The 109,453-nt window shown below is 55.9% G+C and overlaps 4 protein-coding genes and 1 non-coding gene across 12 annotated transcripts; 3 read left to right on the forward strand and 2 right to left on the reverse strand.

Moving 5' to 3' along the window:
- Positions 1–590: 590 nt before the first annotated feature.
- On the forward strand, positions 591–14,949 carry NECAP2 (NECAP endocytosis associated 2). Of its 3 annotated transcripts, none has more exons than XM_060015181.1 (8): positions 591–717; positions 3,281–3,381; positions 5,646–5,750; positions 5,836–5,917; positions 6,895–7,003; positions 9,218–9,395; positions 12,769–12,871; positions 13,645–14,949. In XM_060015181.1, the coding sequence occupies exons 1-8, from the start codon at positions 626–628 to the stop codon at positions 13,841–13,843; spliced, it is 969 nt and encodes a 322-aa protein (XP_059871164.1). In that variant the 5' UTR covers positions 591–625; the 3' UTR covers positions 13,844–14,949. The 3 variants fall into 3 exon arrangements, with proteins under 3 accessions (XP_059871164.1, XP_059871179.1, XP_059871172.1); XM_060015196.1 differs by having other exon boundaries at positions 14,698–14,949; XM_060015189.1 differs by having other exon boundaries at positions 13,686–13,854.
- Positions 14,950–18,687: 3,738 nt separating this feature from the next.
- TRNAE-UUC (transfer RNA glutamic acid (anticodon UUC)) lies at positions 18,688–18,759 on the forward strand. Its single transcript has one exon. It is a non-coding gene; the product is annotated as a tRNA-Glu (tRNA).
- A 6,739-nt stretch (positions 18,760–25,498) lies between these two features.
- Positions 25,499–72,411, forward strand: CROCC (ciliary rootlet coiled-coil, rootletin). The gene is made up of 37 exons (XM_060015211.1): positions 25,499–25,514; positions 29,959–30,100; positions 30,721–30,875; positions 36,222–36,407; positions 36,507–36,590; positions 36,667–36,728; positions 36,813–36,978; positions 37,515–37,621; positions 40,603–40,827; positions 41,267–41,363; positions 42,024–42,107; positions 42,556–42,789; positions 43,398–43,597; positions 45,526–45,708; positions 47,360–47,504; positions 48,185–48,331; positions 48,722–48,952; positions 49,711–49,904; positions 50,162–50,289; positions 51,358–51,527; positions 53,393–53,572; positions 54,326–54,460; positions 54,855–54,998; positions 55,798–56,036; positions 56,512–56,671; positions 58,662–58,829; positions 60,026–60,398; positions 65,330–65,499; positions 65,610–65,730; positions 66,021–66,184; positions 67,642–67,857; positions 68,513–68,737; positions 69,167–69,316; positions 69,640–69,840; positions 70,046–70,177; positions 70,841–71,017; positions 71,847–72,411. The coding sequence occupies exons 3-37, from the start codon at positions 30,741–30,743 to the stop codon at positions 71,931–71,933; spliced, it is 5,820 nt and encodes a 1,939-aa protein (XP_059871194.1). The 5' UTR covers positions 25,499–25,514; positions 29,959–30,100; positions 30,721–30,740; the 3' UTR covers positions 71,934–72,411.
- A 1,276-nt stretch (positions 72,412–73,687) lies between these two features.
- MFAP2 (microfibril associated protein 2) lies at positions 73,688–79,859 on the reverse strand. 3 transcript variants are annotated; one of them, XM_060034166.1, is made up of 10 exons: positions 79,608–79,859; positions 79,103–79,180; positions 77,257–77,334; positions 76,156–76,245; positions 75,943–75,969; positions 75,745–75,831; positions 75,575–75,619; positions 74,729–74,816; positions 74,436–74,509; positions 73,688–74,188 (listed from the first exon to the last, which is right to left on the reverse strand). In XM_060034166.1, exons 3-10 carry the CDS (start codon positions 77,291–77,293, stop codon positions 74,085–74,087), a joined length of 552 nt encoding a protein of 183 aa, XP_059890149.1. In that variant the 5' UTR covers positions 77,294–77,334; positions 79,103–79,180; positions 79,608–79,859; the 3' UTR covers positions 73,688–74,084. The 3 variants fall into 3 exon arrangements, with proteins under 3 accessions (XP_059890149.1, XP_059890233.1, XP_059890081.1); XM_060034250.1 differs by lacking the exon at positions 79,608–79,859 and adding an exon at positions 79,525–79,567 and having other exon boundaries at positions 76,156–76,242; XM_060034098.1 differs by lacking the exon at positions 79,608–79,859 and adding an exon at positions 79,525–79,567.
- A 3,047-nt stretch (positions 79,860–82,906) lies between these two features.
- Positions 82,907–104,366, reverse strand: ATP13A2 (ATPase cation transporting 13A2). Of its 4 annotated transcripts, none has more exons than XM_060015231.1 (29): positions 104,185–104,366; positions 97,528–97,622; positions 97,217–97,399; positions 96,839–96,897; positions 96,553–96,667; positions 96,218–96,294; positions 94,577–94,654; positions 94,325–94,394; positions 93,304–93,438; positions 93,149–93,215; positions 92,719–92,850; positions 91,977–92,132; positions 91,354–91,464; positions 91,224–91,270; positions 90,947–91,135; positions 89,580–89,786; positions 89,063–89,158; positions 88,818–88,977; positions 88,579–88,699; positions 88,317–88,441; positions 87,438–87,598; positions 87,199–87,315; positions 87,018–87,097; positions 86,354–86,506; positions 86,167–86,263; positions 85,099–85,322; positions 84,860–85,011; positions 83,289–83,458; positions 82,907–83,198 (listed from the first exon to the last, which is right to left on the reverse strand). In XM_060015231.1, exons 1-29 carry the CDS (start codon positions 104,192–104,194, stop codon positions 83,064–83,066), a joined length of 3,522 nt encoding a protein of 1,173 aa, XP_059871214.1. In that variant the 5' UTR covers positions 104,195–104,366; the 3' UTR covers positions 82,907–83,063. The 4 variants fall into 4 exon arrangements, with proteins under 4 accessions (XP_059871214.1, XP_059871222.1, XP_059871207.1 ...); XM_060015239.1 differs by having other exon boundaries at positions 93,304–93,411; positions 96,218–96,297; XM_060015224.1 differs by having other exon boundaries at positions 96,218–96,297.
- Positions 104,367–109,453: the final 5,087 nt, after the last annotated feature.

Genomic DNA, 109,453 nt, shown 5'->3' on the forward strand with positions numbered 1-109,453 from the left:
AAATTATTTATGTTATTACTAAACTTTGCTTCTTTGAATACAACCTTTTGCTGAGTCTAGGCAACAGGGGCCCTGGGCCCACAGTGGGTAAGGATAAGGGTGGCAGGGTAGGGACATCGCATTTAGCTGGTGGGACAGGTAAGGATTTCTCTAGGAGGAAAAGCCTCAGTCGCGGCTTACGAGTCAGGAGATGGCGGGACATTCAGGAAAAGCCGAGGGAAGCAGAGGCTGGAGGAGAGAGAGGCGTCAGGCTGAGCTGTCTAGGTAGCTACAGCTTTGAATCTCAGCCAACTGGACACCAGGTGTAAGTGTTGAGGCGATGGGGATGACCCACAACCAGACAATGGATTGCAGTGGGATCTGTATTAAAGTTTTCTTTGCAAAGGCCCGCGAGACCTCGTGGAAGAGAAAGCCCCCAGACAACCCTAGTCCGCTCCGCATCAAATGAGCTCCTAGGTCCCTCCGCCGCATGTCTTGAGCCAGAGCCTTCAGCAGAGGGCGCGTGGGCGATGAGCGGCCGAGGCCCGCGAGCTGCCGCTCTAGCCTGACATGGATCATAGAGTCGCGCCGCTTCCGCCCCGCGGCGGGGAAGGAGCCGGAAGTCCAGCGGGCTCCGGGCGTCGAGATGGAGGAAGGCGAGTACGAGTCGGTTCTCTGTGTCAAGCCAGAGGTCCACGTCTACCGCATCCCGCCGCGGGCCACCAACCGTGGTTACAGGTGACCACCCGCCGCCGGGCCAGGCTAGCCACCACCTAACCCCTTCCCTGTCACCCCCGACACGCCCACTGTGGGAGCTGAGGACGGCCCCGCCAATTGACGGGCGAGGGGCAGGGTGCGCGGGGAGGTAATGCTGCGGTTTCTTCCAGTTCGAGGCCAGAGTAGGGAGGAGGACCCAGACTTTCGCCTTTCTCAGTCTGACGCATGGGGCTCCCGGCAGCGGGGAAGGCATGAAAGCCGAATCTAGCGCCGAGCGGGCTGCCGGGGACCCAGGTGGGCCAGGGACCCTAAACGGGGTCAGTAGTGGTGGTGTCACAGACCTATATTTTTCAGAGCTAACCGATGGCCTTGAAGGGATCCTTGAAAAGCCTTCGGGAAAGGCACTCTGTCACTGGCAGAAATCCCCGAGGGCAAGAAAGGGAGCCCCGAATCGGTCAAAAGAACTCGTCCCGGGTAGTTTTAAGCTGATGTTGAAAGCCCAGGGACCCCTCCCTGCCCAGCTTCTTTGGCACGAGCTGCAGTCCTTATCACAGCGTGTGGCAGTTGGGAAGCATCCATCCGTACTTCGCTGGTGAAATGTTCACCTGAGAGAAATAAATACCCGTGTTTGTAAACGTAGAGTGTGTAGAAGGGAACACAGGAAACTATCCCCCCAGAGGAAAATGGAGGTTGAAAGGAGACTTCCTGTGACTTGATATCTCTTTGTACTGTTTGCATTTTGTCACCACGTATCAAAAGAAGAAAAATATTAAAAGAAAATATGATGTACCTGACACAGACAACCTGGCCAATGGCTGTTTGTGCCACCGGGGGTGGGGGTGGGCTCTTGAAAGCAATGTTTGTCCAAGTTAGTTGGAAATACAGGATTGGCCTGCACCACAAGAATGGTGGTGTGTCCACATACCTGGCCTCTTGTTACTTTCCAGTTGTGTTAATGTGGGCTTATAGCTGATTTTCTTTTCTTTTTTTTAAAAAAATTCATTAATTTTTGGCTGCGTTGGGTCTTCGTTGCTGCATGCGGGCTTTCTCTAGTTGTGGCGAGCGGGCCTCTCATTGCAGTGATTTCTCTTGTTGCGGAGCACAGGCTCTAGGCATGCAGGCTTCAGTAGTTGTGGCATGTAGGCTCGGTAATTGTGGCTTGCGGGCTCAGTAGTTGTGGCTCACGGTCTCTAGAGCGCAGGATCGGTAGTTGTGGCGCACGGGCTTAGTTGCTGTGCGGCATGTGGGATCTTCCCGGACCAGGGCTCAAACCCGTGTTCCTTGCCTTGGCAGGCGGATTCTCAACCACTGTGCCACCAGGGAAGCCCTTATAGCTGATTCTCTAGTGAACAAATATTTTATTGAATACTTACTACATCCATGACATAATTTTAAAATAATATGAAAGCAACAATAGTAAAATAACAAACATTTTGCTTTCTATCGTCAAACTGGAGATGGGCCATCAAACCAGAGGTGATCATCTGCCCCCATCCCCTTCAGTAGGATGAGTTTGGTCCCTCTTGGTCCCAAGAGATCGAGGTTACCAAGTGTTAGGACTGGCTAGGTTGGCATAGAGGAAACTGCCAACCCCTGCCCTTCAGCCTCAGAACTCTGCTTATCTTGAGTCTAAGGCCTCCTGCCCCAATAAGAGGAACTGAAGCTGAGTCAGCTGACTTGTGAATCGAGAGTCTGCATTTGTGTGGCCTTCAAAACAATCTGCGTCCCCAGTTAATGGTATCTCTCCAAGTCCTGGCATACGCTAAGGGACTTCCAAGAAAAGCCTCTTGGAAACACCCAAGGTTTTTGCTTTTGGGGGTTTTACTGAGCTGCTGCTTAGAACTAAAATATGAAGTTAATACTTTAAAAGAGCCAAAAGAGGCCATTGTGATAGGTCTGTGGTTTCCTGGGTTTATTTCTTCTTAGGATACCTTTGAGAATGTATTTCTTGAATGCTCATTCACTTATCCCACATGTCCTGTTGCTCTCCTTTTCTCTTCTACTGATGATTGCTCCCCTCTCTCCTTTTCCTTCAAGATGGTCTCAGTGGTCCCAAATGTTTGCTCTGACCACTGCAGCCTAGCAGTGTCATAAACAAACCATGGGCCCTGGTAGCTGCTTTCTCTACAGAAAGAAAACTGGAATCCTACTCCAGAGACAGTCTCTATAATCTGAAACTGGGGTTGGCCAACTACGACCCACTGTGTTTTTGTTTGCCTCATAAGCTAAGAATGGTTTTTACATTTTTAAGTGATTGGGGAAAATTTGAAAGAATATTCCATAATGGGAAAATTGTATGAAATTCAGGTTGTCCATAAAGTTTCACTGAAATACAGCCATGCTCAGTAGAAAATATTTGGTTAAAATAATTAAAGCACCCACATGTTCATGCACCATGACTGCTTTCCCTCTGCAGTAGCAGAGTGAGTAGTTAGGACAGAGATCGTATGGCTCTTCTCTCAAAACGTTTGCCAACCTTTGGTCTGGAGCGAGCAGCCCACATGTCCTTCCCATTCCCACCCCCAGCATTGGAGTAGTGGAGCAGGAACCTCTGGCAGAGGCACAATGGTTTTTGTCCATTTAGGGCTGCGGAATGGCAGCTGGACCAGCCATCATGGAGTGGCCGGCTGCGGATCACTGCAAAAGGGCAGGTGGCCTACATCAAGCTGGAGGACAGGACCTCAGGTAAAGGCAAGGGAGGTCTGCGTGGTACCATACCTCCCACTTTGTGAAGGGATGGGTGGCCCGAGCCTGGCCAAGCCACTCAGGGATCGTGGGGCCCTGTCCTGGAAATCAAAGGCCCGGGTATACTTACAAGCCGCTTCCATTCCCCCAGCCTTTAGTTTAAAAGGAAGTATTTCCTGTCAAGCACCTGTTCTTTTGGGCATCCTTAAGAAAATACTAATTTTGGAGCCCAGGGAGAGAAGACATGCAGGTTGGTCCCAAGTAGGAAGCTCCGGAGCTTGCCTGGAAGATAAGCCGGGTGAAGACGCATAGCCCTCTGCTGCTGAGCTCGGGTTCTTAATCAGGAATTCTGCTTATCGACCAAATGGTAACCTCCCAGGTTGACCACACCCATTAACTGAAAGAACTGGAAACTGTCCTTCTCAGCTCTTTCTGTGGTGAGAGGACAAGCCAAGCTGGGCTGTGCTGGGGTCAGCTGGCAGTTCTCACCTTTGGTGAAATCTCTCTGAAGTCCTGCACCACCAGGGCCTCTGGGTGAGCTGTGCAGGGCAGCGTGGCCTGGAATAGTGCCAGCCCCCGCAGCCAGAGCCGGAATCGGGCGCAGATGCCCCGGCATTCGGTCATTTATTTTTTCTAAGATGTAGAGATTTTCCTTGTGGGGCAAATAAAATGCCGAGATTCATAGGCAGAACCGGCTGCCTCTTCTCAGGTCTGCATCACTTTTGTCTGAACTGTGGGACCTTGGGCAGCCACGTGACCTTTGGCACCTTGGCCTCCTTTTTGGTGAAATGGGGCTCACATTAGCTCCTGCTTCACAAGGTTGTTGGAAATACAAAGTGAGCACATATTTATCCGAATGCTTTGTGAACTCCAGGGTGACCCAAAGCATTGATTTGTTTTGAGCATGACTGAGCATTGGTGGCAGAGGAGTTTGAAGGGACAGCTGCTGTGGCTAGGCCAGAGAACTCTGGCTGTCAGAGTTGCTGGGTTGTCCCAGGAGGTGTCACAAGGGAATGGCAACACCTGTTCTCTAGGGGCCTTGGGAACTGACTTTAAGGTACACACCTGGGGTACCAGCCACTGCTCAAAGCTGAGCCTCACCTGCAGGACCCACCCCAGGACGCTCTTAGCTTGAGGTCATGCCCACTGGGTCGTGCTCGTCTCTCACTTTGCAATCACTCCAGGCCAGAGCGTCTCAGCCTCAGCACTAGTGACATTTGGGGCCAGCTGAGTGTTGTGGTCTAAGTCATATTTCAGATATTTAGCACCATCCCTGACTTCTACCTACTAGATGCCAGTAGCACCCCCCAAGTTGTGGCAAACAAAAATGTCACCGCATATTGCCAGATGTCCCTTGGTGGAAGGGAGGGACAAATCAGCCATGGTGGAGAACCACTGCTCTAGGCTGAAGGCATCCAGGTGAATCCCAGTCCCCAGGTACAGAACTAGAGAGGACAGAGAAATTAACAAGAAGCTACAGACTCAGGCCACCGATTTGGATTCAGTTCAGCCTTAATTACACAGTCACCTCTGAACCATAGGACTTAGTAGAAACTATTGGTTAAATACTTAAAACGTCAACTGAGATCAGCACACGCAAAAATGATGCGAGTCGTAAATGTTCACAGAAGGTGTGTGCTGCACTGCACCCTGGAGAGCCGTAGGTAATGAGGGGATGCATTTCACAAGAGCTCCTTTTAAAAGCAGTCACTCTTTTGGCCTGAGATTAGATTAAATCCACTGGCTTCAGATTCTTCTGTGAGTGCAAAAACCCTCCCCCCTTTCCACTGGGTTCACCTGCTCCTCTGGAGGCCTGCCTCAGGCACCAGGTCTTTTCTGAAGGTATGATCTCCGTGAGCCAGGGCCCTGGGGGTGCAGGCCGTGGCTGTGAATGGCTGAGGCAGGTGGAATGAGTGGCCAGCAGCTCCAGCCCATCGTTCTCATGTAGAAATGGAGGCCCAGCGTTGCTAGAGCTTTTGATTTTAAGAGAAGCCAGACATCTGGATTATTTTACAAGTAATCTGATTTTGAAGTGTTTGGCAGTTAAATTGAAAATGCTGAAACTGTGAGTGGATCTGACCTGTAAGCCACCTCTGACTTAAACCTCTCCTTGGTTATGTTCCTCTGTTTTCCCTTCGGCCAAAGTGGATTTGACTTGAAACCCAGAGTCAGGTTTGCCCATCTGCCTCTCAGGAAAAGGCCCCAGTCATGTGATAGAAACAGTCTGGGGGGTCCTCAAGGCTCACCCTCCCTTATGCTTTCAGGGGAGCTCTTTGCTCAGGCCCCAGTGGATCAGTTTCCAGGCACAGCTGTGGAGAGCGTGATGGATTCCAGCAGGTACTTCGTTATCCGCATCGAAGATGGAAACGGTACGCATGGGACTTGGAGCTTCTTCCTCTGAGAAGGGTTTTCTCTGCCTCTGGGAAGTGGGATTGATCGTGTGTTGTCCCCCAGGGCGACGGGCGTTTATTGGAATTGGCTTCGGGGACCGAGGTGATGCCTTTGACTTCAATGTTGCCTTGCAGGACCATTTCAAGTGAGTGGCTCCAGGAGACACATACTCATGCCTCCTCCCTCTCTCCCCGGACAGAATGGTCTCCCAGGTTAGGATACCCAGGCGGTGGTGTGTGGTACGTCTGCCAGCAGAGCCTCAGGAAAACTCACTTCTCCTTCGGGGCAGGTCACCTTCTCTGCGCTCTGCCAGTCCTCATCTCTGCTTTGAAGTCATTCCCTTTACCCGAGGTGCATCTCTGCCATCCCAGTCAGCTGGCCCAGCCTTTGAGGTGTCACATCTCTTCCCTCATCAGGCCCCTGAGCGGCCAGAGTCCTTGTCAGGCTCCTTTGGCCTTTCTGGGGCTGTCCCTCCATGCTGTGATAAGCAGTGCTCGGATTCCCAGGCCACTCAGCACACACCCTGGTGGTGCTTTCTGAAGCTAAATGGGCAGGAAAGCCTTCTCGCCTGCCATCTGCAGGCCTCCACCTCTGGCTGCGGGGAGTGTGCAGCTGCTCTCGTGGGCCCCTCTAGCTCTTCTCTGCTTCGGGTGGCTACTAAGAGGGGTGTATGGAGGGTAGGAGACCTTTTTGGTTGCTTTCAGTACTTTCTGGGCACTTGTCCTGTCTCACCATCTACTTTTTAAGCCCCTGGAAGGATGTGGAGAACTTGTCTTAGTCTTCATGCCACATGCTGAGGAGGAGATGGCCAGGTTCTCAGATTTCCTAAAGACCAGTGTTAGGACTCTCTACATAAGTGACCTCATGATTTTCATAGCAGTCTTTAAGGCATAGAGAGTTGTCATCCCATTTTGCTGATGAGGAAACTGACGTGCGTGCAGCTGCGTATGCGTCAGCACTAGGATTTAAATTCACACCTAACTCCCAAGCTGCTCTCAGTTTCTGCCCCGCTGCTGCAGTAAAAGCCTCGTCCTGGACTGGTGGCAGGTATGAATGAAGTGAGTGCGTGAAGGCAGGGCAGCTCGCCTCCTCCTCACCTTTTCCTTCCTGTTCTCTCCCCAGGTGGGTGAAACAGCAGTGTGAATTTGCAAAACAAGCTGAGAACCCAGATCAAGGTCCCAAATTGGACCTAAGCTTCAAGGAGGGCCAGACCATCAAGCTCAACATTGCAGTGAGTCCCCCCCTCACTTGGCTGTCACGGCCACCACACCAAGCCCAGCCCAGAGCCCATCACTCTTTTCTCACAGTTCAGCACATGTTTATTGAGCAGCTGCCTGGTGCCAGGTACTGTGCTGGGGGCGAACGAAAGGGCTCTGCTGTCATAGAGCTCAGAGTTGAGCTGAGATGGGGGGAGTCTGGGTGTGATTACAACATGGCGGGATGGTTCTACGACCTAGGGATGTCTTCAGTGCCATGAGCTCCTAGAGGAGGAGCGTGCAGTCCAGAGTTAGGGGGAACCAAGGAAGGCTTCCTTGCAGAAGCGACCTGTAAGCAAGGGAAGAGGGGTCAAAGGGTGGTTCAGGCAGAGGGAACGGCATGTGCCAAGCCTCTGCTTTAAGGAACGTCAGTCACTTGCTGCCAGAGCTGGTGTTTCTGTCCTGGCTTTGGGGGCTGGGGTGGGGTGGGGGGTCAGTGTGCTCATCCCAAGCTGTGTCTTGGTCTGAGCCTTGAGGAAAGAAGATTTGGTAGCACTCTGGGCAGGAAAGCCTCGAGGGTGGGCACTGGGAGTCATGGACAGCTTCTGCTGGTGGTGGTGTCCTGGCTCCCTGTGTCTTGTCCTGAGCTGCCCTACATCTGGCTTTCCCCCGTTAGCTCCTGTTGAGAAGAGGGAAAGGTCGAGCTGGGCTGGACAGCCATGACTTGGCCTTTACCTGGCTACGGGGGTGGAGATGAGTGATTTGGGGGAACCAAGGACCCCGTGGATTTGTTTTCTGAAGAAAGTTTGTAACCCTAAAATAACGCTCTTCCTCTTTACTTACTATCTCTTTCTCCTCTTTTCTGCTTCATGCTGGTGATGGTTTGGGACCCTTGAAGTTGGCCAGCTGGCCCTTAAGAGAAAATCCAGGTCATGTCCAGTGAACTGTTGGGGATGTGAATCTCTATCTTGCTGGGAGGAAACTAACATTTAATGAGCATCAGCTCTGTGCCAGGTAGTGTTTTTTTAGGTACTTCTCGTGTGAATTAAACATCCTCCCCTTTTATAGGTGGGGAAATTGAGGTTTAGAGAGCTTGAGGGTCTTGCCCAGGGTCGTAGAGCTAGAAATAACTGGCACAGCTGGGCTCACGCCCAGGTCTTTGAGGGCTTTTGCCTTCAGGCTGTGGTCTCAGCACGTGATTAAGCTGCTGCTCTCCTGACAAGGTGGGAACCACGTCGTCTTCACCTTTGAGCTACTCTGGTTTCTGGTTCACCTGGGTGTTCAGGTTTTTGTTTTTCTTTTTTAAATGTTTTGTCGAAGTATAATGCGCGTACAGAAAAGTACACGCGTTATAAATGTAGAACTCAGTGAATTTTTAAAAACCAGGTTTACCCCTACAAACTAGCTCCCAGATCAAGAAAGTGGGTGATTCTCAGCACTCTGGAAGCCCCTCTCCTGCTCTCTCGCACAGGATGGAGTGGCCACTGTGCTGACTTTGAACACCCTAGGTTTTGTTTTGAGTGTTTTATTAATTGACTCATACACTTCATACCCTTTTGTGTATGACTCCTTTCCTTTACTCTGTAGTATTTGTGAGAGCATCCATATTGTTCTGTGTAGTTGCTTTATTCTCGTTGTGGCATGCTCCGTTATGAGAATGTATCCCAGTATCTACCCATTTAACTGATGGTGGACATGTAGGTAGTTTCCATTTTGGGGCTATTGCAAGTAGTTCTGCTGTGAATGTTCAAATGTGCGTCTTTTGGTGCACATGTGTATGCATTTCTGTTGGGTCCATGTAGGAGTGGAATGGCAGGGGTGTCGGTTCATACGTTCAGCTTTAAAGATCCTTCCAGTTTTTCAACGTGGTTTTCTCTGGTTACACTTCCACTAGCAGAATGTGAGTGTTCTGGTTGCTCCATACCCTTGTCAGTGCTTGATATGCTACGTCTTAGCCGTCCTGGTGGGTGTGTAGTGGTATATCATTGTAGTTTGATTTGCATTTCCCTGATGATTAATGAAGTCGGGTGCTGAGTTTTTAAATTAAAAGCATTTGTGATAGCTTTAGAATTGTGATGCATTGAATACACCCCATAACAATGGAAGTGTTGGATGGATGGCTCTTGACCATCTTTTGGTGATACGGACGTTTGGGGCCCAGGGGTCACCTTGGGCCTCCTCTTGAAGTTTTCTGATCGCAGAGGCACTCCAGCAGAACTGACTGATTCGCATTCCTGCCCTCTCTTTAGAACATGAAGAAGAAGGAAGGAGCAGCTGGGCCTCCCCGAGCCCGGCCCGCCAGCACAGGAGGACTGAGCCTGCTTCCCCCTCCCCCAGGGGGGAAAACCTCCACCCTGATCCCTCCCCCTGGGGAGCAGTTGTCTGTGGCGGCATCCATTGTCCAGCCAGCAGTTGCTCCCAGTTCAGGTCAGTGCTCGAGGGTGACTATTCTTGGTGCTAAACCTGCACCTTTGGGTTCTTCTTCCTCTCTGGCAGGTGGGGCCCCATGGCTTTCCCTCCTTCACTCACACTGGTCACACTTAGTACCCGTGTGTGACAAACTGGAAGGTGGGTGCCACAAAGCTGGTCCTGTCCACACTGGGTAAGGGCTTCCTCTCTTCCCACCACTTACCCCTTCAGGGCGTCTGTCCCCCATGATGGGCAGGGGCTACAACTCATTTGTTGCTGTGAAATCATCAGCATGTGGGTTCCTGGTTCTCAGAGGCTGCTCACTGAGTGAGTGAGTAAGTGATGGAGACATGGTCTCTGCTCACAGGGAGCTCAGCATAGTAGGAGAGAGGAGTCATGGGCACAGAGACCAAACGTATGGGGACCAGAGTAACTACCAGCCAGCATGATCTGGGGAGGCTTCATGGAAGAGGTGGCATTGAACTGGACCTTGAGGGAAGAAGATTGGGGCTGGGGACACTTGCCATTCCAGACAGAAGAAGAGCGTGAATAAGGCTTAGACTTTTAATGTTTAAAACACTGGCTGTGTTTAGGGAGATGAAGGCAGCATAAGTGTTCCAAGGTGAGTGGTGGGAAATAAAATTGGAGATTTAGTTTGAAGCAAGCTCCTCAGTGAGGCTGTTTGGCGCTAGAAAGCTGGGAGGCAGCTCCCCCAGCAGGTGCACTGGTGCTTGTTCCAGGTTGTAGGGAATGCCTTTTGGAGACCCTGGGATTCCAGAAGTTAGTGTCTAGTGCCAGCCTCTGGCAGTGCTGGGATGCCAGCCCAGTCCTTCAATGTCCCTGCCCTGCCTGCCCAGCACGGCTTGATGCTCCTGGCCTTCCCCAGGCTGGGTGACTGTCACCAGCCCGCTTTCTCCACACAGCTCTCACCAGCATCTTGGGGGAATGGGGGGCAGGATCCAGACAAGAAGCCTGCTTTCTTGCCCTTTTAATGGTCATGGACATTGGCTCCCCTATCTGGAGGTCAGGCTTCAAACCTCAGCCCTGTGGGAAATACCTTAATCTAGCAGGGTGGCCGGAGTAGCAGTCAGGGAGCACCCCTGCCTGGACCCTAGCAGTTATTCTCAGAGTAAGGTCAGAGGACCACCTGCCTTGGCATCACCAGGGACAGGGGCAGGACTCTGCATACTTAACGTTATTTGTGTGCTTACTAAGGTCTGAGAGCCACTGTCCTAGGCCGTCCCTCCGTTGCTGGTGCTTTTTTTTTTTTTTTTTTTGTGGTACGCGGGCCTCGCTATTGTGGCCTCTCCCGTGGCGGAGCACAGGCTCCGGACGCGCAGGCTCAGCAGCCATGGCTCACGGGCCCAGCCGCTCCGCAGCATGTGAGATCTTCCCGGACCAGGGCACGAGCCCGTGTCCCCTGCAGCGGCAGGCGGACTCTCAACCACTGTGCCACCAGGGAAGCCCTGCTGGTGCATTTTTAATGGCCAGTTTGGAGATCCTGCTATGTGCCAGGTAGTGTTTGAGATCCTTTTGATACTACAGGTACAGCCCAAGTCCTTGCTCTCAAGGCCTTATGTTTTAATGTGTAAGACAGGCAGTTGGCATGTTTACGAACAAAATGGTGTCATGTAATGAGAGTTGTGAATAGCTAACATTTTTTGAGCACTTACTCTATGTTCCAAAATCAGACTGGCTGAGTTCAAATTCAGAAAATTGCCTACTACTTTGTTCCTCAATTTTCTTATCTGTAGGGTGGGGGTAGTAATGATCCCTACAGTACAGGTTTCTTGTGTGGATCCGATGAGCCAATCCACATACAGCACTCAGAACAACGCCTGGAACATTGTAAGCACTCGCTGCATGTTAGCTCGCATTTTAGTGATGTTGTCGTCATTATCATCACTGTTTGCTGGGCCTGTTCTAAGCCTTCCACATATATTAACTTATTTAATCCTCAGACCAGTCAGTCTTATGAAGTAGTCACTGTTACTGTCTATTTTAGAGATAAGGAAACTGAGACTTAAGTAACCTGCATAAAGTCAAACAGCTGATCCTGGCCTGTCTTCCTCCAGTGACTGTGATGAGGTTCAAATGAGATAATGTCCGTTAGGCACTTGGTGAACTGCAAAACTAAACTGTGGAGGGCCCTAGTTTTATCTGGTTTCCCAGCCCAGAGCACATTAGACATAGCAAAAAAAAAAAAAAAAAAAATTTTTTTTTTTTTTTTTTTTTTTTGCCACACCACGTGGCATGCAGGATCTTAGTTCCCTGACGAGGATCGAACCTGCGCTCCCTGCAGTGGAAGCATAGAGTCTTAACCACTGGACCTCCAGGGAAGTCCCTAGACGTAGCAAATTGGTGGGAAGGTGGAGGGTGGCAGGCACAGGCCCTTCAGAAAGGACAGCTGGCAGCACTGGGGGAGGTGCCAGAAAGACACAAAAGCAGCACTGGTGCCCCATCATGCCACCCACCCCAGTGAAGAGATACACGCAGCTGTATAACTAAAAATGGTGGAACTCTAGGCATTCTAAGCAGTAGATATGGAAAGACTGATAATGCTATCCATAGCTTCCAAAACAGCCCAGGGATTAAAAAAAAGCCAAAAGGAGTAAATTAAACTTTATCATTCTTATGAAAAGTAGGAAATTAGAAAAGAAATTAAGCAAGGTAAACAGAAAATACGAAGTAAAATGGTAGAAACTAGTTCACGTGTTCAGTAAAAAGGATAAACTGGCGAAATATAACAAGAGAAATTGCGGAATCAAGTCTAATAGTGGGAGAGGTCCAGAGGCCAAAAGCCTACAGTGCAGCCCTCAGCTCCCCACAATACTGCACATACACACACACTTAGAAAAAAAAGATACACACAGATGCCCACTTCTTTGTTACTTCTGGAAGGCTCTCCCCAGCCCCTAACCAGTTTGGCTCCCAGCACTTGGTACTTGTCTGGCACAGAATTGTCTCAGCTTGTTGATGCAGACTCTGGACTGAGGACTTTATATGAAGATGACCTTGTGGTTTTGGTGGGCATTCTCCATCCAAGAGGTCAGGGCAGGAGATAGTAAATTTTAAACAGATTTCCAACATAAACGGTTGAAACGAGGTCAGCCTCAGGTACAGGCGATGGTGTGTGACTCGCCCTTGCTGGTACCCCTCCCCTCCACCGGGTGTGTGGCCTTCTGCTGTCTCCAGGAGCCCCTCAAGGGCTCGTAAGAAGACAGTGGAAATGTGGCTGCTTGTAGGTGTTTTGTTGCCCCAAAGCACGTCTCTCCGCATATGTCTTTCTCAGTCACCTGGAATCTCGAGTCTGATTTCGGGGTCACTGAGACAACCAAGAGGGGAGATCTCTGACTCCTCTGTCTCCTTCTCTTCTCTCCCTTCCCTTCAGACTTGGAGACATCAATTGGAGGTGCCACTGTGTCCTGGCCGCAGCCCAAGCCTGCCGCTACTGCCACCGCCGACATCTGGGGAGACTTTACCAAATCCACAGGGTGAGGAGGGTCATGTTCTCTGTGGGGGACTGGGGCCAAGGCTCTTTCTCTCAAAAACCTGGGAGCAACAGCTCTGGTTCAGACATTTTCCGGCCAGCCAGAGGACAGAGCCCCAGAGTGCCCACTTTGGGAGGCATGTTTCTCTCCGGGAAGGCTTTTTGCTGGTGTCCACTGCTGGGTGGCCTGGAGCCACCTTCTGCAACTCTTTCTGGTCTTTAAACCACCTCACCAAGTGCTTTGGCTTGTCACCAGTACCTCCCTCTTCCCCTCCTCCCCTGCAGCTACCCTAGGATACTGGGCTGAGAGTTAACCTGGGTTCTGGCCTTGGCCCGTTGTCATGGGACCTCTGAGGCAGGGTCTCTTGCCTTTTCTGCTTCCTTAAAATTTCGAGCCTTTACTTGGTGTCAGGGTGAAGAGATGCTAAATACTAGTCACACAGTTGTTTATGTGGACAAGCTCTAGGACAGGAGTCAGCACACATTTTCTATAAAGGACCAGGAAGCAAATAGTTTAGACTGTGCAGACCATGTGGTCTCTGTTCCGGCTGCTCAGCACTGTTCTTGTAGCTCAAAAGCAGCCACAGACAGTATATAAATGAATGAGCATGGCTCTGTACAAATGAAACTTTACCTACTAAAAAAGGCAGAGGACTAGATTTGGTCTAGTCCTGGGCTGTAGTTTGCTGACCCCTGTTCTAGAACATTCGGGGACTGGCCTTTTGGAGCTCTTTCTGCCCAGAAATAAGTCCCGTCTTATCTGCTTTGTATTTTCAGATATCTGAAATCTCCCACCCCTCCCTATCTAACCTTTCCAGGTCCACCTCCAGCCAGACTCAGCCAGGCACAGGCTGGGTCCAGTTCTGACCTGAGCACAACTCCTTTTCCTCACACAACTTCTGGAAAGGAGCTGCCTCATCTGGGCAGAAGGAAGGAGGATGAAGCACTCCCTGGCCAGCCTCTGTTTGGAGCATGACTCTCTCCTCTCCTCTTCCTTGCCTGAACTCGCCTGACAGACTGGGCGTGTCAGGCAGTAAATGGGCACCATGTCGCGCTGTTTCCTGGGATTCGAGCGTGCAGCCAGAACACGGGAGAAGAGTTGCAGGATCCCTGTCCCTGTCTGTCCTCTTGACTTGAGAGAGACTCTGAGACTTCTTCCATCGCAAAGACTCGTGTTAAACACAAGCCCCTGAAGCAAAAGAAGGGGTCGAGTGTGCTGCCTGGATTCAGATCACCCCTTCTCCGGGGGGGGGGGGGTTACAGGTGTCACGTGATCAGTGTCTGGAGGGGGGCTTTCCTCACTCCCATTGGCTGTAGCCATTCCAGTCAGGTGCCTTAAGAGGAGGGATTCCTTCCTGATTTCTAGCAGGTTTATAGGCTGCAGCTTGGACAGATAATCAGGAGGGAAATCAAGAGTATTATCCAGACTTTTAAGATTTTTTTGATACTTGCTTTGCTAACATGCTGATCTGCACTAACTCATTGTCTTTGCAAAAGGCTTGCTTCTGTAGTCTGCGCCCGCAGGGGCCTCTGAAAGCATTCCTCACTGTCAGTCGCAGGAGCTGCTCTGAGCCCCAGGAAGCAGTGTTCATCTCGGCTATGGGGCCTGGTTTCCGTGTTTGCCGGGCTGGGCAGACGCTGGAAACCAGGTGCGACAGTGTTTGCGCTGGAAAGTGGCAGCTGTTCTCATGCAGGTGGGGCTTTGGCCTTCCCGTTCGCTGGCAGCTCTCTGGGCTCACAGTGCAGTTCCTGGCGGACTTGGGTTTTCTCCTGGGTGGTTTCTGAAGTGCCTTGTCTGCAGACAACCTCTTACTTTCTTTTCTTCTTCAGGGACTGTACATGAAAGACAGAAGGAGTTCTGAAGCAACCTGAAGTCTAGAGTTGCCTGGTTTATAAGAAATAATTTTATAAGAAATAATTTTATCTGAGCACAACCTCTAAAATTGCTTTTATCGACGTACGTTACCTCTTAATTGAAAGATTTCTTTTTTTGAAGGGTCAAGATGATGAACTGAAGTGTTAGCCCCTTTGTGGGACCAGATTTCTAAGATGAAAAATAAATATTTCTACTCTGTCAGTGTACATCAGAGATGGAAGTGTTTTTGGCAGCATGGCTGCCAAACCCTCCAGGATGCCTCAGCCACCTCTCACCACTGAGCATTTGTCCAGACTTAAAAGTCTAGGGCCATGGTGACAGATTGGCCAAAATAGGGGAATTTGGCCCTCTTGCCCTAAGGCAACCAGCAATTTCCCTTCCACATAGAAGAGACAGTCTTTCTGCCATTCTGGGACATTCTGGGCTCCTTGCCTTCTAATGTGGGAGGAGAGTCCTGCCTCCCACCAAGACCTCCCCATAGAAGCATCTTCCTAAATAGTAAGGGTATCTGGGCACACAGAGGCCAAAAAATAAGATAAAGGCCTTGGTGCTTGTCATGTCTGGGTTCTGTAAGAAAGATGCATTTTTGTTGTTGGTTATAGAAATGGCCACTCTGGCTAATAAACTGTCTAAGGGAGGACAAAGAAAATTGGAATTGAGGATCCTCATGTCCTTTGAATAAGGAAAAGGAAATTGCATCAAGGGATTCTCAGGAGTGGTAAACTTCTTTGTGTCTGCTTCCCATTACTCCCTATCTTCTTTATAAGTGCTTAGAGGCTAGAAAAGAGGAAGCTTAGAGTTAGAGGAGAGCCTTAACCAGAAGCATATACCATTGAAGGTAAGCCCTTGGGTCCTGCAGACAGACCTGGGCTTTGATCTAGGTTGTCTACTGGTAAATGTGTGACCACAGGCTCCTTAAGCCAAGTGTCACTCAGATGAGGCATATGAAGCACTAGCGGGTGCCCATCCTATAATTTGACCTTAATCACCTTGATGTAGAATCAGGTAACGCATCCAGAACCATTACTCATAATGGTGCTGATAAGGCAGCTGATGAAGAAACAGCAGTCACAAAATCTAACCTGAAAAGCACCTTGAGGGGTCTCTGGTGGGCAGGGGATAGTCTGGTGCTCTCCATCACCAACTGGAATCCCAGCTATGGGACCAGGGTCCCCAGGAAAACTCCCAGTACCAAACCAGGCATCTCTTCATTTACACCCTTGACTGGAGCTTCCAAATTGGTGGGGTGGGGGTAAGAGATGGATGTTGGGTTTCGGGATTTTGAGACCTGAGCTGCTCTCTGTACAGCAGGAGGACTTGGACACATTGAGGTGGCAGGCGGACTACAGCAAGATGTTTCCATGATTAAATGACATGGCATTGCAACATCTGTCGTGCTTTAAAGAAACCACCTGCCATGTTGTGTGAGTTGCCCTAATCCGAGGGTCACAGTGTCAAGGTGGCAAAAGTAGCCTCTGCCGATAGCCAACGAATAGCTGCAGCTCAGGGCAGCGGTCTGCATGGAACCGGATGCTACCAAAACCACCTGAGCTGGGAAGCAGAGCCTTCCTCAGTTGATCCTCGGATGAGCCCCGCCTGCCAGCACTGTGAGTGCAGCCTTACAGAGGACCCAGCCAAGTTGTGCCCAGACTCCTAACCCCCGGAAACTGAGTTAGTAACTGTGTTTCAAGCTGCCAAGATGGTAATATCATTAGGCAGCAATAGATAACTAATACAAGAGGTGAGTGAAGGGCATTGGAGATGGGAGTCAGTGTGAGAAAAGAGTCTGGACAGGAACCTCCCTGGTCATGCATGGTTAAGAGTCTGCCTGCCAGTGCAGGGGACACGGGTTCGAGCCCTGGTGTGGGAAGATTCCCATGTGCCGTGTAGCAACTGAGCCCATGCGCCACAACTACTGAGCGTGCACTCTAGAGACTGTGAGCCACAACTGCTGAGCCTATGTGCCACAACTACTGAAGCCCGTGCGCCTAGAGCCCATGCTCTGCAACAAGAGAAACCACCAAAATGAGAAGCCTGCGCATCGCAATGAAGAGTAGCCCCTGCTCGCCGCAACCAGAGAAAAGCCCGCGTGCAGCAACGAGGACCCAACGCAGCAAAAAATTTAAAAAATTTTAAAAAGAATCCTCCTGCCAATGCAGGGGCACGGGTTTGAACCCTGGTCCAGGAAGATCCAACGTGCGATGGAACAGCTGAGCCCCTGCACCACAGCTGCTGAGCCTGAGTGCCACAGCTACTGAAGCCCAAGCGCTTAGAGCCTGTGCTCCGCAACAAGATAAGCCACCGCAATGAGAAGCCCGCGCACCACAATGAAGAGTAGCCCCTGCTCACCGCAACTAGAGAAAACCCGGGAAGAGCAACGAAGACACAATGCAGCCCAAATTTTTTTTTTAAAGTGGACAGATTTAATGGCTGTATGGCCTTGGGAGGTCACTTAACCTGCTCCTTGGGGGCCTCACTTTCCCTGTATGTGGACAGCAACTATTGCTTATGTGCTGCTTACTCTGCACAAGGCACTGTTCTATGCACTTAACATAAAATTCATTTCAGGCGGTCCAGTGGTTAAGACTCCTCGTCCCCACTACAGGTGGCACGGGTTCGATCCCTGGTCAGAGAACTAAGATCCTGCAAGCCGTGCGGCCAAAATAAATAAATAATTTTTAAGATTAATTTCATTGTCACAACGGCCCTATGAGATAGATACTCATCCCTGTTTTACAAGTGATGAGACTGAAGCACAGTGAGATTATGTAATTTGCCCAAAGTCACATAGCTGCTAAGTTGGAACCCAGGCAGCCTGGCTCTAGCATCCATGCTTTTAATCAGGTTGATCTTGAGTGGTGCTGCTGACAGGGCTGGCACCTAAGACCTGCCTAATACATGGAAGTTCCCATTCCTTCCATGTGGATTAAGAAAGCCCTAATATGGGGGCTTCCCTGGTGGCACAGTGGTTGAGAGTCCGCCTGCCGATGCAGGGGACACGGTTCGTGCCCCGGTCCGGGAAGATCCCACATGTCGCAGAGCGGCTGGGACCGTGAGCCATGGCCGCTGGGCCTGCGCGTCCGGAGCCTGTGCTCCGCAACGGGAGAGGTCACAACAGTGAGAGGCCCGCGTACCGCAAAAGAAAGCGTCCCTAGTATGGCAGGTGTTTAATGACAGACCAAGGGGTGGGGCTTTATTCCATAGGTAATTGGAAACCACTGAAATGCATTATAGACACACAGTAGGTGCTCAATATCTGTTGATTTCTCTGAGCAAGGAATGACAGGAATATACCATCCTCTGTGGGCAGAGTAGACCTGATTATGGGTGTGTAATGCAATGAGAAAACAGAAAAACACAATATTAACAAGCAAATGTAATATTATCATAGCAAAGACTGGAAATAGCCTACACGTCTATATTAGTTATCTATTGCTGGGTAACAATCACCCCAAAACTTAGCTTAAGATATTTCTTGTCTGACACCTGGACTGCAGCCTGTGAGAGGTGTGGAGACAATACCCAGCTAAGCTGCACCTGGATTTCCCACCCACAGAAACTGAGACAATAAATGTGTTAAGCTGCTAAGTATTGGGGGTAAGGTGTAGACGTGCTCTCTTTCACATAAAATGGGAAGGGGAAAATATACTTTATGTGCATAAAATATCTGGAAAGATATATAGGAAACAGCACCACACAGGTTGCCTGCAGGGAGAGACTGGGTGGCTAGGAGACAGGGATGGGAGGGATACTTACTTTTACTTTACAATGTTCTGCACTATTTGAATTCGAACCATGTAAATGTACCATCTTTTCAACAAAAGAAAATCTATGTTTAAGAGGTCATCTGTCATCCTAACACCTAAAGATAGCATGGTTAACGTTTTAGTGTCTTCTCATGTTTTTCCTATTATATCTATATACAAGAAATATTTTTCGGGAATTCCCTGGTGGTCCAGTGGTTAGGACTCGGCACTTTCGCTGCTGTGGCCCAGGTTCAATCCCTGGTCAGGGAACTAAGATCCCGCAAAAAAAAAAAAAAAAAAAAAAAAAAAAAATTACAAACAAGGGCTAATTCTGTCCTACTATTCCGAAACTTTTCCCTTAATATAACAATTTCTGGACTTTCCTGGTGGTGCAGTGGTTAAGAATCTGCCTGCCAATGCAGGGGACACGGGTTCAAGCCCTGGTCCGGGAATATCCCACATGTCAGGGAGCAACTAAGCCCGTGTGCCGCAAATACTGAGCCTGCGCTCTGGAGCCCACGAGCCACAACTACTGAAGCCCGTGCGCCTAGAGCCCATGCTCCACAACAAGAGAAGCCACTGCAGTGAGAAGACTGAGCACTGCAACAAAGAGTAGCCCCTGCTCGCCGCAACTAGAGAAAGCCAGCAAGCAGCAATGAAGACCCAATGCAGCCAAATAAATACATACATACACACATAAAATTTTAAAATATATATGTATAACAATTTCTCTAGTTGCTGAACTTTTTTTGTAACATTTGGAATGACTTCATAGTATTCCATTAAATGAACAACTTACATATGCAAGTCCCCTATTGCTGGACATTTTGGTCTTTCTAATTTTTTGCTGTTAAAGCCAGGCATTAAAAGGCATTGCCAATTAGCCTTAAGATATCTGGCAAATCCAGTTAACCAGAACATCTGTCCTCTAAGCCTCCTGGGTAATGTGGTTTTGCTGTTGGTGGGCAGAGTCCAACCCAGCCTAGCACCTGGGTTCAGCAGGCACTTGGCTCCAGCAACCTGGGGTTGGTAAGTCCCAGTCACTTGTTTCCCAGTTACCTGAGTTGCAGACTTAGAACCCTCTGCAGTGAGTGGGTGAGTACCCAACACAACTCCCTTCTGGTGGCTGGACCTTGGAGCTCTGGGCTGGGCACCACCTGGTTATGGAGCAGTGACCAGTGGGCAGCAGCCCTGGGTATTCAAATGCTCACAGGCCAGGCTGAGCTGAGCAGAGTCACTGAGTCAGCACAGCAGGGGAGCTCAAGGCCTCTGGAGGAGGGTTGGTGTAAGTATGTGCCTCCCTGCAGCAGGATCCTGGGGCCCCCGGGGATAGGGTCAAGGAGAGAGGAACCGTGTTTGCTGTCCCTCCCAAAATCTCACATTAGGCAGCATGGTGTAGAGGAAAGAGCATGGGTTTGGGGACTTCCCTGGTGGCACAGTGGTTAAGGATCCGCCTGCCAATGCAAGGGACACGGGTTCGAGCCCTGGTCTGGGAAGATCCCACATGCCATGGAGCAACTAAGCCCGTGCACCACAACTACTGAGCCTGCGCTCTAGAGCCCGTGAGCCACAACTACTGAGCTTGCGAGCCACAACTACTTGGCCTGTGAGCCACAACTACTGAAGCCCGTGTGCCTAGAGCCCGTGCTCTGCAACAAGAGAAGCCACCACAACGAGAAGCCCATGCACCGCAACGAAGAGTAGTCCCCGCTCGCCACAACTAGAGAAAGCCCGCGCGCAGCAACAAAGACCCAACATAGCCAAAAATAAATTAAAAAAAAAAAAAGTTAAAAAAAAACCCAAAAGCCCAGGCTCCTCTTTGATAAATAAAACTCCCACTTATCCCCTCTGACTGATGGCGAAACCATTGGCTGTAGGCCTGCTGCTTTTCTTTCTGGGTATTTACTTTTTTTCAAATGTAAAATCATAAAATGAAATATGCTTTTATAGACAAAACACTCCTCCCTAAGCCCTAGAGATTCAGACCTGCCTCCCCCCCACCTTTTTTTTTTTTTTTTTGTGGTACGCGGGCCTCTCACTGCTGTGGCCTCTCCCGTTGCGGAGCACAGGCTCCGGACGCGCAGGCTCAGCGGCCATGGCTCACGGGCCCAGCCGCTCCGCGGCATGTGGGATCTTCCCGGACCGGGGCACGAAGCCGTGTCCCCTGCATCGGCAGGCGGACTCTCAACCACTGCGCCAGCAGGGAAGCCCTGCCTCCCCCTTTTGAGGTGGATCTGGTGCCTTCAAGAATGCAGGGAATGGACTTCCCTGGTGGCGCAGTGGTTAAGAATCTGCCCGCCAATGCAGAGGACATGGGTTTGAGCCCTGGTCCAGGAAGATCCCACATGCCGCGGAGCAACTAAGCCCGTGTGCCACAACTGCTGAGCCTGCTCTCTAAAGACCTCAAGACACAACTACTGAAGCCCACACGCCTAGAGCCTGTGCTCCACAACAAGAGAGGCCACTGCAATGAGAAGCCCGCGCATCACAACAAAGAGTGGGCCCTGCTCTCTGCAACTAGAGAAAGCCCACGCACAGGAACTAAGACCCAATGCAGCCAATAAATAAACAAATAAATAAATTTATGTAAAGAAAAAGAATGCAGGGAAGTTGAGGCCAGGTGAGAGGATGGACATCTAACCTATTGTTAGAATAGACAGGACACATCACTGTTTAGTTTCAAAAGCATGGTTTTCTCTATGGTCTCATCCCCATCCCATGTGGAGAAGGCACCTGAGCTTGTGAGAAAGAATGGGCAGCTCCACCATTTTACCGATGAACAAACTGAGGCCAGAGTGCCTCAACCAAGGTTGCAGGTCAATCAGGAAAACAAAGACATTCTCCCTACAGGTCAAGTCATTGAGGTCTCACATGGCTTGGGCTCTGAAATGGGGCAGGCATGCCCCCTTAGTCTGGTTGGGCGACGGGTCAAGGCCAGATCTTAGGAGTTTAAGGCCTTTTCTTTTCTTTTTTTCCTTTTTTTTTTTTAACATTTTTATTGGAGTATAATTGCTTTACAATGTTGTATTAGTTTCTGCTGTGCAGCAAAGTGAATCAGCTGTATGTATACATATATCCCCTTACCCCCTCCCTCTTGCGTCTCCCTCCCATCCTCCATATCCCACCCCTGTAGGTGGTCACAAAGCACCGAGCTGATCTCCCTGTGCTATGCGGCTGCTTCCCACTAGCTATCTATTTTACATTTGGTAGTGTATATATGTCATTGCTACTCTCACTCTGTCCCAGCTTCCCCTTCCCCTCCCCGTGTCCTCAAGTCCATTCTCTACATCTGTGTTTTTATTCCTGTCTTGCCCCTAGGTTCATCAGAACCATTTTTTTTTTGATTCTATATATATATGTGTTAGCATACAGTATTTGTTTTTCTCTTTCTGACTTGCTTCCCTCTGTATGACAGACTCTAGGTCCATCCACCTCACCACAAATGATTCCATTTCGTTTCTTTTTTTTTTTTTTTTTTGCGGTACACGGGCCTCTCACTGTTGTGGCCTCTCCCGTTGCGGAGCACAGGCTCCGAACGCGCAGGCTCAGTGGCCATGGCTCACAGGCCCAGCCGCTCCGCGGCATGTGGGATCCTCCCAGACTGGGGCACGAACCCATGTCCCCTGCACTGGCAGGCGGACTCTCAACCACTGCACCACCAGGGAAGCCCTATCATATGGTTTTTATCCTTCAGTTTGTTAATATGGTGTATCACATTGATTTGCGTATATTAAAGAATCCTTGCATTCCTGGGATAAACCCCACGTGATCATGGTGTATGATCCTTTTAATGTGCTGTTGGATTCTGTTTGCTAGTATTTTGTTGAGGATTTTTGCATCTATGTTCATCAGTGATATTGGCCTATAGTTTTCTTTTTTTGTGACATCTTTGTCTGGTTTTGGTATCAGGGTGATGGTGGCCTCTTAGAATGAGTTTGGGAGTGTTCCTCCCTCTGCTATATTTTGGAAGAGTTTGAGAAGGATACGTGTTAGCTCTTCTCTAAATGTTTGATAGAATTCACCTGTGAAGCCATCTGGTCCTGGGCTTTTGTTTGTTGGAAGATTTTTAATCACAGTTTCAATTTCAGAGCCTGTGATTGGTCTGTTAATATTTTCTATTTCTTCTTGGTTCAGTCTCAGAAAGTTGTACTTTTTTAAGAATTTGTCCATTTCTTCCAGGTTGTCCATTTTATTGGCATATAGCTGCTTGTAGTAATCTCTCATGATCCTTTGGATTTCTGCCGTGTCAGTTGTTCTCCTTTTTCATTTCTAATTCTATTGATTTGAGTCTTCTCCCTTTTTTTCTTGATGAGTCTGGCTAATGGTTTATCAATTTTGTTTATCTTCTCAAAGAACCAGCTTTTAGTTTTATTGACCTTTGCTATTGTTTCCTTCATTTCTTTTTCATTTATTTCTGATCTGATCTTTATGATTTCTTTCCTTCTGCTAACTTTGGGGTTTTTTGGTTCTTCTTTCTCTAATTGTTTTAGGTGTAAGGTTAGGTTGTTTTTTTGAGATTTTTCTTGTTTCTTGAGGTAGGATTGTATTACTATAATCTTCCCTCTTAGAGCTGCTTTTGCGGCAACCCATAGGTTTTGGGTCATTGTGTTTTCATTGTCATTTGTCTCTTTTTGTTTTTTTTTTGCTGCGTTGGGTCTTCGTTGCTGTGCACAGGCTTTCTCTAGTTGCGGCGAGCAGGGACTGCTCTTCGTAGTGGTGCACGGGCTTTCTCATTGCAGTGGCTTCTCTTGTTGCAGAGCACGGGCTCTAGGAGCACGGGCTTCAGTGGTTGTAGCATTTGGGCTCAGTAGTTGTGACTCATGGGCTCTAGAGCGCAGGCTTTGTAGCTGTGGTGCAAGGGCTTAATTGCTTTTCAGCGTGTGTGTATTTTTTACAGTTTTTTTCCTGTAACTGATATCTAGTCTCATAGCGTTGTGGTCGGAAAAGATACTTGATACGATTTCAATTTTCTTAAATTTACTGAGGCTTGATTTGTGACCCAAGATATGATCTATCCTGGAGAATGTTCCATGAGCACTTGAGAAGAAAGTATATTCTGGTTTTTTTTGGATGAAATGTCCTGTAAGTATCAATTAAATCCATCTTGTCTAATGTGTCATTTAAAGCTTGTGTTTCCTTATTTATTTTCATTTTGGATGATCTGTCCATTGGTGAAAGTGTGGTGTTAAGAGTTTAAGGCCTTTAAGGCTGGGCCAGGGAACACAAAACCGAGACTGCAGCTGGGTCTTTGTTCCCAAGCATCCAGCTCTGCCACCCTTCAGCTTCGAGACCCTGAGCAATTAGCTTAATCTTCACTTTCCCGTTTATGCATAAGGAGCTAATAATCCCTGTTTCCTGGGTTGTCCGGCGCAGTAAGTGCGATCGTGTATGAAAAGCCCCCCATCTAGTGCGGCTCCCAGATAAGCGCTTGTAGACTGAGGCTGCCGCACGCTCCCAGCGGCCGGCCCCGCCCCAGGCCCAGGGCGCGCCCTCCACCCCAGGCGACGCGGGGACGCGGGCGGGTCGGGCGCGGGCTCCGCCCTCTGGCTTCGCCTGGCCCGGCCCGCTCGGCCTCGGCGGCAGCGGTGGTTTCGCGCCAAGGTAGGAGGTCCGCGGCGCGCGCTCCCGTGGGTCAGGGGCTCGGGCGCGCGGGGCGGGCTGCGGCGGGAGAAGGCCGCGGGGCCGAGATTGCGGCGCGCGCGGAGGGCGGGAAGGCGGGCGCGCGCCAGGGGGCGGGCTGGAGCCGCCGTCCCGGCCCTGGAGGCGCTCAGGGCGTACGCGCCGCACCCTCCGGCGCTGCCCGGCTCGGCCTCCTGGAGAGCGCGCCCGGGGCCTCTGCGGACATCCTGCCAGCCGTCCTGCTCCAAATCCTGCCCGGGTTCCCGCGGGCTCGGGTAGGCGGCAGGAGGCGGGGGCCTGCCCGGGCGCAGCGGCCTGCAGACAAGCGCCTCTCCGCCCCGGGGGTCACCTCTTTCCAGGCTGAGCTGGGGTAGGAGGCTTTTCCCAATTGTCACCACCAGCAGCGATAACTTGCTGCGGCTTCGTGTGGGCCAGGCACCGTCCCTGCCCTCCTCGCTTGGGATTGTGTTTCAGTGCAACCTACGGCGTCGAAAGTAGCTCCGTTTTACCGATGAGGAAACTGAGGCCCAGAGCAGCCAATTGAACTGCCCAAGATGGCACCGCCTGTGCAGGGATTTGGGCCCTCCTTGGGTTACTCAAAGTAGGGCCTGAGACCCCACCCTCGTGCCAGTCTCTGGGGTTGCCGTTACGAGCAGGCTCCCTTGTGATCTTTTTGCCAACCCGAGAGGACAGCGCTCTGAGGCAATGTCTGCCCCCTTGGTGGCCAGTCTCCCCAGCTCCATCTGGGACCTTGACTTGTCTGGGGGATTGGGACACTGGGGGAGGGGGCCCTGTTTTCCTTAGCTAAGCTCACAGTAGGTGCTTAACAAACAAATCCTGTGGCCTGATCAGACCAGAGGCTAAGGCCAGGCTCCTCAGCCAGGAAAGACCTCAGGAGTTAGAACCCCTGGATCTTGGAGGTTTCCTTGACTTAGCTCCTCCTCTCTGGTCTTTCTCTCAAGCCCTGGGGATGGGGGTCAGCCCTCAGAGACTAGGTACCCCTCCCACCCAGGAGTCCCCTGTGGGGGACACTGCCTGGTTTTTACCTTGAACTCCTGCGAGGTGTTCAGGGGTTGGGTATGTGTTCGCTGGGGCCCTTATGGGAACTCAGTCTGTGGGTCACCTCAAACATGGCCAAGACTTGCCTTGTGTGACCCCTGCCAAACCGTTTCTTTGTTTTTTTCATTTAATTTCCTATATTACTACTTGTCTCCTAGCATTTATTCACTCACTCAACAGCTGTTCATGGCGCTTTGGGCCTTAGGCCCTGTGGAGACAGCAGTAAACAAGGACGACTTGGTCCCTGACCTTGGAGCAGACAGACAACGTACATGTAGAAGAAAACAGTGAACAGTTACTGGCAGGAACCACTTTGGCTGGGAAGTCAGAGTTCACAATCTCAGAAGGTGACATTTTTGGCCAGGGTCTGGAGTCAGCCATGAAAGGAAGGGAGAAGAGCATTCCAGGCAGAGAAAATGACAGATGCAAAGGCCCTGAGGTCGGAGCATGCTTGGTGTGTTTGAGAATCAAGAAGGCCAGCATGGCTAGAGTGGAATAGCTGGGGGAGAGGGGAGATGAGGTGGAGAGGTAGACCAGGGCTAGACTGAGCAGGCCTTGTTCACTGCGGTAGGACTTTGAATTTTATTTTGAGAGTGATAGTAGCCAGCGTGGGGGTTGAATAGAAGAGGGATGTGTGAGAATAGACTGGGCTGGGGGACAAGAGAGGAAGTAGGGAGACCCATGAGGAGCCATCTCAGCAGGCCAGGCAAGCAGTGGCAGTGGCTTATATAATATACATCAGAGACCTAGGGTGGCGCCTGGCATACAGTAAGCACTGCATGATGGTAGCCATTGTGTGATTGTTTAAAACTTTGGAACCAGGCATACTTCTCACCTGTGGCTTCAGCTCTTCATGGCTGGATGACTTTGAGCAAACCATTTAACTTCACCCAGCCTCAGTGTTGTCATCTGTAAAGTGGGTAGAACAGTACCAGCATCATGGAACTGTCAAGGAGGTTAAAACAGATATGGTACAGATGCAGAAACTGGGGCACAGAGCCTGGCTCATGGTTGGCTCAATATTTTTATTATAATTTCTAGTCAGCAACTGGAGGATAAAGAAAGGATAAGTGGGTGAGAGCAGCTGGTATGTTTGAAACTCATGAGTGGCCTTTGAGGGACTTTTTGGCTAAGGCCTGCAGCTGGACCTGGTAAATGGCAGCTTTGCAGGGTGGTCAAAGGACTAAGCAGGACTGGGGAGGGAGCAAGTGCAAAGGGTGTCTCCTCTGTGTTTATTCGCCCAACCATGGCTGAGGGTCTACTGTGTACCAGGCAGGGTTCTAGATTGGGTAGGGCGCTGGCTGGGGAGAGGCACAGAATAATTCAGTTCAGTTCACCAAGCACGCTGGGTACTGGGAGGAGCCAATAATATTAGTGATGATAACGCTAATAATAGACAACACATATGCACTATGTAACAGTGGGTAATCATTAAAGTAATTCTAGCTGATAGGATAGTGAAATCCTGAAATCTCAGTGGCTTAACACATCAGTTTATTTCTCATTTGTGAAAAGTCCTGTTCGGTGGCTTTCTACATGGTGACCCATGGACCCAGACCCCTTCCAGCTTGTGGCTCTCGCATCCCCTAGGAACTCAGCGTTATTTCCTTCTAGCTGGGGGGAGGAGAGGAGTCCTTGTGGGAGGTTTTTATGGGCCAGGTCCGAAGTGGCACACCTTCTTTCTGTCTTAATTCTGCTGGTCAGAACTTGATCACATGGCCATATCTGACTGCAGTGGAGTCTGGGAAATGACTTCTAGCCATATTCCTAAGAAGAATCAGAAATGTTTTTTCGTGAACACAGAGCAGCTTCTGTCACACCATATCCAGGCACATAGCTAAGCGTAGATCATCTTTTTTAATCCTCCTAATAGAAGCAGGCACTGTTATTATCCCATTTTACAGAAAAGGAAACTGAGATTCAGAGAGGCAAACTCATTGGCCATTGGCCCAGGGTCACACAGCTTGTGGGGAGGCACAGCCAGATTGGATTCCTGGCAGTCAGACGCTGAAGCTGTAACATCCAGATCTTTCCTATGAGGAATTCAATTGTTGTTCTGAGAATTGGGTGGAAGCTGCAGACATTAGAAAATGCACATACACGCAGGGTTTAGATACGGTTTCTTGGGCTTTATAATAGAACCCAGAAGGACCAGAGGGGGAGAACTTTGTGGACAGAGCCAAGGGCTGGAATCACTCAGCCCAAAGGGTTCTGGTATCCTGCTCCCTTCCCCCATCCCCTAGGGCACTGGCTGGGGAAGGGCACAGAATAATTCAGTTCAGTTCACCAAGCACATCTGGGGCCCCGTCTCTGCCAAGCTGGGCAAGCAGGTCTGGAGAGCCTGACCTGCGGGTGCTTGTGGCTTCCCCCTGCTCTGGTTATGGGTGTGCAGCCTGTAGAGGGGCTTTCTGGAGGCTGTCTGGAGGGGGGAAAATGGAGTCCCAGGGTTTTGTAGTGACGGCTTCCTGCCTCTGGCTGCGTTTAGTTTTGCCTAAATCTGGCCTTGGTTGCCATGGCAATGTGGAGGCACTTATTATTTTGGCCCAGTGTACCCTGTTTCCTGGTTTTCCATTTCCAGAGCAGATTCCCTAGTTGCGGGTGAGGGTTCCAGGCTCCGCTTAGACTGATGTACGTTTATGCAGCACCTGCTGCATTCCTGGGTCTGACTTAGACACGGTTGGTAGAGCGTTGAAGTGCAAATGCCCCGGTCTTGCCCTTGAGGCACTTATTGGGAGGCTGCCTGGCTTAAGTGGAAAGAATTTAGGGCTTCCCACTTCCCTGCAGCAGTGTGCCACTTTGAATAGGTAGGAGCCCCAACCTTTCTGTGTCCCGGTTTTCTCATCTGGAAATGGGTTGAGGTGAGGATTTAATGAGATAACATGAATGTGCCTCCTATGGGACACGGCATTAGAGCAGAGGGCACCCTGAGGCTGTGGGCCAAGAGGTAGCAGGAGCCCAGACACATGGTGCTAATGACAATGGGAAGAGCAGCCGCCGTTTACTCCACGTGCCAGCTGTGGTGCAAACCCCTTACACTGTTCAACCCATTTAATCTTCACAGTGACTCTATGTGGTAGGTGCTATCAGTTTCATTTTAGAGATGAGGAAACTGAGGCTCAGAGAGGTAACTTGTCCAAGGTCATACTGCCAACAAGTGGCAGAGCTGGGGCTCCGATGCGACCCCATATCTGACCCTGATTTCAGAGCTGACAGCCTAACCACTACACCGCACAGCCTCCTTGCCTTAGGGAAGGAACAATGGCAGGCAGTGGGTGGACCTCTGAGCCCCAGGGTCCGGGGTACAGGGACTGTACATTTCAGATCTTCAGATGAATGAAATCAGTACTGATCACATGCTCACTCTGAGCCCCGTGCCCAGTTGTAAGCTCTCTATGCCCCCAGGTGACTCCATGGGATGGGTGCCAATATTCGCATCTTGCAACACGGCGGCTCAGATAGGCAAAGTTGCTTTCCCTGGGGCACACAGCTAGTGCGGGGGTGGGGCTGGGAGTTGGAGAAGAGGGATTCAGCTCCTTGCCTGGACTGGGCAATTCCACAGCCTGCACCTGATGTGGGAAAACCTCATCCCAGCACCCTATAAAGACATTCTTAGCAAACCCTGTGACCCCTTTTCTGGGTCAGTAAAGACAGTCTTGAAGACTGGCCTTTCCCGCCTCCTGTATGCTGACCCCACCGCCCTGTGCTTGGAGAGGGTAGAGTGTGTGTGCATGTGTGTGTGTGTGTGTGTGTGTGTGTGTGTGTGTGTGTGTGTGTAGTGGGGGGGTCTTCACCCCCAGGTCCCTTCCCCCTTTCCCTTCCCCCTCCTCTCCATCCTTTCCCTCTTCTTTCCACTCCTTCCCTTTCTCCCCAACCTCCTCCCCTCTCTCCTCTCCTCCCCCTATTCGTCCTTCCTCCTCCTGTTCCCCGCTGCCCAGCTTCCCGCCCACCCTCTCCTTTCCCCTCCCCTCCCCCCTCAGCCCCGCCCACCTCCCTGATCACGTGGGGGCGCCGCCGGATTTAAGCCTAATCTGCCCAGCGCTCAGCACAGCAGTCTGGCTGTAGGGTGGGCGGGCTGTGTTGGTCTCCAGGGCCCTGGCGCAGGGCCTGGAGAGGGGTGCCCACGGCCTCCACCCCATGAACTTGGGGCTGGAGGGGTCGTTGGAGGCCCAGCTGGCACTGGAGGCGGTTATCCAGGTGGGTCCTGGGGGCTGTGCCCACCCTGTCCAGGGCAGGGGAGTGTGGGCCTAGCAGGAGTGGGAGGCGTGGGCACATCTTAGGGGTCCAGGGGTGGGAGAGGTGTGGTGACGGGGTGCGCAGGGACCCCAGCTTGCAGCTCCCGGCCAGACTGGTGGTAGAGGGGTGCTCAGGGCTCAACTCCGTGACTCCCTTATCCAGTGCCCCTCGAGTGAAGGGAAGTCCCTACTTCCAGATTTTAGGGTTGAGGTGACCTCTGCTGGAGCAGTGGGGTCATCACCCATCTAGGGCGGGAGCTGGATTGGAGCCCCCAACGCTCTGTGCTGCCCTGGGAGGTCTGTGAGTGGGCCGTGGGCTTTGGTTTGCTTCTCTGGCCCCCGAGGGGGCCTCCTTCCCGGGGCAGGGGGCACACAGAGTATCCTCCCATTGGGCTTTTTGCGATTCTAACTCCCAGGCTTCCTTCCATTTGGGGATTTCCCGAGGGTCTCCTGGGCACCCACATCTTTGTTTGGTGCGGCAGGACTTTGTTTCTCGCCCACCCACACCAGGGAGCCCAAGGTCCCGGGTTCCCCGCAGACCCTCCTTCTTTCCCTGCAGACACTGGAGAGCAGCATCCTGGGGTCGGGCCAGGAGAAGGGCCTGAACGTGCAGGACCCGGCCCAGGATTCCCAGCCCACCTGCCTGCCTGCCCGCATCAGGGAGATTGTCACCCGCAACTTCTCCCAGCCTGAGAGCCCAGGTACCGCGCCCCTTCACAGACACTGCTTGCATCTCACCTCTTCTCACATCCCCCTCCTCGACAGTCATAATGACGGTAACGAGTGCAGCTTCCATTTCTTGAATAATCACTGTGAGGCAGGCACAAGCCTGTGATGGAGGGTCCCATTTTACAGATGAGGAAATGGAGGCTCAGAGGTGTAATTTTCCCAGACTTGTTCTCCATGTGATGCTGCTGGAAGGCAGGGCTGAGCGTCCCCTCCTTGCTTGCAGGCAGCCTGCTGCAAAGACTTAAACCCCAAACACCACATTCTCTCCCAGGGAAGGTGTGAGCTGGATGAACCCAAGATTAGAGGGGGAGGGCAGCTCAGCTTAGCTCAGGGCTTTGTAGAAGTATAAGGAGCGGCAGTGTCCATTCCCCACCCGGGCAGGAAGGCTGATGGGCCGCTGCTCCCCCTGGAGGGCGGCACCCACACCTCATATTTGGGTCGAGAGAGTCTGGGAAGGGCCCCCTCAGCTACAGCTCCTCGTGGGGACCTGGTCCATCTTCCTGCCTCCAGGGATGGGTAGGGCACCTGTAGGGGGAGGCGGTCCCTCAGGATACAGGTGGAAGCTAATTGTGTGCCCGCTGTCCCTCTCCAGCCCTGCTGCCGGCCACCGAGATGGCATCCATGCTGTCACTGAAGGAGGAGAGCCAGCTTCTGCAGCAGGAGCTGTCCCGCGTGGAGGACCTGCTGGCCCAGAGCCGGGCTGAGCGCGATGAGCTGGCCATCAAGTACAACGCGGTCAGTGAGAGGGTGGGTGCTGCGGGGGGCTGAGAGCTGGACTAGGGGCTCCCCTGCCGCAGGGGTGGGGAGACAGCCAGGGCAGGCCCGCTTCCTGGGCAGAATGTGGGCCCTGGAGTCAGGCCGCCTCCATTCAGATTGTGGCTCTGCCCACTTGAGCGGCCTTGAGCAAATCACCCCGCGCTGCGAGCCTGCTTTCCGTAGCGGGGACAGTAATGTGACACGGAGCTGTGAGGAATCAATGAGACGAGGGGATGAAGTGCCTGGAAACTGGGGTATTTCATTCCTGGCTGTCCCGAGCCTGCTTGGGGGGTGGGGCACGGAGCACAAGACCCCTAGAGGCCCCTGCCACCCCTTGAGTCTCTGGGCATCTTCCTGTGCCCCTGGTTACCTGGGCCTTGGGGTCCACCCAACAGGCTGGGGTAGGCACAGGTAGCCACAGACCTGCCCTGCTCCCCGTGGGGGTGAGGCCCAGCAAAGGAAGGAAGGAAGGAGAAGCCGGGCCTGCCTGCAAGTCCAGGCAGGATTCACGTCCCCCGGACCTGTGCTGCAGGGCCTGGGCAGGAGGTCGGTGTGGGTGGAGTACAGGTGGTTCTTAGTGCATTTTCTCCTTTAGGCCTCCAGGCTCGTAGGAAGTGACCCTGGGGAGTTGATGGTGGCTGAAAGTTGGTGAGAGAGTTGCATGAGGGAGGGAGTGTGTGTGCGGATGGGAGATGTGTGGGTGGTAATAACACTCATTATAGTAGCTGCTGGTTACTGAGTGCCTACTCTGTGCCAAGCATGAGCTGGGTGCTTTACATGTAATGCACCAAGGTCGGGACCATTATGATGCTCATTCAACAGAGGAGATAACCAAGGCTCAGAGAGGGAAAGCACCCTGCTTGAGGGTCACACAGCTGAGGGCTCTGTGTTACAGTTTTGTTTCCTGGGTATGGGAAGAGGCAACCGGCCTGGGAGTTCCAGGGGGCACCTGGCCCTGGGAAAGCTGGAAGGGCCTCAGACGTGACCCTGATGTTACAAACGGAAGATTGAAGCTGGCCCAGGGTCCCCTGTGTGGGACTAGCAGAGCTAGGGATGGCTAGACCCCTGAGCCGGGCCTGTCCACACAGGGGCTTGTATACCCGTGATGGGAAGAGGGATCTGTGTTCCTCTGTGTCGTTGTGGGATGTGCCTGTGTCCTGACATCCGCCTGCCTGGACAAGCCCCTGACGTGTTGGGACCTGCAGAAGAGCAGGATGGTGGCCGGCACTGGGGACCGTGCAGAGCTAGTTTTCCCAAGGTTTGCAGGGGGCGTGGCAGGTGGGCTGGGCGGAGTCTGTATTGTTGGTGGTGGGCCCTGAGACAGCCCCCTCCTAGTTTAGGCTGGTCATCTTTTGGCCCCTGGCACAGTGTCAGGCCCCTGGGGGCTGCCTCTTTTACTTTTATTTATTTATTTTTGGCTGCCTCTTTTATTTTTTATTATTATTATTTTTTTTGCGGTACGCAGGCCTCTCACTGTTGTGGCCTCTCCCATTGCGGAGCACAGGCTCCGGACGCGCAGGCCCAGCGGCCATGGCTCACGGGCCCAGCCGCTCCGCAGCACGTGGGATCTTCCCAGACCGGGGCACGAAGCCGTGTCCCCTGCATCGGCAGGCGGCCTCTCAACCACTGTGCCACCAGTGAAACCCTGGCTGCCTCTTTTAAATGCCAACTTCTGACTGACAGTGAGGCTAGCACTGCCCCTCAGGCTGGCAGGGGGAGGGAAGAAGAGGTGGAGGTAGCGGGTCCCTTTGCTTCTAGGACACAGCTGTGGGGCTGGGCCGGTTGGGGGAGCTGCTTTGGTCTAGAAAGTTTCCTTGTGTGGCTGGAGAGGCCCCTGAATAGCATGTAGAGCGAGCCTGGCAGGAGACTGTCCTCTGTCTGAGATGTGGCCCCCTGGAGGCAGGGGCTGCATGACAGTGACCTTGAGGCCTTTCCTGGGGGTGGGTCCACAGGGAACCTCAGAGCCTGGAGATCACCTCATTAGAGATGGGGAAACAGGCCCAGGGAGGGGACATGACAGGCCCAAGGTCGGTGGTGGAGCTGGGCCGAGACCCCTGGTCCGGGACTCTGTGCTCCTGCGGCACGGTCACTCCCTGCTGCCCACTTGTCCCCGGGCTGCAGGTGACAGGGCCTGCCCTTGTGGCTATAACTGCTGCACGTGCGCTGGCTTAGGGGGCCAGTCAGTGAGGTTGTTCCGACCCCTTAAACCCCACAGCATCCCTGGGAAAGGGGAGTGGAGGTGAGGTCAGGGTCTCTGTCCTATTGACTACATGTAGGGAAACTGAGGCAGGGGCTCCTAGTGGCTACCTCCCAGGTCAGAGGGAGAACCTCAGGGTCCCAGTGGAGACCCCCGCTTCTTCCTGTCCCTGACGAGCAGGTGCTGGGCGAGGCAGCTGGGATGGGAAGGAGGGAGTCGGCTCCACAGGCCAGGCCCCCTGCCCCCCCACCCCCAGTGTCCGTGGCAACCTGGACCGGAATGTCGGGGACTGGGGCAGCGGTTGCTAGGGGAGACAGTAAACTTCTTTCATCCCTGGCTTGGTAGCAGCCTCCTTCCCTCTTGAATTACAAGTAAAATTGAAAGGCTGCTTGGTGAGCAGCAAAGTTTGTGGAAAGGGGTGGGGTGTGGCCAGGAGTGGCTTGGGTCTGGCGGTGAGCGCTGGAGAAGCGGTGGAGCACCTGGCGGCTGCAGGAAGCCCTCTAAAGCCACGAAGCAGACAGCAGCTGGTTCACACAGATGTGCAAAATGCACACAACACAGCCACAGTCAGACCCTCCCCGCACACCAACACAAACCCACCTCGGGGAGACACTCAGATTCACAGAAGCTGCCCAGACACCGCACAGTCCCACCCACACGCATAGTCACACACCGCGGTATATCCGGCATACCCACACCGCAGACAACACAACACTGTCTCACAGCTCCTGGACACCTACAGCCAGACAAAGGTACACACAAGTGCACAGACGCGTGCAGAGCCCAGCTTCGCTCCCCAGGTCCGCCCACTTGTGACTGTGCACACAGTCATACAGACACATGGACACACGGGTGCACATGAAGACGACCCGTCGCCCGCAGCACAACGTAGACCTGGGACTGCAGCCGCCACCTCACCCGGTCCCTGTGAAGGCCCAGACCCAGAGACACACAGGGTCCCACATGGAGACAGACGACAAGACGCACCCCCCCACCCCCAAGGAAGCGCCCGCATCCATGCACAACACACTCACGGCATCTCGGTGCCACCGTCACCACACTCAGATGCGATGCTCTGCCCATCACCTGACTTAGGTGGACTTCGCGCAGATGCTGGCCACGGGCCTGCAGCACACCCTCCAGGTGGAGACCCCCTGCACGTTGCCTTCTCCTCCACCCTCAGACCGGATCCCCACCCACATAAGCTGAAGCCCCCAGGCAGCCTCCGTGGGCACAGTCACCCTGCCCAGCGCTGTCCCCGGGGGTGGGCGTGGTTTGGCCGAATATCGGCTTCCCTGTGCACCGAGGCGGAACAGAAATACGGAGACAGGGATTTTGGAGGAAGAGAGAGATGGCTTTATTTTTCTGCCAGGCCGAAGGCAAGACACAGCAGGCTAGCACCTCAAGAACTGTGCCCCCACCCTTGGGAATCAGGGAAGATTTTATATGTGGGGCTCGCAGTCCGGGGTGTGTGATGAGGATCAGAGTAGTGAAGGTCTTGCATTCTTCCTTTCCTTTGCATTATTTCAAAACAGTCATAGCTGGCGTCAGGTCGCCCAGTAATTGGGGTCCGGCGGTCTGGTAATGGTGTCCGTTTGCCTCGTTTGTTTGCCTCTGGTTTATCAGCCGGCGACCTTGTTTCTGAAATGCAAAAACTATAGGGGGTGATTTGTTATCGAATGTAAGTACCAGGACAAAGTAAGGTTAGGGATTGAGAGGCAGGGGATGTAACTTGAAGAGCTAGGCGTGATAGGTGCTGAACGTAAATTACATAGTGTCAGGGAGTGAGGTTAGCTTTGTAAAGTTACTACAAATTAGTGACAGTTAAAGTAAAACGAGGAGTGATTAACTCTTTCAGGCCAGGTTATGTTTCTTCTCTAGCCTGTTCCCTTTGTTCTCCTTGTTCTCAGGGGAGGGAAAACTCCATTTCTATATTTGCTGCAACAGGGGTGGGGCTGGAGATGCCTCTCAGCTTGGTGGCTCACTGGGTCTCTCCTGCCATACCGCTTAACACAGGCCTGGAGGGCTGACCTGGCCTGGCCCCGCTACTAGCGTGGGTGAGAGTAGCTGCCCTTGCCATTGGCTTCCCTGGGACCCAGTGTGGGTGGGCGTGTGAATACCCTGCCCGGGCTTTTGCAGGCCAGGCACTGGGCTGGGCTCTCGTGCTGTTGGTTCTCCCTGGGCACTGTTGCTCCTCTGTTGTTCTTGCTTGTCCTCAGCGGCCTCCTCCCTCCTCCCTTCCAAACAGCTGGAGGAGGCTGAGGGGCCCCCTGGGACCAGCGGGTACCTAAGGGTGTTAGGGGGTTCCAGGCTAGCGAGGCAGTCAGAGCCGGCAGGCATCCCGCCTCTGCCCCCAGGGTCTGATGATGAAGGGGCTGCAAGCTGCCTGTGGGTAAGGGAAGGGCGGCGACCGCAGAGGCTTCCCATGAGCCCAGGGAGAGGAGGGAGCCCAAGGCTAGGCTGGGCTGAGAGGGCATTAATAAACCACACCTTATATTAGAACCCCTGTGCGCACCTCTTACAAACCTGAGTGCTGTGTGTGTGGGGAGCGGGGGCGGGAGGAGTTCATCTGTGTCACCTTCGGGGTGTTTTAGGTGGCCTCTGTGTGTTATGTGCTTGCATGTCTCTAAGCTCAGATATGCATACGTGTATTGATGCCTGTGAATGTATTCACGTGTGCTCATGCTGTTAATTCATTAACATTGCTACTGCCACTGTTCTAAAATACAATGCGGAGCAAAATCCAGGCTTTTCTGAGCTCACTTAGGGTGGGGGTGGGGAGACAGGGGCATGAGTCCAATCATTATCCACCAGAGGGGGTTGGGCGTCTTGGAGGAGAGGCTCGCGGTGTGCCCAGGGCCTTTAAGGTTTATCCCAGGTGCATCTTTGTGCTTTGCATACACACGTTTGTGGGCCCACCTGCATGTGTCCATGCACACCCAGTCTGTGTATCCGCGCTTGCCCAGTCTGTGTGTCCATGCACGGCTGCATCACCCGTGCACACGTGCATTGCATCATGGTATTGCCCACATGTGCCTGCAAGGCATTGTGGGTCCGGGTCCAGCCTGGCGCCCCCTGCAGAGGCCTGTGACTGCCTTCCTGGGGGGCCCAGGACTCTCACCCAGGGCCCTTCCCTGCAGCTGGAGCAGGCTGTGCGGCTGGAGTCTGGGGAGCTGGAAACACAGGAGCCCAGGGGGCTGGCACGGCAGAGCGTGGAGCTGCGGAGGCAGCTGCAGGAGGAGCAGGCCTCCTACCGGCGCAAGCTGCAGGCCTACCAGGAGGGCCAGCAGCGGCAGGCCCAGCTCGTGCAGCGGCTGCAGGCCAAGGTCAGGGCCACCCACTCCTGCTCCTGCCCACCCTTGCGCTCACTTGGCCCGGCCCCCATGCCCCCTGGGGCTGACCGGCCACTCTCCACCCATCCCCAGATCCTCCAGTACAAGAAGAAGACCTCGGAGCTGGAGCAGCAGCTGCTGGAGAGAGCTGCGGAGCTGGGGCAGCAGCGGCTGAGGGTGGGTGCCGGGCTGTGGCAGGGCAGACGCTTCCCTCCATGTTGCCCAGCCTAATGCCCCCGCTTCTCCCACCTAGGCCACAGAGCACAGCCATGACCTAGAGAGCGCCCTCATCCGCCTGGAGGAGGAACAGCAGAGGTGGGACACAGCGGGGGATAGCATGTGGCTGGCAGGGCTGTCCTCTCTGGCCATGCACCCACTGGTCCCTTTTCCCCCACCCAGAAGCGCCAGCCTGGCCCAGGTGAACTCTATGCTCCGAGAGCAGCTGGACCAGGCGAACTCGGCCAACCAGGCTCTGAGTGAGGACATACGCAAGGTGACCAGTGACTGGACACGCAGCCGCCAGGAGCTGGAGCAGCGGGAGGCAGCGTGGAGGCGCGAGGGAGAGGTGGGCACCGGGGAGCTGACCCGAGGGGAACAGCCTATGGGGGCGGGGGCGGGGGCGGGGGAGGGGGGGAGGGGGAGGGGGAGGGGGAGGGAGGGCCCTGCTGGTCAGGTGAGCCCTTTAGTAGAGGTAAATGGTTGTCATAATAATAGCCTTGATTAGCACATACCACGTGCCAGTGCCAGGCAGGCGATTTCTCCTCTGTTCCTCATGGTAACCATATGTGGAAAGTGTCATCATCCTCCTTCTAAAGAGAGGTTGGATAGCTGCCCAGTCATGCAGCTGGCTGGCAGCTGGGATGCAAACCTCGGTCCCCAGCGCTTTCTGCCCTCCCTCACTGCTGCTTGCAGTCCGTGGAGGCTTTGAAATCCAGCTCCCCGAGCCAGCGGGAGGCTTGAGCTGGTGACCATACAGCTCCGGCACAGCCCTGTATGCGGGCCCAGAGCCGGCCCCCTGGGAGCCTCCGGGGTGGTCAGAGCTGGGGCAGGAAGTGGGCCGGCCCCCGCTCCAGCCCCTCACTCAGCCCCTCTGCCCTCCAGTCTTTCAACGCCTACTTCAGCCAGGAGCACAGCCGCCTGCTTCTCCTGTGGAGGCAGGCTGTGGGGGCCCGACGGCTGCTCAGCGAGGTGAAGATGTCCACCGAGAGGTGAGGAGGCCTGGCCGGCGGAGGGGCGGCTCGGGGAGACGCTGCAGCAGCTGGGAGACAACCCTGCTTTGCACACTGAATTCAACTCAACTCAGTTGAACTTCGGTCCGACCCAAAACACCTACCGTGTGCCGGGCCCTACGGAGATGCAGAGGCAACTAGTAATAATTAACTCTTACCAAGATCATGGCGGTCACTTAGTATTTACTTAATGTACTTGCTAAATTGGCTATTTATGACCAAATGACTAAGGCTAAATACTAAATACTATTTGGTATTTACTAAATTTACTGTTTCCTAGTCATTACCAGTAAATAGTAAAGGTTTACTAGGTGTTTGCTCTGAGCTAGGCTCTTTGTACATTTTATTTCATCTCATATCCACAGTGTCCCTATGAGGTAGGAACTGGAATGATCCCCATTTTACAGATGAGGACACTGAGGCTCAGAGAGGTAGAGTGACCTTCCCAAGGTCACACAGCAGTAAGTAAGTGGCTGAATCAGGATTTGCAGTTCCTGCTTTTAATCTACTATGATATTCAGCTTCTGCTAACAAGGACCTCACAACCTCTAGGGAATTCCCTGGCGGTCCAGTGGTTAGGACTCCACACTTTCACTGCCAAGGGCCGGGGTTCAATCCCTGGTCGGGGAACTAAGATCCCACAAGCCGTGTGGTGTGGCCAAAAATTAAATTAAATTAAATTAAATTTTTTAAAAAAGGAACTTGCAACCTCTAGACTGAGGAAGTGAGTGGTTAGAGACGTGAGAGTGGAACAGAAAGGATGTCCTGGATGCTCAGAAAACTGGGAGGGGTGGAGAGGTCAGAAAAATGCTTCATTGAGGAGGTGGAATTTGCTCTGACCCCAAGGGATGGGCGGGGTTTTAACTGGCAGAGCTGAGGGCGCCCCAGGCAGAGCAGCAGAAGCAAAGGCTTGGAGGTGCGAGAAAATGGCAGCCAGTGGGGTTGAAGCAAAAGGCAAGTGAAAGGAGGTCAGGTTGGAAAAGAGCCTCAAAGGCCTCCTGCCACAGGGGACTTGGTCCTGCTTGGTCTTTGGGCAGGTGAGGCTGCAGAGGGGAGAGCCTAGAGGCAGGCCGAGCAGTTTGTTTCCTTTTGTGCCTTAAACATTTGTTTGAGCGATGATCTTTTGTTGAGATCATCTACTCTTCTCTCAGTATCCAAATTTCCAGCTGACTCATCAGTGTCACTGATGGTGTTTCTTCACTTTTTGTCTTTAAAATTGTTTGAATCAGGATCCATAGATGTTCACAAAGTGTGATTGGCTGATTTGTCTTCTAAGTCTCTTTTATTTGTTCAGGAAACCGGGACAGTCGTCCTTAGAGATTCCCACAGTCTGGATTCTGTGGTGTCCTTTAACACCTTTAACAGGGTTGTGCCCTGTAAATTGGATGTTGGATTTAAGGCTTGATCAGATTCAGGTTCGGGTTGTTGTGTTTTGTTTTGACAAGACTTCTTCATAAGCGCCGTGTGTACTCTCTGCCATCAGGAGCCTCTGTCTGTGCGTTAGCAGCCCTTGACGCTCAATGCCAAGGTCCAGACATTCGTCAGAGGCTGCAGAATCATGATTGTCTCATTCTGTCACTTCTTCACGTATTAACTGGAATTCTTCTATAATAAGGCACTTCCTCTTCTTACCGTTAGGTACCCAGTGGTACAGTTCATTCAGGAAAGGGGAGGATTTAACCTATTTGATATATTTAAAATACCTAATTTTTAATTAGCATTTAAAATGTTAACATCTTGCTTTTGAATAACTCACACATGCACAAGGTTCAAATTTCAAAAGGGTGTATGGTGAAAACTCAACTCTTCCTGCTGCCTCTGACCCAGACACTCAGGCTCATTTTTTTTTTTTTTTTTTTTTTTGCGGTACGAGGGCCTCTCACTGTTGTGGCCTCTCCCGTTGCGGAGCACAGGCTCCGGACGTGCAGGCTCAGCGGCCATGGCTCACGGGCCCAGCCGCTCCGCGGCATGTGGGATCTTCCCGGACTGGGGCATGAACCTGTGTCCCCTGCATCGGCAGGCAGACTCTCAACCACTGTGCCACCAGGGAAGCCCTCAGGCTCATTTGATACAAGCAAATACAGCAGATTGTACGTTTCCCCCCCAGCCCCCACTTTTCTTTTATACACTCGGGAGAATTTCATCTTTGCAGTTCTTTTTTTTTTCGGGCACACCGCACAGCTTGTGGGAGTTCCCCAACCAGGGACTGAACCCATGCTCCCTGCATTGGAGACACAGAGTCCTAACCACTGAACCACCAGGGAGTTCCCTTTTTGCAGTTCTTGAAGATGCTTTGTTCACCCAATAGTTATAGCTGGGAATTGGTTCCACATCAGGCTCTAAAGAGCTTCCCCATTCGTTTTTCTTGGCTCCAGAGTATTCCATTGAAGGGATGTATGTTTTTAATAGCAGCTCCCTGCCGAGTTACCTGGTGGCCTAGTGGTTAGGATTCCGGGCTTTCACTGCCGAGGCCCGCATTCAATTCCTGGTCTGGGAACTGAGATCCTGCAAGCCACGCGGTGGCCAAAAGAAAAAAGAAAAGGCGATAGCAGCTCCCTTTCGATAGATATTTAGGTTGCCACCAGTATTTCTTACATGAGCAAGGCTGCAGTGGAGATCCCCTTATACACAGGTCATTTTCCTTGCTCTGGGGCATATCTGTAGGATAAATTCTGAGCGATGGAGTCCGTGGGTCCTAGAACCTATCCATTTATAATTTTCAGAGTTCTTCTAATTGCCCTCTGTGTGGTTACACTCACCCTCCCACCAGGAGTGTAGGGAGAGCCTGTTTCCCCGCAGCCTCACCTACACTGCATTATGTGACTTTTTGTCCCCAGTCTGATAGCGACAAATGGCATCCCACTGTAGTTTTTTTTTTTTTTTTTTTCCCACTGTAGTTTTAATTTACACTTGGGAGCCCTCCCCCGCATCCCATCCCCATCCTGTGTTCTCTACACCAGGGACCTGCTGCAGCTGGGAGGGGAGCTGGCCCGGACCTCACGAGCCATCCAGGAGGCGAGCCTGGGGCTGAGCGCAGGCCTGCAGCTGGCCGAGAGCCGGGCCGAGGCGTCCCTGGAGAAGCAGGCCCTGCTGCAGGAGCAGCTGCGGGACAAGGTGCTCCAGGAGAAGGACCTGGCCCAGCTGCAGGTGCAGAGCAACCTGGACAAAGCCGACCTCAGTGCCAGGTGGGCGCCCAGAGGCACCACGCGAGGCAGACCTCCCCACAGAGTGTACGCCCGGAGATACAGGGAGGAGGGGGCGTCTGTTCAACAGGGATGGGCCCTTCCCCGGTGTGAGTTCAGCCAGTCTCCCCAGGCACCCCGTTTGGCAGAGGGGGAGACGGAGGTTCGTAGGGCTCTTGCCCAGGGCACATCACAAACGGTTCAGCCTCTGCTCCTGAGACCTAGACTAGTCCCAAGGGGTTTTCCCGTGAGATAAAGTGGGTGGCCACCTCATTCTCATTTAGAGATGAGAAAGGAGAGTGACTTCAGGTCACACGGCAAGGGAGGCGAATCCTAGGGTCCCTGCCTCAGGTTTGGGGAAGCATGACGGACACAGAGCTGGTGGGTTTGAGGAGAAGCTGGGTGGGTCTCCCATTCACCTGTGTTGCTCCCCTACCTCCAGAGTGACTGAGCTGGCCCTGACAGTCGAGCGCCTTCAGAACCAGAATCTGGAAAAGGATCGGCTCAACAAGGCCCTCACTGAGAAGCTTGAGGCCCTGGTGAGGTGCAGGGCAGGGCGGGGGGACCGACCAGATCCATGGACACAGGCTGAGGGCTGGGTAGCTTGGGCCAACCCCAAGCATCCCACTCAGACTCAGTTTCACCCCTCATTAATTGAGCACCTAGTATGTGCCAGCTTGAGTGATAAGCACATTCACCTCCTTTATCCCATTTCATCCTGTCAGCAGTTCTGTAGCATGATCCCCATTATACAGATGAGGAACCTGAGGCCCAAGGGGAAATACTTGTCCAGAGTCTCAGAGCCATTAAGCTGGGGAGTCAGGACTTGAACTCATGCCTGTGCCCTGCTAGCCCAGGGCTCTTTCTTTTGGAACTCAGCTGCCTCCCCACCAGAGGGACCCCTCTCAAGGGTACTGCCTGGGTTGGTCATCCTTCTGTGTGGGGTCTGGCCTGGGTTCTACGTCCAGCTCTCCTCCAATAGGCTGTGTGACTTGGGGCAGGACACCACACCTCTCTGGGCCTGGTCTGTTCAGTGAGGAAACTGGGGCCGCTGTGGGGTCTACCGAGCTGCTGGCCCCTGGGCATGGCCTTCGAGGCCAACTGATTGGTGGTAGTCCCGTGAGGGAGACGAAGGTGGGGTTTCTGACTAGGGCAGAGACCCTGACCCCTCTTTGCCTGTCTCCCCAACACCACTCTAGGAATCCCTGCGGCTCCAGGAGCAGGCGGCCCTGGAGACGGAGGATGGAGAGGGGCTGCAGCAGACCCTGAGGGACCTGGCACAGGTTCGGAGCCGGGAGAAGCCAGAAGGGGTGGGAACCCTGGGCAGGGCAAGGCCAGGTAGTCCTGGGCCACCACGACCCCTGGTGGCCTTCAGCTGAACTGCAAGTGGTTGGGGGCCCTGGAAACCTAGGCTGCTGTTTAACACCCCTGCTAGCTCCGCCCAAAATCTGCCACCCCCTGCCCCCCACCCTGGGGGAGTTCCCCGTTGGAGAGGAGGCACTGCATGTTCCCTGCCCATCTGTGAGAAACGCTGAATCATGTCTTCCCAGTAAATGGGAGGCCTTACCTGGTGGGCTGAGGGCTGTGAGCTAGCGGAGGTGAGAAAGTGCTGCAGGGTTAGGGATGAAGCTAGACCTGAGGACCCTGGTGGCCCCACTGCCTCCTGAGGCTTCTTTGCCCAACTAACCCCGCAGCTCCCCTTCTCCTTCTGCCTCCCTAACCCACCCTCAGGCCGTCCTGTCAGACATGGAGAGCGGCGTCCAGTTAAGTGGCTCTGAGCGTACAGCGGCCGCATCGGACGGCAGCCTGCGGGGGCTCTCGGGGGCGCGGACCCCGTCCCCACCGAGGCGCTCCTCGCCCGGCCGTGGCCGTTCCCCCCGCCGAGGCCCATCCCCTGCCTGCTCGGACTCCTCCACACTAGCCCTGATTCACTCCGCTCTGCACAAGCGTCAGCTGCAGGTCCAGGTGAGAAGGGGCCTGAGTGTCCTGGGGCGGAGCTCGAGTCCAGCAGGGAGGGGCTTGGGCAACCTTGATCGGAGCCGGGGTCTTAGGGGAGGAGCCTGAGCATTCAGGCTAGAGTCAGAGCCTTGAGAAACGGCAACTGAGTCAGGACCCATGGAGGTGGCTGAGAGCACTGGAGGAATCTGAGTCTAGAGTGGGAGGGGCTTGAGAAGCTGGGGGCGGAGCCCGGGGTGGAGTAAGAGGCCTGGTATAGGAAGGGAGATGGGGTTCCCACACAGAGCCAGAGAGCCTTGGTGTGTGTTTGGAGGGGGGCGGCGTCAGAAGTGGGGGAGGGGAAGGAGTGTGCTTGGCGGTTTGTCTGGTGTCCTGGGGACTTAGGTTGCCTGGGACCCCAGGGAGATGGAGGCTCAGAGGCCTTGCAGAGGTCTCAGAAGGCTGGTGAGGGCACGATGCAGGGGAGTGGAAACTGAGTCTGGGGGCGTAGCTCCACTCTCCTGCCCCAGGCCTGGACCCAGGCCTAGGCCGCAGCGTAGGCTGGTGTGCATCGTGCGGAGAGCGGGGAGGGTGCTTCACAGGGCTCCCCTACACTCAGTGGTTCCCATATGCCACAGGACATGCGGGGGCGCTATGAGGCCAGCCAGGACCTCCTGGGCACCCTGCGGAAGCAGCTTAGTGACAGCGAGTTGGAGCGCCGTGCCCTTGAGGAACAGCTGCAGCGTCTTCGGGATAAGACCGACGGGGCCACCCAGGCCCAGGAGGATGCACAGCGCGAGGCCCAGCGCCTGCGCAGTGCCGTCGACCTCCTGAACAGGTGCGGGGAGGTCAGAGGCGGGGAGCCCAGAGAATAAGTCAGCGTCTGGGCCTAACACGAGCCAGAGCCTGTGAACATGCGGATTTGCACTAATATGGTCATAACTAGCCGCATGTGTCTGTTCAAATGTAAATTAAGTAAACATTTACAAATGTAAATGTTTGCATTAGCCACATTTCAAGTGCTAACAAGTAGGACATTTGAATGTAAAACATTTCCATCATCTCCAAGAGCCATATTGACACTGTTATTCTCGACTCTGTCTCTCAGAGATTTTGGAGACAAGAAATTATCCACTCTTAGCTGCCTGGTTGTTTTGATTATTTGGGTGCTTGTTTTTTGGTTTTTCTCTTTGTAAATGTAACCACGTAATAAAAAGTTTGAAAAATTGAGGGGAAATAAAAAGATGGGACCTCCTCACAGCTTCCCCTGCTCATCCTAACCCCTGTTAATGCACTGGCTTTGCTTCCGGTTGTGTTTCCTGGCAGTCAGTTTGCAAACCTTTCCAGTATACCTACTATGTGCTAGGCTTATTGCCAAGTGCTTCCTGTGTATTATCTCAGTTAGTCTTCCCATCAAACTCATGCAGTTCACAACTGTTACCGTCCTGAGGTTGAGAGACTTGTCCAAGGTCACACAGCGACGTGGCTGGGGTAGGAATTAGGATTCAGGTCCATCTGACAGCAAAACCAGTGCTTCCCATGCCTTGGAAGGAAAGGGGCTTTTTATGTAGTTGGATTCGCAGCGAACACCTCATTTTTTTTTTTTTTTGTGGTATGTGGGCCTCTCACTGTTGTGGCCTCTCCCGTTGCGGAGCACAGGCTCTGGACGCGCAGGCTCAGCGGCCATGGCTCACGGGCCCAGCTGCTCCGCGGCATGTGGGATCTTCCAGGACTGGGGACGAACCCATGTCCCCTGCATCAGCAGGCGGACTCTCAGCCACTGTGCCACCAGGGAAGCCTGAACACCTCATTTTGCCTTCTACTATTTTTCTTAATTTCATGTCAAATGTTTTTTTTTTTTTAAACTTGGACAGAGTTTGACCCCCACCCTTTTTTTTTGATAATTTTATTTACTCATTTATTTATTTTTGGCTGCATTGGGTCTTCGTTGTGGTACGTGGGCTTCTCATTGCGGTAGCTTGTTGCGGAGCATGGGCTCTAGGTGCACAGGCTTCAGTAGTTGTGGCACACGGGCTTAGTTGCTCCGAGGCACGTGGGATCTTCCTGGACCAGGGCTCGAACCCGTGTCCCCTGCATTGGCAGGTGGATTCTTAACCACTGCACCACCAGGGAAGCCCATGTCGAATATTTTTTCCCACTTACTGCCAGCCTTCGTATCTAATATACCAGTATTTACAGGTTGCCACTTTGAGCGCAGGGGGGCGGCAGTGGAGGATATGATAGCGATCAGCCCTAAGCCTGAGCTAGAAACCCCTGCCTTGGAAGGAGCCTCCTCCCTCCCCTGCCCTGGCTACCATGTGTTGCTGGCCTGGGCAGCAGGCAGTTGTGGGATCTGGACAGACCCAGCTCTATTGAGCCTCCCAGAATTGAGGGGCATAGGGTGCTGTAGGGGGCATTTCCTGGTCACGTGGACTAGCAGAGCTGGCAGCAAAATTGCCCACATGTCTCAGGAACCTAGCCTGGCATCTTCACCTGGTGGGGTAGTTGGAGATAACGCCAGTGCCTCCATCCATTCCACTGGGCCTCCAAGTGGGCTGGTTGGGGTAGAAGGAAAGCTGAGTGCCCTATGCCGGGAAGAGTCAGCTCCAGGGAGACGTGGATGAAATGAGTGGGCCATGCTTAGGGGCAGGAAGGCTTTCTAGAGGCCGGGGCCTCGGAGGATGGGAGGATGTGGCTCCTGGCTAGTCTTCCCCGGTGGGAGTGGCCTCTGCATCCCCTTCAGCTCCCCCTCCCCTTGTCCTGCAGGGAGAAGGACAGCCTAGCCCACAGCCTGCAGGTGGCCCAGCAGCAGGCTGAGGAGCTACCGCAGGAGCGGGAGAAGCTGCATGCAGCCCAGGAGGAGCTGCGGCGCCAGCGGGAGCAGCTGGAGGAAGAGCGGGAGGACGCAGCACAGGACAGCGCACGGACACGCAGGGAGCTCGAGCGCAGGTGAGTGGCTTCTGGCTCCCTGCCAGGGCCGCTTGGATGGGCCATGGGGCTCCCGACTGTCCCTGGGGGCTAGGGAGTACTGACTGTGTCTTGGGCCTTCTACCGTCTCGAGGAGCCTCATGGCACCCCTCTGCTATAGGGTCTTCTCACCAGACCCATTTCAGGAAACTGAGATTCAGGGAGGTTTAGTCATTTACCTGAGATCAGAGAACTGGTAGGAGGTAGAGTGTGGATGATGATAACAACTGGACTTCCCTGGCGGTCCAGTGGTTAAGGCTTCGCGCTTCTACTGCAGGCGGCGTGGGTTCAATCCCTGGTTGGGGAGCTAAGATCTCACGTGCCTTGCAGCACAGCCAAAAAACAAAAAAAACGAATATAACAGTAGTTATATTAACTATATAGCATTAGTATTATTAATTAAGTTAATTAACAATAATATTAATATAACATTAATAATTTTTAAATTTAAAGTTATAATAATAACATCAGTACTTATGTTACTAAGTACCAGGCACCTTTTTTTTTTTTTTTTTTTTGCGGTACGCGGGCCTCTCACTGTTGTGGCCTCTCCCGTCGCGGAGCACAGGCTCCGGACGCACAGGCTCAGCGGCCATGGCTCACGGGCCCAGCCGCCCCGCGGCATATGGGATCTTCCCGGACCGGGACATGAACCTGTGTCCCCTGCATTGGCAGGTGGACTCTCAACCACTGTGCCACCAGGGAAGCCCCAGGCACCATTTTAAGCATTTAGATTCTCTTATTTAACCTTCATGATAACTCTGTGATGTAGGAGCTATTATTATCTCCATTTGGATGAGATGGATGGCGAAACTGAGGCACAGAGAGGTTATGTAACTTGCCCAAGGTCACACAGCTAGTTAGTGGAAGAGCCAGGATTTGAACTCAGTCATTGGGGCTTCAGAGTTAATCTCTTAACCACTTCACTATTTACTTCTGTGAGGATTAGTAACAGTGATGTTTAGTACATTGTGGCGGTGGATATTATCCTTGTTTCCGAAGGCCCTTGGAGAGATATGTCAGCTACAATAAGGACACGTATCCTTTTTTTTTTTTTTTTTTTAATTTTATTTATTTTTGGCTGCATTGGGTTTTCGTTGCTGTGGGCGGGCTTTCTCTAGTTGCGGCGAGCGGGGGCTACTCTTCGTTGCGGTGCGTGGGCTTCTCATTGTGGTGGCTTCTCTTGTTACAGAGCACGGGCTCTAGGTGCGTGGGCTTCAGTAGTTGCAGCACACGGGCTCAGTAGTTGCGGCACGCGGGCCCTAGAGCACGCGGGCTTCAGTAGTTGCGATGCATGGGCTCAGTAGTTGTGGCTCGCGGGCTTAGTTGCTCTGTGACATGAGGGATCTTCCCGGACCAGGGGTCGAACTCGTGTCCCCTGCATTGGCAGGCAGATTCTTAACCACTGTGCCACCAGGGAAGTCCCAGGACACATATCCTTTTCACAACGTTATGAGGCGAGCGTTACCCCATTTTGCAGATGTGAAAACTGAGGCCCAACAGTGGGCTTGGCTGTCCTTGTGGATGAGGCTCCTGCCTTGGGCCTGGCCCCTGGCTGCTCCAGCATGTCTGGCCATGGGAGACTCAGGGTAGGGGAGTGACGTGGGGCACCCCCCCACCCTCTGTCCCACAGCCATAGACAACTAGAGCAGCTGGAAGTGAAGCGCTCAGGGCTGGCGAAGGAGCTGGTGGAGGTGAGGGAGGCACTGAGCTGTACCACGCTTCAGCGGGACATGCTGCAGGCTGAGAAGGCCGAGGTGGCCGAGGCGCTGACCAAGGTGGGTCCCCGTTTGCCACACCGCCACAAACCCACCTCTACCCTAGGCCCCAGGCCTTCTCACTCTGGGCGCAGACTGACCCCTATTTCAGGCTCACCTCTGACCCTGGCCACACACTGATCTCTGATCCCAGCCATAAGTGAACTGACCTTTAGGACTGGTCATATCCCTGCTTTTCCAGATGCTTCTGGGGCAGGGCCTGCAGCTCAGGTCATCCAGTCCCATCTGTGGACACAGGTCCTGGGGTCTGTGAGGGTTGGGGGCACAGATCTTGGTCGGTGCCTGCCCTGCTGTCTGTGGTCTGGGCCCTGAGCAAGGCCACCCTAGACCCCACTCTGGGGTGCCCTCTGACCTCTGGCCGCGCCCCACAGTGGGAGCAGCTTCATTGGTCCTTGCACGGCTCTGGGTGCGCAGCAGCGTGGGCAGCAGGGCGTCTGCAGGGATTTTGTTTCTGTCTCGTGTTCTCATGTTCTATCTCCCTCCTCGTGTCCCCTGCCCTGTCTCTGGGGGCCCTGTCTCTCCGTGCCTCTTCTCGTCACCTCCCTACCTCCTGCCTCTCCCATCTCTCTGCCTTTCTCCGCATCTCTCCTTATCTTTCCATGTCTCTGCACGTCTTTTCCCATCTCTCTCCATCTCTCCCCGCCTGACCGTCTCTGGCCGCCCTGGTCCCGACCCTGCAGGCTGAGGCTGGCCGCGTGGAGCTTGAGCTCTCCATGACCAAGCTGAGGGCCGAGGAGGCCTCTCTGCGGGACTCCTTATCCAAGCTGAGCGCCCTGAACGAGAGTCTTGCCCAGGACAAGCTGGGTCTGAACCGCCTTGTCGCCCAGGTATGTTGTGTGCCAGCAGGCCTTCCTGCCTCGCCCACCTGTCCTCCCCGCTCAGAAACCCCGCTGAGGCATCCCCAGGCCCAGCCTAGGCCCACACCCCGACATCTCCCTGTACACCTCTGTCCCTCTGTCTTGTTGTTCTGTCTCTGACTCCTTCTGTCTGTCTGTCTTCTCTCTCATGGTCTGAGAGGAAAGAAGCTCCATGGGCCCTTCCTTCTGCTCCTCCCCAGTGTCCACACACCCTAGGGCACCGCCCCTTACCCCCGGGAGCCTCCCACGTGCTGGCTGTAATAGGTGGGTGGAGAAGGTATCCTTGGTCCCGGGTGGGACCTCTTCGGACCATGAGGGCCTGGGCTGATCTGGTCACTCGCCTCCGCCTGGCCCCCACAGCTCGAAGAGGAAAAGGCAGCCCTGCTGGGCCGGCAGCGGCAGGCGGAGCGCGAGGCCGCCTCCGCGCAGGAGGGGCAGGTGCTGCTGGAGCAGCTGCGGCTGGAGCACGAGGTGGAGCGGCAGGGCCTGCAGGGCTCCCTGCGGGCGGCAGAGCAGGCCCGGGGGGCCCTGGAGCGCCAGCTCCCGGAGTTGCACCAGGAGCGCTGCCGGCTGCAGGAGCAGCTGGCCCAGGTGGGTGTACGTGGGGTCTGGGGAGCAGGTGGGGAAGGGGTTCTAGGCTCCCGGCCTTTTGCATTCTGTCCTGGGGGACGTCACAGGCTCAGGAGCCTGCTTCCCGGCTGAAATCCAGCCCCACCTCTGCCAGCTGGGGGCCTTGAGCAAGTTACCCGACCTCCCCATGCCTCAGTGGCCCCACTTGTAACATGGGGCTAATAGTTCTTACCACAAAGCGTTGTTCTGAAGAGTATACGGTGTAAGCACTTAGAGAAATGAATCACCACTCAGTAAAGATTAATGATATGATAATTGGTAGAGAATTTTAGAATTGGAATCTTAGACTTGTTGGGAAATCATAGCTGGAAGGGATCTTAGGGTGTCTGTCCTGGAGGGCCTGGCTTCCTGGGAGGGGCCTCTAGGGAACAGACGACACGGTGCAGGGAGCCAGGCTCTAGGTTCCCTTTCTGAGGCCTGCAGCACAGCTCTCCTTTGCTTTCTCTTATACATTCAGCTTTTCTGGACATTTTGGGGTGCAGGAAGTGTTTGGTTGCCACCCAAACTAAGTGATGACCCTTATGTTTGCATGTGCGTGCACTGCAGGTCCAGAGAAGGCTGTGGTTTGTCCAGGTTCACACAGCACATCAGGGTACAACCGGGGCTTGAACCTGGTCTCCTGCCTGCCAGGGCCGGGTCGGGCCCAGGGTCGGGGTGATGCCCGATAAGCAGGCTGGGGGATTCCAGGGCTGGTGCTCACAGCACCGGGGTGGGGCCAGCTCTCCCGGCAGCTGAGCGGGCGGGAGCATGAGCTGGAGCAGGCTCGGCGGGAGACGCAGCGGCAGACGGAGGCGTCGGAGCGGGCGGCCCGGGAGAAGGAGGCGCTGGCCAAGGAGCGGGCTGGCCTGGCGGTGCAGCTGGCAGCAGCCGAGCGTGAGGGCCGGACCCTGTCGGAGGAGGCCACACGCCTGCGGTGAGGCCTTGAGCTCTGCCCAGCCCGCCCTGGGGGGTCTGACGGAGCCACCCCGTGGCCAGCCACGTCCAGCACGGGCCCTCAGGGGCCAGGTCACCAGCTCATCTCAGCCTGGGCTCAGGCTTCCCCGGGGAGCGTGGGTACGGCTGGGCAGGTGGGCTGGCGCCTGGCCCATGGCTGGCCACGCCCTGGGATTCACAGTGTCCTGGGGCCCGGGAGGCTGGGTCCCGGGGCCTCAGGGATCGTACGTGCTGCAGCTTGGAGAAGGAAGCCCTGGAGAGCAGCCTGTTTGAGGTGCAGCGGCAGCTGGCGCAGCTCGAGGCCCGGCGGGAGCAGCTGGAAGCAGATGGGCAGGCCCTACTGCTGGCCAAGGAGACCCTGACCGGTAGGGAGGCCAGGGGTGAGGGGTGGGGAACCCCGGGCTCCAGCCCGGAGCTGGAGCTGTAACCTGTCGAGTTCTGGGGTCTCACCGAAACTGGGATCACTGGCTTTGGGCTGTGGCTGACCTGGCTTCCAATCCAGCCACTGTCCCAGGCCAGCCGCTTCCCTCTCTGGGCCACGGGTTCCTCATCTGACAGTTAGAGGTGATGAGGCTTTGCCAGGATGCGGTGAGAAAAGCATGGCCTTGGCACAGTGCCTGGCTCTGCAGCCAGCGCTGGCTGCTGTCTGTCATCATCAGGGCGCTTAGAGAGTTCTGCGTCTCCGCGGAGCCATCATCAGCTGCTTTTCTGACGACTCTCATTCCCGCCCAGTCTCTGAACTCACAGGTTTTTCTTGCTCAACAAACATTTACTAAGCACCTGCTTGGGCCGCGAAAATTAAGTTTTCCGTCCACGTCCACGTGAGCCAGACAGAACCGGGAAGGGAAATGCTGACAGTCTCTGGTGGACTTCCCACCCCGAGGATAGTTTTTAGATTGTCCCCTGTGGGGTGCACCCTCCCCTGGTCACTTTCTAGTGCTGAGAGTCCAGCAAGTATGCTTATGGCAGTCAGTCAGCAAAGGTGATGCCTCATGGAAAGCTGTGCAGCCTTGGGAGGTTACCTGTGTCCTCTGAGCCTCTGTTTCTTCATCTGTAAATTGGGGATAATCCACGTGGGTGTGATGTGAAGCTGTGTTGTGCTCAGCCAGGTGCCTGCCCGTGATAAGCACTCAGTCAGTGATGGGGGTTCTCATGTTTTTGCTGTCCTCTCCATGTGGGGGGCCCTCCTCATCAGTCACTTCATCCTTTAGATGCCACTCCAGGTAGGTAGGGAGGGGGACAGGGCCACTGGGCCCATGCAGTTGATGGGGAAACAGAGGCCCAGAGAGGGCAAGAATGTTCTTCAAGGGAACTCAGCTAGATACCGGTGGGCCCTCTCCCCTCTGGGATTTTGCCCACATAGCTCACCTGGCCTGAGTCTGTTGGCCCACTGGGAGGGGAGCTTGTTTCTCCTTTCCGTCCCTTCTGTGCAGGGGAGTTGGCGGGCTTGCGGCAGCAGATAACAACTACAGAGGAGAAGGTCGCTCTGGACAAGGAACTGATGGCCCAGAAGTTGGTGCAGGCTGAGCGGGAGGCCCAGGCCTCTCTGCGGGAGCAGCGGGCAGTCCACAAGGAGGACTTACAGCGACTCCAGCGAGAGAAGGTTCAGGCAGCTGGGTTGGGGCAGGCGGTGGGGTGGGGGAGGGCTCTGAACCACTGTCTCTGTCTCCTCTGTGACCTCAGGCGAGTATCCTTCTCACTCTGCATCCGTGAAATGGAACTTCATCTCTGTTTCAGGGGCTCTGGGGGCAGCTGGGAGGATCCATCGGGGACCACTCCTTATCAAACATGCAGATTCCCGGGCCCCAATCTGGTCCAGCCCTGGTGATCCTGATGCAGGGGGTCCACGACCATATTTGGAAAATGCTGATCTCATGTAGAGTCAGAAAGCACTTTAATTTGCTAAGAAGTGCAGTTTGCATATGAAAGATCACTTGGGGGACCAGAGCACATAGAAGGCGAGGGGCCAGGTCACCAAAAGACAGAAGTACCTAAGAACACTGGCTCTGGAGTTACATTGCCTGGGTTTCAACCTGATCTTGGTCAAATGCTGGTTATGTTACCTAAGGTCTCTGTGCCTTCATTTCCCCATTTAAAAAAAAAAAAATTTATTTATTTATTTATTTGGCTGCACCAGGTTTTAGCTGCGGCATGTGGGATCTTCGTTGCCGCATGCGGGATCTTTTTTTTTTTTTTAGTTGCAGCATGTGGAATCTTTAGTTGCGGCATGTGGGATCTAGTTCCCTGACCAGGGATCGAACCTGGGCCCCCTGTACTGGGAGCGCGGAGTCTTAGCCACTGGACCACCAGGGAAGTCCCCCATTTCCCCATCTTGACAATGGGGATAATGATAGTATAATTTATGAGAATGAGGTGAGATGATCCTTACAAAGAGCTTAACACAGAGACTGGCGCTTTGTAAATGCTCCACAATTGCTGGTTGTCATTATTACTATCGTACTGAGATACTCTCCAGAGTGGGCCTCTGGACAGGGGACCTGAGTCCCTCATCTTGGACTGGGCTGCTACTGACAGAGGTTCAGGCTGTGGCTCCCGACACCAGGGGGCGCCATTCACCTTGTACGTAATCTTTTTGGATTTGTGGATAGAATCACTTCTCCAGCAGGTGGCGACAGAGCATTTGAAGCAGAGACTATTTTCACACAGCTGTTAGGGACTAGTGCTGGGGCCAGGCACCTCCCTCAGACCCCAAGTGGGCTCTGCCTATGGGTTGTACCCCCCCAGTCCCCAGGGAGCCAAACTCTCCTGTGCCTTCCCTCATTCTCCCTGCACCAGCAGACTCAGCCTCTTAATGTCACCATGCCTGTACTCTTCTCTGCAGCTATTCTGCCACCCCCAGACCCATGCCCTCTTATTGCTCACAGCTGACCCAACTCCCCTCTACCCCAACCCCCAATCCTGGTCCCTCTTTCACAAGCTCTGAGCAACCCGCTATTCTAAAATTCAGATTGCTCCTTGTCACTGTGTCTTGAGGCTCTGCCGTCTCAACTGTCCTGAAAATCAGGTCACCCCTCCCTAAAGCCCACTGGTCTGGTCTGGCCTGGCTGCTGCCTGTGGCTCTGGCCTCGTCCTTCACCATGTCCTCCTCGTAGTCCAAGCTCCAGTGACCTTAAATATCACAGTTTCCCTGTTCGTCATGTTTCCTCTTTCCTCCGAGTCGTCTCCGGGGCTGTACTCTGGCCTGGGGTTCTTTTCCTTTTCTCTCTACCTGACTGACGGCTGCTTGTTTCCTCCAGGAAACATTCTCTGACCCCTCACCCTCCTCCCCCCGCCCACCCAAAGGCCAGGCTGTTGCTCCTGGCATGTCCCCATCACGGCCCTCATTATCACCCACCCCACCTTGTAGTTCCCTGATTACCTGCCCCACGGCCCTTGCTGCCCCGAGGTTGGCGAGGGGCTGTCTGGGCCCAGCCTCATGGGTCACACGCACGTGGGCCTGGCCCCCAGGAGGCGGCATGGCGGGAGCTGGAGGCAGAGCGGGCCCAGCTGCAGAGTCAGCTGCAGCGGGAACGGGAGGAACTGCTGGCCCGGCTGGAGGCCGAGAAGGAAGAGCTGAGTGAGGAGATCGCCGCCCTGCAGCAGGAGCGCGACGAGGGCCTCCTCCTGGCCGAGAGCGAGAAGCAGCAGGTTCGTGAGCCGCCTCTGCTGCCTGAGGGGCCCCTGTTCTGGGGCTGGTCCCCGCTCAGCCACCCCGCAGCTAGGAGCTAGGAGTCCTTTTCTGGGCCTCGGTTTCCTCACCTTCAGGATGGGGGAGTTCAAGGGGTGTTTGTGAAGCGTCGCTGAGACCCCTGTCCAGCGAGCGGGCCCGGCACGTGGTGGGAGCTTACTGAGTGGCAGCAGCAGTCATGACACCGTGAGCATTGTTCCAGAAAAGCTGACCCACGTTCTCCCATCCCTCCTCCCACCCCAGGCTGGGCATGGCGTCCCCATGACCGCCTCTGAGCAGTCCCTGCGAAGCCCACATGCAGCAGCTGACCCTCCTCAGAAAGAACTAACTCCTGACTTTCCCATAATGTAATGGAGACAGGGCAGACTGCGTCCATCTCCTCTCCTCACCTGCTGCATCACCCTGGGCAAGTCACTTTACCTCTTTGAGCCTCAGTAGCCTCATCTGTAAAATGGGAATAATGAAAGGCCCTGCTTCAGGATGTGAGATGTCCGAGTTGTATCTGTGTCCAGGTTATTGTTACTGCTGTTGTACCCTTTCCTGGGGCTGCCGAGGGGGTGAGCCTGCACCTCTGCCCTGGCTTCACCTGTGGTGGCTCAGTCAGGTCCCCGAGCCCCCAGTGGGCACATTTCCGAGGCCAACGTGGGGGAAAGGCCCAAGCATGCCCAAGACCACCCAACACCCCGAGCCCTTTGCTCCCTGCCTCTGCCCAGGCCCTGTCCCTGAAGGAGTCCGAGAAGACGGCGCTGTCGGAGAAGTTGATGGGGACGCAGCACAGCCTGGCCGCCATCTCCCTGGAGATGGAGCGACAGAAGCGCGATGCTCAGAGCCGGCAGGAGCAGGACCGGGTAGGCCAGGCGGGGGCGGGTGGGCCTCCATCGGAGCCGGGATTGGGGATCGGGGGGGCACAGCACTGCCCGAGGGGGACACGTGGCTCTGCCCTGGGGGCGGCATCCAGGCGGTCGGCGGAGCTTCCCCCTTCCTTGGGAGTCCCCACTGGAGGGAGGTGGCACAGCTCTGCCCTGTGAATGCCCTAGCCTGAGGGAGAGACCGGCTACGTGCATAGCACTTGCCAGGCGTCAAGGGACCAGTAGAGGGCCCGGCAGGCCAGCGTGAGGGGCCGTGTCTAGAGCCGCAAATGGACAGTTCAGTTGGCGCAGCTGGGATCAGTGGCGGTGCGGGTTGGGAGTGCGGGGGAGGAGGACACGGCAGTGCCAAGTCTCAGGAGCCCGTGTGTCCTAGAGCACCGTGAATGCCCTGACGTCCGAGCTGCGGGACCTGCGGGCCCAGCTTGAGGAGACTGCCGCGGCCCATGCGCAGGAGGTGAAGAGGCTGCAGGAACAGGCCCGAGACCTGGGCCGGCAGCGGGAGTCCTGCCTGCGTGAGGTGAGCTGCCTGCCCGTCCACCCACCCGCTTCCTCCTAGGCAGTGCGGCCTAGACGCCGCTGGGAACCCAGAAGCGTGTGTTCGAGGACAAAGGAATGCATGAAAGGAAGCAGGCGGCAGGCGTTAGGCGTTTATTAAGTACATGCTGGGTACGTGAGGGACTTGGGCTCTCACGGAGAGGCTGGGCTGGGCGTCCCTGCCCTCTTGAGGTTGATCCACAGGATGATCTTTTTATTTATTTTATTTTATTTTATTTATTTGTTTTTTGGCTGCGTTGGGTCTTCGTTGCTGCATGCGGGCTTTCTCTAGTTGCGGTGAGCGGGGGCTGCTCTTTGTTGCGGTGCGCGGGCTTCTCATTGCAGTGGCTTCTCTTGTTGCGGAGCACGGGCTCTAGGCGCGCGGGCTTCAGTAGTTGTGGCATGCAGGCTCATTAGTTGTGGCTTGTGGGCTCTAAGAGCGCAGGCTCAGTAGTTGTGGCGCACCGGCTCAGTTGCTCTGCGGCGTGTGGGATCTACCCGGCCCAGGGCTCGAACCCGTGTCCCCTGAATTGGCAGGCGGATTCTTAACCACTGTGCCACCAGGGAAGTCCCACAGGATGATCTTGATTGATGTTTATTTCAGGCCAGAGCACCGCTGACTCCAATATGTTTTGCCCCAAATCATAACTCACACCTGCAGTCCGAGCCGCTGCAGAGGGATGGGGCAGGTGCCCCGTGGCCGGGGAGACGGGGATGGGCTCCTTTCCACCCAGCTTGAGTGGGCCCCGACCCCTGTATGTGGACCCCCGCTGTCCTCACAGGCAGAAGAGCTTCGGACCCAGCTGCACCTGCTGGAGGATGCCCGCGACGGGCTGCGGCGGGAGCTGCTGGAGGCCCAGCGCAAGTTGCGTGAGAGCCAGGACAGCCGTGAGGCCCAGCGCCAGGAGGCGGGTGAGCTGCGGCGCAGCCTGAGCGAGGGGGCCAAGGAGCTCGAGGCCCTGCGGCGGTCCAACGAGGAGCTGCGGGTGGCCGTGAAGAAGGCGGAGAGTGAGCGGATCAGGTGGGGTGACACGGGGGCCCAGCCCCCAGCCCTTCACCAAGCCTCGTCCTTCATTCGCACTGAATGTCATCCCAGGAACTAACTTCACCCCCCATGGTTCTGGGGAAATCGTGCAGATGGGGAGTCTCTGCCCTCGAACCAAGCCCGGACTTGGTTTGTTTTAGGTGACTGTCCTCCCTGAAGGAAGGGGAATGGTGGTTGCAGGCAGGGTTGGGCCCAGACTCTGACCTCACCCACTGGCATCACCCTGGAGACTAGCGTGTGTCGCTGGTCCACCTCTCTCAGCCGAGGGCCTGATCCCCAGCCCTGGAGGGCTCAGCTCAGGAGAGGGCCACTTTGCAGGCAGCACTGGGGGAACCTCTAGGCCAAGAGCCTGCCAGACCCACTCCGGGAATCAGGGGAAGGGACCTTTGTGTAGGGCCACTCACCTACTCTTCCAGGACCTGGGGCTACCTCTGCCCTCTGTCCCCTCCAGCCTGAAGCTTGCCAATGAGGACAAGGAACAGAAGCTCGTGCTCCTGGAGGAGGCCCGGGCGGCTGTGGGCAAGGAGGCTGGCGAGCTGCGGGCTGGGCTGCAGGAGGTGGAGCGCTCACGGCTGGAGGCTCGGAGGGAGCTGCAGGAGCTCCGGCGGCAGGTAACACCCCTGGGCAGTCACTGTGTGCGCTGGGCCACAGCACCCCCTTTTGGGAGCCGAGGTCCCTCATAGGTAAAACCAGGGCCTTGAACTATAACAAGGCTTGTTACCTAACCTTGGTATTAATGGGTGGGCTTTGAGGAATCCTCAGACCCTGAAACCGTGTGTTTGTGTGTGTGTGTGTGGATACATTTGTGTTCACACTCACTCACATTTCTCCAAAGACTGGGTCTGGGGCTCTTGTCCAATTCTCAAAGGAATCTGTGAACAGCAAGAGGTGCAGATCCCGTGAACTAGGTCAGGAGCTGGCAACCTTTTTTTGTAAAGCGCCCAGTAGTAAATATTTCCAGCTTTATGGGCCGTACGGTCTCTGTTGCAGCCACTCAACTCTGCCATCGTAGGGAGGAAGCAGGTCTGGACGGTACCTACATGAGTGGCGTGTGTTCCATTAAAACTTTGCTTATGGACACTGAAATTTGAATTCTATATACTTTTTTTATGATTTAAAAAAATTATTTAGGCTGCATTGGGTCTTCTTTGCTGCGTGCGGGCTTTCTCTAGTCGCGGCGAACGGGGAGCTACTCTTCGTTGCGGTGCGCGGGCTTCTCTTGTTGCAGAGCACGGGCTCTAGGCGCGCGGGCTTCAGTAGTTGTGGCATGTGGGCTCAGTAGTTGTGGCTCGCGGGCTCTAGAGGGCAGGCTCAGTAGTTGTGGCGCACGGGCCTAGTTGCTCCGTGGCATATGGGATCTTCCTGGACCACAGCTTGAACCTGTGTTCCCTGCGTTGGCAGGCAGATTCTTAACCACTGTGCCACCAGGGAAGTCCCCTGAATTTTATATACTTTTCACGTGTCGGAAATATTGTTCTTCTTTTGCTTTTCTTTCAACCATGTAAAAATGAGCCGTTTTTAACTACTTAAAAATGTACAAACCATCCTTAGCTCAAGCCCTTACAGAAGCAGATGACCGGTGGAATTTGGCCTGCAGAATTTTGGCCTGCAGTTTGCAGAGCCCTGAACTAGATGATTTCCAAGCCCATCAATAACAGCAAGCATTTAACAAGTGCCTGCTGTATACTGGGCACTGCCCTGGACACTAAGGGCTCAGGCTTTCCCGCCCTAGAAGACCCGGCAGAACAGGAAACAGCCCCCTTTGGCACCCAGGCCCTGCCTCCCCAGAGATATTGCAGCCTGAATAACAAATCCCCTCCACCTCCCACCGATGTACCCCTCTACCCGGGCCCCCTCCCAACGGGCTGAAGTCCCAGGAAACATTAGGAATCCCTGAAAGGAACTGTGTGCCAGGCTCTTGCTGGGTGTTTTGTGTGCTATGGCACGTTTTCATATTCCCTTTGCTGTAGCACTGTGGGGTAAGTAGGCCTCATCCCCCCACCTGCTCCTCTGGGGAAATAGGGGCCTAGAAACATCCCTTTGATTCTGCTTGTCTGAGATCAAATCCCAGTCTGCTGCTTATGAGCTGTGTGACTTTGGGCAAGTCTCTTCACCTCTCTAAGCTTTCGTCTTCATGTCTGTTAAAGAGGGAGAATGTTAGTACTTACCCCGTTAATAGGAGCAAAGTGCTTAGAACAGAGCTGGACACATGGTAAACACTCCATAAAAGTTAGGCATCATCGTAGAGGTGAAAAGTGACCCAGAGTTCCTGCCCTGCCCTATCTCTACTCTCCACGATAGGTAGTTATGATTAGGTGGTACATTGAGGTCATTGGTGCCCAGGTGCCTGGCGTGGCTCAACCAGGGTGGAGTTATCAGGGGCAGGCTCCCAGTGGATTGGGGTGGTGTTCAATGTATGTGTCCCTAGAGCAGTGGGTCCCAAATACCCTCTGTGCCCGGTTTGGACTGGGCAGGGTATAGGGGCAGAGCTGAAAAGGCTGCCATTGAGCCTGCGGGCACTCTCCAGTACCCTGGGCTAGAAGGGGCTGTGGGTGCTGAGAATGGGTCCTAGGTCCTGCCTGTGTCCACTCTTTCTCACAGATGAAGATGCTGGACAGTGAGAACACCAGGCTGGGCCGGGAGCTGGTGGAGCTGCAGGGCCGCGTGGCACTGGGCGAGAGGGCAGAAAAGGAGGGCAGACGGGAGGCCCTGGGCCTCCGACAGAAGCTGCTGAAGGGCGAAGCCAACCTGGAGGCTGTGCGGCAGGAGGTAACTAGATGGTGGGCAGACTGCCTGGAGGAGGAGGATCCTCAGAGGCAGCCAGGCTGCCCTGGGCCTTCTCCAGTGAGAAGCAATGGGGACTCCAATGCTGGAGTCATTCTGAGAGATCACGCCTAGGACTGGTCCCTGTTCCCCACTCCTTGAGATTCTTCCCCAGGTATAATAATAGCAGTAATAACAACTGTAAGAACTGTGTATTGGGGGTGGGGGGAGCCTTGTAGACAGAATCTTGTTTGATTCTCCCAGCAGCCTCATGATGTAGGTATAATTAGCCCCAGTTTACAGAGGGAACCAGACACTGGGGCTCAGAGAGGTCAAGGGATCTACTCAAGGTCACACAGCCACCCAGGTCTGTCAGACTCCAAAGCCTACACTCTTTTCACTCTGTGTTTTCTGGCAGTGAATCTACTGTGTGACCTTGACTAAATCACTCAACCTCTCTGTGCTTTAGAGCATTCACGGGATAGGGGCTAGCACAGCAGGGGATGTATACCAGGTCCTTGTGTAGGTCTTGTCATCCAGGAGGTGTTCCATAGATGGTCTCCATTGAAACTGATGACTGTGAGAGGTTGACTCATTCTCGGAACCAGAGGGGTATGTGTGAGTGTGTGTGACCATGCACTTCACTGGTAAATAATTTTTTACTACCTCCCCTCATTGTGGGATTTATTGATAAATTATGTGTACCGAGAGGCAGTGTGGCCTAGTGGTTAAGAGAAAAGGCTCTGGAGCCAGGGTGCCTGGCTTTGAATCCTAGCTCTCAGTTTACTAGCTGTGTGGCCTCCGGCAAGTTACATAACTGCCCTGTGCTCAGTTTCCTCATCTGTAAAATGGGGATGATTTATAGTGGTAATTAGAGTTGATTTTTTTGAGGGGAAAGTACTTAGTGCCTGGCACTAATAATTCCTATCTGTGTAAGCATTAGCTGTGAGCTTATTACTAATAAACTGTGTACATTGCAAGGCATATACACAGAAGAAAGAGGTAAACAAATTCTAATAGTTTCCTTCCATACTCCCATGATGTTCCTGCATGTCCTGCCTGGGTGGAGACCATTAACGAAACAGGAGTTCTGCAAGCCACTTTCGGGCCCGTGCGCTCCAGGCTGAGCCTGGGAGGGTGGGTGTCGGGTTGAGGGGCGGCCTTGCTGACCCCCACCTCCCGGCCTTGCCCCCTCACCCCAGCTCCAGGGAGCCCAGCGGAAGCTGCAGGAGCAAGAGGGCGAGTTCCGGACCCGCGAGCGAGGCCTGCTGGGCTCCCTGGAGGAGGCACACAGCGCCCAGAAACAGCAGTTGGACCATGCCCGCAGCCTGGAACTGAAGCTGGAGGCCGCCCGGGCCGAGGCTGCGGAGCTGGGGCTGCGACTGAGCGCGGCCGAGGGCCGGGCTCAAGGCCTGGAGGCCGAGCTGGCCCGCGTGGAGACGCAACGGCGCGCAGCGGAGGCCCAGCTGGGGGGCCTGCGCTCAGCCCTGCGCCGGGGCCTGGGCCTCGGTGGTGTGTCCAGCCCTCCCCCGCGGTCCGCGCCCGTCTCTCCTAACCGGAGCGCGCCTGCTGGAGGTGAGAGAGCTCGGTGGAGAAGGGGAGGGTCACTGGGCGGGCCTCGCAGAACCTCCGCCCCTACTCCGCCCCCATGTCCAGTTCTGTCCCGCCTACGAGGCCGCCCTTGGCCTGGTCCGCCCCGCCCCTCTTTTGATGACCAGTCTCAAACCCCGCCTCTTCAGCTAGTTCCTTGCTGAGACCCGCCTACCTGCGCCCCCCACCCCCCTTACATCACTTTCTGGCCCTTCGCTGGGCCACGCCCCTCTCGAGCCCAGTCTCTGTCCTGCCGCTCACCCAGGCTGATCTGCGCACAACATAGCTTCTTTTTAAAGGGAGTAGAGGGTGGCGCTTTCTTTTTTCCATTGAAATATAGTTGATTTACAATGTGGTAATTTCTGCTGTATTGCAAAGTGATTCAGTTATACATGTATATACATTTTTAAAATATCCTGTTCCATTATGATTTATCACAATATTGAATATAGTTCCCTGTGCTATACAGTAGGACCTTGTTGTTTATCCGTTCTATACATAATAGTTTGCATCTGCTAATCCCAAACTCCCACTCAATTCCTCTCCCACCCCCCTTTCCCCTTGTCAGCCACAAGTCTGTTCTGTGTCTGTTTCTGTGTTATAAAAGTTCATTTGTGTCATATTTTAGATTCCACATTTAAGAGATTATCACATGGTATTTGTCTTTCTCTTTCTGACTTACTTCACTTAGTATGATAATTTCTAGGTCCATCCATGTTGCTGCAAATGGCATTATTTTGTTCTTTTTTATGACTGAGTAGTATTCCATTGTATGTGTATACCACATCATCTTTTTTTTTAAAAAAAAGAAATTATTTATTTGGTTGCACCAGGTCTTAGTTGCAGCAGGTGGGCTCCTTAGTTGTGGCTCCAGGGCTCCTTAGTTGCGGCTCGCTGGCTCCTTAGTTGTGGCATACCAACTCTTAGTTGTGGGATCTAGTTCCCTGACAAGGGATCGAACCCGGGCCCCCTGCATTGGTAGCATGGAGTCTCATCCACTGCGCCACCAGGGAAGTCCCTGTACCACATCTTCTTTATCCATTCATCTGTCGATGGACATTTAGGTTGTTTCCATGTCTTGGCTATTGTGAATAGTGCTGCTATGAACATAGGGGTGCATGTATCTTTTTCCATTATATTTTTGTCTGAATATATGCCCAGGAGTGGGATTGCTGGGTCATATGGCAGCTCTAGTTTTAGTTTTTTGAGGACCCTCCATACTGTTTTCCATAGTGGCTGGGGGTGCTGCTTTTTAATGCCCTTAACTCCTCTGAGTCTTTGAGTCTCCACCCTTTCTAATTGACCCCTGCCCTCTCTCCATCAGCACCTCATCCTCTTCATTCTCTTGTCGCTGGCTCCACACCCCTCCATACCAGAACTGTGACCCCCATATCTACCCCAGAAAGATACACATTCAGCCCAACCCCCTTTCCAGGAACTTCTTCAGAAGAGATCCTCCCACCCGCACCTGCTCCCAAGGCCCAGGGGATGACTCTGGGAAAATCAGCACTGTGTTTCAGCGGGTGCAAGCAGCCTTTTAGGGAGCATTCGTCTTGTCTCGGCCTGACCCCAATCTCACCTTGATTCCTAGGGCCTAGAATAGAACCTGTGGAATCTTAGAACGGTGGGAAATTTCACTATGAGATATTGAGTTGTTGCCTCTTCAAATCCACGGATTTAGCCCCAGGATTGCATTCGTTCATTCAGTTCTGCTATTTGTTAAGCACATACTATGTGCCCAGTACAGTTGAAGCACTGGGGATGGAGTGGTAAACAAAACTGACAAGCATTTCTGCTTCTATGGAGCTTATGGTCTAGGTATGGGAGTAGCAGACAATAAAAGTGCTATATAAATTAAATATAGAATGTATTGGGTGGTGGTAGGAGCTGGAAAATAGGTAAGGAAAAATAAGTCAAGGGATATTGCTGGTGAGAATGTAAAACGGTGCAGCCCCTTTGGAAAACAGTTCGGCAGTTCCTCAAAAAACTAAAACTTAGAATTACCGTCTGACCTAACAATTCCACACCTAGGTATATACCCAAAAGAATAGGCACTTGAATAGATATTGTCCACCAGTGTTGGTTGTAGCATTATTCACAGTAGCCAAAATGTGGAAGCAACCAAAGTGTGAGTCGGCAGGTGAGTTGATCATGTGATACCATTATTATTCAACCTTGAAAAGGAGTGACATTTTGATACGTGTTACAACATGGGTAAACTTTGACAACGTTATGCTAAGCGAAATAAGCTACTCACAAAAGGACAAATATAGTATGATTTTACTTATATGAAATATTTAGAATAGACATTCATGGAGACAGAAAGAGTGTAGAGGTTACCAGGGTATAAGGGGGTGTGAGGAGGGGAGAATTAAGAGTTACTGCTTACTGGTTACAGAGTTCGGGGTTGTATTAGTCTGCCAAGGCTGCTGTAACAAAGTACCACAAACTGAGTGGCTTAAACAACAGAAATTTATGTCTCGGGGTTCTGGAGCCAGAAGTCCAAGGTCAGGGTGTCTACAGGGCCATGCTTCCCCTAAAGGCATTAGGGAAGAATTTGTTCCAGGTTTCCTAGCTTCTGGTAGTTCCTTGACTTATGGCAGCATAACCCCAGTCTTCACACGGAGCTCTCCTTGAGTGTGTGTCTCAATTCCCCCTTTTTATAAGGACACCGATCATACTGGATTAGGGTCCACCCTACTCCAATATGACCTCGTCTTAACTCATGACATCCATAACAACCCTATCTCCAAATAAGGTCACATTCTGGGTATGGCAGTTAGGACTTCAACATACGAATTTTGAGGAAATGCGATTCAACCCATAATAGGGGTGATGGAAAGGATTTAGAAACAGTGGTGATGTTCACACAACAGCATATAATTAATGCCACTTAAAGGTGGTGAGAAAGGCATGTTTTGTTATATATATCTTATCACAGTAAAATTTTTTTTTTTTAATTTATTTATTTTTGGCTGCGTTGGGTCTTCGTTGCAGCGTGCGGGCTTTCTCTAGTTGTGGCGAACAGGAGCTACTCTTTGTTGCGGTGCGCCGGCTTCTCATTGCGGTGGCTTCTCTTGCTGCGGAGCACAGGCTCCAGTTGTTGTGGCGCGCGGGCTCAGTAGTTGTGGCGTGCGGGCTCTAGAGCGCAGGCTCAGTAGTTGTGGTGCACGGGCTTCGTTGCTCCGCGGCATGTGGGATCTTCCCAGACCAGGGCTCAAACCCGCGTCCGCTGCATTGGCAGGCAGATTCTCAACCACTGCGCCTCCAGGGAAACCCCAGTAAAATTGTTTTTGAAGCTAAGGCCAGGACGGGGGCTAAGGTGTCCCTGTGGGAGGCAGGGAGAGCCCCGCTGAGGAGGAGGTGGGGAAGGGAAGGGTGGGAGAAGAGACTGAGGGCAAGTGGAGAAGTCCTGAGTGGCGGTACCCCTGTCCTGTGCACAGCAAGGGCCACAGCGCTGCCGGAGTGTAGCGAACCAGGTGGAGAGGTGTGGGATGTGAGGCCATGGGACACCAGACCTGCTCAAGCGGTCCTTGCAGGCCGCCACGAGGGTACCGGCGTCACTCTGAGGGGAGGGAGGCAGTGGGTAGACGTCCCGCTCTGGGTCCTCTGGGTGCTGATGGAGCCGTGGGGCTGGCTGGGTGTCACTGCTAAGGCCGACCCCTGTCCTGCAGTTCTCATTATTGACCTCCAGGTGCTGTCTCATCTCTGTCCGCCCTGTCCCCTCCCACCTCGTCATTGCCCGTCATCTCCGAAGCACAGTTCAAGTTTTTCTGCTGGGAAATAGGGGCACCTGGGTTCAAATCCCAGCTCTGGATCTTCCAAGCTTTGAGACCAAGCAAATCACTTAACTGCTCTGAGCCTGCCCAGCCTGTGAAGGGGGGAAGTTGGTCCTTACCTCTCAGGGAATTACTGTGAGGATGAAACGAGATGATGTAGGGAAAGCATTGGCCCAGTGCCTGGCACATAGTAAGCGCTCGTTACAGGGCGGTGTTGAGGGGATGGAGTGTCCGCCCTTGGACTGGGCCCAGGGGATGCAGCCCTCATGCGCTTGTGGTCTGGGTGGGAGAGGCAGACATCGGACCCCCATGAGGGTGGGATGAGCTCACCCTAACCCAGCCTGGGGTCAGGGAGGCGTCTGAGGAGTGTTCTTTTTTTTAAAAATAAATTTATTTATTTATTCATTTATTTAATTTTTGGCTGCATTGGGTCTTTGCTGCTGCATGTGGGTTTTCTCTAGTTGCGGCGAGCGGGGGCTACTCTTCCTTGCGGTGTGTGGGCTTCTCACTGCGGTGGCTTCTCTTGTTGCGGAGCATGGGCTCTAGGCGCTCGGGCTTCAGTAGTTGCGGCACTCGGGCTCAATAGTTGTGGCTTGCAGTCTCTAGAGCACAGGGTCAGTAGTTGTGGCGCACGGGCTTAGTTGCTCCGTGGCATGTGGGATCTTCCTGGCCCAGGGCTCGAACCCGTGTCCCCTGCATTGGCAGGTGGGTTATCAACCACTGCGCCACCAGGGAAGCCCCTGAGGAGGGTTCTTTACACGTAGGAATGGGCCAGGCAAAGAGAAGCCATTGAGAGAGAAGGCAACAGAAGGTAAAGGTCCTGGTGCCTTTGTAAGAGGGAATGTTCTAGAACGTGGGAGCTGTGGGTGATGTGAAGTGGCCAGCTTGTCAAGGGAGAGGGTGATGCTGGTAGGGGTGAGCGACAGGTGATGGCAAGGAAGCTGGGCTTGGTTCTGAGGGTTGGAAGAGCTGGTCAAGGGTTAAGCAAGAGGCCGAGGGGACCCAGTTTGCGCTGTGGGGAGCTCACTGGGCTGCCGGGCTCAGCAGGGACGGGCGAGATGCCTTGGGAGCCTGCAGGCACCAACCAGGCAGGAGAGGCCTGTGGCTCCTGCATCCTGAGCGTGTCTCATTCTCTAGGAAGTGGGGAAGAGCTCAGCAGCCCCAAGCCCTTGGAACGCAGCCCTGGGTCCCAGCCACCATCCCCAGGACCTGCCACCTCCCCGGCATCTCCAGACCTGGACCCGGAAGCAGTGCGGGGGGCCCTCCGGGAGTTCCTGCAGGAGCTGCAGAGCGCCCAGAGAGAACGGGTGAGGTGGGGCGTGAGTGGCTGCAGGGGGAGCCCCGTGGCCCAGGGCCCTGTGAGGGGCCGCAGGTCGTCCGAGCAGGTCTTCCCTTCCCCCCAACATTGGGGTTGCAGGATGAGCTTCGGGCCCAGACGAGTACCCTGAGTCGCCAGCTGGCGGAGGCGGAGGCCGAGAGGGACAGTGCGACCTCACGGGCGAGGCAGTTGCAGAGGGCGGTGGCTGCGAGTGAGGAGGGTGAGTCTGACCCTCTGGGTCCTTGCTTTGCTCTCTTGTGCCCTTAGCAGCTGAGGTGGGAGGCTATGGGCTTGGCCTGAGCCACTCCTGCGTCCCTGCCCTGGCCACCGTGGCCTGAGCGGGCTGTCTCCTCTGGGGCCCCCTCCCTGGTCAGCCTCACCCCGTGTCCAGACCCACGGACCCCCCAAGGGCTCAGAGAGGCAAGCCCTGCAGTGGGCGGAGGGTGAACCTGATTCAGGGCTCAGGCTGTGTGCCTGGCTGGGCCTGACGGAGCTGGGCGGGGGCCGCAGCCCAGCGCAGCGTGGACGGGCGGCTGAGCGGGGCCCAGGCCGAGCTGGCGCTGCAGGAGGAGAGCGCGCGGCACAGCGAGCGGGAGCGCCGGGCTGTGCTGGACCAGGTGGCTGCCCTGGAGAGGGGCCTGCAGGCCACCGAGAGCGAGCTCCGGGCCAGCCAGGTAGGCAGGAGCTGAGGGCCAGTGGGAGAGGGCGGCGGGGTGCGGGTGATCTGTGTGCGCCTGAATGGACGTCTGTAAGGCCTCCTGTGCACATCTCTGTTCTGTCTGCCTGGGTCTGCCAGCACCCACTGACGTGACCAGCCTGTGACTTTCTCCAAAAGCACATTCAGATTTCATCATCTTGTTCCATATGAGGTCCTTAGGCTACAGAAGAAAGAGTCTGGGCGTTTGCAGCTCACAGACCTGGGTTCAAGTTCTTGCCCTGCTGTGTGATTCTCGCTTTCCTCATGTATAAAAGGGGGAGAACAGTAACTCTCTCCCAGAGACGATGCACGTGCACTCTTAACACATAGACGGTGCTCAGCGGACCTGTTTCCTTCATCTCTGTGTAGCCACACCACTGGTGTTCTGGGGGTTTTGTGTGTTTGGGAGACATCTGTATATACGTGTGTGCGTGTGTGCGTGCGTGTGTGTGTGTGTGTGTGTGTGTGTGTGTGTCTGGGGCAGGAAGCACAGGCCCTGGTGGTGACAGTCCAGGCTGCCGAAGCCTTGAGCCCTTCTTGCAGCCGCAGATTCCCCCCTCCCCTTTCCTCCTCTGGCCCTCCATGCCTGTCCCCACAGCCCACCCCAGGCCTCTGGCTCCAGGCCGAGCTTGAGCTGGATTGTTGTGTCTGCGGCTCCGGCTCTGGCCTTGGGCCCAGCCACAGGGGCCGCGGGAGGAGGCCAGGAACAAAGCTGGGCAGGAGCCAGAGTGGGGCTGCTGGGCCCAGACATGGCAGGGTTGGGGCTCTGAGCAGGGTGGAAGCGGGGCAGGCCTGGACGCTGTTGTAATAACACCCCCTTGCCCCGCCCTGTCTCTAGGATGGTGACAGGAAGAGAAGGACCCCTGTCTGTCTTCCTGCCCTATCCCCACTCCCCAAGTCTCCTTCACCAGCTGACCCCGCATCGGGAAGGGAGGAGTATCATCCCCTAAAACCCGGCAGGGCCCAGGGCTCCTGCCCGACTCAGCTCAGGTCCCACATGCAGCTCTGGGCCCGCCTCTGGAGAGCGATGCAGCAGAGCAGGGAAGCCCTGGAATCTGCATTTTTACACCTTCCACCCTCACTGCCCTGGGGCTCTGTAAACACCCAGGTTGTGGCGTCCCTGGACCAATCTGGTCCCTCGACCACACAGAGGTGAAATAGGGCCAGAGAGCAGGGACGGAGGGATGAGCCTGGATCACACAGCCTGCGAGACTTGGGCAAAACTGGAAAGTGCTCTGGGATCCTCAGGTCACCCTGTGAGCACGTGGGGAGACGGAGGCCCCAAGAGGGTCAGGGGCTGGCCCTGGGTCACACAGCAAGTGGTGTCTGTGACCACTTCCAGGCTGCTCCCCACTTCCTCCTAAGGGTCCTGAGGGATGTGGGAGGCGTGGGGTGGGCTGCACAGCTGGGGCCTGAGCCCTGCCCCACCCACAGGAGAAGATCAGCAAGATGAAGGCCAACGAGGTGAAGCTGGAGAGCGACAAGCGGCGTCTGAAGGAGGTGCTGGATGCCTCTGAGAGCCGCAGCGTCAAGCTGGAGCTGCAGCGGCGCTCGCTCGAGGGGGAGCTGCAGCGCAGCCGCCTGGGCCTGAGCGACCGGGAGGCCCAGGCCCAGGCCCTCCGGGAGCGGGTCGACTCCCTGCAGAGGCAGGTGGGTCCCCTCCCCTGACCTCAGGCCCCTCTTCTGCATGCCCTGTGCCAAGTGCATTATGGGGACTCTGTTTGATCCTCCCAGCTACCCTGCGAGGCAGGTATTATCATCACCCCATTTCACAGATGGGCGGATGGAAACTCACGGAGGTGACGTCATTGCCCAAGATCCCATAGCTAATAAGAGGCAGGGCCAAAATGAGAATTCAGGACTGTTTGCTGATGGAGTCTGCACTCATAGGAGGCATGTGGGACCATGCCTCCTATGAGTGATAGATTTCACTCATTTTCTTTTTTTGCCTTGGCCGCCAGGAAGCTCAGCTCTAACTGGAATGTTCAGTAGCTCTGCTAGCCCTACACTGTCACCCACCTAAGTCAAGAACACAGAAAATCTCAGGGTTGTGGTGGTTACCCTTTCTTCTCCATAACAGGGAGGAAAGGGGAATGAGAACCGGCGGAAGACCACGGGGTCTGGGACAGCCAGGTTGATGGCATTCTGTGTGAGGGTAGTTAACTGGCGGTGCGACCGGGCCCAGGTTGTAGTCACCTGAGCCAGTGGGAACGCATGGGAACAGTATCAGTGAGAAAGGCCTAGAGAGAGGTGGCAGGGGCTTGGGTTAGGCACACCTGGACCATCCTGTCTGTCTTCCCACCAGGTGGCAGACAGTGAGGCGAAGGCGGGGACTCTGCAGCTGACGGTCGAGCGGCTGAGGGGGGCCCTGGCCAAGGTGGAAGAGAGCGAGGGGGTCCTGCGGGACAAGGTGCAGGGCCTGATGGAGGCTCTGACCCAAAGCAGCGCCAGCCTCACCAGCACCCAGGACAAGAACCTGCACATGCAGAAGGCCCTGACTGCTTGTGAACATGACCGCCAAGTGCTCCAAGTATGGGGGTTCCAGGGTCTGGCTGCGGGCGGGCCCCGTGAGAGTTAGCCTACAAAGGCAGGCTCGGGGGCCCTGGTGGAGAGCTGACCCCTGGGACGGTCAATAAGCGCTGCCTTTGAGGGAGGGGTGGGCCCAGTAAGAGCATCAGCCAATGAGGAGAGGCTCTGAGGGGAGGTGGGATCAAGCCTACTGGGACAGGCTGCAGGACCCAGGGGCAGGCTAAGGGAAGAGCTGGGGTCTGAGGGCTTCCCCACCTTGTGTAGGTCAGTGGCTAGGCTGTGGGCCAGGCCTGCTGTCTGGCTTACTCTCCAGGTGAGAGGACTACCTGTTTAAGGGGCTGTGAACCTGGCCCGGAGGTCCCGAGTAGAGAGGAGCCCCTTGCCTCAGGGCTCCCAGGACAGCCTGGCACCATCAGCCCTTGTCCCGCAGGAACGGCTGGAGGCCACGCGGCAGGCGTTATCCGAGGCAAGGAAGCAGAGCAGCTCCCTGGCCGAGCAGGTGCAGACCGTGCGGGGCGAGCTAGCGGACCTGGAGCTGCGGCGGGTGGAGTCCGAGGGCCGGCTGCAACAGCTGCAGGAGGTGAGGGCCAGGGTGGCCCTTCCGTTCCCAGGACCGTGAGGCCCTCGGCATCGGGACCTTCTCACCTATCTCCACCTTATCCCAAACCTAGGCCCAGCCTCCTGTGAGGAAGCGTGGTTCACTCAGTCCATATCCCCATTATACAGATGGAGAAACTGAGGCCCAGAGAGAACTGTCTGGCCTCGGGTGACCATTCCCTGATGTGGGCCTCATAATAGCCTTACCTAGAAAGTGGGCCTGGCAGGCTGGCATCGTCATCTCCAAGCTTCCGATGCACACCCTGAGGCCCAGAGGGATTAGGGACTCGCTGGCTTCTGCTGCAGGCGCTGCGGCAACGGCAAGAAGGTGAGGCTGCGGCCCTACACACGGTCCAGAAGCTGCAGGATGAGCGGCGGCTGCTGCAGGAGCGCCTGGGGAGCCTGCAGCGTGCCCTGGCTCAGCTGGAGGCCGAGAAGCGGGAGGCGGAGCGCTCAGCCCTGCAGCTGGAGAAGGACCGGGTGGCCCTCAAGAGGATGCTGGACAAGGTGGGCTGTGTCCCTAGGGCCCTCCCTTCACTTCCTTGGGTCCCAGCCCTGGTTGGTCCCAGCTGTGTGTCCCCAGGATGTGGGGGCTGCAAGTCCCCCCGGCCCTGCTACCTGTAACCCAACACCCCTTTCTGAGCTGCTCCCACTTCCTGGGACCTCCCTCCTTCCCCGAGCACCCTGACCCCCTCCCACTCTCCCCACCTAGGTGGAATGGGAGAAGCTTCGCAGTCACGAGGACACGGTGCGGCTGAGCGCAGAGAAGGGCCTCCTGGACCACACGCTCACAGAGGCTGAGTTGGAGCTGGCCGAGGCCCGGGGGCAGATCCAGCTGCTGGAGGTCTAGCCCCTGCCCACCCAGCCCTGGACACGCTTTCTCTCCCCAGCCCTGGACCCAACTCCACCCCCACAGTCCACAAGCCCAGAGCCTTGGAGGGGGTGCCCAGAGCCAGGTCCCAGAGGGAGGGGTCCTCCCCAGAGTGGAGAGGAAAGAGACCTGTCAGCACACGCGCCTGTGTGCTCACGTTGGTTGTGGACGTGAAGAGCTATGAGTGTATGTGAGAGTATTCTTGCGCGTGTAGCACGAACCTGGTGCATGGATGTGGCATATCTAAGTATTAGAGATATATCTGTATCTTCGTGTACAGGTCTCTTCTTGTATGTAGATGTATGTAAGAGTACTGGGCTTTTGCACATATGCATGCATCCGTGTGAACACAGGTTTTTACATGCTTTTATCTGTCTTATCTATCTATATCTGTATACACACATGGGCTTGTTTCTGTGTTTGAATATGTCTGTGTGTGTGTTTGTGTGCCTGAACGGGGGTCACTAACTACCCTGACCCAGGATTTGCAGGCCAGGAGGGCTGGGGGGTGGGTGGGAGAAAAACAAGGGTCTCTCCTACAGCCCCTGCTTTGCCCCAAGGGGCCCTCAGGCTCCCACCCCAGGGAGGTGCCTGACACCCTTCGGCCAGAGGCCTGACCCGTGGCCCCTCCTGCAGGCCCAGGTGGCAGCACTGCAGCAGAACCACAGCCCAGCGCGGCTGGAGGTGGATGAGCAGCGGCTGGAGCTGCAGCAGGAAGTGGAGCGCCTGCGCAGTGCCCAGGTGCAGACGGAGCGCACTCTGGAGGCGCGGGAGCGGGCCCACCGGCAGCGGGTGCGTGGCCTGGAGGAGCAGGTACTCAGGCCTGGTGGGCTCTGGTCCTTCCCCAGGGGGCGGCAGCATTGGCAGGACTCCCCCTTCAGGAGGCTGGGCCAGGATGGAAGTGTGGAGCTGGGGGAAGGGGGCGGAGGAAGAGGAGGGGGCGAGGGAGAGGAAGAAGTGGGGGCAGGGAGAGGGCTGGCAGTAACCTCTTGGGTATAAGTGGTCAATGGCACCCATAACTGAAACGGTCCGGGTGGATCTATGCTGCTATGAGCCACGGCTGGACACGGGCTCAAGTGATGTCATTGGAACTCAGTCCCCTTGCCACGGCTCCATGCCCGGGCAGGCCGTCTCCCCGGGTGGCACAGGTGGCCTCAGCAGCTCCAGCCTCGGGTTATCCTAATAACCCATGATCCCAGCGGAGAGGGGGGCCCTTTTCCCTGAGGTCAGCAGCACAAGTCCCAAGGATGAGCCTCATTGGCCAGCTGAGACCGCAGGCCCCCTCGTGACCATCTCTGCCCTGATCATGTCTGCAGGGCAAGGCTGCTTTGGCGGGCCAGGCCTGGGTCACAGGTCCACCCCTGGAGTCCAGCTAGCTCCAGGCCTGGCCTAGTGGTGAGAGTGGGGATGGGTGGCCCCCAAAGAGAGGCCGAGCAGTCTGGAGACACCCCGCTGCTCCATGGAGCAAAATGAGAAGGGGAGGAAATACCCTGGCTCTTAATGACACCTGGTTTTTCTGAAACAGGCAGCACTGGGTCCCTTCTGGTGTCCTTCCATCAGCCACACCCCACCCCCGCCGCCCCGCTTTTTCTGAAACCAGGCTGGGGTCCTGGGCTGGCCCTACCGCCTCTTTCTTCTCCAGGTATCCACACTGAAGGGACAGTTGCAGCAGGAGCTTCGAAGGGGCTCAGCTTCTTTCTCCCCCTCCTCCGGCCCCCCAGAGAAGTGAGCACCTTGCCGGCGGGCACCCTGGAGAGCAGCCCCGTGGCCGGGGCGGGACAGGGGAGGGGGGACTCCGGCACCAGGCCAGACCCGGCAGCGCCCTCCCAGCCTCGTCAGAGCCGACCACCCTCTGTGGGCTCCCCACTCAGTCCAGCCCCCTCTCCCCCAGGATGAGCCCGTGTGAGGTCCCCCAGGACCAGTTTGAGGTCCTCCCTGAGTGTCTGAGCCAAAGCCAGGGGTTGGAGAGACCTCCCCCCCACCTTGTCTCTGGCCAACCCCGGAGCACAGGTTCACGGGAAAGAGAAGGGATGTCCAGGCCTGGGGCAGGGGACCTTCTCTGGCTTCCCAGAGATCTCTTTGCCTTAGTTCAGAGTATTTGTCAGGAAATTCCTCAGAGTTCAGAGTCCCTGTATTTTTGTACGTTTTTACAATGTTAACTGTTCAGAACTGTTGTGTTTTTTGTAACAAGACGACCCCATTTAAAAAAAGACGGTTTGTACAGATGTGTCCCTTTACTATTAATGTGCCTTCTCCACCTGGGAGACAGGAGGGGGGACAGGAGGGCCCTGGGGCCAGAGGGATGGGGTCCCCTAGTGGGTGCTCAGGGAGATGGGGGCAGCTTTTGAAAGGCCTGTGACGAAAGGTAAGGAACTTACCAACCTCACAGGATGTCGGGATGGGGAGGCCTCCAGGGTCCTGGGCCACCCACCCCATTTAACAGATGGAGCTGTTGAGGTTTGGGATGGGACCCAACCTGTGCCGCTCGACTCTTTCCAGCTGAAGCTTTCTGCCCTTTTCTCTGGCTCCTCCTCAGGACAGGGCCCGCCCTCTGGACAGTAACAGGCATTCCAGGCGGTGTGGTAAACAAGTGCAGGCCTGGGAGTGGACGTGGGGTCTTGCCTTGGCTCTGCTGGGTGATCCTGGGCAAAGCCGCTTAACCTATCAGAGCCTCAGTTTGCTCCTCTGTAAAATGGGAACGTGCTTCCCAGGGTGGTTATGAGGAAGTACACACAGAAGATGCTCAGTGAGTGTTTCCAAGGAGAAATTCCATTCATCTCATGGAGTCCAGTGGAGTCAGGTTCCACCCCAGCCCTGCCACTTACCACTGTGGACCCTTGGGTGGCTTATGTAATCTAGGCTTAGTTTCCCTGTCTGTAAGATGGGAATATTAACTGTACCCACCACATAGGCCTGGTTGGAGAGTTAAATAGGCCTGTGTGCTGAGCCTTCAGACAGAGCCTGGTCTCCTATGCTGGTCAGAGGGAGGTGTTGTAACAGCTTGCCCTGTTTCTGCCCTCTGAACTGCACCAGCCTTCCCTCCTGCCAAAGCCCTTGATATCAGAGTCCACCAACCTTGACCTCCTGCCTTCCACCCTATACGCTTCCACATGGGCGGCCTCTCATCTTGCCTTGCACCCTTCTCTGGTGATGGGGCACTCACAGACTCACCAGGCAGCCCTGACAATGAGGAAGCTATATTCCTGAACCTTCTATTTCTGATACAACCCCCTGCAACACACACACACGCACACACGCACACACACACACCCTGGGGGCGGGGGGCAGTTGTCATGGCCCATTTCTGGGCAGGTCAGAGCTGAAGCGGGTGGATGAGGAGGCAAGGCCACAGGTCACCTGAACCTACCCTTCTCCCAAAGGGGCCTGGGAGCCTCTCCGTCAGGACATGCAGTGTTGAGGCTGGCCATCTCCTCTGTGCCCTCGACCGAAAAAGTGACTCTGAATCTTTTGTAAAAACCTGTTTTTAATTTTGTATAAAACAAAGGTGGTCTATGCCCAGGGGCTGTAGGAAATCCAAGCAGACCAGCTGGGGTGAGGGTCATAGCCTACCTCGGGGGTGGGGCTGGAGTGGGGGACTGTCCTCAGAGGGATGGAGAAGGCACATCAGGGGCCCAGGTCCCACAGAGAGGCCTGGGATGTCCCCCACCTGGGGGCGGAGACTGGACACTGGGGAGCCCCCTTTGTGCCCCAAGGGTGGCCGCAGGCTGGGGGAAGGGCCTGAGGCAACCCCCGGCGCTGCAGCCACTAACATTTTACGGGATAAGAGGAACGTCTGGCTGGGGAGAAAAGCACCAGGTCAGGCAGAGCCTGAGGGCCCCAGATCCGAGGAGGGTCCAGGGCTCGGGGTGTCAGTTCCACCCTAGCAGCCCCCACAGCTCCTGGCACAGGAGGCTGCCACAGATTGGCACAGGCCGCTGCTGGCCATCACGCCACATTTGGAGAACTTGTCACGACACAGGTCAGCTGTTGGGGGTGGCAGGAAGGAGTGGGGGTCAGGGTGCGGCTAGGTGATGGAAACTGCTACCCCCGCCCCAACCGTGGTGATGGGGGATGTTCTGAGGATAAAAAGCAGCCGGGAGGGGAGCTCAGGATTCCCCGGAAGTGGCCCTGGATTGAACACATGTTTAATAAACATCAGATGGGTGGACGCGTGGATGGATGACGAGTGGGCATGGGGGCAGGGGAAAGAGGAGGGTGGAGGCCTTCCTACCTCGCAGGAGCTCCTCGTGGGCACAGACCGTGCGGACACAGATTTCCTTGTTGATGACATACACACGGCGGAGGCTGAGAGGGACAGAGGGACGGGGCCGGGAGAAACGTCAGCCCCATCCTCACCCTGCCCCACGGGAGAGCCGGAGACCCAGCCCCTAGGCCTGGGCGTAACCAGAGTTGAGCTCAACCTTGGGACTCACTAGCTTTCCCCACTCCCACATTGCTGGCTGGAGCTGTGGTCCCCCTCGCTCCCCTGCCACCCCCGTCCCCCCAGTCCCTGCCTGCGCTCACCTGTAGAAGCAGACCTCGTTGAGACACTGTTTACAGGGCTTGTGTATGGAGTAGAGGCGAGTACACGGGTACTGCTCCTCGCGGCAGTCTGAGTGACAGGTGGGATCACACTTGGGGGGGCTGCAGCTGGGGGCTTAGAGCTGGGTGGCAGCCCCCAACCGCACCCATGGGAGACTGGCTCTCAGGGCCTAGGTACCCCTGCACCCTCAGGCCCAGCCTAGACCTGCGTGCACACACCAACACACGCACACGCGAGCACTGTTGGACCTTGCGAGGCTGCCCAATTTTATCCAGTGTATTTATACATATACAAATTCACAACCATGCTTGGAAGCATATATTCAGACACAAACCTATACCCGCACACAGTCACAAAAGTCCACAGCAGCCTCACAGGAGGTCCGCACACTCACACGCTGAGCTGTGAGACAGGGTCCCTCACACACAGGCTGGCTCTTGGGCTCTTGGCCAGGGGAGGACCGCTGAGCTGGCCTGGGCTTCCTGCCCCATCCTTGCCTCTCCTGCCTCTGAGCACCACCCTGTCCTGCCGCCGGCGTGCTCCCGCCCCGCCCCACCCCAGTGTCTGGGAGTAGAGGCGCCTCCTGAGGCTGCAGCCAACTTGGCCTCCAGCTGGGCCCAGGGGCAGGGGGATCTCCCAGAGCTGCCTCGGGGGGCCCTGGAGTTGCCAGCCTAAAGCAGGGGCACCTCTGTAAGCCCCTCACCCCACCATCTACCCCAGCGAGAGCAAAAGGCCTGGCTTTCTCTGTCCTCCCAGTGCCGCACGCCACTGCACCCTAACTTCCGGGGCCATGCCTCTGTCCCTCCAGTTGTCAGGAAGGTTCTTACCCAGAGGCCCAGGCTCCGTGGGCTCCGTCTCTACAGTTCCTGGTTCTGGTGTTGGGGGAGAGGCAGGCAGAGATCACTGGGACGGGTCTATTCAGGGCAGGGTGAGGTCACCTCTCCCAGCCCTGGACAGACCTCCCCACTCCCGGGGCTGGCTGGAGCTGGTGGCCTACCTAAGGTGGGAGCTGGAATGACTTCCTGTTGGACTTGCTGCTGGGACTGGAACTGAAACTGCTCCTCCGGGGGCCGAGGAGTCACCTCTGCAACGAGAGATGATGAAAGGGTCTGCTCCCCTACTCCCATCGCCCGCAGGTCTCTACGGACTCCCCACCCAGCTGCCTGCCCATCCTATCCTGCCCTCAGCCCTTTACCTTGATAATCATAGTAGTCCGGGTTGTCTGAAAATAAAGATGAATGTGGAATTGGTGGGGGTCAGGCTAGCCCCCAGCCCCAGGTCACAACTGAGCAAGGGACCATACCCCAAGATTCCCATCGCCCTACCACCCCACCTGATCCCTGGCTGAGCCGTGCAGATCCAGGGAGCAGGGCTGGCGGGGAGGCCTGGGGGCGGACAAGGCGCTTACCAATCTGGTCGCTATAGTGGGTGTACTGGACGTGGTCTGGGAACGGAGGCAGCGGATCCAGGTCGTACTGGCCCTGAGCCAGCAGGCCTGCTGTGGGGAGGCAAAGCTGAGGGGACGTCCAGCAGGGAAGGGCAGCAGAGGCCCCAAAGCACTTCTGGGGAGGGTAGGTAGAGGTCCCTAGGGCAGGCCTGTAAGACCCTAAGATCCTCAACAGACTCTAGACCCATAGGAGGCAAGCGCCTTCCTTGACTATAAAGGCCCTTATACTCCCTGGTCCTGTGTCGCCTCACGGGTCATATCCTGCCCCTCTCCCCCATGCCGGCCGCTGCCTGCCCCAAGGCCTTTGCACTTGACTCTCCCTGGGCCTGTCATCCTGATTTGCTTCTCCTCCTTCAAGTCTCAACTGAAATTTCAGCTCTGCTAAGAGGCCCTCGCTGGCCCACCCACACTCTCCATCTCGTTCTGTTTATTTCCATCATAGCACTCAACATAATCTGACACTTATCACATCTCCCTTCCCTAGACTGGCAGGCAACACCATGAGGGCGGGGTCTGTCTGCCTGGTTCATCACTGTGTTCCCAGGGCCTAGCTCAGTGCCTGGCCCAAAGAAGGAGCTCCACAAATATCTGTTAAATTAATGGATGTTAGACCTGGCAGGGCCTTTGGGGTCCCCATTGATAACTCCTCATTTTGACTAACAGGGACTTCTCCAAGGTCAAGATTGTATAGGTTAGTTGGGCCCCAAAGGGGTCTAGAACCCAGGCCTTCAGACTCCCTGCCTTAGGGGCCTCCATTCCTGCACCTCAGCTCCTGGGAGGGTCAGTAAGTAAGAAGAAAAATGTGGATCCTGGTGTCTGGGCCCACTCTCCAGAATCCTGCCAGTCTGCTGCTGTGGAGGGTTGAGGAGGGGCCCAGGAGGTGCCTCTAGTCTTTGGGAGGGGTTACCAGCTGTCTGTGGCCCAAGAGGTGGACGGCCCTGGGAGCGATGGAGCTGAGTTCTGGCCATAGGACACGACAAAAGCTTACTGCCAGCTCCCTCCCCCTACAAATCCTACTGGAACCCACATAAAGGGAGCCCCACCCACCTAGGTGCCACTTACCGGGCAGGAACAGCAGGAAGAGGTAGGCAGCTCTCATGGTTACACAACAAGGCGGGCTGGACTGGTGTCAGGGGACAGCTGGAGGAAGAGGAGGGAGCAAGCTGTATCCCGGGCCACTACCCCAGGGCTGCAGAGCCCACTTCTGCTGCCCCGAATTCAGCCTGGAGAAGGAGGGATTCGGAACAGAAGCCAGGCAGGTGGAGGGTCATGGAGTCTGGGCCCAGGGGGAGGGGACTACTTTGGACGGACATCCTCTGTCCCTGATGGCCCACTGGGTGTTCAGGTCCCGAGGGACTCGGCCTCCAACCTGGCTCCAGAGCTGGTCTTGACAAACAGACCCTACCCTGCCCTGCTCACTAAATGGACATTTCTAATCCTCTATCAGCCCTGCCCCTGCTCTCCTTGCCACAACCCATGCCCACCCTCTGGTTCAGCACTTCCCCAGGTGTCTAATGCACTGATCCTGACCCCAGGCCCATCCTCGGGACTCCAACCCTGCCCAGCCAACATCGCAGCCCAGACTTAGCAGGAAACCACATGTGTGCCTGGGCCTCGGGGGCCCCTGGGACAGCCAGGCCTGGGCAGGGTTCCCACCCCTAGAAGATTCCTCTCCTGCCAGGCCTCCAGGCCTCCCAAGACCTGGCTGACTTCATCGCACACTCACGAGACTGAGACTGAGGTCTACTTGTCTGCGGCAGCAGGAAGCACTTAGGGTGGAGTCTGAAAAGCGCCTCTCCAGATCCTAGAGGGTAGCGCTGAAGGGGACCGTGATGTCCCCCAACCTGACATTGTATGACAAGTGTTATGTGTGTAGTTTTTTGGGGAGAGGGCCGTGGTCCTTAGCTTTCACTGGGCTCTTGAAGTTCAAGAGCTCCTGGTTGAGTCTAGCCTCCAGTCTTTGACCCCACAGTGGACTTGGCAGAATCTACAGGTCCTCTTGTCCAGTCCCAGCTCAGTGCGGGGCAGCCCCAAGGCTGTCAGCCTTCTGCTAGGAGGGCTGGGAGAGAGTCCCCGGGCTCACCCATCCGGAGGACCCCCGCCCTGCCACAACAAAAGGAGTTCTTCCGGACAGCTGAATGGAAACCTAACTTTGCCCCATCGTGCCTCGCCCAGGGAGTCGAGGGAGAGGGGGAGGGAAGGGGCAGAAACATGGGCATCTTTCCCTCCTTCTGTCCAGTCCCGCTGCCTGTCTCATACACTCAGCCTCTCACTCCCTCCTCAACCCTAGCTGCAGTCGATGGGGTGGGTGGGGATGAGGTGGGGTGGCGGGGGCGAGACCTGTGACTCAAGCTGCCCCCCAGGCCGGGACATCTGGCTCCCACATCCCCATTCTGAGCACCCTTGGCCTCCTCTTGGTGGGGGACTGAAAGGCCTGGAGCTCCCCACAAGGCCTCACTGCCCCCTACTTGCCCCCCAGGCTGGTGGCAGGCAGGCTAGCTGGAGCTGTCACCACTCAGGAGAAGGCCCCGAGCTGGGGAGGTTGGTTGGGGGGCAGGGGGTTCTGTCGGTCCCCAAAGCCCCTCCTAGGCCTCTCGGCCCCCTGCAAGGAGTCTTTCCTCCCCTTGGAGGTTGAGCACCCAGGCCCAGGCTTATTGGGAGAAGGAGGGCTGGGCTGTAAAGAAGAGAGTCCCTGTGGCAGAAGCGGGTCCCTCCAGGGGACCACACCTCCAAGCACATCTAGACGACAGACTGTTTGGGTGTCGGGAGGCCGGGACCTGCCTAGGAGGCCTGTTCCTGGCCCCTGGCCCCTTCCACGGCTGGGACGCCCCTTACCCTCTGTGCCTGGCGAGGAGGGGCACTAGTGGGGCCTCCTCCGGGCCCCCTGCCCCCACGCTCACTGACTCACTCTGCTGGAGGCTCTGTCTGCTCCAGAGGCCGGGCTGGGGTCCGGCTGGAGGAAACCAGATGTTGCAGCGCCGCACAGCTGGGAACAATCAACCATGGAAACTTGCTCGGGCGCGCTCCCTCGCGCTCTCTCGGTCTCTGATCTCTCTTTGTCTCTCCGCGTCTCTGTCCCCGCCGCTCCCGCCGGACACCCACACCCCAACCGCCGCATTCCAACCTCCCAGGGAGAACAAAAGCCGCCCCATCCCCGACGCCCCCCAAATCGGGCTCCCCTCCCTTCCCAACTTGCGTCTTCCCCTCCAAACGACCCCAAACTTTCCAAGTGCCCTCTTAGCATCTGCTCAGACGGCCCCGGACTCAGGGATCCCGAAAGGAAAGCCGCCCCCAGGATCGGGGACCCGCAGAGACCCGCACCCTCAGTACCTGGGGGCCCTCCGACGTCGCGGCCCACGACCCAGTCCCCCCTTGCGCCCCCGGCCCGGTCAGGCCGCCAGGCCCGCGCCTACCTGGCCGGGTCACTCCGCGGCCCGCTCCGAGTCCGCCCGCCGGAGCCGCCCCTTTGCCCGCTCCGAACCCCCCTCCGGGCCCCCGACGGGGCCGGCGCCCGCCCTCCAGCCTGGATCCGCTGGGTCCTAACGCGAGCGCCGCCGCCGCCGCCGGGGCCGCCACGCCGCGACCTCGGGTCTTCAACCCTCTTCTGGGGGCAGCCCCGCGGGGAGGAGGCGCCCGCGGAGCCAGCCTCACGTCTGTTCAGCACTTTCCGCTGTGCAAAGTGCTTTCTCCTCACGGCCTCATCACAGCTGGAGCGCAAAGTGGTGAGATGGTTGAAGTGGGCGTGCTGCCCCCATTTTACAGAGGAGGCTCGGGAAGATGATTCGCCTCCCGCGGCTCAGCGAGACAGAGCCTTGCCCTCCCTTTTGGCTTCTCCCAGCTTCCAGGACAGCCTTCCTGGCCTGGTTTTCCTTCTGCCTCTCTGGTTGTGCCTTCCGGGTCTCCCTAGCCAGCTCCTGGCCACAGCTGCCTTCCATAACCAGCATTTCTTTGAAACCACAGGCTACAGGCTACTGGGCCTGGCCACACGAATGTCCCCAAGGCACATCCAATTCAACAGGATCCAAGTCCAAATTCACAACATCCCGACCTTTCCCAGACGTGGCCCTTGAAGGTGTTCCCATGCAGGGAATGAGCCCACCGTCCTTCCCTCACCCGGCTAACTGTAACTCCCGTGTGCTCACCCCCTGCAGGCAATCCAGCTCCCACCACTACTTCTGACTCTGTAATACCTCCAATCTAGGCCTTCCCAAACGGGCCCTGCCCTCACCCACTCACCTCAGACAGGGTGGGGGGCAGGGAGGCTTCTACCTAAAGCCTTTCACTGGTTTCCCAAGGTACCCGGGAACAAGGCTAAACTCCCCCGGGGCCCCCAAAGGCCCTACCTTTCATCACAGTCTGGCTCTGCCTCCTCATTCCCTCTGCCTGGTCTCCCAAAAGCCTCAATGGCTTTCTGGCTGATTCTCAGTAAACCCCTCCCTTCCTCCACCTGCCACCAGGCCTTTGCTCAAGATGTTTCTTCCTTCTGCAACACTGGTGAGGTTTTCCTCCTTCAGATTATAGATCAAGCCCTCCCTTCCTCAGAGGCGGCTTCCCTTTCTCCCTGTTAGAGCTCTTAAGCATCTTCTGCTTTACCGGTCACAGCTGTTGCCTTATGTCTGAGACCATGTGAATCCCGCCCCTCTCCCCGAAGAGCCTGTCAGCCACGTGAAGACAGGGACAAGGTCTGCTTCTGCTCATCCTCAGTTTTTGCTCACTAGGCACAGTGCCAGGCTCAGAGCAGCTGTTCAGTAAACATTTGTGGAATGAATAAATGATGTACAGTGGATTCTCCTGGGAGGCTGGCCGGGTGTGGGGTTGCAGGTCTCCTGCCCCTGGGGCAGTCCTGCCTGGTCACGGGAATCTAGGCCTGGGGCAGGGGGCTCAGGCTGGGAGGGGGATCGAGATGCCCCTTGATTCAGGCCCTCACCGTCAGGTCTCCTCGGGCTGCTTGTCCCTTAGACACTGAATCCTGTTAGGCAGGGACTGACCATGTCCCATGCATCGTTCGTTCCCCAGTGCTGGTCTGTCAAGTGAATGGATGAATGAATAACTATCAGCCACCCCGCCCCCCTCCCCGCTCCAGTGTCTATGGCACAATAAGCAGGGATTTTTGTCACTTGGAGCACTATGGGCCCCGGGGACCAGCCCGGCCCTCTCTGCCCTTCCTTAGCCCTTCACGGCTGCCAGATGCAATCCCACTAGTGTAGGAGAGGAAACCGCCTGGCAGAACTGCTGTCCCCTACGCTTGACAAAAAGGGGAAACTGAAGCCCCAAAGCTGCCACCTCTAGTGTCCTGGCTCTCAGATCCTCTGCTGCTTCTACCCACTCCTCTGGCTCGAAGGACCCAAGCACAGGTGGCAGCTATCCGGGGAGGGAGTAGCAGGTGTGGGGACTCTTCTCCCAGTGTTCTTGGAGATTTGCTCCTTCCCCGCTCGCCTCTCACGTTATAAGCTGCACCCAGGCAGAGGTCATGTTTTTTGTTCACCGCCGTAGCCCCTGTGCCTGGCACACGACTGCCCAACAAATGCACGAAGAATCAGCTAGGGGTAGAGGCGGGAATCAAACCCAGGCCTCGCCGTGTCCTCCAACCTCCCTTTGAACAGCATGTGCCCCCCTGAACCACTGCTGTCTGATGGCTCAGTGCCCAGTGCAGAGGGTCTGTGCATGCGCCTGGTGTCACAGGTTACCTCCTCACGCCCCCCATCCTTGCACTCAGTTTGATTCAACATTCGCTGAGCTCCTACGAGGGTGGGCTGGGGGTGGTGCCAGGGCTTCCAGTAATGAGGTTGGCGGGGGCTTTTCTTTCCTGTGGTCCCCTGCCCAGCACAGATGGACCCGATGACGGAGCCGCATCTCCAGAGCAGGGCTTGGCGAGGGTCCCACTGGTGGGATGAGGTCAGAAGCACCCACCCTTCCCCGGGGGATGGCGCACGTGGTTCTGGCTGGGAAACGTGGGCTCAGAGCCTGGATCGCATCTGAGGGAAGAACTGGACCGTAAACACATCCCAGGATGCGGGAGGTGGGGAAAGCAGGGAACTGCCCCAGTTAAACGCCTTGTAGGTGCTGGCAAGCTGACTAGGTGCTGACTCGATGGGCTTGAGTCAAGCGCATTCTCTCCTTCCCCTGCAGGAGGGTAGGACGGTTAAGAGTGTGGACTCTGGAGTCAAAGCAATCTGGTCCCAGCTCTGACTACCTGCGTGACCTCTCAGCCTCAGTTTCCATATCTCTAAAAGGGGGACGGGGAATACCCTGGCCGTCCAGTGGTTAAGACTCAGTGCTTTCACTGCCACAGGCCCAGGTTTGATCCCTGGTCGGGGAACTAAGGTCCTGCAAGCCATGCGGTGCGGCCAAAAATAAAAATAAAAAAGGCGGGGGCAGTACTCCACAGTTATAAGGATTAAATGATGATGCCTATAAAATGCTGAACGGAGCACCGGGCATGTGCTCAACCTGGAGATATGACTGTCAGATGAGGAAACAGAGGCTCAGAGAGGGGAGTTGTCCAACATGATCTGAAAAATCAGCGGATGCCGGGAGCAGACACGTGCCAGGGGCACCCAGGTCAGTGGTATCAGGCAGGCCGAGGCAGGAAAATATTATGACTTTATTTGCTCCACTGACAGTGGCTCTGAGTGCAGGTGGTGCCGCTGTCTCTACATGGGGCGTCCAAAGTGGGGGACAAGGGTAGTTAGCATCTCCCCGGGCGGGGGCAGGGAAGGCTGGGCTGGGCAGACGTGGGACATGAGTGTGACAACCGCCAACCTCAGGGCTGCAGGAGCGATGGCAGTGGTGTCTCTGGAGATAGGTCCTGGCCGGTGGCTCAGAAGCAGGGAGATCCAGTGTTTAGGGTGCCGGCCGGCGGGCCTGCGCTACCTCCCGGGCCCGGCGGCCGGTGGCCAGGGCTGCTCGGCCAGCTCCTGCTCCAGCTGCTTGAAGCGCTTCTTGGAGGCCCGTTTGGGCCGGAGCCACCGCAGGCAGCCTGGGAGGCACTGGTCCAGCACGCTCTGCCGGGGACAGGGAGGGCGCAGGGGGCAGCTGTGGCTGAGTCCCACCCCCCAGAGCCCCCTGCCACCCCAGCGCGGGGTGGGCCCCACCTCCAGCATGAAGGCCGCCACGAAGTTGAAGGCGACAAGGCCCAGCAGCAGCAGCTTGAAGTAGGTGTCGGCGATGCTCCTCAGCGCCAGCAACCCCTGCAGGAGGCCGGGGGCCAGGAGGAGGCCCACCAGGACAGAGCCCAAGAGCACCAGGGCCAGCAGGAAGGGCACTGGCGGGGGGGGGAGTCCGTCAGCCAGGGAGCCCCGCACACTCACACCCATGCCTGACGGGACCCCACAGGCACCAGCCCCACAGCCCTTCCCTCCATCACATCCCCCCTCCCTCCATCTCATCCCCCTCCCTCCACCTCATCCCCCCCTCCATCTCATCCCCTCCCTCCAGTTCATCCCCCCTCCCTCCATCTCATCCCCCCTCCCTCCATCACATCCCCCCTCCCTTCATCTCATCCCCCTCCCTCCATCTCATCCCCCCTCCCTCCATCTCATCCCCCTCCCTCCATCTCATCCCCCCTCCCTCCATCTCATCCCCCTCCCTCCACCTCATCCCCCCCTCCATCTCATCCCCTCCCTCCAGTTCATCCCCCCTCCCTCCATCTCATCCCCCCTCCCTCCATCACATCCCCCCTCCCCTCCATCTCATCCCCCCTACCTCATCACACCCCCCTCCCTCCATCACATCCCCCCTCCCTCCATCTCATCCCCCCTCCCTCCATCACATCCCCCCTCCCTCCAGTTCATCCCCCCTCCCTCCATCTCATCCCCCCTCCCTCCATCACATCCCCCCTCCCTTCATCTCATCCCCCTCCCTCCATCTCATCCCCCCTCCCTCCATCTCATCCCCCTCCCTCCATCTCATCCCCCTCCCTCCATCTCATCCCCCTCCCTCCACCTCATCCCCCCCTCCATCTCATCCCCTCCCTCCAGTTCATCCCCCCTCCCTCCATCTCATTCCCCTCCCGTCCATCTCATCCCTCCTCCCTCCATCTCATCCCCCTCCCTCCATCTCATCCCCTCCCTCCAGTTCATCCCCCCTCCCTCCATCTCATCCCCCCTCCCTCCATCTCATCCCCTCCCTCCAGTTCATCCCCCTCCCGTCCATCTCATCCCCCCTCCCTTCATCTCATACCCCCTTCCCTCCATCTCATCCCCCTCCCTCCATCACATCCCCCTCCCTCCATCTCATCCCCCCTCCCTCCATCTCATCCCCCTCCCGTCCATCTCATCCCCCTTCCCTCCATCTCATCCCCCTCCCTCCACCTCATCCCCCCCTCCATCTCATCCCCTCCCTCCAGTTCATCCCCCCTCCCCTCCATCTCATCCCCCCTCCCTCCAGTTCATCCCCCCTCCCCTCCATCTCATCCCCCTCCCTCCATCTCATCCCCCCTCCCTCCATCTCATCCCCCTCCCGTCCATCTCATCCCCCCTCCCTCCATCACATCCCCCCTCCCTCCATCTCATCCCCCTCCCTCCATCTCATCCCCCCTCCCTCCATCTCATCCCCTCCCTCCAGTTCATCCCCCCTCCCTCCATCTCATCCCCCTCCCTCCATCTCATCCCCCCTCCCCTCCATTACCCGCCCCCAGCACATCCCACCCCCAGCACAGCAGCACCATTGGTGTAGAGCGGCCGGCGGAAGGGCGCCCCCTTGGACACGGCCATGGCCAGGATGAGGTACTGGAAGCTGGACAGACAGAAGACCACCGTGTTCTCATAGTTGGGCAAGTTGTCTGGCGCGGGTACCGTCCTGTTCAGAGGCACGAACCTGGGAGCACAGGGACCGGGAGTCAGGGAGCGAGGGTGAGGAGGACGGGGCATGGGTGGGATCTGGGGTGAGCTCCCTGCTACTCACCAGGGCTGGGCCACGGTCAGGAAGTAGCCCCCCAGCTGCACGCTGGCCACCAGGGCCACCTGTAGCAGCAGGCTGCTGAGCACGGGCACGCTGAGCAGGGCCCCTGGCGGCCGCGCCTGACCCAGAGCCAGCGCCGGCCCCGTGCGGCTCATGAGCACCGCCACCGTGGTGGTGATGACCAGGTCGATGACCAGGAACTGCACATCGCCCAGGTTGGTGTTGACCTGCCGGCGGGGAGGGAGGGCGGAGGGGAGGATAGCTCCTAGTCTGATGGGACAGGCACCAGCCCTGCCCTTCAGGAGTCTCTGATGGGGAAGGTGTTTTCTTGCCCTGTAACTTGATGGGCAGACAGCACCCTCCTGCCTCTGGGAACTCCCAACCTGATGAAGGAGACACGGCCCTGCCTTCAGGAAGCCCCTCTCCCCGTCTGAGGGAGAAGGCATCCCTGCTGACCTGATGGGAACTACCGGCCTGAGAGGGAGGCTGAGGCTCTGCCTTGTGGAGCCCCAAGGTTTCTGGAGGACACACAGTTCCTGCCCTCAGGTTTAAGGTGGACACAGGGACAAAAGCTGGCGCAAGGCCTGCAGTGCCCCATGGCGTCACCTGTTTCCAGTGCGGGCGAGCAACGCATGCTCTGAGCAGAGGAGTGGGTGATACCCTTTGGACAGGAGGCCGGAGGCACAGTCGAGGTCTGAGTTAGCGTGAGCGGGGAATGGGCGGATCCATGGGAAAGGGGCAGAGGCCTCGGGTGTCCCACTCCTGCCTCTGCCTCCTTCGCCCCTGCCTGGGCTCTGTCTCAGGCCCCCCTGAAGATGGGGAACTCCCAGAGGACAAGGATGCAACGCTAGCACAGGACAGCTGCTCCCGTTCCTGAGGACCTACTGTGCACCAGCTGCTCAGTGCTTTCATCATCTCAGACAAGCCTCACTGCCGAGGCTCCGGAGCGCCTAAGCCACGCGGCTGCAGCAGGATTTGAGGCCACGCTGCCGACTCCAGAGCCTGCCGGCCTCCTCACCGCGCCGCTGAGGTCCTCGCCCCGGGCCCGGCACGGGGCCTGCAGATACTCACCGTGTAGAGGATCAGGACAGAGATAAACTGGGTCAGGCTGTACAGGGCCATGTACTTGAAGACGCTGAATGACGTGTCCAGGGAACAACGACCTTCCCTGGGGAGCGGGTATGGGCATGAGGGGGCCCAGGCCGGCTGACGGGCCCTGCCGAGACCCCGCCCCCCACCAGGCCCCTGCCCGCCTCACCTGATGACCATGGGCACACACTCAATGTTGGCCACGCTCGAGGTGAAGGGCGAGACCACTGAGGCCTCGGCCTGGGACAGCGAGATGCCCACGTCAGCCGCCTTCAGGGCCCCGCAGTCGTTGGCACCATCCCCACACATGCCCACACAGTACCTGCCGGAGAGGGGAGGGCAGGCGCGGCCCAGACTCATGTGCTGGCTCTGAGCCCGGGAGGGCCCTCCTCAGCTGCGAAATGGCCCACCCACCTCCCGGGCCGGCTGGCAGAACCCGGGACGGCTGCATCCCGACTGCCCGCCGGGTGCCTGGGAAATGCTCAGTAAATGGTACGCAGTAGGTGCTCAGTAAATAGGTGCAATTACAGTGGCCACAGGGTCTGTATCCACAGGTTCTGTATCCACGGGGTCTGTATCCATGGATACAGAGAACCGACTGTACCACGCCGTTTTACATAAGGGACTCGGGCATCTGTGGACGCTGGTATCTGCAGGGACTCTCGGAACCAATCCCCCGCAGATACTGAGGGCGGTGTACTACTGTCAGCAGGACAGACCCGGGGGTGCCTGCTGGGCTCTCTGAGGCTGATGGCTCCTGAACGCCTGGGGTGGGAAGCAGGGGCATATGGGCCAGCTGGGCCCCCGCAGGCCCCTCCCCCGTAGGCACTCACTGAAGCTTCTGCAGTTCACACACCAGCTCTGTCTTCTGCTCGGGAGCCATGCGGGCAAAGACGGTGCCCTGGACCAGGACCTGGGAGCACAGGGAGACAGGGGAGGGGCTGAGGCAGCCAAGAGGAGGGAGCAGAGCGTGGCGAGGTGTGGGGCGACCAGGGAGGTCCGGGGCAGCCCTACCTTGGGCAGCAGCTTGGGGAAGTGCTTCATAAGGACACCAAAGGTGGACCCGCTGAGGGCCAGGTGGCTGGATCGGGGGTCTGGCTCCATGGTGTAGCTTGCGGCCTGGTCAGCATCCTGGGGGCCCGGGAAGCTCAGCTGAGCTCCCCCTGCCCACCCTGAGAGCTGGGGCCCGGGACAGCTGACACAGGGGTGGGGTCATGGGTGGGGTCTGTGGCGGAACTCGGGGTCAGCCTCACCTGAGCCCCGTTCACGGCTACAGAGGACTCCACTGGCAGAAGCTCGAGGGAGGCAGGCTGGCCCCGCTCAGGCGGCTTGGCGTGGACGATGACCAGGCGCTCCTGGGGGCCCACCATGCCGCAGCCCTGGGCCACGGTGACCGCCGTCTGCAGGTTGTCCCCTGGGGGTATGGGGCAAGGTCAGGGTCCAGCTGCTACTGAGGGGGCCATCCTCACCCTGACACGTATAGATGGGGAAATTGAGGCCGGACAGCATCTGTCTGCTATGACTGGCTCAGGGAGCTCAGGCAGGGTATCAGTGTCTCTGAACCTGGGTTTCCTTGTCTATAAAACTAGGGATCAAAGGTCTTAGGAGAAACTGGGAGCCTGGGTTGGAGTTCTACGTGTACCTTTTTTCTGGCCACGCCATGCGGCATGTGGGACCTCAGTCCCCTGACCAGGGATCGAACCCGTGCCCCCTGCACTGGAAGCGAGGAGTCTTAACCACTGGACGCCAGGAAAGTCCCCTGAATCTTTCTTTTCTTGCTCCATGAAATTGTCACAACCTTTGAGGCTGACCTAACTTCCCCCATTTCTCAGAGTTGGAAACTGGAACTTGGGGAGAGGTCGCCAGCAGCTGAGCTGGAACCCGGGCTGTCCAACTCCAGCCCCAGACTCTTTGGAAGTCACTCTACTCCTCTGAGCCTCACTTTCCTCATCTGTCAACTGGGGTGACAATTATCACTCAGGAGGGAGACTGTGAAGATACCTGAAATGTCTGAAAAGGCCCAGGCCTGAGGCAGGGGCCCAAAGAGATGCCCCGGGAAGGGACGCCAGGCACCCTTATCTCTGCCCGGGATGGGGTAGATTCTGCCCTCCTAACCCAGGCCCTGCTGGTACCTGTCACCATGACGGTGCGGATGCAGGTCCTCCGCAGAGCCTGGATGACGGGTGTCGTCTGTGGCTTTAGCAGATTCTGCATGACTAGCAGCCCCAGGAGGCTCAGCTTCCACTCCACTGTGTCCCTGGAGGGTGGGCAGACCCGGGTCAGAGGTCATGCAGTGGCCACGACCCCTTCCCCAGCCACTGGGCAGGGGCATCGGCCCTGGGCTCTGCCCCCCTCTGCCCTCGCGAGGCCGTAGGCTCAGTGCCCAGGGCCCACCTTGTCAGTTGCTGAGCTGCTTCCATGTTGGGTGCGATGGGCAGCGGCTTGCTGGCGAGGGCCACCACGCGGTAGCCAGCAGCTGTGTAGCTCTGCAGCATCTGGGAGAAGTCGGTGGGCACTGCCAGGGAGAGGCAGGTGTCACTGGGACGGGGAGGTGGAGGCAGCGACACGGGCCGGGCGCCCACCCCATTCCGTGCCAGTGCCGACCTGCAGACTCTGGGGCCCTCCCCCTTCACCTGTCTTGGGGTCGCAGAGGCCTGCCACCAGCTCGGGGGAGCCCTTGACGCAGGCCTCGGGCCGAGCCGCCCCCGGCCACGCCACCACCACGCTCATGCGCTGCAGAGCCGATGAGAAGGGGAAGTGGCTGAGGATGCTGACCGGCACCAGGGGCTCCTCCTGTAGGGTTGGGGGGCAGCTGAGGGGCTGGCCTGTGGAGCCCACCCCTCCCAGCCCACGCCCCAGAGGCACCCCCTCAGCTCACCATGCCCTGCAGGTGGAGCTCCTGAAGCGGGGGTTTCATCACTGCCAAGACCTGGGTCCCAAATGTCGAGTCTGCAGCCGATCCTTCCTCCAGGACCTGGGAGGCAGGCAGAGAACACTGGCACCGAGGGGCCGGGTGCCGGCTTGGCCTGGGGCAGCCAATCCTCGGCCCGTGGAGAGAGGCAGTGGGTGACACTCAAGTTAAGCTCGTGGAGTTGGGAGGACCCAAGTTCAAACTCTGGCTTTGCCATTTACAAGCCGCTGGGTGACCTTGGACAAGTTATTCCAAATCGCCCTCAGCCTCAGTTTCCTTCGTGAAGCAGGTTTGAAGCTACCTCCCTGGGGCTATGGGGAGCAGGACATGAGACGAGGCCCGTGCAACAGAGCGCTGGCACCGGGTAGGTGCTCAGCACTAGGCCTTGGCCATTGTTATTCTCCGTGGTGGGCATGATAGAGACGCCCCCTGGAGGGCCTAGAATGAAGACTGGGTGGGCTTAGTTAGGGCTCGGCCTCCTCACCCAGCCAGTAGATTCCACCATCTTGAGGTCCATGGGGTCACCCACTGGGGTGTCCCGGAGCCGGCTGAGGGTGTGGCAGGTGGCCAGTGCCCGGAGCAGGGGCCCCATGGGAAGGCGGCGGGGCTCCGGGACCAGTGGCAGGAACTCCTGCCCCTTCAGGGGCACCACACCCATCACGTCCAAGCCGTCCTCTGTGAGTGTGCCTGTCTGCAGGGGGCAAGAAGCGGGCGGGCCAGTGATGAGTCCTGGGGTGAGCTGCGCCCTGCTGCGGTGGGCGCCCACACCCCTGGCCAGGCGGGGCCCATGGGAACCCCAGGAGCCAGAGCTGGACCTTTGTTCAAGCAGGTCCCTCTGCCAGGCTGTCCTCCCCAACCCGCGGCGTTTCTTGGTCTGGCATCATTTCCCCCAGGAAGTCTTCTTTAACCCTGCAGTTGGGTCAGGGAGTGCTTGCTCGGGGTTCCCACCCATGGCCTCTTTACTACTCCATCATTTGTTCACTGTGGTACCAAGAAGAGGGCCTGGCCATGTACAGCTCTCAGTGTAATGAATGAATGAATGAGTGAATGAATGAGTGAACGGAGGCCTGCCTTTCCCATACCATATTCCAATGGCTCAGTTACACGTCTGGCCCCTTCGCTGGCCTGGGAGCTCTGCGAAGACGACCAAGCCCCACCCTTTCAGTTTAAATAACGTCCAAACTCCACACCAGGGCCCACCCGCCTCTGATGGATCAGGGCTCTGCCCGTTTCATCTTGTCCCCCTCCCTACTGTTCCCCGAGCCCCAGGCACACCGCTCTGTTCCTCCAAGGAGCCATGAGCCACTCTACTTCTTCCCCTCCACCTTGCCAGCCCTGCTCTCCTCTCAGTGTGGCCCACCCCTCAGAGGTCACCAAGGGACCACAGGAGCCTTCCTTGACTGCCCTCTAAGGGAGTGACCCCCATGTACCACCCATCACGTACCCCATTTGCTTCCTCCCCAGAACCCATCACCATCTGCAGCTCTCTGTGGTCCCTGGTTCACTCATTATGGTGGTGGGGACATCTCTGTGTGGGCCACTGCTGGATCCCCAGTGTTGACAGCAGCCCTGGGTACCCAGGAGGCCCTCAATGGTTCTCAAACAAACAAATGAAATGAGTTTAGACATTTCATGCTTCAGACTGTGAGCTTGATGCAGGTGGGAGCTGGGGGAGAGGGTGCCTCTGAGTGTTTCCATCCCAGGACAGGACCTGGCGGTGGCCAGTGTCCACAGCAGGGGTACACGGGCAGGCGGCGGGGCGCTGGGCTCAGCAAGCCCTCAGTCAACGTTGCTGAATGAGGGATGTGGGTGTGGGGGGCCTGGCTGTGTCCCCCACCCCACGGCCCCCACCTTGTCGAAACACACCAGCCGGAGCTTGCCCCCCAGGTTGATGCGCATCGGGTGGGTGCAGAAGACGCCCTGGCTCCGCAGCCGGTTCTGGGCGTAGAGCGTGCACACAGTCATGGCGGCAGGCAGGGCGGGCGGCACTGCCACCGTCACCAGGTCCAGAGCCCGGATCACGATCTCGTCCAGAGGCACCTGGCAGGGGGCACTGTGAATGCCAAGGGCCAGGCCGGGTGGGCCCTGGGCCCCCGGTGGCAGCCCCCGCCCGGCCCCCAAGGCTTACGTGGTTGCGGTGGAGGATGAAGATGCTGTAGATGGTGCCGAGGAGAGCTGAGGAGACAGCAAGGGGCTCAGCGGGACTGGGGACGGGGCTCCGGGGCCACTGGCAAAGTGGGGTGCGGGGGGCCACTCACCCAGGACGGAGAGGGCAGCCACAAACTTCACACTGTGTTTATAGAACTTGAAGTTGATGGGCCGGGGATGCAGGATGGAGCTCACCAGGGCCCCTTTAGCCGTGCAGAACCCTGGGAGGAGATGGGGAGACTGAGGCAGGGGAAGCTGAGGGTCAGGATGACCCCACCCCTCCCCCACACCACCCACACCCCTGGGGTTGTAAGGCATGACGCTCCTGGGGTCAGCAATCACCCAGTGTGGCGGTCACACGGGATGGCCACAGGCCTTGCCCAGCCTTCATAAGCTTAGTAAATAAGGAATTAGTACCATCTACAAACTGGGTGGTTTCACTTAAAATCCAGATGTGTGTCTTTCGCTGAAAAATGTCAAATCTGGTGACACACTGGGTCCCTTTCACACGTGGCAGGGGCCTGCTGGAGATGTACAGCACTGCTCTCTTCCTAAGGGATGCGCTCCTTCCTTCTTGCCCCACCCCTGCCCACTCCAGCCAATCCCAAGTAGGGGTGGGACGTGCCTGAGTCACACTGCAGGGCAGTGGTAGAGATGGGTCCTGCCCGGCTCTGTGTCACCTGTCCTCTAGGTGCTGGGCCCAGCATCCCTCCCCACTTCCCAGACTCGTTACCTGTCTGGGTCACCACTGCCAGGGCATGGGGTCCTACAAAGGCCCGGGCCTGCAAGATGAGGGTCCCACAGAAGAGCGTGTGCCGCTGGTGGGTCTCTGGGAAGTAGGGCACCGGTCCCTCCGGCAGGGCGGTCTTCAGCACTGGAACGCTCTCCCCTGGGAGGGATGTGGTATGAGGCCCATGCTGGTCCCTCCCACCACCAAGACCAAGCCTTATGCCTAGAACTGTTACGGAAGCCCCAGGTCTCATTTAACGCTTGTAACTATGTGTGAAGAAATCACTGCCCCCGTTTTACAGAGAGGTACACTGAAGCTCAGAGAGGGCAAAAGACACAGGCACAGTGAGACAATCCTGGGACGTGTGCAGCCAGTTTCCAGGAACCATCTCTCAGGGGAGCCAGAAAGAGCTGTGAGCATACAGCATGGGCAGAGTGGGGGGCCAGGGTGGGGGCCGGTGTTCTCCTTCTGTTGGAATTATTTTGTAACAAGCTGTGTTACTTTTATAGTTCAAATAAGATATTGACACGAGAGGGCTTAACCTCTGTAAAGCCCTGAGCTCACTGCCTGGCAAAGAGTAGCAGTGCCTCACCCAGCATCTGCAGGGGTAGGACCTGCTGAGGCCGGGACTGTTACCTGAGCAAAGGGAAAAGAGAACTCCATCTAAAAGTTCTGACACAAGGCAGAGAGGCTCAGTGGCCCGGCATGGGGGATGGGAGGCTGCTGGCCAGGGGCAGGAACTGACCTGTCAGAGAGCTCTCGTTGACCATGCACTCGCCAGCCACCAGGGCAGCATCGCAGGGCATCAGCCCACCCTCCTGGGGCAGCACCAGGCAGTCTCCCGGCACGAGCTCACTGGAGTCGACCCATTCCTCCTCTTCGGGCAAGCAGGGGCCTCAGTATAGCCTGGAGGGGACTCCCCCACTGCCTCCCCCAGCCTTCGTCTCTCCCCTAGCCTCTCTCCCTCCCCCAGCCTCCCTCCCTCACTCAGCTTCTCACCTCCCCCAGCCTCCCTCCCTCCCCCAGCCTCTCACCTCCCCCAGCCAGCCTCCCTCCCTCCGGAGCCTCCCTTCCACCCCCAGCTTCTCGCCTCCCCCAGCCTCCCTTCCACCCCAGCTTCTCACCTCCCCCAGCCTCCCTCCCTCCCGCACCTCTCACTTCCCCCAGCCTCTCACCTCCCCCAGGCCGGCACACGCACACCTGTACAGACAGCTGGACCATGTCCCTCAGAGTCTGGCTTTGCTGTGGGCAGGGGGACAAGCAGGGAGTGGGTGGGCGGAGGTCTCCTCGGACACCGCCTGCCCCGCCCCATCCGCCTCACACCGCACACCTTTCTGGTCTTGTGTATCGACACGCAGAGGGAGACGATGGAGATGAGGAAGATGCACAGGGCGTACCAGTAGTAGTAGTCAGCCAGCCACAGCCCGATGCTGAAGGCCTGGAACCCATAGTAGGGGTTCAGTGCCTGGGGGAGGGGCGGGGAGGCAGCGTCAGGGCCCAGGTCCCCCAGGGCAGCCCAGCCGCAGGCTGGGCCTCCTGTGCCCACGGAAGCAGAGGGCCCGGCAGTTGCCAAAGGACGAAAGCCAGGCCTGTCTCCTGGTCAGTCCTGTCCAGATGTCCCTTGAGCCAGCAGCTTCTTTGCTCTAAAGAGGACACACGGGTGTTTACACGCCAGGCCCCTGCTAAGCACATCATCTAAATGCCATACGATGGTGAGGACAATTCCACAAGGCAGATGCTACCATCAGCTTCATTTTACAGCTGAGGAAACTGAGGCACAGAAGGGTTAAGTCACTTGCCTAAAACCACACAGCTCCCAGGTGACCGACTAGAGTTTACATCAGGCCAGACTCCAAGGCCTCCTCTCTGTCTCACAGGTGTCTGCCCCTGGCTCAGAGGGCTGGGATGTTAGCAGCGTACTCTAGGTGTGTCCACGTCACTGGCTTCCCTTTGTCCCCATGTGACCTTGGCCATGCCACGTCCCCTACTCTGTAGCTCCGGTTCTTCATGTGTGAACGGAATGTCCCTACCACGAGGCTGTTGGAGCGTGAAAGTGGGTAATGCACGGAAAGGACCCAGACTCTGGAGCCTGGCGCTTGGCACACAGCAGGAGCCCAGGCTGTGTGGGTTTGTCTCTTGGCCTCTAAGCCCCAGTCCCAGCCTGGACCAGAACTTCCAATTCCTCTCCCTGAGCTGACTGGGGCTGGTTCTGAGACAGCTCTCCACCACGGAGGAGAGGACAGCTGGTACAATCTGCCTCTGTAAGGGTAGCCCAGAGAGGGCAAGCCCCTGGCCCAGGTCACACAGCCAGCTCAGGCCAGAGCTGGGGCGGGGCCCAGGGACAGCCCTACCTCGTCCACCAGCAGCTGGGGATAGGACTTGACTGGTACACTGATCACGTTGGGGCCGTAGATGGTCTTCCTGTAAGAGGAAAAGCGGCAGGGCCATCAGATGGAGGGGCCGTGGCAGCTGGACCCTCTAGCAGTGATGGAGCGCCCTACTTTCCAGCTGGGAAAACTGAGGCCCAGAGAAGCAGGTGACTGGAAGAAGGCCACACCCAGGGGGGTAAGAGAGGAGGCCCCAGCTCTCAGGGCAGCACCCACCTCACGGTTTGGTCCTGGAGGCTGAGGCCGGTGCTGGAGCAGTGGAGGTCGTCACAGGTGCGGCCGTGGTCCAGCAGGCTGGGAGGATGGGAGAGGCACTTGTGTGGGTGGTGGGGTCTGAGCTCTGCACCCCCCACCCCTCCTGGCCCACCTCTGCCACACCGAGTTCCCGGGAGAAAGCTGGTCCCTCACGAACTCTGGGCCTAACTTTCTCCTTCTGTTCCTCTGATGGGGCCCCAAACCATCTCACCCAGGAAAAACGATGAGTGATGATGATAATACTTAACAGTGACAACAGCCGCTATTATTTAGTGACATTTAGAGCTTTCTTTACAATGATGCCTTCTTAGGTAAGTCACTTAACCTCTCTGGGCCTCAGACTTCTCATCTGCAAGATGGAGACGGTGACAGCATCTCCCTCACAGGGCTACGGGTGGATTAAATGAGATAAGTTTTGCAAAGTGCTTGGACGGTTCCTGGCACTTACTAGGTGACAAAGGTCAGCGATTTTTAAAAATTTTTTTTTGGCTGCGTTGGGTCTTCAATGCTGTGTGCGGGCTTTTCTATAGTTGCAGCGAGCGGGGGCTACTCTTCTTTGCAGTGCACGGGCTTCTCATTGCAGTGGCTTCTCTTGTTGCGAAGCATGGGCTCTAGGCATGTGGGGCTTCAGTAGTTGTGGCTCGCGGACTCTAGAGCGCAGGCTCAGTAGTTGTGGCGCACAGGCTTAGCTGCTCTGCAGCATGTGGGATCTTCCCGGACCAGGGATCGAACCTGTGTCCCCTCCGTTGGCAGACAGATTCTTAACCACTGCGCCACCAGGGAAGTCCCATGTCAGCGAGTTTTGCTACTCCTCTCACGTAGCAGAGGCTGTTGGTGCCCTCCCCACACCCCCTTGGAATTCACGTCTGTGCGGTGCAGCCTCTTACTGGAAACACCTGTCCTGGCTTGAGGGCTTCTCCTGGCTGCATAAGCATGGTCTGCCCGTGAGCTAGGAAGGGCGAAGTTGTGCAAGAGTTCATGTATTCCGCAACCGGTAACGGTAGGAAGGTGAGGGGTACGTACCCCCTGGTTTCCTCACTCCTTGGGTGAGGGCACCCTGAGGTGCGTGCTCTACACTGGCTCAAAGGGATCCCCAAGGGACTGTGCTCCAGGTGCCCACGTCAAGCCCCCTCCACCGGCTGCCTTCTCTTCCCGGCCTCACTTCCCCTACGTCTCCTGGCATCACCTTGCAAACAGATTCCCTGCACTTGAATCCTCGTCTTGAGGTCTGCTTCTCGGGGCTCAAACTAAGACATAAACTGAGCTCGTATTTATCAAGCACTTAGTAGGTGGCAGAGCAGGTACAAGACGCCAAACAGAAGGTCCAAGTCCAGAGCTTACGGTCTGATTCACAGCAGTGTTGCCACCTCAGGCCAGGTGCCGTGCCAAGCCTTACATGACAGTAATATACTTTACCCTCGAAACAACCCTAGGAGGCCGGGATTCCCTTCATGAGCTATTTACAGACAGGCTCAGTGAGTTGAGGGGGCCAAGGCACAGAGCTGAGAGGGGAGTCCAGGCTGGGCCACCTCATGCCACCTTCTCTGCCCAATGCAGCACCCGCTGTGGGCATGGTGTAGCGTCGCCGGCCCTGACCCCTACCTGACTCGGCAGAAGGCCTGCTGGGTCTCGATCCAGACATAGCGCTGGCCCCGGAAGAGGTAGTAGCGCAGCGTCCGCTGCTGGGTGGGAGAGAGGAGAGGTGGGCTGGAGGCGGCCCCAGGAGGAGTGTGTGGGGGGCGGCAGGGCGATGGCACAGGAAAGAGGCGGGAGAGGCATGGAGGGGTAGAAGGTGATCGGCCAGCATCCTGGACGACTGGGACGAGAGAACCAGAGGCGCCCAGAGAACAGCTGGAGGCCAGTCCCCATTGTACAGGGTGTGAATCTGAGGCCCAGAGACAGGCAAGGACTTGTCCAGAACCCAGCTGTCCACTTACTGCCTCTTCGGTCCTGTGGAGCCGGGCGGTGTCCTTCCATGTCCCCTCTGGTAGTGTCCCCACAGCTGCCTGGCTCCGGCCGTCCTCCGCCTGGGTCTGTGGGGGCAGCTCCAGGCTGGGGACGGGGGTGGGGTTACCATGGAGTTCTGGGAGCTGCCCCAGCACCTCCCCATCCCCACAGAGCCACCTTCCCTCTCTCGGATGGGAGACCCCGGGATCAGAGCCTTCACGGGGGGAGGGCAGGGGGAGCAGGGGCTCCTGGGAAGGGGCGATGGGGCTGCCTCACCTGTCTTTGCTGATGGCCTCAGTCTGCACCTGGACAGTATAGAGCTGCCACGAACTATCCTGGAACACGGAGGTGTGGACTCAGTCCTGGAAGAGACCCCTCCCCTCCCCGGCCCCACCCGACAGCCAGGTGGCCCCTGCTGGAGGAGGCAGGGATCAAGGATAGAGGTGACCTCCTTGGGAATCACCCACCCCGTCCCGTCTGCCCACTGCTCAGATGGGAAAGCTGAGGTCCAGGGAGGAGAAGCACCTGTGTAAGGTCCCACAGAACGTCAGCGGCCAGGTTGGGCTGAGAACCCGAGCATCCTCCGCCCCGCAACCCTGAGCCACCGCCACCCCACTCCAGCTCCAGGCTCGCCCCTGCTCCCCCGTCTCTCACCTCTTTGTCTCTTATTTCGATAACGAGGGTTTCGGCGCGGGCCAGGCTGCACGGCTGGAGCCGCAGCCGCACCCGCCACATGGGCTTCCATCGGAAGAGCAGCAGAGGGATCCCCGCCATCACCCAGACCACGATGTGATAGCCTATGACCCTCCATGGACTGCCACAGTAGCCGCTGAGCCTCTGTGGACACGGGCGAGAGCAGGCCAGGGAGCGGGGTGGGCGGGGGCTGGAGGAGGAAGCCAGGGTATCTGGGTGGGCCTGTACCACCCCCACCTGGAGTTGCCCCTGCCCCTCCCCTGCCCACGTACCACGGATGAAACTGAGGAGCTGAGGGGATCTATAGATGTCTCTATCGTCAGGGTCCCATAACCGGCGGGCGTGTTGCCCACGAGCGGGCTGCTGTCTGTGGACAGAAGGGAGAAATGTCATTGGGGGGGGTTGGGGGGGGCTCCTCCTTCTTTCTTTAACCACGACTTAAGCACAGTCATTTTATAAATCTGGTCTGATAAATCCAGTAACTCGAGTCTTCACGGGTCTGTTACCGGGCTGTCCTGTGGGTCCTTACTCGTAGGACCTTGTTTCCTCATGCGTCTGGCGATTTCTGACTCGGTGTGGGCGCAGAGTCGGGGGACGGGGCCTGTTGAGCACTTTGGGCTTCAAGAGCACCCCCCCACACCTCCAGCTATTAGCTTCCTGGGAGCTCTGTGTCCCACGTTCCATCTGGTCTACACTCTGAGGGCAGGGACAGGGCTGCTCATCCTTTTTCTTTTTTTAGACGTCATTTTTATTTATTTATTTATTTTTTGCGGTACGCGGGCCTCTCACCGTTGTGGCCTCTCCCGTTGCGGAGCACAGACTCCGGACGCGCAGGCTCAGCGGCCATGGCTCACGGGCCCAGCCGCTCCGCGGCATGTGGGATCTTCCTGGACCGGGGCACGAACCTGTGTCCCCTGCATCGGCAGGCGGACTCTCAACCACTGCGCCACCAGGGAAGCCCTATTTATTTCTAATTTATTATATTTTTTAAAATTTATTTTTGGTTGCGTTGGGTCTTTGCTGCACGTGGGCTTTCTCTAGTTGCGGCGGGAGGGGGCTACTCTTCGTTGCGGTGCGCAGGCTTCTCATTGCGGTAGCTTTTCTTGTTGCGGAGCACAGGCTCTAGGCACATGGGCTTCAGCAGTTGCAACATGCGGGCTCAGTAGTTGCGGCATGCGGGCCCTAGAGCGTGTGGGCTTCAGTAGTTGTGGCACGTGGGCTCAGGAGTAGTGGCATGCGGGCTCTAGAGTGCAGGCTCAGTAGTTGTGGCACATGGCCTTAGTTGATCCGCGGCATGTGGGATCTTCCCGGACCAGGCATTGAACCCGTGTCCCCTGAATTGGCAGGTGGATTCTTAACCACTGCGCCACCAGGGAAGTCCCTGCTCATCCTTTTTCAACCTTCATGCCCAGCACAGGCCTGGCAGTGAGGAGATGACGAGAAGTCGAGTATGGACTGATAAAATGTCAGGGCAGCCATGAAAGGGGCAGCTTCACTCTGAAGGTGGAATGCGGGGAGGAGGAAGGAAGAACCCAGTCACTGGGGGTGGGCTGGAGAGGAGGGTTGAGCTGAGAAAGCCCCCAAGGCTCAAGGAGAGAAGCCGCTATGTGCCAGGGCCCAGCTGAACAGCTGACAGGTTCCTTCTGTGAGGAAGGGCCCACTATCACCCCCATTTTACAGATGGGTAAACTGTGGCTCAGGGAAGACCAGTGGGCATCTCTACTATAGAAACTCTTTTTTTTCTACTGCCTCCCCTGCTGTAGTGCTGTGGTCCTAGCCGAGCAAGCAGACAGTGGGTGTTCTGGGGCCCGGGACGGGGTGGGGCTCATGGCCTCTGTCAGGGTTTCTCTAACTGTGCTCCCTGGACCTCTTGGGGAACCTGTTAGAACATGAAGATGCCTGGGCCCCTCCCAGACCTGCTGGCACAATGGCAGTGGTGCTGAGCATCTGCATGTTTCCCAGGAGCCTCTGGAGAAGTTCACTAAGGGGGATGGGAAAGCAGGGAAGGTGGGGGGCAACCTGCTGGTTTTCTGGGCTCCCTACTCCTCCTCCCCAACCAGAGCCCTGCAGAGGCCTGATCTGAAAGTTCCACCCAATAAGCCCAGGGTGTCCCAAGCAACTGCCTGTCACAACATCCCCAGCCCCTCAGCTGTTCTGTCCCCAAACACTTAGGTTTCTGCAGCTTCTCCAAGCCCCAAAGCAACCATGATAGTCAACATTTCCCGAGGCCCCACTACGTGCGGGCTCTGCTCCTGGTCCTTCTTACATGGCTAACACAATGACCCTGCCATGTAAGCACAATAATTATCCCCTTTTTTTTTAGCTGTACGCGGGCCTCTCACTGTTGTGGCCTCTCCCGCTGCGGAGCACAGGCTCCGGACGCGCAGGCTCAGCAGCCATGGCTCACGGGCCCAGCCGCTCCGCGGCATGTGGGATCCTCCTGGACTGGGGCACAAACCCGCGTCCCCTGCATCGGCAGGCAGACTCTCAACCACTGTGCCACCAGGGAAGCCCCATCCCCTTTTTATAGAAGAAAATTAGGCTCAGAGAGGTTAAGGAACTTGCCCAAGATCACACAGCCAAGTACATGGTAGTGTCAGGATGCAATCCTAGGCAGGCTGACTCCAGGGTGGGGTTTCTTTTTTTTTTTTTGGCTGCACTGGGTCTTCGTTGCTGTGCACGGGCTTTCTCTAGTTGCGGCGAGCGAGGGCTACTCTTTGTTGTGGTGCGTGGGCTTCTCATTGCTGTGGCTTCTCTTTGTTGTGGAGCACAGGTTCTAGGCGCATGGGCTTCAGTAGTTGTGGCACACGGGCTCAGTAATTGTGGCTCACCAGCTCTAGAGTGCAGGCTCAGTAGTTGTGGCGCATGGGTTTAGTTGCTCTGCGGCATCTTCCTGGACCAGGGCTCGAACCTGTGTCCCCTGCATCGGCAGGCAGATTCTTAACCACTGTGCCACAAGGGAAGTCCCAGGGTGGGTTTTAATTCCCATCAGACCACGCAGAGTCTGTTCTGTCCTATCACAGCCCCCCATATCTCCACATAAGGACTGTGATAATAATTACTATGGTAATTACCATAATAAGAACAGCCAATATCCATTAAGCGCTTCCCAGGTGACAAGAGCTGCTCTAACCCTCCAGGCGAATTAGCTCATTTAACCCTCTGGCAACTCGATGAGGGGACTCTTATTTTTCCCATTTGTACAAATGAGGGAACCGAGGCTCAGAGTCACAAAGGCCCCCTGGTAAATGGTGGAGCCAGGAAGTCAGAGCCCAGATCTTGTGTTTTGGGGGCCAATGTGGGCACTTCCAGAGAACAGGGCATATGCCCTCTGCCACCTGAGGCCTCTTTCAAACAAGAGGACTCAAAACCCAAATTAACCCAAGCTCCACCCACAGTCAATCCCTCCCCTGTCCACTGGGTGACTCAGAAAATATACGGAGCTGCCACCAGCTCCAGAAAGGGCCTGGTCTCTGGGGAACTCACACACATACACACGAAGCCTGTAGCTCTCAACCATCCTGGTGTCTGGCCAACGGTAAAGTCTCAAAGCCAGAGGGCAGGAGGCCTGGTCAGCCTTCTGCCCTGGGGCTCGGAGACCCCAGCCTGGGTCCCCGGGGGTGGTCCCTTTTGCTCTCTGGTCCCGGCCAGTCCAGCTTGTGAGGGAGGCTTGTCAGGGAACGATTTCCTTCCCTTCCTGACAACAGCCCGCAGACAACAGCCAAGGCCCTTCTGCTCCCTGGTGTGTGTGTGCTGTGCAGGGGCGGGGGAGGCTCGCCCTGGATCCTGTCTTGGGGGGCAGAACCACAGGTATTCAGGGCAACTGACCCGGTCTGGCAACCTGGGTTCTCAGGTCCTTGGCCACCAACAAGCCCCAGCCCTTTTCTTGTCCCCTCCTCAAAAGGCCACAGTCCCAGCTGTCCTTCTTGCCGAAGCCCCTCACCAGCCCTGGAGACCTGCTCCTTGAGTGGGTCAGGGCGGGTAGTTTCGCCCCCTTTAGGGTTCTTGTCGGGCAGTTTCTGGGGTGTAAGGAAAAAAAGCACCTTAGGGGGGACTTCCCTGGTGGTCCAGTGGTTAGGACTTCGTGCTTCCACTGCAGGGAGCATGGGTTCGATCCCTGGTTGGGGAACTAAGATCCCCCACAAGCCCTCGGTGCGGCCAAAAACCAAAAACAACAACAAAAAGAGTACCTCAGGGCTATCAGGGGCTGACACAGGCCAGGCACCGTTCAGGGCTTTACACACCTCGATTCATTCATTCCTCACCACTGTGAAGTGGGGACTACTTTTATCCCTATTTTACAGATTAGGAAACTCAGGCCCAGAGAGGTGAAGTAAGCTGCCCAAAGGCCACACAGCCAGCACGCGGTGGGACGTGGATCCAGGCAGTGTGGCTGCAGGGTCCACGCTCTTAACCACGGCACTACCAGCGCCATCGCTGTCGTCCCCATCAGTCACTGTGCTCCTGGCTCTCTCACAAATGACTCAGCCTCTCTCCAGGCTTCCGTTTCCCATCTCTAGGATCATAACCACAAAGTAGCTGGCACATGGGGTGTCTGAAGTTCCTGAAGCATGGCCTGTACAGGAGGGCATTGCTGGCTCCCCTGCCAAGGAGGTGTGGCTTCCGCTCTGACCCATTTCTCAGGCTCCCCTCTACATTCCCATTGCCCTGTCTGAAAACCCACAGCTGTGCCATTGCTCCCCTGTGTGCACTCAACAGCTCTTCCCCGGGCCTTCAAACCCTCAGGCCAGCAGCTGTGCTGGGGATGGGACTGCAGCGTGCTGCACTGACCCCACGTGGGCCACTTTGCTCCTGCCAATCTGCTTTCGTCCTGCAACAATCAAGCAACTTATCTCATTTTACAGATGAGAAAACTGAGCCTTGAGAGAGGCAGTGTGCCCACCAATTTGTCTCACAGCTGGAAGGGGCCTTGCTCCAAAATCCTCTCTGCCCACCTCACCCCCACCCACTGACACTAACACATCAGGCTTGCACAGGTGTCATCGCCCTCCTGCTCACACTGCCTGGCATGTGGCTGGGACTCAGGAACCATTTATTGAATGAACCAATGAATGAAGGTTGTACACCTCGCGGACATAACAGAGCATGGAAGCAATGGTGCAAGAGTCCGTGTGTCCACCTCCTGCCTCTGGGTCAGCTGGGAGGTGCAGAGGAACAAGCCTCTTCTTGAAGGGCCCTGCCAGAGACCATCTGGAGCTGCCCTCACTGGATCACTTCCCCCAGGACCTAAACAATGTTGCCTCTGGAAGTTCTTCCTTGTGTCTATCACACACCCATCATTTCACAAGGATGCTCTCCCCGTCAACCTGGGGAAGGAGGCAGTCACATCTGTGGAACACTCTAGTCTCCCAGCAAGGTCAAGCCCAGGGCATGCTCTTGCAGAACATCTGTCAAAACACTCAGAAGGGATGGCAGGGATGTCTCCCCAGGGATGGCACAGGAAGGTCGGAGCAGTGTCTGATCTCTTCTGGTACCACCAGCTCAGGCCAGCTGCTTGGGAGGAGAATACTTTCACAAATGACTGACTGCATTGGTCTTCTGAATAACCGCGACTGATCTTCACGCGTAACCCTCTGAGGGAGGGACTATTACCATCTCATTTTACAGTTGGGGAAACTGAGGAACACAGTTTCAAAATCCCTTGCCCAGGGTCATACAGCTTGCAAGGGGAGAAGCTGAAAATGAGTGGGTCTAAATGAACACATTCCTCTCAGTTCATCCTCACAGCCACCTCTCCAAAAGTGCGGATTAGGATTCCCATTTAAAATGAGGCACAGAGGTTGATTAACATGTCCAAAGTCACACAGCTCTGAGTGGTCAAGATTAGACTTGAACCTAGTCTGACTCCCTGGCCCTGGGGCAATGCCACGAGTACTGCAGAGCGGAGGGGCTGGCGTCAAAGCCATTTGGGAATCTCTCGTTTCCTGCGGAAGCACGGGTTTCCTCCTGATGACCTGGCAGAGGCCCAGGGCAGCACTGCTGCCTCCTCCCTTGCTGTGCTTCTGTGGCCAGAAGCTCCTCTCCTGGGCCAGGCTGAGTGTGAGGGATCATCTGCCAGGAGCTCCCTGATCTTTGGATCTGGAGTCCTGGGACCATATGTCCTCAGCCTTTCCCCTTCCTCACCCTGGGTGCAGCCTAGAGTTGGAGGGGGGATGGGGGGGAGTAAGGTGGGAGACCGGAGGGAGAGACCTGAATGAAGGGTCTGCAGCTGCAGAGAAGATGCTCAAGCGTTGGTGGCCCTTGGCTGAGGTCTAGGCTCTGAGTGACCCACGTGGAAATGAGACCCTTCTAAACGCGAGAGGTCTACTGGCACCCTTTGCAGCAGGTAGAATTAGACTCTGGAAAGGGTGGCCTCCAGACACAGGGCCTGGGACAGGTAACATGGAGGGTGTGGTCCCTGGACCGGCGAGCTAACAGGCTTGCTCTGGAGGCCTGACTCAGGGGATCAGGAGTGGCATTTGTGCCCCAAGGCACTCCGATCCAGGGACTTAGGAGCCCTGGCTTCTCCAACCCCACTCATTCATTCAACCAAGAGGAACAACCGCTCAGAGGCCCTGGATGCAGCGGCCTCCACGTCTCTTCCCCCACCTGGACATCCGTCACTGCGCGGGGACACTTCCCTGCGCCCCGCCACCGCGGCCCCCGGATTATCCTTTTGCACGGCGGCGCCAGGCGCTTCCTCTCCCAGGGCTTTAGGAAGGCGCGGAGCGGACGGCTCTGCGCGGTGCCATCCCCGGGCTCCTGGCCTCTCTGGGAAGTGGGGGGGGGGGCGCACGGGCGAGGGGATGTCCCGGGGGCCGCTCCCTCGGCCCGCGCCCCAGCGGTGGGGGTGTCCCCCCACGACAGATGCGACGACGGGCGGTCCGGGGACCGCGCCCGGTTCCTGTCGGCTGGGGCTGCGCGCTCACCTGCGCTCATGGCGGCTCCTCGCGCTCATCGCCGGGCCCGGGCGTCGCGATGCCCCGCGGTCGGGGCCGAGGCGGAAGGCCGGGGGCGCGGGGCGCTGCGGAGCTGGGCGGCCCGGGACACCTGCAGGACCCAGCGGCTGGAGCGGCGGCGAAGGTGCCGCAGTCAGGCTCTGCGCACCGCCAAGCCCCGCCCCGCCCTCTGCGGCCCCACGTCCTCCCGCGCGCCGCGGGGGCTGCCGGGATTTGTAGTCCGAGGCCGCTCCCAACGCGCACGCAGGGGCGGGGCGCCGAGAGACAGACGTGACAGCCCTGGGACAGACTGACACATAGAGAGGAGGACACTCAGGGAATCCGACAGGACAGCCCTCAGACACATGAACACATAGACACAAAGGGCTGGAAAGAGACAGAGCTGCGATGGAGAGTAATGGTGGGGGAGAGACTCCAGAGGGGAAGCAGGGAAGGCCTTGACAGTATCTGGTCCATACCGAGAACTCAATACATACACTTGATAAAGGGGTACATATCGGCAGGACTTGCTGATGCATGGGAGGTGGAGGTATAGGAATGGAATCAAAGATGCCTCTCCTCCCTGGGTTTTGGTCTGAGCAGGTAGGGGGTGGTGGAGCTGTTCGCTCAGCTGGGGCAGGCTGCTGGTGGAGCAGGTTGACCACCTGGGGGATGGGGCTGGCTTCACTCAGTTCAGGTGAGAAGACCTGTTTCTTCTGCTGATGCCTCAGTGAGGGCAGCCTACTGAACTTCTCAGAGCCCCTGTTTCCTCCTCCAGGGCTTAGCTGGATGTCTGGCAGACCACTTAACCAGGGGAACCCTGATTTCCATGGCAGGCAGGATGGCTAGGTTTGTATAAATGACTTGCTCGATGCCCTTGCCAAGAGGCAGTGTGGTACAGTGGCAAGTGGCTGGGCTCTGGCACCAGAGAGACTTGGGTTTGGATGTGCATCAGTTGCTGTCTAGCTGTGTGAGCTTTAAAAAGTCACTTTCCCTCTCTGAGCCTCTCTGCTCATCTGTGAAATGAAAGCTGCTGGAAAGATGAAATGCGGGGGCAGGAACTTGGCAGAAGCCAGTTGCTTTCTTGAGATCCTGGTGCTGGGCTACAAGCTTCATAAAAGCAGGGGGCTTGGGGACTGCATCGCAAGATTGGCCCCTCATTCTTCATATTGCTACTTGGCATTTAAGAGACTCCATCCTCTGAGCCATCTGGGAAGGAGCTGCACCTGCCGCTTGGTCCATGGTCTTCATGAGGCGGGAGACCAGATGAAGCTTCCTTCCAAACCACAGAGGATGTGGAAGGCCTCGCCTCTGCCCAGGGTTACCTTTGGGGAAGTGGCCCTCGCTGTGGTCATCTGGGCGGTCTGTGGGCTGGGCTGCAGTCATCTGTGGGCTAGGACCCATGGAGAAGACTCCCTTCGGGGGCTGTTGCTCCCTTGGGGGCCCACAGGAAGGACATAATATGCCTGGTCCTGCAACCAGGTAGGGTAGGGAGGACCCAGAGAAAGAAAACCAGGCACGGCTTTCTTGACATAAGAGAAGCCGTCTTTTGTGATCTAAGCCTGGCCACAATCCTTGACCTAGAACAGGTCTCAGTAATTAATGATCTTAAGGGAACAAAAGAATAGACAACTGTTATCAGGCAAGAGAAGTAACAATAGCAAAGATATCAGTTGTAAAGACTCCCAGTTCTGTTTCAGTGGTGAAGATTAGCCTGAAATGCTCAACTGGAACCTGAGGGATGATGATGACCTTTTCTGACCCTCGTGACTTCAATCAACTAAAGCTTGGACTCTGTCGAGCGCCCAAGCCCCTTCACGAATAGGTATGTACCCTTAGCTTAAAACTTCTCCAGTTTTGCTGTTGGGGAGACACTGCTTTGGGAGATATCCCGGGGTTCTCCTTACTCGCTGCAAAGAATAAATCCTTCCTTCTCCTGACCTTTGCCTTGGTTGTGTCTTTTGGCTCGACACCTACCAAGAGGTAAACCCAGTTTTGGGGTAACAGTCCGAGGGGCAAAAAGCTGGAGAATTCACTAATTTGTACTGGTTTATTCTAGAGCATTGCCAAACTTCTCAGTTTCTCTAGTTTCACTAGATTTTTGCAACAGAAGGGATTTTCTCACCTAGTGACAAACCCCATGACAAGATTATGGCTGTCTAGACACATAAGGTGCAGTTTCAGCAGTCTGTCTTGTATATAGTTTCCCGGGCAAGGAGGAGGCTGGAAGAGAACTTGAGTGTTGGGAGTCAGCGGCACACCCTCTGGCACCCAGCAGTCAGTGTGATGTGGGAGACGAGAAATGAGCATTTTTAGTCTCGCACAGATAATCCATCCTCTGAACAGGAGGTCTCTAACTCTAGCCAGCTGTGTCGGAAATACACCAGTTTTCAAGTCCAGAGAGCTGTGAATTAATCACCTTTTTTTTTTTGCCTGGCTGTGCTGCGTGGCCTGTGGGATCTTAGTTCCCTGACCAGGGATTGAACCTGGGCCCTCAGCAGTGAAAGCGCGCAGTCTTAACCACTGGACCGCCAGCGAATTCCCAGGGAATTAATCACCTTTGTAGTAGGATTCAGACTTCCACACAGTAGGTATTTGAGACAAATCAGTTAACTTGAGTTTATGGAGCATTTGCTCAACTGCAAGCTAGATGCTTTTCACATTTATTATTTTTTAAACTCATACATGTTAAGAATTTATTTTTAAAGTTCTTTTTTTTCAGCTTAAGTATAATTGACAACATCGTAAGATATTTAAAGGGTATGATGTGGACTTCCCTGGTGGCGAAGTGGTTAAGAATCCGCCTGCCAATGCAGGGGACACAGGTTCGAGCCCTGGTCCAGAAGATCCCATATGCCGCAGAGCAACTAAGCCCATGTGCCACAACTACTGAGCCTGTGCTCTAGAGCCGGTGAGCCACAACTACTGAAGTCTGCATGCCTAGAGCCTGTGCTCCACAACAAGAGAAGCCACCGCAATGAGAAGCCCCCACTCGCCGCAACTAAAGAAAGCCCGCACACAGCAATGAAGACCCAACGCAGCCAAAAAAAAAAAAAAAAGTGTCTGATGTGATGATCTGATATATCTATATACATTGTGAAGGGATTTTTCCTCATCAATTAACACATCCACACCTCACATATTTACTTTTTTTTTTCTTTTTGGCGAGAACTCACATTTATTCTTATGTAGACTTTACCCACAATTCTGAGAGGTAAATGCTCTTAATTCCCATTTTACAGATACGAAAATAGAGGCTCAGAGGTTCAACAACTTGCACAAAGACCGGGTAAGAAGGGATGGCTGGCTTCAGCCCTAGAGAAACTTGAAGCATTCCACAGGATGATTTTTGTGAATGAAAGCACATTGTCTGGACACTATCAGAGAACAGAAGTAGCATAAAGGACAAAACACTGTCTTTCTCTGCTCAAGCCTGCAGTTTTATTAGTAAAGTCTTTGTGACTTGAAATAGAACATTTGCCTGCAATCCAATAAAAGATTAAATAAGCAGTAAGTTAAACTATCAGTTGATAACATATTCTAATTTAGCTTGAGTTTAAATGGGGTGAGTGACCTACAGTTGCAAACTTGACGTCTGATGAAGCTGATTTGAAGTGGCAACACCCCAGCCTCTCCTCAGAAGCTGGCTGGTGCAGAACTCATCTTTACAAGCCATTAAATTAGTCATGAGAAAAAAACCATCTTTCTCCATACAGGTCTAGTGATTAGAAGCAAAGTCAAATTACCCATGAATCCAAGGAATGCGACCGACCTTCCGTGGGGCTGTCTGAAACCAATTAGGTGTGAACAGACCTGGAAGGCAGATTTCGCCCTACTGCCCTCCCAGCCCGGGCATGGAGGGCTCCCTGAGGGTTTTCCAGTTCTCACTTCCGAAGCTGGAGCTTTAACATCTGAGGACTGTGTACTGTGTGGTCTTACTGAGGTGGCCAAGAATTTTTAGATGCTAACATAAGGGCAAAGACTGTGTTCTCTAAATTTCTAATAATGTTTGTTCCTTTTTTCTTGGTGAACTTGGCTCCTAGGTGGGAGGGGACAAATCTTGTTCATCTTTACCTTCAGCACCTCACCTCTCACAATGCCAGACACTAGTGCTTTTGAACCATCCCCCCTTTTTTCTTTTTTTTGCGGTATGTGGGCCTCTCACTGCTGTGGCCTCTCCCGTTGCAGAGCACAGGCTCCGGACGCGCAGGCTCAGCAGCCATGGCTCACCGGCCCAGCTGCTCCATGGCATGTGGGATCTTCCCGGACAGGGGCACGAACCCGTGTCCCCTGCATCGGCAGGCGGACTCCCAACCACTGCTCCACCAGGGAAGCCCGAACCATCCCCTTTTAAAGCCAGAAATGCTCATTAAGATTCATTCTTGGTGAGTCAGACGTTTTTCTTAGCCTCCTGATAAAAGAAGCCTTTGTTTCCAGGATGATCTCAATGCTACAACTTAAAAACAGCCTTGGAGTATTCCTAAGAGTGAAAATAGGGTCCACCCGAATGTGCGTTAGCAGGGGAAATGGGTAAATAAGTAATGATGCATCTACGCCACAGAGCAAGAAACCAGTGGTTAAAAAAGCTAAGGTTGAAAATAAATTTCACACACACACAGGTAGATCTTTAGCACCAGAGGCCCTTGTATATCGTGGGGTAAACGTAGAAAGCTGCTGTTATTCACAACAGCTAAAACATGGAAGCAACCGAAATGTCCATTCATGGATCAATGGAGAAACAAAATATGACACATACGTACAATGGAATATTATTCAGCCTTAAAAAGGAAGGGAATTCTGACACGTGCTGCAACAGGGATGAACCTTGAGCACTTTATGCCTAGTGAAATGTGTTACAAAAAAGACAAATACTATATAATTCCACTTATATGAGATAGAGTAGTCAAAGTCACAGAAATACAAAGTGGAAGTATGGTGGCTAGAGGCTAGAGGAGGAGAAATGGGGAGTTAGTGTTTAATGGGCAGAGTTTGAGTTTTGCAAGATGATAACAGCTCTGGAGATAGACTGGAGTGAGGGTTGTACGATAACGTGAATGTACTTAATACCACTGAATTCTCCATTGAAAAATGGCTGAGGTGGTAAATTCTGTATGTATTTAACCACAATGAAAAAAAAAGACAAAATAGAAAGTTGCTAATATCAATATTTTGTACCTTATTTCTGAAGGGAAAAAAACTTTACATATGCTGCACATTGTAATGACATAAAGGTCTGGAGGAAATGTGTGAACTGTCAACA

The sequence above is a fragment of the Delphinus delphis genome, chromosome 1 (genome assembly GCF_949987515.2).
Source record: "Delphinus delphis chromosome 1, mDelDel1.2, whole genome shotgun sequence".
Classification (NCBI taxonomy): domain Eukaryota; kingdom Metazoa; phylum Chordata; class Mammalia; order Artiodactyla; family Delphinidae; genus Delphinus; species Delphinus delphis.

Bases quoted from the DNA above. Each gene is read 5' to 3' on its own strand.
- ATP13A2 (XM_060015224.1), bottom strand. The intron at 89,159-89,579 runs GTGAGGAGGCCG...CCTGCCTCCCAG, and splicing joins TGGTGGAATCTACTGGCTGG to GTCCTGGAGGAAGGATCGGC. The intron at 88,978-89,062 runs GTGAGCTGAGGG...CCAACCCTACAG, and splicing joins AGCTCCACCTGCAGGGCATG to GAGGAGCCCCTGGTGCCGGT.
- CROCC (XM_060015211.1), top strand. From the start codon at position 30,741: ATGGCATCCATGCTGTCACTGAAGGAGGAGAGCCAGCTTCTGCAGCAG. The intron at 30,876-36,221 runs GTGGGTGCTGCG...CCTTCCCTGCAG, and splicing joins ACAACGCGGTCAGTGAGAGG to CTGGAGCAGGCTGTGCGGCT. The intron at 43,598-45,525 runs GTGCGGGGAGGT...CTTGTCCTGCAG, and splicing joins GCCGTCGACCTCCTGAACAG to GGAGAAGGACAGCCTAGCCC.
- NECAP2 (XM_060015181.1), top strand. From the start codon at position 626: ATGGAGGAAGGCGAGTACGAGTCGGTTCTCTGTGTCAAGCCAGAGGTC. The intron at 3,382-5,645 runs GTAAAGGCAAGG...TTATGCTTTCAG, and splicing joins GCTGGAGGACAGGACCTCAG to GGGAGCTCTTTGCTCAGGCC. The intron at 7,004-9,217 runs GTGAGTCCCCCC...CCCTCTCTTTAG, and splicing joins CCATCAAGCTCAACATTGCA to AACATGAAGAAGAAGGAAGG.
- MFAP2 (XM_060034166.1), bottom strand. From the start codon at position 77,293: ATGAGAGCTGCCTACCTCTTCCTGCTGTTCCTGCCCG. The intron at 75,832-75,942 runs GTAAAGGGCTGA...CTCTCGTTGCAG, and splicing joins GGACTACTATGATTATCAAG to AGGTGACTCCTCGGCCCCCG. The intron at 74,510-74,728 runs GTGAGCGCAGGC...TGTCCCTCTCAG, and splicing joins AACGAGGTCTGCTTCTACAG to CCTCCGCCGTGTGTATGTCA.